Source organism: Camellia sinensis, chromosome 2 (assembly GCF_055761805.1).
Source record: "Camellia sinensis isolate YWXY chromosome 2, ASM5576180v1, whole genome shotgun sequence".
Lineage (NCBI taxonomy): Eukaryota > Viridiplantae > Streptophyta > Magnoliopsida > Ericales > Theaceae > Camellia > Camellia sinensis.
Window position 1 is genome coordinate 28,991,612 of NC_138962.1, and position 144,179 is coordinate 29,135,790.

At 34.6% G+C, this 144,179-nt stretch overlaps 11 protein-coding genes, 1 long non-coding RNA gene, 1 other non-coding gene and 1 pseudogene across 24 annotated transcripts; 10 read left to right on the top strand and 4 right to left on the bottom strand.

Annotated features, from left to right (window-relative positions):
• The first annotated feature begins 16,855 nt into the window (after positions 1-16,855).
• On the top strand, positions 16,856-18,871 carry LOC145812697 (protein FAR-RED IMPAIRED RESPONSE 1-like). Its single transcript, XM_082907713.1, has 5 exons — positions 16,856-18,100; positions 18,183-18,263; positions 18,357-18,506; positions 18,669-18,707; positions 18,809-18,871. Exons 1-5 carry the CDS (start codon positions 16,856-16,858, stop codon positions 18,869-18,871), a joined length of 1,578 nt encoding a protein of 525 aa, XP_082763839.1.
• Positions 18,872-22,624: 3,753 nt separating this feature from the next.
• LOC145819942 (uncharacterized) lies at positions 22,625-26,352 on the top strand. Its single transcript, XM_082914002.1, has 7 exons — positions 22,625-23,620; positions 23,710-23,850; positions 24,488-25,253; positions 25,467-25,553; positions 25,652-25,955; positions 26,051-26,135; positions 26,224-26,352. The coding sequence occupies exons 1-7, from the start codon at positions 23,513-23,515 to the stop codon at positions 26,335-26,337; spliced, it is 1,605 nt and encodes a 534-aa protein (XP_082770128.1). The 5' UTR covers positions 22,625-23,512; the 3' UTR covers positions 26,338-26,352.
• An 84-nt stretch (positions 26,353-26,436) lies between these two features.
• On the top strand, positions 26,437-27,624 carry LOC145819943 (uncharacterized). Its single transcript, XR_014360735.1, has 3 exons — positions 26,437-26,688; positions 26,804-26,943; positions 27,024-27,624. It is a non-coding gene; the product is annotated as an uncharacterized LOC145819943 (long non-coding RNA).
• A 633-nt stretch (positions 27,625-28,257) lies between these two features.
• Positions 28,258-32,451, bottom strand: LOC145819944 (uncharacterized). Its single transcript, XM_082914003.1, has 3 exons — positions 32,076-32,451; positions 30,105-31,199; positions 28,258-29,360 (listed from the first exon to the last, which is right to left on the bottom strand). Exons 2-3 carry the CDS (start codon positions 31,192-31,194, stop codon positions 28,309-28,311), a joined length of 2,142 nt encoding a protein of 713 aa, XP_082770129.1. The 5' UTR covers positions 31,195-31,199; positions 32,076-32,451; the 3' UTR covers positions 28,258-28,308.
• Positions 32,452-39,422: 6,971 nt separating this feature from the next.
• On the top strand, positions 39,423-42,650 carry LOC114301320 (transcription factor bHLH95-like). The gene is made up of 3 exons (XM_028246282.2): positions 39,423-39,782; positions 41,034-41,489; positions 42,344-42,650. Exons 1-3 carry the CDS (start codon positions 39,423-39,425, stop codon positions 42,440-42,442), a joined length of 915 nt encoding a protein of 304 aa, XP_028102083.2. The 3' UTR covers positions 42,443-42,650.
• A 412-nt stretch (positions 42,651-43,062) lies between these two features.
• On the bottom strand, positions 43,063-47,788 carry LOC114301282 (serine/threonine-protein kinase SRK2E). The gene is made up of 9 exons (XM_028246227.2): positions 47,094-47,788; positions 45,515-45,589; positions 45,287-45,388; positions 45,150-45,203; positions 44,965-45,057; positions 44,331-44,423; positions 44,066-44,170; positions 43,874-43,972; positions 43,063-43,653 (listed from the first exon to the last, which is right to left on the bottom strand). Exons 1-9 carry the CDS (start codon positions 47,268-47,270, stop codon positions 43,360-43,362), a joined length of 1,092 nt encoding a protein of 363 aa, XP_028102028.1. The 5' UTR covers positions 47,271-47,788; the 3' UTR covers positions 43,063-43,359.
• Positions 47,789-55,162: 7,374 nt separating this feature from the next.
• LOC145812698 (protein FAR1-RELATED SEQUENCE 1-like) lies at positions 55,163-56,005 on the bottom strand. Its single transcript, XM_082907719.1, has one exon. It carries the CDS (start codon positions 56,003-56,005, stop codon positions 55,163-55,165), a length of 843 nt encoding a protein of 280 aa, XP_082763845.1.
• A 36-nt stretch (positions 56,006-56,041) lies between these two features.
• Positions 56,042-57,226, bottom strand: LOC145812699 (protein FAR1-RELATED SEQUENCE 5 pseudogene; annotated as a pseudogene).
• A 1,716-nt stretch (positions 57,227-58,942) lies between these two features.
• On the top strand, positions 58,943-62,478 carry OTP51 (endonuclease). Its single transcript, XM_028246291.2, has 2 exons — positions 58,943-59,629; positions 60,319-62,478. The coding sequence occupies exons 1-2, from the start codon at positions 59,015-59,017 to the stop codon at positions 62,194-62,196; spliced, it is 2,493 nt and encodes an 830-aa protein (XP_028102092.2). The 5' UTR covers positions 58,943-59,014; the 3' UTR covers positions 62,197-62,478.
• A 12,661-nt stretch (positions 62,479-75,139) lies between these two features.
• On the top strand, positions 75,140-83,241 carry LOC114301289 (upstream activation factor subunit UAF30). Of its 12 annotated transcripts, none has more exons than XM_082905168.1 (7): positions 75,189-75,869; positions 77,455-77,569; positions 77,681-77,855; positions 79,319-79,369; positions 79,591-79,769; positions 80,382-80,525; positions 82,921-83,241. In XM_082905168.1, the coding sequence occupies exons 1-6, from the start codon at positions 75,538-75,540 to the stop codon at positions 80,505-80,507; spliced, it is 978 nt and encodes a 325-aa protein (XP_082761294.1). In that variant the 5' UTR covers positions 75,189-75,537; the 3' UTR covers positions 80,508-80,525; positions 82,921-83,241. The 12 variants fall into 12 exon arrangements, with proteins under 12 accessions (XP_028102046.1, XP_082761294.1, XP_028102045.1 ...); XM_028246242.2 differs by having other exon boundaries at positions 75,195-75,869; positions 77,452-77,569; XM_082905177.1 differs by having other exon boundaries at positions 75,195-75,869; positions 77,452-77,569; positions 79,319-79,360.
• A 16,390-nt stretch (positions 83,242-99,631) lies between these two features.
• LOC114301291 (myb family transcription factor EFM) lies at positions 99,632-102,572 on the top strand. Its single transcript, XM_028246249.2, has 5 exons — positions 99,632-100,248; positions 100,648-100,895; positions 100,994-101,366; positions 101,831-101,907; positions 102,027-102,572. Exons 1-5 carry the CDS (start codon positions 100,035-100,037, stop codon positions 102,312-102,314), a joined length of 1,200 nt encoding a protein of 399 aa, XP_028102050.1. The 5' UTR covers positions 99,632-100,034; the 3' UTR covers positions 102,315-102,572.
• A 19,015-nt stretch (positions 102,573-121,587) lies between these two features.
• Positions 121,588-128,081, top strand: LARP6C (RNA-binding protein). The gene is made up of 10 exons (XM_028246247.2): positions 121,588-122,246; positions 125,474-125,555; positions 125,656-125,750; positions 125,856-125,927; positions 126,018-126,097; positions 126,202-126,280; positions 126,429-126,476; positions 126,578-126,646; positions 126,749-126,874; positions 127,478-128,081. Exons 1-10 carry the CDS (start codon positions 121,929-121,931, stop codon positions 127,736-127,738), a joined length of 1,230 nt encoding a protein of 409 aa, XP_028102048.2. The 5' UTR covers positions 121,588-121,928; the 3' UTR covers positions 127,739-128,081.
• Positions 128,082-129,183: 1,102 nt separating this feature from the next.
• On the top strand, positions 129,184-129,257 carry TRNAI-AAU (transfer RNA isoleucine (anticodon AAU)). The gene has a single exon. It is a non-coding gene; the product is annotated as a tRNA-Ile (tRNA).
• An 888-nt stretch (positions 129,258-130,145) lies between these two features.
• Positions 130,146-132,112, top strand: LOC114301306 (peroxidase 10). The gene is made up of 4 exons (XM_028246262.2): positions 130,146-130,520; positions 130,707-130,898; positions 130,972-131,137; positions 131,608-132,112. Exons 1-4 carry the CDS (start codon positions 130,239-130,241, stop codon positions 132,015-132,017), a joined length of 1,050 nt encoding a protein of 349 aa, XP_028102063.2. The 5' UTR covers positions 130,146-130,238; the 3' UTR covers positions 132,018-132,112.
• The last annotated feature ends 12,067 nt before the right edge of the window (positions 132,113-144,179 follow it).

Genomic DNA, 144,179 nt, shown 5'->3' on the forward strand with positions numbered 1-144,179 from the left:
CACCGGGCTCTGGTGTAACCAACAGCGGCGGAGAAGACAAATAATCTTTGAGCTCGGCCAGAGCTCGGTCACACTCGTCATCCCATGAGAACTTTGACTTCAATGCTTGAAAGAAAGGGCGGCAGCGATCTGATGACCGGCTTATAAATCGATTAAGCGCGGCGGCCATCCCGGCCAGATGCTGCACGTCCTTAGCCGAGCTGGGCGGCTTCAACTCTTGCACGGCTCTAATCTGAGTAGGGTCTGCTTCGATGCCTCGGTTCGTGACTAAGAATCCCAAAAATTTCTCGGATCCCACACCAAAGGCACACTTCGAGGCGTTCAAGCGCAGCTTGTACTTCTTCAGAATGGCGAACATCTCGGTTAAGTCGGACAAATGGTTTGCCTCATGTCGGCTCTTTACCACCATATCGTCGATGTAAGCCTCCATTGTCCGACCGAGCAAAGGAGCAAACATTTTGGTCACCATCCTCTGAAAGGTTGCCCCGGCGTTTTTCAAACCAAAGGGCATAACTCGATAGCAGAAGAGTCCCCTTGGAGTCGTGAAAGAGGTGATCTCTTGGTCAGGCCCATGCATGGCAATCTGGTGGTAGCCGCGGTACGCATCCAAGAAACTGAGCCGATTGTGTCCAGCCGTCAAATCCACTAGCTGGTCAATGCGCGGCAAAGGGAAGCTGTCTTTTGGACAAGCTCGGTTGACTGTCTTGTAGTCAACACAAACTCGCCACTTTCCATTCTTCTTAGGCACCACTACCGTGTTGGAAATCCACCGAGGGTAGTGCACTTCCTGTATTGCTCGTGCTTCAAGCAAGTTCTTTACCTCCTCTGCTACTACCTCGGCGTGATGCAGCGCCGATCTCCTTGTTCGCTGGATGACTGGCTTTGCTCCAGGGAAGACATTGAGGTGATGGCAGATATAGCTTGGGTCAAGGCCAGGCATGTCGTAGGGCGACCATGCAAAGACTTCGATATTCGCCATCAAAAACTCAATCATCTCGGTTCTCTCCATGGCCGAGAGACTTGAACCGAGCAAGAAGAATCTGTCCGGCTGCACGGCATCAATCCGCACCTCAACCAATTCTTCAACAGCCTTGTCTTCGGCTTTGGTGCCAACATCATCCAAGACACTCCGGTCCTCCGATCCCTCGATCATTTGAACGAATCCCTTGGCAGCCCGGCTCCCGTTGACCGCCACGAAACATTGCTTGGACATGACCTGATCACCCCAAATCTCCTCGATTGCCCCCATAGCCGAGGGGAATCTCATCACCTGGTGGTAAGTCGATGCAACGGCTTGCATGGCGTGAAGCCATCCTCTTCCAAGGATAAGGTTGTACGTTGAAGGCACTTGTAGCACCCAAAACTCTACTTGCTTGACCACAGATCCCGCTTTGACCGGCAGGATAATCTTTCCCAATGGCCACTCCGGCTGCGAGTTAAATCCAACCAGTGGCGAAGTGGCCGGAGCCAAGTCTGTCTCGCGGAGTTTGAGCTGTTTGAACGCATCATAATACATGATCTCGACCGAGCTTCCCTGATCGATCAAGATCCGTCTAACATCAAATTCTTTGACGCGTAGTGTTACGACAAGAGCATCGTTGTGCGGCGTCTGGATACGCTCTAAATCTCTTGAGGTGAAACTGATCACGTCTTTCTCTTCTGTCTTCCCCTTTTTGATGGCAGGCTGTACTGACAAAACCTCCCTCATATGCTCTGCCTTCTTAATCATGCCCCGGAGTTCGCAAACACGCTCCGGTTCCACGATTCCGTGGATGACATTAATAACTCCCTGTGGTGGTGCATCTCGGTCGTCCTGTCCCCTGGGATCGACCGGAGCCTGATTCGGTTTCACTCCGCCATCAATGTAAAGGTCCAGATGCCCGGCCGCAACCAGTTCTTCCAAGTGTTGTCGCAGAGGCAAACAATCCTCAGTCCGGTGGCCCCTCTCCCGGTGAAACGTACAACGATACCGCGGATTGTAGCCCTTTTGTCCATCGCCCAATTTAGCAGGAAACCGGACATACTCCTCGTCTCGGATTTCACTAAGTATGCGATAGATTGGAATCTTGAAGACCGTGGTTATGCCAGTCCTTGCCTTCATTCTTCTGTTTGCGTCCTCAACGTCATCTCGGGGATAATCATCCCGGTCGTTCCGACGTCCTCTACCGCGGTTTTTTCGATTTGAACCTCGGTCTGATTCCTCTGCTCGGTCATTTGAGCGGTTGGATTCTTGCCCAACTGCGTGCACCTTGCCTGCTGTCTTCTTGTCTGTTCCGACCAGAGTGGCCTTCACGATGGAAGCCGACGCATCATCCTCTACTCGGATGTGCTCATTGATGCGCTGCATGAGCTGGCCCATGGAGGTCGGTTGGTGCATGGTAAGCGAGTCCCGCAGTCTATGTCCGACCGGGAGACCGCGCTTATATTGCGTGATAGCAAGGTTGACCGGGCAGTCTAAGATCTCGTTGAAGGTTTCCCAATACCTTGAATTGTACGCCTTCAGTGTGTCGCACGGTTCCATCTTGACACTTAGCAAGTGATCGACTTCCTTTGGTGTTTTTGTGTTGGTTTTGAAGCGCGTAACAAACGCCTCGGCCAACTGATGCCACCTTTGTATGCTCCCTTCCGGCAACCTCTCGAACCACTTTAGGCCCAGCTCGCCTAAACTTGACAGGAAGATTAGGCACATAAGTCCGTCATTGCGCCGATGTCCGGCCATAACCTGTCGGAAGTGGCTCACATGCATGTACGGATCGGTTTTTCCGTCGTAAAGTGTGAACTTAGGCTGGTGGAAGCCTGCCGGAAGCGGCGTTGTTTCTATTTCCAGGGAAAAAAGAGTGGCACTCAGCCTTGCCAAGTCTGTATCTTCGAATATTGGCATTGCTGGGCGGGGTGGAGGCATTCCGACCTCCTCGCTGCCGTGAACCCCGTAGGAGAGCCGCTGGAAAGCAGGTATTCTCTGAGCTTCGCGCCGGCGAGCCCGCTCCCTTAACACTGCCCGTAGATCCTCTGACTGAGCAGAATAAGAGTACCTCGACGTCGTCGCCGGACGTGAGGGTTTGTAAGTGCTGTCTTGCGCGCTAGACTTTTCTGCACGCATGTCGGAATCACCAACCTGGTAACTCCTGGTGATGGAAATGGACTGAGTACGTCGCTGACTCTGATCGCCTGACCGGCGGGATGGGGTGCGCTCACTGTGGTCTCCCACTCCAGCTACACCTTTCCCTTTGACATGCCGCTTAAGATCCTCCATCTCCGCCGCCATCCGCCTGATAACAGCGTCTTGGTCCCTTAACTTGCTTTCCAATCGCCTGGCGTGTGAGTCTCTCCGCCGGTGACCGTCTGGACTCCGTGAATGCCCATGACTCCTTCCGCGTTTATCCCGCGCGTCACCTGACTGTCCTCCAGTGGGCGTCCCCAAGTCAGCCATTGGATGGACGGCAGGTGGTCCCTCTCTCCTTCGGGTATACTCCGGGGTGGCTCCATCGATGGCGGACAACGGGAACTCGTCGTTGTTCGCCATGGATGGCGATCAGATGAACCTGGAAGACAAGGTTTTGTCTGTCAAGATTCCCACAGACGGCGCCAATTGTACGGGGAGCAAATATTCCGGCGTGCCTGTATTCCTTTCTTCCGAGCTCCGTCGATGTCCGATCACCTGCGAGCAAGTAATGGTGAGCTACCCGGCGGTGTGTGGCCGGAAAAACCCTCCGACGGTCAAGTTAGCACACACCTTAGAGGGAATAGAGAGAAGGGAGAGAGTGTTTGAGTATAAGGATTTTCTTACAGATATGTTCGTGTGTTGCGTATGGGGGGCGCAGACATGCTTATATACCTTCTGAGCCCCATATCCACTCCCTGTCATCTCCTGACATGTGGCTCTGCTATCCCATCTGTCAGCATAAACCATGCCATTCATCACCTGCTCTCAACTGCCTGCCAGCACAGCTGGTGCTCGGCAGCCGAGCTGCCCTACCTCGGTCGTACCATGCTTCATACCTTAAGCGCCTAACCGGATAAACAAACGGTGGACCGGGCTAAGCGGCATCCCGGCCGAGCCTAGCCCGGATGCTTACTTTGATCGGCCTTCTCGCCGGTCAATCAACTACCTCGGCTGACCGCGCCTTTCCGAGCGCCGGTCTCTCGGTCTGTCTGGTTTCGACCATCCTCGGACCAAGCATCCTGGTCTGACCGGTCACTTCCCGACCGAGCAACTTCTGCACGGTCCGGGGCGGCACACCGTCCAAACCTTGCCCGGCCCAAGTTCTGGTAGCCCATCTCCGGGTGAACAGTTGATCATCTCGGCCCAATGCACTGCTGGGCCCTCAGCTTGCCCGGTCGATACCCCGGCCCAACACCGGATCATAAATCACCCTCTCACTAAGGATGTCGCGAATACATATCAGAAATTGAACAATCATTCATTGCACAGAACATATCATTTCGGAAAACAGATCTTGTTTTATCACACAGAAAGTAGATACAGTTTGAACATAACTTTACTAAATTATTACTCATAGTTGGCCTTAAAACAGACAGACGGAGCAGATTGATCACACGACACGCGGCACGTAACCTTAAACCTTGAATTCCAAGCCTAGAAGCTCAAATATGTAAGCTACTCTTCAATTCTCCTAAGCTCTAAGCCAAACCTTGATGAATTCTATTTCCTACCTCTCCCTCTCTCTCTAGTCGGTTTTAGCTTAGGAAGATGAATGAAAATGATGCAACAAATGTATGAAACAATCTCAAGGTTGTCTTAGGTAGTGGGCCACTCAATGGGAATATAGTAATAAACTTAACTAATGTAATTTAACGTTATATAATCTAATTTAACCATACCAAATCAAATTTCAACTAAATTTACCATAAAATTACATTAATTCTAATTAACATAAAACATTAATCAGTTTCGGATTCGGCCGCCGATAAAACCTTTAATTTGCAGTTTAAAACATAAAACATGAACAGATCATTTTGTGGCAAACAGATAAAAACACAAAGATAATGCAATACATATGCAATTTACTTCTGGATTCCTTCTAAATTACTGTTAGGCATAATTAGTCATGGTTTAGCATTAATCGGAGGTCGGGGTTATTACACTCACGTTTGTGTTTTCAGGGAGTAAAGCGACGACGTTTGGAGGAGCATAGACTTGATCAACAAAATTATACGAGAAGATTATTTCGTACTCGTACACTAATTGATTTCAATTCTTAGCATTTTTTTAATGAAAAATATGTATATAATTGCCATATGTCATATTTTTTAAAGCAAAATTTTAAATTTAGGGGTTGTTTGGGATGACCTAAATAAGTGCACTTTTTGTCTTTTTACGAAAAGATGTGCAGAAAAGTAAAGAGGTGATGTGATGGAAAAAAGATAAAAAGATGGATTATTTGGGACTTCCCAAACTTGGCCTTACTAACCTTAGTGAGTTTACTCAACTAATTCAATGATTATTTTCAGTCAAAAACACTAATGACATTATCAATTAGACCAAATTGACATATAATTTAAAATTAAAAGTCAAAATTATGTAAATTAAAAGTATAGAGACCAAAATAATATAAGAAACAAATTATAAATACCTCTAATATAATTTGTCCTATAATATTTTAGAGGATTTAAGTACATGTTTTCATTTCTTTCCTTGCAAGGTTACTTACTTCTAGGAATGGCAACGGGCCGGGGCGGGGCCGGGGATGACACTCCCCGTCCCCGATCCTCGAAGGTAGAAAAATCCCCGTCCCCGTCCCCGCCCCCGATCCCTGACGGGGAACCCCTCACCTCCCCCACCCCCGTCTCCTAACGGGGATTGGGTTTCCCCTACCCCAAAACACCCCCGGCAGATCTGTTCAACACACAACCAAAAAAAAAAAAATTCTGTAGAATGGAGGCCTCATGGTTCATGATCTGTTCTTCAACACACAACAATCATCAACAACAACAGCAAATATATATAACTTAAAAAAAAAAAAAAATTGTTCTTCAACAACAAATATATATATATATATATATATATAATGTTCCAGACCCCTTTTTTCCCCAGTCACAGAGATACACACTGATCTGTATATGTAACATACAGAATCAACATAAAAAAAAATAGATCGGTATATGTAACATACAGATCTGTGTATCTGCGTCAGAGAGAGAGAGAGAGGAGGCCGATCGCGACGCTGCGACACCGCGACGCCGACAGTGGCGATGAGCGACGAAGGAGGCCGATTGGTAGAGGAGGCAGATCTGTGGCTGTGAACGACGCTGTGAACGACGGAGGAGGCCGATCGCGACGCCGACAGTGGCGATGAACGACGGGGGAGGCCGATCTGTGGCTGTGAACGACGGAGGAGGCCGTCGCGAAGCCGCGACGCCGACAGTGGCGATGATCGACGTCGTGAACAGGGCCAGAGAGAGAGAGAGTAGAGGGGGTAGAGAGAGAGAGACGGAAGACAACTGGATGAGGGTTTGGTTTGGTTTGGTTACTATGTGTGTCTATATATATATCTAGGGGTAAATCAGTAATTTTAATTCAGGGAAAAATCGGGCCGAGAAACGGGGACGGGACCGGGCCGAGTACGGGGTTGGGATACTTATCCCCGCCCCCGGCCCGAATCTGTTCGGGGATTGATTTTTAAATACCATCCCCGTCCCGTCGGGGGTATTTTTCGGGGAAAACCCGTACAATTCGGGATTGAGGGGTCGGGTCCCCATCGGGCCGGTTTTAAATTGCCATCCCTACTTACTTCTGGCAATGGAGAAATTAAAAGGCAGTGGATCTTTTCAAAAATAAAAAATAAAATTCAAATCAATAGTATAATTTATAAATATTAATAATTAAATTTATAAACTTTTTATTGATGTGTAGTTTTCTCAATTTTAATTTCTATTAGATCGATGTCACAATATAAGAGTTTGTTTGCATTCCCTAAATAAGTATATTTGTTTAAATAAATACACTTATTTAAATTATATTACATTTTTTTTAAAATATATTTATTTACATTATTTCAAACCATCTCTAACTAGTAGTATGGAACTCAAAACTAAAGACAATATAAAACTAATACGTCACGTCACGACTACAAAATTAATGATTTTAATTGAATACAAAAAGACAAATAATGTCTATATACGTATCGTCATCATCACTTTTCTTCTTTTTTCCTTTTGTTTTTAAAAAAAAAATTATTTTATTTTAAAACTTGTAAAAGGTTTAAGCGTTATCAATCATTAAACCCCTAGATCACGCTAAGTAACTCTTTTGATTTGAGAGATGAGAGATTTTCACAAATTTAAATTTAAAAAAAAAAATTCAGACTAGTTTGACACTAAGGGTTGGTTTGGGATGTTCTAAAAAAGTGTACTTTTTGACTTATTGGCTTATATGGGTTGGGTTTGATGTGATGTGTTAGAGAGGTGATGTGATTTAAATAAGATGATGTGACTTAAATAGGATAGTGACTTTTTGACTTTTTGTATTATTTAGTGTACCCCAAACCAAGCCTAATAATCCAAAAAAATATTCAGCTTACTTAGGCTTCATTTGGGAAGAAGAGTTAGGTTGGATTTAGAATTATTTTAGTCGCAAAAAAACAAAATAGGTTTTTTAACGCAATAAGACAAACCATCACATCTAACCCATAATTATTACATTCTTTCTCTCATAAAAAGTTAAAAAATCTAAAAAAAACCTTCCTAAACAAGACTTTTTAACCCCAGGCTAAAATAGTCAAAAAGCTAAAAAGTTAACCCACTTCCCAAGCGAACCCTTAGGCCCCGTTTGTTTCACTGGATATAAAATGGAGGATATAATATGATGTGAGATTTAGTCAGGATATATAATGAATAGGATATAGGTATTGGATAGTATATTCCCTAAGTCATGTTTGTTGACTTGATATATAAGATTGGATATATATTATGCATTTTTGTTTTACAAAATATATTGTGAGATATAACAAGTAATTTCCAAGATTGCCCTCATAATATTATATTATATTAAATTAAATTAAATAATATTATATTATATTAAATTCAAAATTTATATTAAATTATATTATATTAAATTCAATTCAATAATATTAAATTAAATTAAAAAATATTATATTAAATTAAATTAAATTCAATAATATTTATATTAAATTAAATTCAATAATTATATTATATTATATTAAATTAAATTAAATAATATTATATTAAATTCAATTCAATAATATTTATATTAAATTATATTATATTAAATTCAAAATTTATATTAAATTCAAAACTTTATATTAAATTAAATTCAATAATATTATACTAAATTAAATTAAATTCAATAATATTATATTATATTAAATTCAAAATTTGTATTAAATTATATTATATTAAATTAAATAATATTATATTATATTATATTCAATAATATTTATATTATATTAAATTCAAAAAAATATATTAAATTATATTATGTTAGATAGACAAAAAGGTAAATTGGACTTTTTACATCATATCCCAACCAAGGGGATATGATATAATGGGGGGGTGGTATTGTATATCCTCCACTTTTGGGGGATATACAATCCCACCGGATATTATATCTCCTTCAAAAAAAATTACAAACATGGGATATATAGACCCCACCGAATATAATATCCAATCCCAATCTTCATATCCCCCAATCAAACAGAGCCTTAGTTTTGGTTTACAAAAAACACTTTTCATACTTATTTATTTTTGGTATTTTTTTTTTTCAATAAATTTTTTAATATTTTAAGTAATTTTTTTAATTTTCAGACACACTTAACATAAATACACTAAAGAAGTATATTATTTGTGAAAAAATTCACAAATACCAAAAATATATATATAAAAAAAGAAGGAAAATTTAGTACATTTTTCATATATTTGTGTATTTATTAACTTTTTAAAATATTTTTTCACAAATATTTTACTATTTAGGCCTCTTTTGGAAAGTAACTATTTTGGCCAAAAATTCAAAAAGTTACTATAAGTTGTCATATCACTTTTTTTACTTTTCTATATATGTTTTAGTAAAAAACAAAAAAATTACTAAAATAGTTTGTTCCCAAATGAGACCTTAAATACATCTAAGTAAGGTACATTTAAAAAAAAAAATTTGTTTAAAATTTTAAACGTATTCACTAAAAGCAAAAAAAAAAAGAAAAACAAAAAAAAATCAATTTTCAAACAACTGAATTCAAAAAATTAAAATCAAAACATACTGATTATTGCTCTAAATTATATTATAATAACAATTTATTAAAAAATTTGAAAAAGGTCTACTCTAGACCAAATTGCATGATTTGATTTTGTTTCCTCAGTGCACGGTTTGGTCTTGACCTGGCTATAATTTAATAGCTACTGAACCATTTGAAACCAAACTTGACCATATAAATATATGACCATGTTACGTAGCTCGAAATCGCGGCTCGACACCAAAACGACGTCGTTTTGGTGTCGAATTTTTATTTTTATTTTTATTTTTTTCTTTCTTTCTTCCCTGGTTTTGTTACAGAACGAAGAAGAAGAAGAAGAAGAAGAAGAAGGGAGAAGAAGAGAAGGGAGGAGGAGGAGGGAGGGGAGGGGAGAGGGCCATAAAAACCGGTTGGAGGATGAGGAGAGGCTGGGCAGATGACGGTGGTGCTGCGACGTCGGCGGGGCTGGGCAGACGACCGGGGCTGGGCGAGGCGACGGTCTGCTGCGACGATCGGCGACGACCCACGGCGACGAGCCCTCTCCTCTCTCTTTCTCCCTCTCTCCTCCTCTTCCCTCTTTCTCCCCTCTTCTTCCATTTTCGAGCCGTTTCGAGCTCGACCCTTTCGAGCTACGAGACATTTTCGATAAATATATACATATAACTTGTTATTTATCGTAAATATTTAAGTACTTGATTAGCATGTCATTACAAGGGTGTTTTTATGTAAGCTTGTTTTGAAAAGTAAGTTAAAAGTTAGTTTTTAAATTTTTCTGACTTTTTTTAAATAAATAAAAAAATGTGTAAAAAAAATAGAATAACAATGTGACTTAAAAAATGTCAAAAAACTGATTTTTAACTCAATTGCCAAAATAAGCCATAATAGTAAAATTAATTCTAAACAATTATTTAAATCATTATTGTTTATAAAATAATGACATATTGTTTAACGTTTGAGTAAGTTGTGAATAATATTTTATGATTATATTGTATCTGGTGATAAGGTTCCAATTGCGTTTTACTTAGGCCATCTCCAACGGTGCATCAAACCCAGCATCAAATTTGAATTTGATGAAAAAGTCACTGTTTGTATTTCCAATGGTTTTACCAAATTGATATCAAAATGAGAACATAACAAAACTTTCATCAAACTGAGGACAAGCTCGCGATTTCAATATTTCACTGTGCTATAACATTAGGGTAGGCCAACCGATCAACCAACCGGATGTCCGGCCAGTTGACCCACCGGTCGACCGTTTCCCTTTCAAATAGGTAGGTTCAAACAGGGTCAAAAAGGTTCAAACAGGTTAAAAAAAAAATCTTGCCTTACCGGTCGTCCCGCCGGTCGACCCACCGGATGACCCTTCCCTTTTGATGCATCGTTGGAGCAAGTCATATTAGATTGAGAAAATCAACTACTTTTTACTCAGATTTGGTGAAAAAAATAATGAACCGTTAGAGATGCTCTTATTCATTCTAATTTGATTATAAAACTTTTATGATTTTAGTAGATTCTAAATTATTTAAACCACAAATAAGAATTTAATTCTTAATTTACTCTTAAACCAAACCATACTTATCCTAAACTACACAGACTTTGAAGTGGGTTGGCTTTTTGGCTTTTTAGTTTTTCTGACTATATTAGCGTGAGGCTAAAAAGTCTAATTTGGAAAGGACTTTTGATTTTTTTAATTTTTTTTGTAAGAGAAAGAATATAATGATTATGGGTTGAATGTGATGTTTTATCTTAAAAAAAAGACTCAGACCCCCTTTCCCCCCCCCACCCTCTTGACCCCCTCTCTCTCTCATTAGTTTGATTTTTTTTTTCTTCTCCTCCAATCACCACCCGCCACGTGTGTGTGGGGTGGTGATTGAAGGTGGTCTCTATCAAAGCCCTTTATCTTATTAAATTAAAAAATTAATTTTTTTATGTGACTATTTTAGCCCAAAAAAAATCTTCAAACCCAACTTGTCAAACAAGGCTCTATCTATCTTGAGGTGAGAGAGAGCTCATCACATGACTTTTCACTCAACCCATATCAGAGAGTGGAGTTGAAAAACTAAGCCTGCGTTTGGTTGTGTTCTGTAAATGTGATTTGAGAGTATGAGTTGTATTTTGAGTTTGTGAGTTGTAGAATTATGATTTTTTAGTGTAGAAAATTTGTTTGGTTATGGTTTTTAAATAGAGTGTTGAATTGTGTTTTGAAGATGTATTTTGAATTAAGTTTTGAAAGTTTGATGTGACATGTGAAAGGTAAAAATTTGTTTGGTGATGTGTTTTGAAAATAGTTTTCAAAACTTAATTCAACCGATAATTTATAATCAAACACACAGCTCAGATATCGATATCCATATTTTTTATCAACAATAATAACCAAACAATTTTTAAAATACTGAAATTAAAAATTGATTTTTTCTTCAATTAATTTTTTTTCAGTAATTTTTTTGAATAATTTTTTTTTCAAAATAAATTTTCTATTTGAAGTCAACAACTTTCAGAATACGTATTAATCAAAATTAACATAAATCAGTGTGTTTAATATTTTTAAATATAAATCAAAACGTAAACGTTACCAAACATTATCAATTTTTTTCATTTGTTACATTTTATTAATTTAATAAAAGAATCACTTCTTCATATGCATTATTGTACTTACCCATGAACGGGTCTTATAAGTGGGGGGATTGAAATTTGTGTGTAAAATTACCAATTTACCCCTCTTGATTTGAATGACAACAAAATGAATAAGGTTAATCATGTAATTTCACTTCGCAATACACCTACCACTCCTACTCTAGTTGTCTGTTCAACACAGCTACAATGAAGGAAAGCAAAGGCAAAGTCAAAACCTGCAAACAAAGTAATCAGTATACGACTGTAAGGAAAAAAGAATAAATAAATATAACATAAGAAAAGAAAAAAAAATTGTTTTGCACCTTCTGAACCTCCAGGGACAACCGACCGGTCATCGGGCCGGTCAACCGGCCAGTCATTCGGTTCAGTCACCCCTTCGTCCTCCGCACTCAGTTTTGCTATATGTTGCCTATTTGTTCTGTTTTTTCACCATTTATAAAATGGTCTGAGTTCTATGTGAAAACTACCCGTGACGAATCTTTAGTCTGATCTTTCACACAGACAAAGGAAGATGAGTAGATTAGTTCACGTGAAAATTTTCAGAGAGACATGGAGATGAAAGCTTTTCAGAAAGGAAGAAGAAAAAGGCTGAAACGTTGAAAGTTAAGAAATGAATCATAGGCTGCCAAACGGGTTTTCAAATCGTAGTTTGAATTATATGGTAGAATTGTATTTTGAAAGTGCTATCCAAACGTGAAGCGCGAGTGATGGTGTTGAAATGTAATTTGAAAACGCAACCAAACAGAGCCTCACTTCATGATGGCGCAAGCTATACACGCATGGAAAGTCCTATTTGGAATTGGCAAAAAAAGGTTAAGAAATGTTTCGATATTCCTGGTGAAAGTAACCAAACTCTCTCAAAAAATGTGAAAAAAGGTTAGGACGTTATGGCTAGCTCTAATACGATAAGATAAAAATTATAAAAAAGAACTCACATTTAAAAATCAATTTACAAATGAAAGGTATCTGAATGATTTATATTCACATGGCCAAACTTAATTGTTAAAAGAAAAGATGTGAAATCATAATTTTGAAACTCATCAACTAATTGGCGTACATATTCAATACCTTAGACCTTGGATAGTTTAGCGGTTTTTTTTAAAACACTCCCAACTCTACATTCATCTTGGATGAGTCACGTTTTATTAAAGTGGATTAAGGTGGTGTTTGTTTTGCCATAAGAATTTTACACACAAATGAAACAATTATTTCTTGACTTTTCAATCAACTTTTAAATTAATGAATGATTATTTCATTTCAATGTATTTTTTTTATTTAGAAAATTAAACATAGGAATGTGCATTTCAACCAAATGACCATTCTAATCATCGTCTTATTCTAATTAATGAATGTGGTTATTGAATTCAGTGTATTTTTTATTAAATTTTTTTTTAATGTTTGTAACCCCACAATTTCTTCTCTCCCTTTGTTTCTTCCTAGTGGAGGAGTAAGAACTTCATTAACCTAACAGTAATAATAAAGGTAACCTAGCTAGGGATGGCAATCGGAACCCAGCCCGGCGGGGACCCGATCCTCCGACCCTGAATTGAGCGGTTATTCTCCGAAAAATATCTCCGACGGGTCGGGAATGGTATTAAAAATTAAATCCCCGATGATATTCGGGCCGGGGACGGGGATACATGTTTCAGCCCCGGACCTGGCCCGGTTGCCCCGACATGAAATTACTCTTCTACCCTTGCTTATATATAACATATGTATGTGTGTTTAGGGTTTTGTTTGAACACTCACACACACTCAACACAAACACACACAGAGTCGTCTCTGCTCTGAGTAGGGCTCTCTCTCTCTCTCCCCCCTCCCTACGACTCTCTCTCTCTCTCTCTTCTCCCTTACAAACCCACTTCTCTCTCTCTCTTCCCTCTACTCTCTCTTCCGCATCCGAAGTCGTCGACAAGATCCTCCGATGCCGCTGCCTCTTCTGTTCCGACGCCACTACCTCCTTCAACGCCACTACCACCGTGTTACCCCTGGCCAGTGGCCATTGCCTCTTCCGTTCCGACACCACTACTCCTTCGACGCCACTACCTCCTTCGAAGTCATCGATCAAGCATGGTGGAGTCCTCCATGAACTCCACCAGATCTAGTTTTTTTCTCTCTCTCTTTCTCTCTTCTCCCTCTCTCTCTTCCGTGGTTAGGGAGGATAGACACTGTTTTGAACCCAAATCATGCATTAGTTGACATTGCAATTGAAAATTGTGTAATAATTTTTCTATCAATCTCATGATTCTGTTTGGGTGCACAAATTTTTAATCTATTTTGCGTGTGTCTCTATCAATATTTGGGTTTAATATTTGTTGTTGATGTTGAAAATGTATGTCTTTATGTTGTTGTAGATCTGTTTGTTAATGTTGATGATTTTGCGGGTGTCTCAGATCTGTGTTCTTGTTGTTCAAATTGTATGTGTGATGTTGTTATTGATGATGTTGAAACAAATTTAGGCCAGAGAATTTTTGGGGTCGGGGAAATCCGATCCCCGATCGGGGGCGGGGGCGGGGACGGGGATGGTAATAGAGTCCCCGTCGGGGATTGGGGCCGGGGACGGGGCAATGTTCACCGTCGGGGATCGGGGACGGGGAGTGTGATCCCCGACCCCGCCCCACCCCGTTGCCATCCCTAAACCTACCTAAGTGAACAAACCATACATAACAACTAAAAAAAAAAATCTTCACAAGCCACACCTTGATTATATTCAGCTTGTTTAGTTTGAATTTTCAAATTTTATTTTTTAGAAAATTATTTTTTCATTTTCTGTGTTTTTTTATTTTTACTGATTTTTTTTAATATTCTAAGAATTTTTTTAATTTTTAGATACACTTAACACAAATATACTAAAAAAGTATAATATTTTTTAAAAAAATCTTTTAAAAAAATTACTAAATACTATATCAAAAAAAAGAAGAGAATTTAGTACATTTTTCGTATTCTTGTTTATATATGGATTTTAAAACTATTTTATTTTTTAGATACATTTAAGTAAGGTGCATCTAAAAAAAATTTTAAAATTTTAAAAATATTCACTAAAAATAAAAAATTCAATTTAAAAAAAATAAATTTAAAAAACAGTTCCGCTACGTCGCTCGAAAACTTACCCCCCGAATCCCCCGAAATTGATAAAGGTGAGTTTTGAGATCACTGTCAATCTACCAACACCACGCGCGAAATAGAAGAAGAAAAGAGAGGAGAGGAGAGAAAGAGGAGCCCGTCAAAGAAGAATACCACTGAGATCGACCACCGACTTGGGTGACCGCCGACGACCAGCAAAAAACTCTGCCGAAGTGACTGTGTTGTTCGGCGTTTCTTCTTCTGAGGCCTCTGTTTCTTCTTCTTCATTCTGTTTCTTGTCCAAGGGTATGTCTCTGTTTCTTCTTCTGAAACCTAGTTCATAGAATGCTGCTGTTTTGTTAGTAATGTATTTATTGATTTAGTAGTGGTAATCTTTGTACATAATTTTATAGAAACCTAGTTGATTTATACATAATTTTAAAGAGGGAAATGTTTGAGAACTCGACCGGAGAGGGAATTATGTATAAATCAGCTAGGTATTATTAGACTCCAAAATTATGTTTATAGAAACCTAGTTCAAAAATGGTATTATCCACAATGGATTTCTGAATTTGTGGACTAACCTAGTTCATTCTGAATTTCTGTGCTATTCATCTATTTGTGGATTTCACAAAAATGAATTTGTCGATTTTAGAATTTATGTGCTATTCATCTAATTGTCCAAAGACAATCAAGAAATCCATTTTTGTGGACTAACCTAGTTCATTCTGTTTCTTGTCCAAGGGTATTATCCATTTTTGTAATTAAATGTGTCTCAATGTGCTCTTTGTTCTAAGTGATAGGTTCAAAACCCAGTTAAGTCATTATGCATAAGTTTTTTGTATGAACAGAACCTGTTTTGGACAAACTGTTTCACACTTTGCATTTGAGTTTGATGAACATAATTTGTGTATGAACAGAACCTATATGAACATAACCATAATTTATGAACAGAACCTGTATGAACATAATTTGTGTGATGTATACAAACTATTTCACACTTCGCATTTGAGTTTGAAGGTACAATGGACATTGATTCAAACCATCCTACATTGAGTGGGTGTGAGGAAGTTGAGGAAGCAGAGAACAATCCTTCATTAAATGAGAGTGACGAAATTGAAGAACCTAAGAAGGGGATGTGGTTTACCTCAAAGTAAGAAGTTCACGAGTTTTATGCAAAATATGCTAAAAACCTTGGATTTGCTATAGCTTACAGAACACAGAATGTTAGATCGGATGGAAAGGTGAAATACTTTGGAATTGAATGTACTCGGGCGCAGAAGAGGACAAAAAGATCAGAAGTAAACCCCCTAAAACCATCTTTGTCATCAAAAATTGATTGTAAAGCTAGGATAAGAGCGATTTTACAACCGGATGGAAGATATAAGTTAACTACAGTTGTGCTTGACCATACGCATGATTTAATTCCTAGCGACTCATGCCATTTTCCAATGAATAAGAGGATTCGTACTCCTGTGAAGAGAAGATTAGAAATAAATGATGAAGCAGGAATAGGGGTATCTAGGAATTTTCATTCTATAGTTGTTGAAGCGGGGGGATATGAGGCATTAACATTTGATGAATGAGATGTATGGAACCACATTGAAAATGCTAGAAGATTGAGGCTTGGGGTAGGAGACACCGAATCAGTTGCATTTTATTTTCATAGGATGCAACAAGAAAATTCAAACTTCTACTCTGCAATTGACTTTGATGTAGATGGTCGTATCCGAAACTTGTTCTGGGCGGATGCAAGGAGTAGGGCGGCTTATAAAGCATTTGGGGATGTTGTCTCATTTGACACGACCTATCTTACAAACAAGTATGATATACCGTTTGCTCCGTTTGTAGGAGTTAATCACCATGGACAGTCAATTGTGTTTGGTTGTGGGCTATTATCTAATGAGAACACGGACACTTTTGTTTGACTATTCAAAGAATGGTTGAATTGTATGTCAGCCACTCCTCCAAATGCTATTATAACTGACCAGTGCAGAGCCATACAAAATGCCATACAGATTGTCTTCCCAGAGGCTCGACATCGTTGGTGTTTATGGCATGTAATGAAGAAAATTCCCGAGAAATTGAGAGGATATTCCCAATATGAAGTCATCAAATTCGCTTTACAAAATGCAGTCTATGATTCTTTCAAAAAAGATGAATTTGATGAGGAATGGCAAACGATGATTGAAAAGTTTAGCCTCCATGACAACGAGTGGTTGAGAGTATTATATGCTGAGCGACGTAGGTGGATTCTTGCCTATGTGAAAGATATATTTTGGGCTGGCATGTCAACTACACAGCGAAGTGAAAGCATGAATGCGTTTTTTGATGGCTATGTCAACTCAAAGACTACTTTAAAGCAATTTGTTGAACAGTACAACAATGCATTGAGAAGTAAGGTGGAGAAGGAGACCAAAGCAGACTTCAAATCTCGAGACAGATTGTATGATTGTTTAACGGTGTATGAGTTTGAGAAGCAATTTCGTGCAGCCTACACAAATGCGAAATTTAAAGAAGTTCAAGTAGAATTGAAGCGACCACTGTATTGTCATGCGAATCTTGTGAAGGAGGAGGGATCCATTTGTACCTATCATGTCAAGGAAGCTGTGCTTGTGGGTGAGAAAATGAAGAAAGTTGAATTTCTTGTTTACTTTAATTCAACTGAATTTGAAATGCAATGTATGTGTCGGTGGTTTGAGTTTAGGGGGATCATGTGTGCCCATTCCCTTAGTGTGCTCATTGAGAGGAGCATATATGAGGTTCCTAATAAGTACATTATGTCGAGATGGAGAAAAGATTTGGAAAGAGGGTACACATGTATTCCAACAACATACACGAAATCCGGGGCTGCCCTCAATGCAAAGGTACATGAGAACTACCACAAGACATTGGATGAAATTATAGAAATTGCTTCCAACGATGATGGTAAACACAAAGCCATTCAACTTGGGTTGAGAGAAATCAAGGAAAGAGTAAGAAAAGATGAATCTCGTTGTGCGAGTAATGTGCCACCTTCTAGTAGTACTGTCCCACCTTGTAGCAGTAATGTGCCACCTTGTAGTACTACTCGCAAGGTGCTTAGTCCTTTGGTTGCTCGCCGAAGAGGTCGTCCATGTACGAAACGGAAGGTGAGCAAAGTGGACGAAATAGTGAATCGGTTAAAGGGAAAGAATAAAAAGGCAACAAAAGTGCAGGTATATTTTTTAATTTTTTGCTTATATGTAAATTTCTGAATTTCTTTTTGTCTAACTTTGTCACCAATGTGTGTTACTATAGGGTCGTAAGATGGGTCAATGTGAACCTCGTAAGTTGAATTTCAGTTGTACGGATGGAATGGAAAATAATATGTACGATCGGGTATGTGTTTCATGGTCCACTCAATTGGTTTTGTATGGTATTTACTTAAATGTTTGAACTTATTAATGATATTTTGTTATTATGTATCATAAGGTGCCGGAAGCTCAATCCTACTATTTTCCTTGTATGGACGGGACACAAGAGAGCGCATTGCAAATAGTGGACAAAGTTGGAAGCTCATCTTTGAGTGAATCAGGAATGGCGAATATAGATGGTTCAACTTTTGTCGACTTCAATATAGATGTAGATCCAAATGGTCAATTTTTTTTTTAGTTTCGTAGTATGGAATTTGTAACACATGCTGAACAGATATTTTATTTTTTGAACTGGTTTTTCTTAACACATGCTGAACAGATTATATTTTGAAGAAGTTATATTGAAACAGGTTCTGTATGTTTTTAACAGGTTATATTTGATTCTGAACAGCAGATTCTGTTCAAACAGGTTCTGTAGAATGTATTTATATTCAAACAGATTATGTCAAGATCAGTATGTTTAAACAGATTATGTGAAGATTTGTATGTTCAAACAGATTCTGTTAACAGGTTTTTACAGATTTGAATGTGAATTTTTGGACAGATTCTGGAATGAATGTTAACAGGTTTTAACAGATCTATATGATCTGTATTTTTGGACATGTACGAAACAGATTCTGAATTTTTGGACAGGTTTTAACAGATTCTGGAATATCTGTATTTTTTTTCTGTGAACTTGTTTTGAAAGGAGCAGAATGAATGTGACAAATTCTGTGTTTGGACATTCTGTGTTGTGTCACAAAATTCTGTGTGCAGTTTAGAATGAATGTGAATTCAAATTTGTTGGTTTGTGAATGGCAAATATGAATTCTATCCAGAATGTGAATTGTAATTTGTTGGTTTGCCTAAATTGATTTTGGAGCTCTTCAAGGGGTCAGTTGGTGACACGGAACCTGATAGTTGTTCTTATACTGGTTCACATCAAGTAAGGTGTATTTTTCCTTTCTTGTTTATGTCCACACAGTCAAACTTAGCATGTTTCTCAACACATTTATTTTGATAACCATAATTTTGAGCAAAACCAATATTTAAGTTTAAAATAAATTAACTTAACCTTCTCTTTTTCAGATGGAATTTGTCATTGAGACCTCTTCTTTATAATTCCTCTCAACTTTTGGTCATGCTTCTAATGTGTGCATCTATCTCTGATCAGCATAGACAAACATTCTTACACCTGAGTTTTTGAATGTTCAATTGCATCAACCAGCTTCAAATTTGTGAACAAATTTGCCATTCACAAACCAAGCAGACAGTTAAAAGTTCTTCTTCCTACATCCTAACCTGGTGAACAGATTAAACACACACACATATTACATCCCAACCTGTCACCAAATGTCATCCAACACACACACAGATTAAACACACCTAAGGTGAATCATCCCAACCTCGTACAGATTAAACACACACACGGATTAAACACACACATATTACATCCAACCGAATGATTATATAACATCAACCAAGATCCAAAGGCAAAAGTGAGATACAAAATCAAGATCCAAAGCCAATGACATAAAGCATCAAGTCCATTAAGTCCATAACTACATCCATCAAATTCCCTAAAAGCTATCAACTTAGTAATTTACATTATAAAATAGAAAATAATACAAAATACAATGACATAAAGCATCACATTCAATTTCATCTCCACCCTTCGAAGCCTTCTACCATGCTCCTCAAATTCATTATCCATCTCATAAACCCTTGTGCTTCGATCGTTAAATTTCCAAACATATTTTCATACTGCTTACATATTTCGATGGACACACAAAGTACACACGGCCTTTATTTCCATTCTGATTTGACTTGACAGTGTGCCTGGCAGCTGTTATCCCACAATCGCACAATCTTCGTTTCAATCTTATGTTGCTATTGTTACTAGAGGAACAAGCCATTTTGTAATCTGCATACAGAATGGAAAACACAGACATGATACATACAAAGCTATGTCCAAAATTTATATTTAGTTTTCCAAAATTCATATGAATTGAATGCAAAACCCATATGAATTGAATTCAATCCAAAGAAAATTGCAGTGTCTAAAACAAACATTTCCAAAGGCACTGCTATGTCCAAACCTCAAATCAACTTTCGTTGCCTCATGAATTGGCCCGTTTGGTTCCGAAACCCAACAACATGCACTGAGTTTAGAGCACCGACAACCCATCCCAATATCAGAGTTTGGAAGAAAACACCAATGAGTCTTGAAACTTCACACCAGAGATAACCAACAATCAAACCCAGATTCACATGCCAATCCAGTTAATCTCCTCTTTGAAGACCCATTTAAAATTTCTTATGGTAGCAATTATTATTCCTAAACCAAATCCAGATCATGTCATGAAACACTTAATGATATAATAAAACCCATGTTTGAATTGCTCTCAAAAAAAAAAAAATACAAACCCACAAATCAAATATGCATAGGGGATTTTTTTTTAAGGTCCTTAATAATAACAATTTAGAGGATAAAGGACACACAAAAAGATAGTGATGCCTCACGTCCCTGAAACAACTTCGCGCGCGTTTTTAATTATTTTGTGGACCAAAATACCCTCGCCAAACTCAACACAGAACCAAACTCATTCCGACTTCTCAGTTACATTCCAAACATCCAGCACCTTCACGAACAGGAGAACAGCAGAATTAGGGTTTCAACATCATCTGCACCATCGACATTACAGCTTCGTTATCTTCTCCAAAAATCATTCCCATTCCTTCCTCACAAATTTCTCTGACCTAGGTTAAAGCTTCGTTTTCACGGCTCATCATCATCTCAGTCCATCTTCGTCACGTCGCATCTTCATCGCGGGCCATATCAGCTCATCATTCAAGGTTCATCCTAACTCTGGTCAGTTTTTCTACAATACAACTACATTTTCTCTGGAAACATAGTTAATAGCATTTTATAATAACCTTTCATAAATTAGGGTTTCAATTTCGTAATAAAAAGCTACCTGAATTTGAAAAAATTTATTTCTGTGTATTTTGAAATTATTCTTCAACATATTTGTGTGATTTTATCTGTAAATTTCTCTGGCATTTGAATTTCTCTGATTTTTGATTAATGTAATTTTCTTCTTTCAATTTTCTCTGGCATGTTTATTTTCACAACAATTTTTCCTGCTCCGTAAATTTCTCTGTAATATGTATTTTTAATTGCAATGTCTATCTTAATCTAGAATGTCTATTGCTTTCTTGCCTCTGTCTTAAGTTTCTCTGGTATTTATAATTTTCTCTGACCACATCACATCACTTTCCTCCCTTGTGTCTTTGTCATTTTCAATTTTCTCTGGAATTTTAATATTGTGGACTGGAATGAATGTTTCTTCTTGGAATTTTCTCTGCCATATATACTTTGAGAAAAAGTTATTTCTCTGAATTTTGATCTTATTCTTGAATATGTTTCTGTCATTTTGTCTCTGAATTTCTCTGCTTTGTAAATTTCTCTGGAATATGTATCCTTCTCTGCAATGTCAATTAAACTCTTGCCCCTGTCTAAGTTTCTCTGGTATTTATAATTTTCTCTGACCACATCGCACCACTTTCCTCCCTTGTGTCTTTGTCATTTTAAATTTTCTCTGGAATTTTAATATTGTGGACTGGAATGAATGTTTCTTCTTGGAATTTTCTCTGCCATATGTACTTTGAGAAAAAGTTATTTCTCTGAATTTTAATCTTATTCTTGACCATGTTTCTGTCATTTTGTCTCTGAATTTCTCTGCTTTGTAAATTTCTCTGGAATATGTATCCTTCTCTGCAATATCAATTACACTCTTGCCCCTGTCTTAAGTTTCTCTGGTATTTATAATTTTCTCTGACCACATCGCACCACTTTCCTCCATTGAGTGTCTCTATCATGGTTAATTTTCTCTGCTTGTGTATGTAAATTTTTCTTGCTTTTTAATATTATGAATTGAAATTTTCTCTGGAATGGAAATTTCCTCAATAATGTGTAATTTTCTCCAGAATGTGCATTTTTCTCTGGTATGTTTATTTTGTTCAATTCTTGATTTCAATATGGTGTACTTCTCAGTGCCATGTTTACATTACTTTGTTTATTTTATCTTTGCTAATTGTGGAATGCAAATTTTCTTTCACTTGCCATATTTACTTTTTTCTATCATTCATTTTCTCTGGTATGTTTACTTCTATCTGTAATTTAAACAATTATTGAAAATTTCTCTCCCATGTTTATGATGCTGTGTTGATTTTCTCTGACATGTCAAATTTTCTGTAATTTTCCCTTATCTGTAATTTTCTCTGGCATATCCAATTTTCTCCCTTATCTGTAATTTTCTCTCACATTTCCATTTTTCTCTGGGATTTAATGTTGACATCTCTATGCTTTAATCATTGTCTAGAAATGGCAAAACGTAAAGGCAGCGAAACACCGGAAACACCAAGCAAAAAACAGAAACTGTCTCAGTCTTCTTATGGACTAGGATCAAAAACCAGCAGCAAAACACTAGAAACACCAAGGAAGCAAGAACAACTCTCTCAGTCCTCTTATCATCTAAGATCAAAAACCAGCACTAAAACACCACAAACTCCTTCCCAAAACACACAAGTCCAAGCTGATGAAGCAACTAGCATCCAGATGAGTACCCCAACTTCAAAAGACTCAAGCTCAAGGGGGAAAAAACCTGTTAAACTCCACAGAAAGAGAGCTCACTACAGCATTCAATTCCGATCCAACCTCTCATCTGTCGTCTCCTTCTTTCAAACACTTAAATTCAGTTCAAAACATCTTTTAGAGCTTCAAAAGACCCCATTCTGGTATTTGATCCAAGCTCTAACCACTGGAAGGATGGATCCAAAGAAATCTAGGAAATCCGATGATGATGTAGTTGCCATAATCCAATGTTACAATGAAAAAACAAAAGCATTCACAGTTGGGAAGAAGAACCTGACCTTTACAACAAATGACATGACCTTGATTTTTGGTTTGGAAGGAGGTAAAGGAGCCATGTCATTAAGATACTCTAAAAAGCCAAAATCTGCATTCCTCAGGAGAAGATTCCAAAAGGACACAAGGCTCACTGGTCCTGTTCTTAAAAATGCCTTGGTCAAAGCAATGAAAGGCAAGCAACCAACTGACTTCAAAGATGTAGCAATCATTGTTACATTGTACTTGTGTCTCACCCTATTTTTTGCAACAAGTGGGAATTCAATAGGTTGGGTTTTATAAAGTATGTGGAACCTCTTGAATCAATGAAACAGTATGATTGGCCGGAAGCAATCACATCAACATTGATTGATTCTATCATGGCATTGCATAGAACTCCAGAAAAAGTTACGGGGTGTGTCATTGCATTGCTGGTAAGTATAATATCCATTCAAATTTGCAGTTATCATACTTACAAATTTGTGCGTTTACAAAATTTTATTTACTTTCATTTTCATCACAGTATTGGCTATGTGAACATGCAACTATCATTGACTCAGAAGACAGTAACACAACAGACTTCCCAAGATGTGCCAAGTGGAACCTTCAAACCTTGACAAAACAGCTGCAGAAGACACCAGTCCACTCTCTTGCACCTCGACAGGTTAGATTCCTATTGCTACCGAAATCTCAGTGAAATTTCAAAATTTCTCTGACCACTGCTTTGTTTCCATCCTTGTGCATTGATTGATTAAGATTAATTTTCTCTGAAATATCAATTTCTGTTTTCTTCTTTGTTAACCACTGGTCTATTTCTGCCATTGTAATCAATTTTCTCTGCCATCCAAATTTCTCTGACCACAATTGTAACACATTAACTTATATGCCCTGATTCATTTTCTCTAATATCTGAATTATGTTCTTTGTTACATAATTTTCTCTGGCCCATCAAATTTTATCTCCTTGTGTGTAATTTTCTCTGCCCATAACTTGTGTGCCTTGCATCTTTGATAAACACTGTTTATTTCTACCCTTCTAATGAATTTTCACTGGAATTCAAATTTCTCTGACACAAATATAGTAAAACATTAACTTATAAACACTGTTTATTTCACTGTTTCATAATTTTCTCTGCCCTATAAAATTAACTCCATGTCTCTAATTTTCTCTGGCCCAATACAATTTTCTCTGAAGTTTGTTTCCAATTAGTATCATTTAGATGAATTTTATTTTCCTTATTTGAATTTTTTCTCTCAGTGAATTTTGTAACATTTCTCTAATAAAAGAGTCTCCTGTTACAGATTGATAACAAGCAGCTAGTCAAAAACCCATCTGAGGAGTTCTGTCTTGGCAAAAAGACGAAGAAAGAATTAAAAAAGGCAATTGTCATATTCAAGGAGACATTACAAGATCCATCTGAAGATGGAGGAAATGAACAAAAAGAAGGCAACACAGAAGAATACGAAGCCAGCAATGGACAAGAACATCAAGCAAGTAGCACAGAAGAAGAAACCACCAAAGAAAGTGAAGAAACAGAACCAGAAGACAAAGAACAAAATGAACAGAAAGAAGAAGACAGTGAACAAGAAGATGAAGATGAAGATGAACAAGAAGAAGAGAACAAGGATGAAAGTGATGAAGAAGAAAATAATGAGCAGATGGACCAACAACATGATGGCATTTGTGGCTCAACAATGCATCAGCCTGAAGAATTTGAGGAATCAAAGGATGCCCAAATTGCTGATCTACGTCAAAGACTGAAGGCACTGTCTCAATCTAAAAAAGAAGAAGACAGAAATTGGATGGAATTACTTGCTGAAAAGGATATTTCAATAAGAATCCTGACATCACATAACTCAGAACTTCAAGAAGAAGAAAGCACAATCCGAATGAAACTAAGGATGTTGGAGGTTGAAAAAGCAGACGATGCAAAAACAATTCAACAGTTGAGGTGTTCAAATTCGGAGCTTGAAACTGAAAATGCCAAATTGCATGAACAAGTTCAAGAACTATCTGTCCAACTAGCAACACAACCATACCGAACACCACCACAACTTCAACCACAAGGTCAGTGAAAATCTTGAGCCACAAAAAGTTATGTCCTTGTGCCATCATAACTCAGAGAAATTTCTATTTATTATAATTTTCTCTGTCATTGGTAATTTTCTCTGGAAGTTATATCTCTCTCAACACATTAGTTATATTTCTACTGCTCATTTCATTTCTCTGTATATTTTCTTATTCCATTTTTGCGGCTTGTTTGATTTTCACTGTGTATAGTTGGAATGCAACTGGAACAACAACCAACAACCCAACAAGAGCAAATCCCACACAAACAACAACCGAAACAAAAGAAGAAACTCTATGGTAACTGCAAAATATTGAATTAAATAAATTTACATATTGAAATATCATCTGTTGCTTCAGAGAAATTTCACTTTTCCTAATATTTTCACTGCCTACAGTCAAAAAAGATCCAACCTCAATGATAAAAAATTTAAAGGCAAAAGAAAGGAAGGAAAAGCAGCATGATCCAGAATTCCAATATCCGAAAGTTGCGAAAGTGACCAGAGTTTCAAAACAAGCTGCAAAACAAGTTGAGCAAAGCACGAAGGACAAAGAAGTGCTTGATGCTGATGCATACGTCTTGCCTCAACCTATAAACATCACAAAATCTTGGGTCTTTCCACAAACTCTTCCCATTTCAAGATTGATAAAAGATCATATAAAAGACATCTTGCAGCACATATCAAATGTGTCTGGGCTTGAGTAAGTACAACAAACAAAATAGAACATAACAAACAACAAATTACAAACTTATGTTGCATTAACAACAATTCAATCCCTTCTTTGTCATCTTGTAGAGCTTTAATTTGGACAAGTGAGTTGAATATCATTACCTTTGAAGACATTGGAAACCTCATAAAGCAAAAAGAAATTGCCAACAATGTAAGTCTTTCCCTTTCATCAACATTTCTCTGCAATGTTCCATCAGCCTTTATAAAACAATATTACAATTATAAATCATATTTTTCAGGTCATTGATGGCTATGGAGAGATCCTTTTGGCTGACCAAATCAGAGAGAAACAACAACCAACCTCATTTTTTTTCACATCCATGTGCTTGGTATGTTACTACTATTTTATTTGATTTTCTCTGGAATTTACTTTCTACTTTCTCTTCCTAATATACTTCTTGAAGTCAGTTGTGTCACTAACAAAACCATTTTTTGATTTTCTCTGAGCACAGAATTTCATCAACATGACAGAAAATCAAAGTTTTCGAGTGTCCTTATTTGACAAGCATATTGAAACAGCATGGAGGAACTATAGGTTCCTCCATTTCCCAATAAATACTGGAGGTAATGAGAAGTCCACACATGGAAATCACTGGACCTTTCTTGTCCTGGACAAACAAGACAATTTATGGAGGTTCTACAACTCACTGAGGCCAAGGAGGGATGATGCAGAAGACAAATATGTCAAAGATGCAAAACAATTGGTAACGAGTGCAAATTTCTCTGATCCATCATCATCTTTATGTGATGATAATTTTCATAGAATCCCATTGACTTGTCCGTAAATTTCTCTGTTATATAAAAATTATTTTTTTGCAGCAAGATTACGTGGAGAATTTTTTGAAAGCTTGTCTTGAAAGAGACGCTCAATCACAACCCTCCTTCAAATTAATTAACTCACAAAACACAAGTTATGACTTTGAGTATGTCAACAATGCTCCACAACAAGAAAGCGATTCGTAAGTTTCATACATCTATAAATAAGATAATTTCAGTTGCATGTTTCTTAAAACTAACCATACCTATAATTTGTATGCAGTCTGGATTGTGGCCTCTTCGTCTGCTATATAATGAAACAATATAGCAAGCATGAACCTATCAAATCCAAATTGTCCACACAAGAGATAAGGTTGATGAGGGCAGAACTCATAGAGAGATTTGTGACCGAAGTTGGCCGGTCATGGACTGAACCAATTGAAATACCCCCAGAAGAACCACAAATGTAATAGTGAAACTAGTGAAAGGAAGACAATGTACATATCCACACAGAGAAAATTGTCTCACATATATGTATATATCCTTTCTTGTTGATACATTGAAGGAATGATGATCCTTGACGTATATGTATATATCCTTTCTTGACTAATCTAAATTTCATTTTTTTTTTTTTTATTTCGACTAATGTAAATTTCAACAATTGTCTGCCAGAGAAAATTGTCTGCCAGAGAAAAATGTCTGCAGAAATTTCTCTGGGATAAACTACCAGAAATTCACAGAGAAATTTAACTTTTATCGTCCCAAGGGGATGCCTATATGATCATGTAATCTCTAAAACTTTGTGTTGGTACAAAACAATCATCAAACTCAACAAAACACAAAGCACACAGTAATTTTATCTGCCACTGGAAAATTTCATTGCATGAATTTCAAATTTCAGAACACAATGCCCATATAGTTTTCTCTGATGGTGAAAAATTTCTCTGGTGAAAATTTCTCTGGCTTTGACACAAATTTCTGAGTTCAAGTGAGTCCAGAGAAATTCTTCCCTGGTCCAAAGAAATTCTCAACTCAGAGAAAGTCTCAACTCAGAGAAAATCCAAAAGAGCTTGATTTTGTTTCTTGGTTGTAGAATAATTTTTTGAATGCTCTGTCTGCTGTGCACATTTCTTGAAATGACTGATATGAAGCTACCAGAAATTTACAGATAAATTTAACTCATATCTCACCAAAGAAGGTGCCTATATGATCATTCAATCTCTAATGCACTGTGTTAGTACAAAACAATTATCAAATTGAAAAAACACAATCCACACAGTACTTTAGTCTGCCATTGTCAAATTTATGTGGATGAATATGAAGCTTCAAAACACAACACACAGAATTTTCTCTGCCATAGGAAAATTTCTCTGGATAAATTTGACAGGTACTACAAACCCACTGCCTATAGTATATATCAACAAACACACTTTAACTGATATTGAAAAATTTCTCTGGATGAATTTGATTGATATTATTATATACACTGTCCAAAAAATAAATTTCACAAAACAAAATACACAAAGTAATCATCAAATGTATTATTTCATCAATAAAATGTATAATCCTCAACTATTTACCAAAGGTTCCTTGCATGTCCTCTTATTATGGTGACCAATACTCTCACAACGACTACACTTAATCACCCTTTTAAACTCTCCAGTAGAAGCAATTCTGTTCTTCTTCGGCCTCCCAGCAGGTCTCTTGCTCAATGGAGGTAAAATCATAGCATCTTCAATGCTACACACAGGTTTTTCAACAGTTGGAACTGGGCCAATCGAAAAGGAGTATGCTTGACGATACATATCAGCATGAAAAAATGGTTCAACAAATGAATTCAAATTCTTTCCACTCCTAAAAATTGCAGCAACAGCATGTTGACATGGATACCCATTTATTTCCCATTTTCGACATGAACAAGTTCTCAACCCAAGATCAACCATAACCGAAGGAAAACAATGCACTTCAAAGACATTATCAGACGATAAACTCACATTCCATGTCCTCCCGTCCAAAAAAGACTTCTCCAACACACTATCCATACGAGGACACAAAATTTTATTCCATTTACTAGAGAGCAGCCTCCTATCAGACCTTATATTCATGATTTGCAACCGTATCATGTCCACCAAATTTGTTATTGGCAAGTGCCGAGCTTCTCGTATCCATGAATTGAATGACTCAGCAACATTTGAATACATCTCACCATAACGTTTCCCTGCAAAATATGCATCACTCCAATTTTCATATGGTAAACTTCTCAAGAAAACACTCACAATGTCTCCTCCCTCACTTTTTAACTCATTTAACTTGAAATGAAATGATGCCTTTGTTGGAGCATATGCACATTCTGAAAACTTGGACACAATCGTCTCCCTAACCAAATTTGTGTTTCCACATGACAACTTATCCCTCAAATTTCTCTTTAGATGTTCCAGACAAAATCCATGAAAGCAGTTCGGGAAAAACCTAGCAATTCCCTCCACAATTCCACAATGTCGATCTGATATGAAACTTATCACCCTTTCTGATCCTAATACTCCATATAAATGTTCAAGAAACCAACACCAATTGTCTTTATTCTCAGCATCAACAACAGCAAAAGCTACAGGAAAAAAACCTACAAAACAAATAGGAACAAGCATATTAGGTACACACATGCAGAGAAAAATAGAACAATAAACAACCAGAAAAGTTTGACACTGCCAACATCCAGAGAAAATTCACACATTTGCAACATCCAGAGAAAATTGAATAAGTGACCAGCTACAGAGAAAATTCACACAATCATAATATACAGAGAAAATTCACTTAGTGACCACCTACAAAACAACAGAGAAAAATAGAACAATAAAACAACCAGAGAAGTTTGACACTGCCAACATCCAGAGAAAATTCACACATTGGCAACATCCAGAGAAAATTGACTTAGTAACCAGCTACAAAGAAAATTCACACAATCATAATATACAGAGAAAATTCACTTAGTGACCACCTACAAAACAACAGAGAAAAATAGAACAATAAAACAACCAGAGAAGTTTGACACTTCCAACATCCAGAGAAAATTCACACATTGGCAACATCCAGAGAAAATTGACTTAGTGACCAGCTACAGAGAAAATTCACACAATCATAATATACAGAGAAAATTCACATAGTGACCACCTACAGATACAATTCACACAATGACAACATCCAGAGAAAATTCATACACTGACAAAAATCCATTGAAAATTCTCACAGTGGCCACAACAATAGAAAATCCACAGTGGCCAAAACCAAAGAAAATTCACATTCACTCAATTCCTACATGTATAGAAAATTCACATACTTAGATAAAAATAGATATATTTACAATTACCTTCATTCCCATCTTTCCCCGTTGCAGCAAGCATAACTCCTTTGTATCGTCCTTTCAAAAATGTTCCATCAAGAAAAAGCAATGACCGACAATATTTGAAACCAGCAATGCATGCATGAAAAGCCACAAACACTCTTTTGAAACGCTTGTTATCTTCAAAATCTAACTCAAAACGACTCCCTGGATTGTTCTTCAATGCCTCATCAAAATACCACCGTAATTGATCAAATGACAAACAAGAATCCCCATATGTACTACATTTTGCTTTCTCAACACTCAACCAACCACAGTTATAACTAATTGAGACCCCATACTTGTCTTTCATTTCTTTCACAACATCCACTGGACGAGTTAAAGGTTTTGCACTTACCTCTTCAAGTATCAGCCCAGAAACAAAGCTGGAAGTCATCCTCGAATGTTTACTCGTACGAACCGCCACACCACACGTATGTTCATTGTTCAAAGTCCTTATGTAGAAGAACCCATTTGTTTTTTCAACAGAAGCATGTACACGCCACATACATCCCCTTGATTCCTTATATGCACATTCTGCCGTAACCCTCAGCTTGTCATTTTTAACATACGTAAACTGAAAACCAACCTCAATAGCATACTTGCATAAAAAAGTACGGAACTCAACCACACCACCCTCAAACTTTTGTCCAACACTCGTAATATTATTCCGCCAACTAGCCGACAATAACACCTTTTCTTGGTGAGAACAAAACTTAGAGAGTGAATTCCTTTCAACATCCACCAGCCTATCACACTCACCATCCACAACATCTACCCAATTAGACCCCACTTCATCCTCTTCATCAGAAGTACTACATCTACTAACTGAAACATCAACTATATCAACACCGCGTGCACAAACAACCCTCAACATATTCAGAAAATCAATATTATTTCGAACCATACAATTCGGATGGCCCAAAATAGAATATGAAATACACATAGTCTCAGGTTTCAAATTCTCCCATGTTTTACACAAAATGCCAACCAATTCCTCAAAATTCAATTCGCATGAAACATTAATGACAATAGTATCATTCCCATATTTGCACAGCAACAACACTGCACTGTCCATTGAAACTGAAACAAAAAACAACAAAGAAAATCACAGAAACACTTCACAATAACAACATAAATGTACAGAGAAATTTCTAAAAATCATAATTTTCTCTGAACTTAAAATAAAACTCCAAAGACATCTACAAACTGATATTCACCTTCAAGATGATAAAAAACAAAATCACAGAAACTTAATGAATCACAGAGAAATTTACTGCTAACAATTAAACACAATTATAGAAAAAAAATCACATAGAATACAAGTCCAGAGAAATACTTTTCTCTGAACTACAAACTGAAAGTGAGTAACAAACTTACAATTTTCTCTGAACTACAAATACAAGTATAGAGAAATTTATGAACTTACATTCACTTTCTCATATGCTATCTCCATTGCAAACTTCTAATAATATGTCCATATGCACTTATAATTTCCTCTGGACTACACAAACAATAGTGCAGAAAATGAAATTTCTCTGGTTTGAAAAAACATAGAACACAACTATAATTCATCAGCATGTTGATAAAAAAACAGAGCACCAAAAATGAACTCTAAACATCAAAATCACCTACACTGTCAACACTATCTGAAATTGATCAAAAAAACAAAGAATGAAAAATTAATTCCAAAAATAAAAATCAACTCTATCAAGCTGGCCTCTCTCTAAACAAAAATCAAAATACATTTGGAATCTAAATCGAAAACAAACCTAATTCAACTCAACTCAAAAACCTACGCGATCAACACACTGTCAACACTCTTTCAAATTGATTAAAAAACAAATAATAAAAAATTAATTCCAAAAATAAAAATCAACTCTATCAAGCTGGCCTCTCTCTACACAAAAATTCAAAACAAATATCAAAATGCATGTGCTATCTCCATCGAAAACAAACCTGATTCAACTCCACTGAAAATCTACGCGATCAATACACTATCACACCACTGAAATCTCCGACGAAATCTCCAACAAAATCTACACGATCGTAGCAATCTTTCTCGTCAACTCCACTGAAATCTCCGACGAAATCTCCACCATAAAATCTCCACTGAAATCTCCGACGAAAACTCCGACAAAATCTCCCCTTCAAATTCGGTTTCCAAAATGTATCAGTTAAGTCAACCATATAATATTCAAACAAATTTATGTTATAAAGGAAGGGTAATTTAGGTACTTTATAACCTAAAATAAATTTGAGGGACCTTAGCCATCAAAACATATTATAAAGGACCTCTCCTCATATCAAAAGTAGAGGAGGGACCTTAGGCCAATTTTCCCATATGCATATAGACCAATATAATTTGTAAATAGATAGAAGTAATAGCTAATCATTTGATACAAAAAATGAATCAAATGCTTAACTCAGAACATGTTCAAATCTGAATCTGAGTCTTAACAGAATGAAAATAGTTACAAAATTGGGTTTGGGGGATTGTTGCTATTTCATACCAAATATCAAAATTAAGTAGATGGAATTCATGCTATTTCATACATTCTTATACATTATTGAACCTGTTCTACTCTTTTCGGTTTCCTTTCAAACCTATATACATTCTGTTTAATACATTCCATACCACATATCACAAAATGCATTTAAACAGAATATATATAAACAGAATATTTACACCATAACAATCAGAAATTGGGCAATAAAACCAAAACCTTAATAAATATCACACTGTGCAGGACTTATCAACAACAATTATTTACACCAAAACCCTAATAATATCACAAATTGGGCATTACATAACAATCATAACAATCAGAAATCAACATAACATCTACGAATTCAACACAAAACCAAAACCCTAAAATTAATTACATAACAATCATAAGAATCAGAAATCCACATAGCATATAAACACAAACTCTAGTTGAAGAGAAGATCTGGGAGTCCACACCCGTAGCTGAAGAGAAGATCTGCGAGTCCACACCCGTAGTTGAAGAGAAGATCTGCGAGTCTACAGATCTGCAACTCCACACCCGTAGCTGATGAGTAGATCTGTTATGCGAGTCCACACCCGTAGCTGATGAGAGGATTTGGAAGTAATTAAGGACTCGAAGAGAGAGTGAGTAGAGAAAGATGAGAGGATTAAGGGCTCCAATGGAGTCGACTGGAGAGAGGATGCTCGAAGCTGAGGAGAGAGTGAGTAGTGCGTAGCCAGAGATGGGTTTTGGAGTCTGATAAAGAAGTCTGATAAAGAAAGTGTTAGAAACGTTTCTAAATTTCGGGAGATTAGGGGAAAACATTTTCGAGTTCTCAAACATTTTCCTTTAAAAAATTGAAATCAAACATGAAAGTTTAACTCTATAAAAATAATTAAATAATGAAATATTTAAGTTTTGGAAAAATATATTAATCACATGGCCAAAAATGCCACTCTTTCAAGGAATCTAAAAAATGTTTGTATATCCCCCAAAAAAATATTTGTTATGTACGTGGCGAAAAAAAAAGAGTGGAGAAAGAAGTTGAAAGGGCCCGACCCGCCGCAGTTTGTGAAGGAGGCAGAGATTCTTTGAGATAGAGGGGTGTTTGGCAATAAAGATTTTAGTTTTTTTTTTAACTAAAATTTATACTAAGATAAAATAGATTAAAATAATTAATAAGATTAAATATCACATTAAATTTATAATTATTTTATTTTTTATTTTAAAAATATTATATTAAATTATACAAAAATCAAACTATCTTTTTAAATATAAAAATTTTAACCTACTTAGGATCTGTTTGGGAAGAGCTTTTCTAGGTTTTTTTAGTTATTTTAGTCACAAAAGATAAAATAGGCTATTTTAACCACAAAAGACAAAATAGGCTATTTTAACCACAAAAAACAAAATATCACATCCAACCCATAATCATTACACTCCTCTCTCACAAAAAAAAATCAAAAAATTCAAAAAGTCAAAAAGTCCTTCCCAAACCAAACTTTTTAACCCAGACTAAAATAGTCAAAAAAAACTAACTCACTTCCCAAACAAAAACTAAAATAATTAAAAATTAAAATAACTTATTAAAATAACAACTTTTCAAACACCCACATAAAATAATAACGGCCACTGCCTCTGCCTTGTACTTCTTGTACAAGTTTCCTGACGTACTCGTCATTGTCATCTTTCACCAGCTTCATTTCAATATTATTAAAAAAAAATATATATATATATATATATATATAAATCTATTTTTTTAATTTAATAATATACAAATAAAATAATTAATTGATTGAGTAAAGAAGATGTGAAAATGAGAATTATCTTAAATATTTTAAGATAATGTCGTATCATTGGATTTAATAGTAAAATCTAATTTTTAGGCTTAAGTAGCATCACCTATATTACTATTTTTTTTTTTTTTTTTTTTTTTGAGTTCAACGATAAGGAGCGTTTGACCTAATTTATGTGCATCCACGCTAGGACTAAGTAATTCACAAGAAAGTTCTTTCTTGACCTGGCTTGACCCCAAGAGTTGAATCTTGAATAATTGTGTAGGAAGTATACCCACTAAACATTCAAGACGACCCCTAAATATTATTGTTCAATTTTTTTCGTAACACTATTATTATGTGTTTGTTTCTATGTCTAATTACTGGTGATTTTAAAATTTATTGAATTTTAAAAAAATTTATTTAAGTTGATTTCAAATCAACTTTGATTAAGTTGAGTATAAGTAGTTTAGTTTTTCTTCTTTTTTTTTTTAATAATGCACATAATTTTGATGAGTTGAGTTCGGGCCTAATTTAAAAAATTAACAACTTTTAAAATGTATTTAAGTTTTACGTTTGTGTATAACAAATTAATTTTAAACCAATTTTTAATGAGTCAATAAGAATTGAACTTGAAAATTTAGATTTTTTTCAGTGTCAACCCGGGGCGGGGGGAATCGAAAAAAAAAAACAGCATACAAAGCTTTAACTACAACAATTGTTTGATTGAGTTTTCACGATTATTTTTTTAACTAAAAGTTTAAAAAATAACAATTACTCATTATTTTGTTATGCTTTCTTTCTTTTTGGAAAAAAAATAATTTTTAAGAATTTAAAAATAATTATTTATTTTTATTTTTGCCAAATTAATTTGTATTTTTTTTTTTTTTTGAAAAAACAAGTTTGAAAACACAACTGAAGGTGACTTTTTTTATTTTTAACACTGATATGTTAGGGCTTCCATTGCGTTCATAAGAAATATAGTCTTTTGAATAATAGTAAGCCTAAAACACAGAATCAATCATATAAAATAATCTTAACCATATACATTAATTGGTGAAACAATTTCACATATATATGTTATTGTTTAAATAAACTTGATCAAAAAATCTCATGTGGTAGCTAGGTTCAAAGGAATTGCTTAACATGCGATTTTTTTTTAATTTTTTTTTTAATTGTTGAGTTGGGTATATATTTAAGAAGAATCAAATATGAAACATCTTTAAGTGTTTATTAGATTGTCATCTGACTGTATAATTTCACAAACCGACAAAACCAAAGCTGAACCATTGCACCATTACTTATGAAACATCTTTAAGTGTTTATTAGATTGTCATCTGACTGTATAATTTCACAAACCAACAAAACATAAGCTGAACCATTGCACCATTACTTGATTTTCGCCCGGGGGGGGGGGGAAGTAGTAAGCAAATCTCAGTCCGTTTGCTTGGTTTCATTTTTTAAAAAACATTTTTTTAAAAATTTTATTTTCTTATTTTTCATTTTTTTTAATTTTTACTGAATTTTTTTAATATTTTAAGCAATTTTTTACTTTTTAGACACACCTAACATAAATACACTTAAAAAGTAAAAAAATTGTAAAAAAAATCTTTTAAAAATTCACTAAATATTAAAAATAAAAAAATTACAAGAATTCAGTATATTTTTTGTATTTTTATGTATTTATTAATTTTTAAAAATATTTTTTTTACAAATTTTTTACTTTTTAGATACATCTAAGTAAGGTGCATCTAAAAATGTAAAAAAATGTTTAAAATTTTAAAAATATTCACTAAAAACAAAAAAACACGAAAATCAAAAAAGTTAATTTTTAAAAAATTTAATCCAAAAAACTCAAACTAAACACGCTGAGTAGTGTCTGTGTATTATTAGACTAATAATAAACAAAAAAAAAATTAAAAATTAAAAAATGAGGCTTATTTTAATAATATGATACATGCTACTACATCAAACAAAAAATATTTGTTAAATATATTAATTATATATTTTTACTATTTTTTATTGGGTAATACTATTTGTAGACTACATAAAATTTATGTATATACTATTTGCCTTCTTTTTTTTTTGTTGGGTGGGTACACTATTTGCCTTTTGAATACTGATTTTCAAGCAAAAGTTACATTTTTAGACATAAATTTCTAAAACAAAAAATAATTACTCAGATATAAACAATTGAATAGAATATATATCTGAACAATTCATTTTCAAACATTCTATTTTTTGCTTTATTTTTTTATGAAAAAAATTATATGACAATGGTAAATATTGGGGGAAGAGAGTAGCATGAAATGTAGCAAGAAATAAGACGATGAATATCTTTGATCAGGAGAAATGGATATGCAGATAAGCTACTTTAACCTATCTTTCAGTTAATGGTGGTGCCAATAAATATGTAAAGTGCATGCAATTACACACAAAGACATGGCCACAAAGACATTGAATCATTACTTTCATATGTAACGCTTGTAATTTTGTAATAATTATTATTGGACTATTATGTAGGAAAGTATCACTCACAAAAGATAGATGGCGGTGCCAATAAATACGTAAAGTACATGCAATTACACACAAATGCATGGCCACAAAGGCATTGAATCATTACTTTCATATGTAACGCTTGTATTTTTGTAATAATTATTATTGGACTATTATCTAGTAATAAAGTATCACGCACAAAAGATAAAATAGAATATTCTATTTAATTTGGTAACGCCATACAAATAATTTTTTACATATAAAAAATGGGATAATGTTATACATAATAAATTAAAATTTTTAATTAATTTTTTTAAAGAAAAAATATTTTAATTGTCAAAATGTCTTTCTCGCTAAAAGTCTAATTTTTTAAATTTTATTTTCTAGAACAGCCTTTTAGCTAAGATCCTCGCAATAAAAGGAATTAATCTCCAAAAAAAAATAATCTTTAAAATTCTTGTTTATTGTAGTGACAATTTCATAATTAAACTAGAATTATTCGTAATTAATTAACACCGCATAGTTTCCTAACTTCATTCACCACAATTTTTATTTTTTAGTTTTACAACACCACAAAGTCTCATACTTACAAAATTTTAAATGATATTAATTGTGATTATTAAATAAATTTTTTTTTTTTTTATTTAATATATTTAATTTTAAGTATTGAATTGAGTTATCAAATACCACTCTAAGTAGTTCTAAGGGTGGCAGATTTTTATGAATCGACTAGCTTATTTGCCATGTGATATTTAAATAAGTGATTTATATAATATAATAGGAACATCATTTTCACATTAATGTTTTATTCAATAATATAAAAATAAAAATTAGTGATTGATGGGATAATGGCATATGCTATGAAGTATAGTGTGTGAGTGATTTTCTGATCACACTGCCTGCTTAGTAATCAGTTAGAAAGTACTGGCAGAATAGATGGCTTCAGTTATCCTGCAACAGAAAGAAAAGGCTCCGGCGGTGGCTTTTCCACCCGGGGGCACTCCGACGATCAAGTCAGTATATCTCTCAAAGATAATCAAGTCCTAAACTTACTGTTCAAAGCATAAAATTGCGTACCTTAGACCCACGGGGTGCTCTCTTTTATAGTTTACTTAATCCTAGTCCCACTAGAAGCCTCACTTCTATGGACTTCAATTCTGTACTTACTTTGGACTCCTCAAGAGATAAAGATAAACTCTCTAAGAGTTTTATCCTTATCTTGGCTAAATCACCTCTTTATTCTAGGACTCTTGTCCCTTATTTTTTATCCTCTTATCTCAGATTCTGATATCTTCGGAGATAATCTCGGCCATGCCGAAACCACTTCGGCGTCACGATCAGGACACGTGGCACCTCGGCTGACACGTCGGCATCACCCTGCCACGTGTTGGTATTCAGAAAATATATCCCAACATATAGATATCAAGACAATATGATATGGCAATACGATAAAATAAAATAATAAAAAAATACGAATATAATTAAGATATGTTTTATATATAAAAAAATATTTTTAGTATTATATTATTCACAAGCTTAAAGATTGTGAAAAATCATTCTTTAAGAGTTAACTATTAGTTCAAAAATCAATAGTCAATTTACTTTCTTTTTTTTTTTTTTTCTGAAACAGGATATTTTAATTTGATAAAATTAAAAAATATATATATATCAAATACACGAACAAGTTTCCAAAGGGTATATCGGCTAAGCTAAGCAATTTTGCCATATATTAAAAAAACAAAAAAAAACAAAAAAAAACCACTCAGTTTTATTCAAAATTAAATAAATTTGATGGACAAAAGTATCTTTAAATTTACACTTTGTACTTTAATTTTTGATAAATTATTTCACTCTGTACTTTAATTTTTGAAAAAATATTTTAATTAATTAAATTTTTTTTAGGTAAGTAGAAATTGTGAGAGAATATATAGAGGGTGTGTTGGCAATGGGGTGTAATTCCATGGGATGGCCAGGTGGGCCACCATCATAACAGTGGGACCCAAACACGGTGAGAGAAAATTTTATGCTTGTATTTTGAAGCCAGTAGCGGCATTTCATCCCTCCCCCTCCCCAACAAAAAAAAATATGTTATATGGGTAAAAGAGAATACCTAATTATGTGTCTGTCCAATGACATTTAGGTTGTTTTTAGAAGTGTTAAAAAAAATAAGTTCATGGACTTATTTGAATTACATTATTTATATATTTTTTACATATTTTTTTTGTTATACATAAAAGAAATCAATTTTTAGAACTTTTTAAAACAACTTTTAGTTATTTCTCTATTTATTTTTTTTTATTTTAAAGTCGTATAATTATTTAAACTCTTGTTACTGATTGAAAGTATTATCAATAAACTTTTTTTTTGGAAAATACAGAATAATTTCTTGTCTCCATCTCTCTACCACCACACTAAGACCTTCCATCGCCACCACCCCCTTTTTAAATGCCTCCTCACCCCTCTCTTCCCCTTGTAAGTCTCTCTCTGTCTCTCTACTTCCTTATCTCTTTGTATCGGTCTCTTTCTCTTACTAGCTAGTAGCCACCATGTCTGACCTGGGTGGTGGACATCAGAACTTCTTTTGGGAGACTCAGTCATGGGCTTTTTCGAATTCAGATGATTTGGGTTGTATCGATGAAAAATCTGGTGGGAAGCCGCCATCTGATTCGGGGTCTAATACTCAGACACCAACCGGAAAACAAGTGGAGGAGGTGATAGCGGTGGCACTCGGAAAGAAACGAGGCGGGGTTGGTAAGAATGGAAAAGGGTGTGGTGGTGAGGCCAATGAAGGAAAAGGTGGTGAGTCAGATCATGAGACACATATATGGACAGAGAGAGAAAGAAGGAAGAAGATGAGGAACATGTTCTCTAATCTTCATGCTTTGCTCTCTCATCTCCCTCCCAAGGTAATTCATTCACATCTACTTCAAGATTGAGATTGATGTGTATATATGAAATGATAATTAAATAGTTGTTCATGCTAGGTTATTCTATCTTGAAAAAGTCTAGAAATATAAAAACTGATAACAGAATCAGACACAGTTTATAAAATTGTTCAATTTTGTGATTAATTTCGGTATTCTTAGAAAAAAAGAAAAGAAGAAGAGAAGAAGCAATTCTACCATTCTTTTTCCCACCTTTTTGATGGAGGCCTAATCCCTCTCTCTCTCTCCCATCTCTTTCTCAAAGTTAATTTATTAAGGCAAGTCATTTTTTACGTACAAAGTTTTCAAGTTTTTCAATTTATTTCCTTTAAAGGGCAATTAATGAGAAAGATATAACAGATTAGTCCTCTTCATCAAGTCTATTTAAGGATGTCATGGGGTGATGGGACACTTATTCCATGAAAAATCAATTATTTATTACTATCAATCATTGAAATGTTAGTGAAGCTAGGATTCATTAAGCTATGGTTTTTTTTGGGGGGGTTTCAAATTCAACTGAATGTTCCCATTAATCCTTTCGAGTAACTTCATAAGCCTCATCAATTTCTGTTTGTTTCTTAATGTGGATGATCTACAACTTTATGAAAAATGGATTACAAAATCAAACACAAACTTTTAACACAACTAATGTAAAAAAATTGTATCTGATTATATTATTCATTTCTATGCATATGTAGAGAAATTGAGAACTTTATATTTCTCTCGCAACACAAAGTTTCAATTAATTACAAATGAAATGGTATTTATTAGAACACCGATAATGCCATCTAACTGGTGGATTTTGTTCACAATATTAAAAAGGAAGTGCATGTGTATGTTAGTCTTACAAAAATGGTTTAATGCGATTATATATGACTCTCCGAAAGTAAAAAAGAAATTTTGGGATAAGCACATGAGTCTTGGACATAACGCATATCATGTACTTAGAAAATTTTCAAAATTTGAATGAGATACATTTAAATTTGGTGCTTTGACAATACTCAAAAATCAAATTTATACATTTTTTGTTCTAGCATTTTTATTGTGATAAACAAAAATTTTATATAAAAAGTTCATTCAAAATTGTATAATAGTAGTATTTTTTTAATTAAATGCTTAACTGATGGGTATTTGATTTCAAAAAACGATAAAACTACAATTACTCACATCCATTTTGTTTGAATTTTGCCTTCTCATAATCCATATGGCAGTTCACATTGAATATTTGTACAGACAGACAAGTCCACGATTGTGGACGAAGCAGTGACCCACATAAAATCCCTACAACAAACTCTCCAAAAGCTCCAAAGGCAGAAGCTGGAAAGGCTCCATGGCTTGACACCCATGAACTTCGATGGTCAATCGTCCATAATCACCCCACAAAAGCTTCCCATGGACTCGAGGGAGGCTTTCATGGCCAATCAAGCTTCTTCAAACAACACAAACTCAAACTCATCTAATGCACTGCCAGTGTCTCTCTCTCGGTCCCCTCCTCTATTCCAGACTTGGACTTCTCCAAATGTGATCTTGAATGTGTGCGGTGATCATGCACAGATTAGCGTGTGCTCGATGAAGAAGGCTGGACTCTTCACTGTTATCTGCTATATGTTGGAGAAGCACAAGCTGGATGTTGTGTCTGCTCATGTTTCATCGGATCAGAATCGGACCATGTACATGATTCAAGCCCATGTAAGTCTCCTCTAACTTACTTCCTTGCACATTAGAGATGATTGTTACAAGCTATCGCTTTCTCTTACCTTTTTTTTTTTTTTTTCTAATCAAGGCAAAAAAAAAAATTTTAAATTAAAAATTAAAAACTTTTCATCTACTTACTGTTGTTGGATGAATCAGATTTGGGTTTTTGAAATTAGTGATTCAGCTATCATTTGGGGTAATTCTTTTTTTAACGCATTTTTGGGTAGATTATGTTACTGAGTAAGTTGCCAATATGAGGCCAGTTGAATTAGGGTTAGCTTGATGCATGAATAGTGTGTTTGAGTTTGGAAACACATGATGAAACCCAAATTTTGACTGTTCATGATGAACAAGGGTTTTATGATTATCAATAGCACATGCAAATTTGGGGCGAGTTGAAACCCACTTTGACCATTTTTCAATTAATGTAGTAAGTATTTTCATATGTCAAATGAATAATATGTAAACTCGAGCCTAATCATCATAATTGATAAGGCAACACCTCATCTACTAAGTCAATCCTTTGTTCTTGATACGTGTTTTATGAAAATCTAAAGAAACTAACTTTTAGTTTTTCACAATAAAAAATGAAGCAGTTGATATGGAGTGAAGAACCAATAAAATCTGAATTAGTTCAACAAAAAACTGAAGCATTTCAGAAATAAAAAATTAAAGTGGTATTTTAAAATAATTTTGGAATTAAAAAAAGCATGACAACTTAATTGTTATTATTATTATTTTTGGTTGTTTCAAAGTAATAGATGCTATGGTTTTATACATCAGTATAATGTGTTTAATTATTATTATTATAAAATTAAAATTCTGGGTTGGCGAATTAATTTGAACAGGCAAAGATAGCTCCAGATCAGCTTTCAGAGGCATTTCCACTGGAAGAAATATACAAGCAAGCAGCAGGAGAGATAATGGTGTGGGTCTCAGCTCCATGATCATCATCATCATCATCATCATCATCATACTAGAAATACTTCAAGAACCAAGATCAATTTTTGTCTCCTGAAACCCAACTGTAATATTATGGTAAGAGATATGATCGGTATTCTAGCTTTGTGAAGATCTTGTTAGCATACAGCAAAATGGGATGTATGTGCAAGCCTGCTTCTTCCTTATACATATAGTTTGTTGGTTTTGTATTCATAGCATGCTTTGGCTAATCTATAGCTGCTTGTGGGCAGGCTGCTGTGGCTTTGATAATGTCCTTAATTATCAATGTATAAGCTTCACTGATGTTTGATATATATGAAGGTTTCTGAGAAAACTGAAGCAAAAGAAACAATTCCAAATCAAAATCACTCAATTTCAATTCATCCTAATGCAATGTACTTGCCATTGGCTTACCCGAGTTCTGTTTCCCAACAGGAAATAGGATGGTTTACTTGGTTTCTTTTCTTTCCTGCGAGGATGTATTTCAAAGGTAGCCTGAAAAGTTCAAGCTTCACCAGATATTTCTTCAATATTAGCAAGTTCACAGTATCTCACCCCTATAATGAGAGATCCTAAAGAAAACAAACCATTTGCCACTCCAACACATGACCCAACGAACAAACAGTTAGTCATACAATTACTGTTATACAATTAGATCAAACATAGGGTAACATGGTTAACACAACTGTTTTATGGTACTTACAAATGCCAGTTGGAAAAGGCAAAGGAAAGGATACAGCAACAAGAAAAGCACAACATTGAAGAAGGTGCTAAAGAAAAGAACACAAAGGATAGGTTGTCCTCTGAAATGACCAAACTGTTTTACACCCACTGACTCTAGACCCAGGAAATAATTTTGTCGTCATTAAGAAAGCAGAGCTGGTCTCTGTAAATGTCTATCCCATGGCAGGCATGTCCCCAATCACATTGCATATATTATTTCTCCACTGCTATCAATGTCAAGGTCGGGATCAGTATCCAAGTCCTCCTCCATGTCATCATCAATGTCCAGGCTGCCAGTCAGATACTGGTTGAGACTCTGGGTTCCGGCAGCCGGTACGGTAGCCTCGGCAATTATTCCCATGATTTCATCGACACTTTGCATGGGTTGTTCGGGCTCTTCAAACTGGTTGTTCATCGCTTCTTCATCCATGAGGTCAGCCGGAAGGTTCTTTAGAAACCACTCATGGTTCCGGATCTCTGGAATGGTTATCCTCTGTTGGGGGAAAAAAATTTAGTTAAAGCCAGAAATTCAATGTCCCATACTCAATAATGTTTACACAGAAAATGGAAGTGTGTAAAATTGTAAAATCAGAGGAGATTCACAAGTAAATCAGTCAAAAAGGGTCACCCACCCGAAAACTCACAGGTATTGCAAGACAGAAAATTATAGCATCTACAAAAAAAAAAAAAGATACCAACAAATAAAAACTGACCTTTGTAGGGTCGCCTACAAATATCCTTGAGATCAGATGGCGGCACTCTGGTGATATATGAACATAATCTGGAATAGAGTATTGAACATTCAAAATTCGCTGCACAAAAAAAAAAGAAAAAAAAAAACTATGTGAGTCAAGTAATCCAGCTGAGCTGTGATATCTACAACAGTAGCTCTTGTGATGAATTACTTGTATTGTCCTGCGAAAATTCTTAGGCTCCTCAGGATCCTCAAATGGGTATGCACCGACCAGCATGACATATAAGGTTACTCCACAAGACCACACATCTGCTATCTATAAATAGCTCATCATACCAGCAAAACCATCATAAAAGGCGCTGTCAATTATAACAAAAACATGCTACAAACAACAAATATCAAGTTCAAGAAGTTCAGAAAAATCAATTCAACACCTTCAGAGCCAAATTCAATAAAGTAATGAAGAATGAATTTACCTTGCCATCATATTCTTTCTTAAGTAAAACTTCAGGAGCAATGTAAGCAGGGGTTCCAACTGTTGATTTTGGTTGTGAATGCAGCACCGAAGACTGACAATAGCAAAAAGTCAAAATCCGAATAACAATTATCAAAAAGCATGAAAAAATAACAGGTACAAAACGAAAATGATATCCAATCCAACAAAATCATCCAAGTCCTACAAAACAAGTCTAAGAGATATGCATGCCTTTGTTTTACAATTTGTGTGAACCAGTATAATTTTGAAAGACAAAATTTAAGAATTTAAGAACTGCAGACTGCCACATGTAATGTCTGCATTGCAATGTCAACCACGTAGTTTGGATAGGTAAGTCAGAGAGTTTCATTCAAATTGAATAGCACTTCTTAGTACGAAAAGATGAAAAACCAAATCAAAAGATTCATAGTAGACCCATATTATTAGACGTACTGAAACTACCAATCTTTTTTTCCTTTGTTTTTTTACAAATGGCCGGAAACATGTACACATGCATTTAAACAACTACCAATGTAATAATCTGAATAAAGATTAGTCTCAAACTATTCAGAGATGCAGTATCATGGAAACATGAGTAATTCAGAATAGCAAGAAAAAGAAAAACGACCAGGCACCTTGGAATACCCAAAATCGCAAATCTTCAGCCTGGGAGCTGGGCTTCCATCCAGTAATGTGTTCTCCAATTTCAAGTCACGGTGACATACTTGCTTCACAAAGGAATATAGAACATTACATCAAACTCAACCATTAACTTTGTATCTGTAAGATATAAGTAAAACAGGGAACTTAGTTTACATACCATTGCATGGCAATAGCTGACACCTGATATAAGTTGTTGGAAGAAGAAACGTGCCTGCAGTAAAATTAGGTGTCGATAAGCAATAATCATATGTGAAGATCCGACCAAGAAACAAGATGAATTGTTGGGGGAAAAACCTCATCCTCACTGAACCGTCCTGCATTGCATATCCGCTCAAAGAGCTCTCCTCCAGATGCGTATTCCATGACAATAGCCACATGGGTTGGTGTTAATATGACCTAGAGTAGGAGTTATGGGACATTTAATTTAACTGAGCCTCATTCTCTTAAAAAAACAAAAACCCAAAGGAAAAAAATATTAAAGAGCAAATAACATACACACAGAGGGATTGGAATAGAACATACCTCTTTGAATCTTACAATGTTGGGATGCCTCAACGTTCTGTGGTTAATAATTTCCCTTTGTACATTTTCATCTATCTGTGACAAAAAAAATTTAGAAAAATGAATAATCCTGCAGAGGTAAACAAAAATATCTTAGAAAGAAATGGGTACAAGTTCAAGGTTGCCATATCATATCACAGCAAAGCAGAAACCATACAGTCTGTTACAAAAAAAAGTCAGATAACTCCAATTGTGTGAGTTAACAGAGTGAATAGCATCTTCTCACAGTAAGACGCCAAGTTGAAATACTTTCCCAGTTGCTCTTCTAGATAAATCCATAACATTATCGTTAAATAGCATAGTTGGGGGCTGCCAATTCTTGCAGTTTATGAAAAACCAACTGATTTCATCTTTTTTCTTCTTTTTTTTTTTGTTACAAGAAAATGCTCCCTACCCTTCCGCAAGTCCAAGGCAGCGCCCCTTGCAAAGATCACCAAGGTGTCCTGTTAGCCGTTCCAAGCGAGGAGACTATAACCTGAGAACTTGCCCCGACCTCCCAAGACAAGCTCCACTTAAGTCAGGACTCGCACAGCGGGGGAGCATTGAACCCACGCCAAGTGCTGATTAGACAACTTGAGGTCCAACCTCCTAACCAACTATGTTTCGCGCAGGAGATTAGCCCAGGGAAGAGGGAATTGAACCTGTGACCTTGGGACTTAAACCCCAAGCCTTAACCACAATGCCACCCAACTAGTGAAAAAAATTAAGAGAAATTAAAAAACAAACAGACCTAGAATGATCTTCCATTATGCTTTCTCTTGTCCTTTCAAACAGAACAAAAACATATAACTTTTAGGGTAGCTGTTGCAATAAATCAACTTGTCTTTCTTTCCCCCTAAAATCTCAAGCATAACCATCATTAATGTTGACAGGTACTAATTCCAAATTCAAATTAAGTTTTAGAGTAGTGCTACTCCAGCCCAAAAATTAGCCTCACTTTTAAGAGAAGTTATTTGGTGGTCTAGGAACATTGCTCCACACCATTAATCTAAAGACAAGTGTCCAATTGGAGACAAAAAGGAAATGGGTCCCACTGATTCAACCAATGATAGCCAAGTTGGAGCACCACATCATATTGCCCCAGAAGCAAAGAATAATGTTCCCACTTTTAAAGCCATAACAGTCTATTAGAATATGTAAAAACAACTCTCTATCTCATATCTTCCTTAATCATCAGCCAATTATGTCTATTACACATCACTTGGTCTAAAAATGTACTTGTATATCATTTTCCTAAGTTTTAACATATTGAATTTGGAACATAAAATGCAATAAGTGTCAATAAATTCCAATTCCACTTTCAAGCTCAGAACTAATAAACCCCACTTATCAAAAAACGCAAATTTTTAATTGAATGATCAATAGTTGGCGTCACTAAAATCCAATTCCACTTTCAAGCTCAGAAGAACTAAACCCACTTACCAAAAACGCAAATTCTTAATTGAATGATCAATAGTAACCAAACAAGCTAACTTCAAAATCCAAACTTGACTAAGCTCAAAAAACAAAAATTAAAAAATAAACCTAAATTGTCACTGACCTTGTCACCTCTCTCGATATACTTGACAGCAACGAGCTCACCGGTCTGCTTGTCCCTCATCAACCTCGCCACACCAAAATTACCCGAACCGATGTCTCGAACGAGCTCGTACCGATCGCTATCGTGCATGATCGGCATGTCCATGCCAGGACCAACCGTCACAGCAGATCGATCCATGGTCTCTCTCTCTCTGTTTCTGAACTCTATCTTCAAACGAAGTCGAATTCACATTATCAGACTAAAAAAAGGGGCTCGATTTCCATCGAGAAAAACCCTAGCTGTGAAATCAACGTGGCGCGAGATCGATCGCAGAAAGGAGAGAGATTGGGAGAGTTGGGTGAAGAAGATAGAGACGGAAAGGTGTGAGAGCTAGAGCCCGTGAAGCTTTTCCTTACCTACTTCCCAACAATCAATGGATTGCTGGTTTTTTAGGGTTTTGATTTGGGACACTTCAACGATGATGATGATGCAGGGGTAGAGAGAGAGAGAGAGAGAGAGAGAGAGAGAGAGAGAGCTCGTGAAGTTGTTTATGGAGGATGCTACTTTTTCACACTTGGGGTTCTCTCTCTCTCATACTTTTTGTCTTTATAGTGAACTCCCTCTCTCTCTCTCTCTGTTTCTATCGAAAAGAAAGGCTTCCAGGAGAGAGAGAGACGCACGGAGAGAGGGAACTGGGCCTTGTTAGATATTTTTCTAGTATTTATTTTTTTTTGGATAATTTAAATAAAAAATGGATTTAAATATATTTATAAATAAATTATACTCAGATATTTAAATATATATTTTAATTGAAAATATATGATAATATTTTTTTTACATTTATTGATAAAATAACGTAATTGGTATGTGATTTAAAACTTTAAAACTATGTTTAGATTATAGATTTTGGTAGAAATTTGTAAAGAAAAATAAAAATAAATATGTAAAAAAATATATATATAAAATGTAATAATTTTGCATTCACGAATAAAAAAGTTTAAAAAATTAATTATTTTAAAAGAGTGAAATTAATTATGAGAGACTTATTTATAAGTCATTTTTCAGACACTTATGGTAGGTTAAGTCCTGTGTAATTTCTTATAGAGTCTCAAGTCCTATTTAGATAGGAATGTGTTCCATAAGATCCTACATAAACGTAGCCTGACACCTATATAAACGTAACGTAATGTGACACCTACATAAACGTAACGTAACGTGTCACGTTACGTTTCGCAAACTTAATGAGTTTTTATTTTTTTAAATTAAATGTGAAAATGTTGTTAGTTTATATTGGTGTCACGTTACGTTTCATATAAATATGATGTATAACAACATTCAATTTCCTATGTCATAGATCATAGGTGTCACGTTACATTTATGTATATGTCACGTTACGTTACGTTTATGTAGATATGATCTATGGTAACATTCAATTTCCTATATATATAAAATTGAATGTTACCATAGATTATATGTGTCACGTTACGTTTATGTTGGTGTCACGTTACGTTACGTTTATGTAGATATGATCTATGGTAACATTCAATTTCCTATACGGGAAATTGCATTTTACCATAGATCATAGGTGTCACGTTACGTTTATTTGGATGTCATGTTATGTTACTTTTATATAGATATGATTTATGGTAACATTCAATTTCCTATATGATTTTACTATTATTCATGATATTAACAACTAATATTAAGAGTAAATGTATCAACAAATTTCTTACAGGACTTATGAGAACATAAGTTTTTTAGTAGGATCATATATAGCATAAGTCTCCCTAATAGGACTTATGCAATTATCAAGAGATTATTATTTTCACATAAAACAAAATTATGTTATACTAATGACAGCCCAATAAAAGAAAGACAATAGAAAATAACTATAATTCCAACATTTCATAGGAAATTAGTGATTCAAATCTTTCTATCTGCATATGGATTTTATTCTTCGTATATTTTCTTTATAAAATTTGAATTATTTTGAGAAGTGGCTTATAAGATAATTTTTTAGCTTATTACGAAAAAAAATATGTAAAAATTAGAAAGGTGATAAGAAAGGTGATATAACCTAAATAAGTCAATAAGGCTTCGTTTGGCAAGAATTTTTGTGGCTATTTTAGCCACAAAAGACAAAACAGACTATTTTAGTCATAACAAACAAAATATCACATCCAATTCATAATCATTATACTCTTTCTCACAAAAAAAATCAAAAAAGTCAAAAAACCAAAAAATCCTTCTTAAACCAAACTTTTTAGCCCAAGTTAAAATAGTAAAAAAAAAATCAAAAAGTCAACTCACTTTCCAAACGGAGACTAGTTAGTTTATAAGCTACTTTTCAAAATAACCTTTTATATTTGATTTTCATTACTATGATTGTAATTTATTGAGTTTCATTGTAATACCTTATGTAAATGATAAAATAAAATAAAAAAAAAACAATATCTTACATTAATAAACACTTTCGTTAAGATTTGTTTCGACATAAAAATGTAATAATATATAGACTTTCATGAACCCGATCGGGCCGAGTTTGGATGGGTGTTCCGGGTCGGGATCGAGGACATGGATCTCTACTTGGGGCCCAAGGCTCCATATCCAGCGTCCGGATCCTCTAGAGTAACTCTCTAGAGTGATCCTCTAAAGTGGATGATCGGACGGTTCAGAATCGTCCTCACCAAAACGACGTCGTTTTGGTGAGGACAAAAAAAAAAAAAAAAAAAAACTTTTTTCCCGATTTCAAAACAACGAACGAGGGTTTCTGTGGAATGCAAATCTGAAATTAGAGAGAGAGAGAGAGAGAGAAGGGCCCGACTCGCCACCGTCGCCACTGCCGCTCGCCACCGTCGCCGCTGCCGCTGCCACACCGCTGGGTCACCATACTCAACAGATTGAAAGAAAAAACCACAGGTTCGTTTCATCCTCTAAACTTCAAAAAATTTAGGGCTTTGATTCAAAAAATTAGGGAAAAAATCAAAAAATATGATCTTACGGTTTTGATTTGAGACCTTTTTACATGATTTATTTCAGATCTACGCTTAGAGGAACCGAACTGTAGATGATTGGAATCATCAAAGAAATTTGTGAATATATTTATATATATATATATATATATATATGCATCTGTGTGTAATGGGCTTGAAATAGGCATTTAATCTGTGTGTAATTTAAATTAATGACACAAAGCTGTAGTATTTAAATTCCAAACATGGGCATCTGTATGTAATTTAAAATGACCCTCTATTTGTATAATTTAATCTGTGTGTAATTTAAATATAGTATTTCTCTGGTTGATCATAAAATAGGCATTCTGAGTTTGGAAGACAGAGGAATGTAAGAGAATGATATATGTAATTAAGTTTGTTTAGAGTCAATGAGCACTAATTATATTTGGTGTTTCTTCACCTAACACTAATTTCACAAAATATTATTGTATCTTCTTTTGTTTTATTAACCTCTACCACTTGCTACTTTTTTGTCTACAATTATCCCTACTCCATTCATATGTTTTTCTTTTTCAACATACCAAATTTTATATCATGTTCTTTCAAATTCGTTAGATTTTTTCTTACCCATTTAGTTTCTTGTAAACAAATAATATTAATTCTCTTTTTAAAGTGTGGGAACCCTTGCTTATTTTTCACCACACCTGAGCAGTGATGTAACTAGTGACTTGGAAGAACTCCCTTGCTGATCTGTGATGCACGATCCACATTAGGACTGAAATAGGGTTTTAGCTTATGTCACATGGTAAAGGTTAGATGTCACTTCAACTGTTCTGGTTGGTTGGGATGTTGCAGAGTTGTGTGATTGTGTTTTGAATATGTCATGTATACTCGAGCTTTTTAATTCATAGTTTACTTGTCATTCAATTCATAGGGTTGCTTTAAAGTTGGTAGTGGGAAGTTCCACCTTAATTTAATCTTCTTTGATAATATCTGACATTATTAGTTCTGTGAACTGTCTTGTTGACTTGGGCTTGCGAATTAATAGTTCTCTTTTCATTTCAACTTGGCTTGAATGCACCAGCAACTGAAGTTGGACACTCCTAATCAGTATGTGTTTTTCAACACTATAATTACTTGATTTGTCGGAAGTATATGCTTCACATCAATATCTGTTACACTACATATTTGCTGCAAAACAGTAATGCACATTTTCAACAAGTACTAATATAGTTGCTCTTACAATTTCTTGTAAATGCTTATTGCTTTATGTATAAATAATTGAAGAAGCTTTTTATTCTTTTTTCTTTTTTCAATTTTCTTTTCCTTTTTCCCCCCCTCTACAAACCCAATATCCTAAGTATTGTTCCACACCCAAACATAAAATAAAATTAAAGATGAATCTGTTGGTATTTTTTATGCAGATAAACAAATGACTTCATCTTCTACTAATAATACGAACTTGACATTAAAGCCAAGGTTTTGTAATTGTGGAAGAATAGCTTCCGTGCGTATTGTACGAACCAATGCAAATGGAAATAAAGGACGTGTCTATTTTGTTTGCCCAAGAAAATATGTAAGTACCTGTTTTATAAATGAATTTGTTACTTTTTACAAATTTCGTTTGTCATTTATTGATTAACTAATTCTTGTCCATTGTAGTCTACGAACAACCACTGCAATTACTTCAGGTGGTTCGCAAATGACGACGACGACGACGACAACGACATTACCGCATCAACTTCAACCAATGCTGGACCTCGGTCAAGAACAGAAGAAATTAATGATCTGAGGACAACGCTTGGTGAGCATGATAGAAGGCTTGAAATGATGGAGAAGATGTTCAAGGCAATGACTTATGTCATTGTATTTTGTGTATTTTTGTACTTTATCTTGTAAATGACTCAATGTAATCTACTTTGTGTATTTTGTGTATTCAAGAACAATGTACTTTTGTATTTTAGGTTTTCGAACATGCTATGAATGTAATGTACTTTTGTTCTTGTTTTGTAATATTTTTTTGGTGCTTAAAAATCTTATGGCTTGCAAAAACAAGTGTATAACAGGTTTGTTTGAGATAAAATCTGTTTGAGATGTATGCTGCCAAATAGAGATCACTCTATTTGGCAGACCTTGTTTTTGACTTTTCAAACAATACATAGATACTTTTCCAAAAACAGGTTGAAATGTATGCTGCCAAATGTATGCTAAAGTTGAAATGTATGCTGCCAAACAGGTTGAAATGTATAACAGGTTGAACGTTTGAGATGAAATCTGTTGAATTATTGGTTTGTGAAATCTATTGAGTGTATAACAGGTTTGTTTGAGTTGAACATGTTGAATTGAATAACATGTTCAATGAACAGGTTGAATAACAAGGTGTACAATGAACAGGTTGAACGGTGTGTATAACAGGTTTCTTTGATATGAAATGTGTTGAATTGTTAAAGTGGGTATTGATTATGAACAGGTTGAAATGTATGCTACCAAATAGATCATCAGTACCAAATGAACAGGTTAAAGTGTGTTGAATTGAAATGTATGCTGCCAAATTGATCTATGCTGCCAAATAGTTGGATTGAGATAAACAGAGATCTTTCGAGACCTAACAGTTCTTACAATCCCATGATGATTCATTAAAGAATCTACAAACACTACTTTAGTCTAATTCTGGGACTGTGTTTTGCTCTTTATTTATTGGTTATTTATTATCTATTTAATAATTAACATTTTATCATTCAGTTTCTATGGTCAATTATTTATTAATGCTATAGTTTAAAAAACAATAAATAAAAAAACACCACAAAGGTTTATTTTCGCAAATAACTTTTAACTGCAACAAAAACACATTTGGGAGGGAATTTTAAGACAAATTTACGTCTAGAACCTACCAAATCTTCCAACTATAGAAGTAATAACAACATGGGAAAAATTCAACATATAAGTTGCAGCAATTTTTTTATGATAAAGATAGTAACAATCCTGTCACAAATTTGTTCGCTCAATCAATGGCAGTTACATGCTCCGGCACAACACCGCAATGAATACAAAATTCTCAAAACAAGGTTATCTAAAGATGACATCCAGCCACAGCTTGAGAATAAGAACATACACCGGAATTTTCTGTGCTTTCATATTTTCTTCTAAAATAAAAGAAGCTACAAAACCCCTACTTGGACACCGGCCTTGTGAGCTGAATGGAATGCAGAATCTGCTTCAGCGGTTAATTGGAGTGTGCATCCGCTCAACAATCCTACTTATAGCATCACGGGACATCATTAATGTGTCATGTAGTAGAATGCTTTAGACATTTAAACCCTGCAAAATAATAAATTGGAACAAGATGATTTAACAACAAAGACATAAGCCAACAAAATTTCAACATTTCAAGGGAAGTTTTCTCCTGGACATTCCTTTCTTCTCTTGTCCATCTCTTCATTTTGGTGACTTAAATTGTAGGAAGTACACTTATCCTACATCGGTGATACTCACAGGCTCAACTACATCCATTTATACCCTTGTCTACGCAGTCAGACGCTGTTACATGGACTTCAAATGCGGGTGTCATTCTAAGTGTTGGGTTCGTCTAGTTCCCATGTGAAGAACACTTCTGGATTTCATATTTATTAAAAACTTTTTTACTTCATAAGGTGTTCACAAGCTAACATAGGGCATGTAATGCATAAAACATGAGGCTTATATTAAATAGTAAACTCAACTACTTAGAAATTCTTATCAGGTGCAGGTTCAACTATATCTCACACGCACTATATCCTATAGCTTTACCCAATTATCAAGTGCCTAACACCAGTACTTCACAAATTTAGAAAAGTTCATGTAACATAGGTCAAACTTTCCAAATAAGAACACATAACATGAGGAGACTCCCTAATAGGAATACACATCTTGGGCTGAGTGCTAGAATAGGAGTGGAAACAATAGCTCAACACAATTACATAACTCTATTAATTACATTGACACGCGTGATGTCATGCAATCATATCTGAGCTCTAAAGAAGATTGCTATCAGATTGAATGATAGTGATGCAGCTGGTTACATTAGAATCTAGCAATGTTGAGACTTGTTTATGGAAAACTAGAAATCAAACTAAGCTAATTTTGCAAAAAACTAATAAATACAATACTTTACCATTTCAAATCTGGCATTACGTGCAGAAGCATGCCAAGTGTTGGGATTTGAACTTGGGAAAATCCAATGGGAAGTGGTGTTCATGTCATCAACCTGCATACCATTTTTAACAGAATTAATACAAGAAGTAAAGAAAATAATTACGAAAAGAAATTTATAACTTGAAATTTATAACTACAAATTAATCAAAATTTCAACATTTCAAGGGAAGTTTCAGCAACATTTACTGAGTAATTTGAACAGAAAATTTTTAGCAACAGTTTGATGACAAGTTTGAATATTACATATCCAACAAAAAAATTCACAAAAATTTCCAAAACAAAATAACGCTAAGATGTTGGCGTGTGATCCACATCCCCATGCCCACGACCACGCCCACGACCACGACCACGACCACGACCATATAGTACCTACAAAAAAAATAAAATAACATTACATCAAAGGAACCATAAAATAAAATGGAACTTCACATGAATGAATGACAAAATAAAAGAGGAAAGGTGAAAAAAAAATTACTTCACTACATGCAGGACTATTTGAAGCTTGCGAGTGATAACTACTTGCATTGTTAAGCAATGCTTGATAGGTTCCATGGACGGAATACATCGATGGCATTGCAAAATGCATATTGTGATGAAGAAAATTTGGCTGCAACAATAACAACCACATATCAATCTAAAATGATAATAGTCAGCTACAAATCCATACTAAAACTTTTTATTAAACTAACTTACATCATAGGCGGGATACATAAATTGAGATGGAGAAGCTCTAACTTGAGGAACACTCGGCGTGTCAGGAGGAAGTTGAGGAACACTTGAAAATAAAGGAGCCGACTGAGGAATTAAGGGAGGTGCTTCAGGAGCACTTGCCGGAAATAAGGGAGGAGTTTGAGGAGTAACAGACATGGAAGTTTGAGAAGCATTATGTGAACTTGTTTTATTTTTCTTTGCCAACGCAAGCTCCAAACCACCTTTTGTCCGCCTTCATCCCTTGCTAGTGCACTCTTTTCTCTTGAGTCCTTTTGCTTGGACTACATTTTTATCCGCTACACCATCCACTTCAAAGCTTTCGGGGCATGTGTTGGGGGGGCTTTCTTGTTGAATAGTATCTGAACAAGGCATATTGAATTTTGCGCTTAACATGGTTTCAATGTCTGCAATTAATTCATCCGCTTTCTCGACCGTCAAATTATATGTTTCCTCACTTTCAGAAGCTCTACACGCTACTGATCTGAATATTGCCATCAATGACCTATAACGTGAAGTTTGATGCAATCTTACATCAACCTGAATATCATGCCCACACCTATCTTTCACATTTTCAGATCTTACTTTTTTAGTCCATCTCTTCATAATATATTGTGAAGGAATCTCTTTCAAATTGAGTCTTTCTCTAAGTATCTTCAAACAATGACTACACAAAATGCCCTTCATTTCAAACTTCCTACAATTGCAAGTGACCGAATCATCACACTCATGCCTCACCTTCCTCACCTTTATACCATCACTATCAAGAACCGTATAAACGGTACTCTCACCATCATTTTCAATTTCTTCAATGTTGACTTCAAGGGACTTGACATACTCATCCTGAAATTCTTCAAAAATTTTATTTGTGTAAACAGCTGCAGCTTGCTCCATAATCTTCACTTTAATATTCACCCTGGGCAACTTTTGGCATAGAGCATATTCAGCTTGTAACTCTTTGTACCTTTTCTCAGACAGAACTCGATCAAAATGCATGAAAAATTGCGTTAAGTTATGATCAGACCGAATGAAATCCTTCAAGAAAGCATTAAAGGATTCACTAAGTTGGGTGCTACTCATGCCCGCACCCCATGCATTTCTAACATATGGCCAACCCTATTTTTCCTTGACCCCAAATGTTAACTTCAACCAATGATTATCTGTTACTTCATACTTGTCAAGCATTTCCTCCCATTTTAACATAAACTCTTCCTCATCCTCAATGTCGTACATAAACGTGTATAAAACACTCTTCATCCCCTTATCCTTGAAGATAGAATTTGCATGCCTTAATGCATTTTGCATCAAATGCCAAGTGCAAAGGCGGTGGGTTGTGTTAGGCATGACAATAGGTATGACCTTAGCCATTGCAGCATCCTGATCCGTAAAAATTGTTTTTGGCGCCTTACTTGACATTGCCTCCAAGAATCTTCTAAAAAGCCATACGAAAGAATCGGCGGTCTCATCATACATCAAAGTTGCACCAAATACCACAGTTTTCCTATGATGGTTTAATCCAACAAAAGACGCAAATGGTCTATGTGCACTATTTAACTTGTAAGTAGTGTCGAAAGTGACAACATCACCAAATTGCCCATAATCCATGATCATTTGAGCATCGGCCCAAAATATGTTCGTAATCTGCTCCTCGTTATCTAATTGGACCGAGTAAAAAAAAGATGGATTCTCCAATGATTTGTCACGAAAATATTGCAAAATGCTACCTGCCTCCCCATATGCTAAACTGTTTTGCCTCTTCGTTCTCAAATAATTTTTTTGGTCAAGTTTTGTAAACCCAAGCGACTCCCTTCCACCAACTTCATTACCCATGAGCTCAAATGCAGCATTAAGACGGATTCCAGATTTTTCGGCTAAATCTATTTCGGTTGCCTGTGATGCAGATATCTTCCTTTGGGATGGTAACATATGCGTACATTCTGCTGGTACGAAGATATGATTATGTTGTTCAACAAAATCACTAACAAAAAATTTCTGAATATTCCTATCCCACTTAATGACAACTCGGGCTTGACAACCAGTCCTCACTTCCTGCCTAGGATTTTTTGTTAATGAATCTCGCTTGTCGACAACCCGAAACCCTTCCTTATTACAAACAAATTGCCTTGAAGTGATTTGCCCCTCTTTGCTCTTGTTTACATAACCCCTTCTAATACAAAAGCCCAACCTTCCTCCATAAGTATTATAGAAATCATATGCTTCTTGTTCTGTATCAAATGTCATGCGAACTCTAGGCTTCCAATCACACTCACCCCCGTCATTCTCATGATTGTTAGGTTCCATATCAATGTGCCAAGTCACTTAAAAATAAAGAAGTGCTCAATATTAGCATAAAAATTGTATACAAACCGAATAAGATAATTAACGAATAACAAACGTACCACTTGAATATGAAAAATGACTGAGACCCCCAGCTGGGGGTGCTGGGGGTCAGCTCCCATTGGACAAAAAAAACTGATTTTTTTTTTTTTTTTTTATAAATTTTCGGCCAACCCCAGTGCGACACGTCACTGGGGGTCGTCAGTGGGGGTCACCCCACTGGGGGTCTGTAGCATGGCCCCTTGAATATATATAAACAAACAAGGAACAATTCTACTAATTAATAATTTTTACACTCTTATGATCAATAATTACTAGACCATATCAGGCCAAATAAGAAATGAAGCAGATAAATTCACTAGTAAAGCGTCAGCTACCTTTCCATATTTCTAACTAGTCATTTTCTATAATCTGAAATCCCATGTTTGCTAACTAAGAGTTCAAAGGAAAATAAGTGCAACAAAACTAAAAAGACTGATCATATGCTTAGTTTAATTTGTATTTCCTTGGGCCTTAAATAGAAAATACTCTAATAATAAACATTTTAAGTTTCTTCTTCTTCCTCACATTTAATTGGAAACCAAATTGACAAAAGGAAAAACAAGCACAATAGACACTTCCTAAATTAATAATTGATTTTCAACTGTGAGGTTACTTCTCATCAACTATACATCACCAAAGCTTTAATTTTAATTTATTCTTCAGCGTTGAGATTGAGGAATTGATGAGTGACAAAAATGAGAAAGAAACAGAAATTCCATTTTTGAAATAAATTCAAATCTCAATCTCTTATCTTCAGTATGTGACACCACGGACCATTCAAATCTCAGAAATTCCATATTTTGAAATAAATTTAATTTTAGTTTATTCTTCAGCATTATTTTCTCGGCTGCCAAACAAAGGAGGAGGAGGAGAAGATTGGGGAAAATCTCAGATTCTGGGTCAGGGAGGAAAGTGAGAAATTTACTATTCCCAACAACATAGATAGGAATCCAACGACAAGATGCAAAATCAACGACATATGTGACACCACGGACCATTCTCACATTACCTAAAAGCTTCAACTTGCTTGAAGAAAAAGATGATCTCTGTTTGTCTCGCAAGCAAACCACTTCAAATGTATCTGTAAACCAAAAAAAAAAGTATATTCAGAGAACCAAACACAAAAAAGATAGAAAATCGAAGTCAGACAACAATTTACAAACCTCAATCGCGAGCTCCAGATCTTCTAACAGAAGAGCGAGTTCAACATTTTAGTTACTAAATCTCATCGAATTTCCATGAAAATCTCTCTGTTTTCTGTAATTTTCCGAGAAACTGGAAAGAAAATTGAAAGAGAAAAACAGAGAGATAAAAGGAGTTTTCTGACACAACGAAATGCTCTGTTCTGTTCTATGGAGTTCAACGTTCTGCACGACGGCGGCGACAGCGGGGGGGCGACGGGATGCACGGCGGGGGCGACCTGTTCTGTAACTTTTCTTCCCTTTCTCCTTCTTTCGCAGCAGGTCTGCTTCTTCCTGCTGGAATGATATTCTTCAGCCTGAGAGGGAATTTTGAAATCGGGAAAAAAGTCTTTTTTTTTTTTTTTTTTGTCGTGAGGACGATTCTGAACCGTCCGATCATCCACTCTAGAGGATCACTTTAGAGTAACTCTAGAGGATCCGGACGCCCATATCCAAGCTCGCTTTTCCGTTCCCTTCCTTTCCATGCCTTTCGTTTCCCTCACCTTCCTTTTCCGACGAAACAAACACTATGCTCGTAAGCAGAGCTCCAGAGCTGTCACTCTTCACGTTCTCTCTCCTCTCGAACTCCAACCCTAACCCTAACCCTAAACCCAGCAAATTCATCTCCATTCCCATGCGCACAGCCCTCACAATCCTCCGCTCTCTCGCTCCCTCCCTCCACCACTACCACCATCACCGCCGCCTCCTCCGCTCCATCTCCCTCCCCATTCTCTCCTTCTCCGGAACCCCCACCCGCCGACTTTCTTCATTTGCGCCGCCCTCGGCAGCGCCGTTGAGTACTTTCGTCGAACATTTGGCGGACGAAACCGATTCCAACGCGGTCCGAGAAAACTCGGACTTCTCACGGAACAGAGAAGCCGAAAGCTTCAACTTTGATGTATCTTTCGAGTCGACTGAATTGAAGAACTTGAATTCGCCGCCGCTCGAGGTTCGGGAGTTGGAGGAGCTTCCGGAGCAGTGGAGGCGGACGAAGTTGGCTTGGCTGTGCAAGGAATTGCCTACGCATAAGGCTGCGACGCTGATTCGGATACTGAATGCACAGCGAAAATGGATTCGGCAAGAAGACGCGACCTATTTGGCGGTTCATTGTATGCGAATTCGCGAGAACGAGACTGGTTTTAGGGTATATTTACTGTTATTCTTTTTATTTGTTTCTCCAAATTTAAACCTTGCTGCAGAAAATTGGGGAAATTGAAAGAATCTGGTATTTTGGCTGTTGGAATTGATGAAATTCACAAAATCAAGTAACATGGATAATGTTTGATGAGAATATAGTAAATTGGGTTTCTACCAATGTTGGAATCGAACCTCCAATCGTTGACATCTCTTTCATCATTTTAGTTGTCAATATGCTAATCAAGAATTCATCTAGTGAGAAAGCTACTCCACAGGGTTATAAAATTCAGTTCTGATTAAATTTCTACCAATATACAAAAATTTATGAAAGGATAAACCATTAAAAAATAAAATAATTTTCATTGATCATGTACTAGAGATAATAGATAATGCCTTTTGTCTAATTTAAGATGCGCTTCTGTACACTGAATTACTAGAATGTTTCAATTGTTATTTTTTAAACAAATCAATATTATCTTTTCTTTGTAAGCAATTGAAATTTTAATCATCACTACATCAGTGCCATCAAAATGTTGCCTTCTTATATGTTTTTTATTTTTATTAAAAAATTAACACAAAGAGGAACTTATTTGTTTCGGTCATTGTACATCATGAGTTATGACGCCTGAGTTTTGTACCTCGAGTTCAATTCTGTGATTAAGGAACATTTATTTATTTGTTTTATTTTTATTTCAGGTATACAAATGGATGATGCAACAACATTGGTTTCAATTTGATTTTGCTCTTTCTACTAGGCTAGCAGATTTCATGGGCAAGGAGCGAAAATACATAAAATGTCGGGAGATATTTGATGACATAATCAATCAAGGACGAGTGCCTAGTGAATCGACCTTTCATTTTTTGATTGTTGCCTATCTTAGTTCGCCAGTTCAAGGTTGCCTAGAGGAAGCATGCAGTATTTACAATCGCATGATTCAATTGGGAGGCTACAATCCCCGACTTAGCTTGCACAATTCTCTTTTCAAAGCCCTTGTAAGCAAACCAGGAGGCTTTTCTAAACACTATCTCAAACAGGCAGAGTTTATATTTCATAATTTGGCAAGTTCTGGACTTGAGATACACAAGGATATTTATGGGGGTCTAATTTGGATTCATAGTTACCAAGATACCATAGATAAAGAGAGAATAGCATCATTATGGGAAGAGATGCAGGTAGCTGGAATTGAAGAGAGCAGAGAAGTGCTTGTGTCCGTATTGAGAGCTTGTTCTAAGGAAGGGGATGTGCAGGAAGCTGAAAGAACTTGGCTGAAACTCCTCCATTGTGATGGTTCTCTCCCTTCTCAAGCTTTTGTGTATAGAATGGAAGTTTATGCAAAGGTTGGGCAACGTCTTAAATCTTTGGAGCTATTTAGAGAAATGCAGGAGCAGTTAGTTTCCACCAGTGTAGTGGCGTATCACAAAATCATAGAGGTGTTGTCTAAAGGTCTAGAAATGGAACTGGCAGAGTCCCTCATGAAAGAGTTCATGGAGAGCGGTTTGAAGCCCCTAATGCCATGTTTTATTGATCTAATGGACATGTACTTGAGTTTGGATCTACATGATAAATTGGAGTCAACTTTCTCCCTGAGCCTTGAGAAATGCCGTCCCAATCGAACTATTTATAACATATACTTAGATTCATTGGTAAAAATAGGCAATATTGAGAAGGCCGAAGAAATCTTCAACCAAATGGTTAGTAATGGGGCAATTGGTGTTAACAGCAGATCAAGTAACACTATTTTAAGTGGTTACCTGTCTAGTGGAGATTATGTGAAAGCAGAAAAGACATATGATTTCATGTGCCAGAAAAAATATGACATAGAATCCCAATTGATGGAAAAGCTTGATTATGTGCTGAGCTTGAGCAGGAAAGTTGTCAAGAAACCCATAAGCTTGAAGTTCAGCAAGGAGCAGCGAGAGATTTTGGTGGGGTTGCTGTTAGGTGGGTTGCGCATTGAATCAGATGAGGAGAGAAAAAATCATGCAATCCGTTTCGAGTTCGGTGAGAAACTTGAAATGCATTCTATATTGAAAAGACATATACATGACCAGTACCATGAGTGGTTAGCTCATTTCAGTAAGCCAATTGAAGACAGTGATGACATACCATACCAGTTTATTACAATCAAGCACTCTTATTTTGGCTTCTACGCAGATCAGTTCTGGCCAAAAGGCCGACTTGTGATTCCAAAGCTAATTCATCGGTGGTTGTCACCACGGGTTCTTGCATACTGGTATATGTTTGCGGGCTACAGAACATCATCAGGGGATATTTTGTTGAAGTCAAAAGGAAGTCAAGAGGGTGTTGAGAGGATCGTGAAAGCAATGAAGGCAAAATCTTTGGATTGCAAGGTTAAAAGAAAGGGGAGAGTATTTTGGATAGGTTTTCTTGGAAACAATGCAACGTGGTTTTGGAAACTCGTAGAACCATACATTCTAGATGATTTGAGAGATTTTCTAGAAGCAGATAGCAAATCCTTGGACAGAATGTCAGAAACCCAAGCTGTTAATTTTGATAGTCGGTCTGATTCTGACGAGGAGGCATCCAAATACAGCAATCATGATAATTCATGAGACTTCTTGTTTAGTGATCTATGCCCTGTTAGCGTGGTTTTTTCCACAGGTTAATGCTTTTGAGGCCTCCCAAACAACTGTCTAGATTGTCCAGGATGGCATCTCTATGTAGATACTCCACTGCATACAGTTAGAACATGCTATTTATTTAGTTAAACTAATGAATGAAGGATCATGTTATTATTTTCATACTTGGTTTGTCGCAACAATCATATCATAAATTTTTTCCTTGGTTGTATATTTATTGGTAATGGAGTAGTTCGGATCAGATTTTTGCGAAAATCACCTTCTTTTTTTTGTTTTTCCTGCTTTATTGTCTGTAACATTAGTATTCCGCTAATCATATTTGTCTCAGGTTTTCCATGCTGACAACTGACCATTGCATCTTGTAGTCATGGCTCATGTGGAGTCTCCCAGTGCATGGCTCACTCCGTGCATGATATGAGTATTATTACACAGTGTTATCAAATTCTAGATCATGGTTTTTCAGGTATTTATTGTGTAATTCTAGCCATTTTAGGAATTCACGTAGCTAATTCTTCAGTGAATTGCTTTCGTAGTTCCTGTTTAAATAGCCTCTTTACTTGTGCCCTATTCATGTCATTGAGGTCGAATTTACAGATATTTTAAAAAATTTGGATAAAGTAACAATAGATCCTAATAATCAACTTAATTCTCATCAAATTTTATTGAAAATAAGTCTTGGTAAAATCGTTGTTAAAATTAATTTTTTATAATAATTTTTTGTATATTACTAAAAATTGATAAGTAGTGACTTTTTTTGTTACGATTTTTATAAATTGTCGCTAAAAACTTATAATTAGTAATGTTTTTCTGTGATGAATTTTTTAAACTATTGCTGAAAGTTAAAAATTAGTAATTTTTTTGTGATATTTTTTTTTAAACTGTCTCTAAAATTTATAATTAGTAACATTTTTTGTGATAATTTTTAAATTATTACTGAAAATTAATAATTAGTAATATTTTTTAATAATATTTAATAAAAAAAATATCATTAATTCTTATAAAATCTTTTAAATAATAAATTCACGTATTAACACTATTACGTAAGTCCTCAAATTTGAAATATTGAAATTCATTTATATTAGAAGGCAAGAATATCCGTCATCCATTATTTCTGAATTCTATCCCATGTGAACGACTCTTGGTATATTAGTTGTCTCATTCTTTATGACTGAATATTTTATCAGCCGGGCTGTTATTAATACTTGTCTAAATTTTTTGGACCTCTCATTTTTTTGAGTTCTCATCTTAAATCTTAAATTTTAATAAGATTTTTTTGAACACTTCATTTAATATCAATTTTATCCGTATTCATAATATTATCATATACTAAGGGCGCCCACCTAATTTTGTACATCCTCTCTCCTTCTCATTTTGATGACCGTCCATCTCCAGGTAAAAAGAATGCCGATTGTCATTGCATTAATAAGCACCATTATCTTAGTGAAGAACATTGCATCGACGGTCCATCATTGAAATTTCTATCAACTCTCAACGAAAAGGAGGAATCGACTCGATGGTGTCCAAAGAATATCATTGGAAAACTCATCGGAAATTCTTGTCTACAATTTCAGAAAACTCGTCGAAAATTTCTCTAAGGTAAAACCCTCACGAAACACACAATCTGGTGTTGAAGATACAAAAATCAAATCGTTCAGCACACCAATACTGATTATCTGCATTACTGTTGGGAATCCATATATTGAACTAAATGTTTGTGTTCAGTACTGTGTTACTAAACATAATCTTAATAGTCAACAAACCAATATTAAACAGCTTGGACAAAATAACAACGATTAAAAACGACCGAAAATGTTAATACAAGACTGATAAATTTACCAATGGAACGTCAACCTCATCAAAATTGTTGCCATCTTTCTCCATTGTTCTACAATGTGAAATAACTGATAAAGAGTAATATGTTGGACTTGAAAAGAGTTTTCTAGTTCAAGGTTTCCGGTTCATGAAGGTTTGTGATGGTAATGAAGAGAATACATTTAGATTTTAAGAGAAGAGCAATAGATTTAGGGTTTATGTTAATTAGCTATGAAAAGTAACATGTTTAGGGTTTAGAAATGTGGAATATGTATAGCTGGAGGTAAAGGTGGGGTATACAATATTATAGAGTGTTAGTTCTTATTTAGTAAGCGGATGTTCCATTATATGATATCTTTTAATGTAATTTTATTTCAAGATATAATTGTAATTAAGAAAAATAAAAGGGTAAATTATAATTTAACCCCCTGTGGTTTGCCTTAAAAACACGGAGCCCCCCTATAGTTTCATTTGTAACACTTAAACCCCCTATACTTCATACCAAAGTGCAAAATCTAACGGAACTATTTGTTTAAACAGTGCGTGTGTTGCACGACTAGAACTGATGAGTGGAGCACGTTTTTCCGCCCAAAAACATATGGCAAATGACAAAAACACCCTTATTGCCATATATATACACAAATCAAGACCCAAATAAGATAGAACCCTAAATTGAAATGTTCCCAGATTGTTCGAAAGTTGCCCAGATTTTTTGAAAGTTGAAGATTATTGTTGGATGGCTTCTTCATTTGCTTCCGAAAGTGGACAGTCAAGGACAAATGCTCCAAGACTATGTTATTGTGGTGAGAGATCCCCTGTGAAGACTTCAATGACATCTGAAAATATGGGTAGAAGGTTTTATGGTTGTACAAGATATAGGGTAAGCAAAACTTAATTTTTATTTTTATTTTTGGAAAAAAAGATTGAATTTTTTTTGAAAAGGAATTTGTGGACTCATATTTTTTTATTATAGGTTGATGTAACTTGTGGCTACTTTGAATAGGTTGATCCACCGATGTGCCAATGTAGGAGGGAGGTGTTGCCAAGGATGGTTGCAAAGATGAACAGATTGGAGAAGGAACTATCAAGAAGTCGTAGAAATGAGAAAATATTTTGCAAAGCTCTGTTTGGGACATGGATTTTTTTCTTTATCATGACAATGTTCTGGGTGAAGTTTGCTGGAGTAAAGAAAAATGGGTTGTTATTGGGCCATAGAGTTTGAGAGATGAAAAATATAGTCAAGGTAGAAAATGAAGGTGTACAATGGTCTGTGAATCAATTGTAATGAAAAATGAAGGTGTAAAATGAAAGAATGTTTTGGTCAAGAAATGTATGCATTTGATGAACCAGAGAAATTGTAATGAAATAATGTTTTGTTCATTACATCTTCCAAGAACATTAAAGAATAAAAACATATTGGTTCCCATTCTTCTTCTGTAAAACATTTGGTACCTTCAATGGATCTCTATACTTATTACATGTGCAGATACTATTAAGTATAGTTATAGACTTCTTATTTCTCCAATGATTCACACAAAACAAATGTCAAAGAAAAGACAAGCAGATAAAAAATAAGTGTATTATAAGCTACACAAGTTCATCTATTTAAAAAATAAGCAACAAAAGTTCATCTATGTAACTGTATTGCCCACATATAATATGACGCTATACAATGAGTGATCTTTCAATACTTAGTACCTATTGTAGGCTCCATATCATGTTATGCATAGTGTTTTTATCAATTATGTGAAGTACAAAACAATCAAGATATGAACCTAAAGGCAATCCATATCGTTTATACATAAACATGCTTCTTAGGTAAAAATATACAGAATCACATTAATGGAAGCTTTTAGAGTAACCAGTTGTTAAAAGGGTATTAAAATAGAAAGGTCATTTGCTTCAGTTCACATTACTTTAATACAAGCCACAATTCAACCCACTGGGCTTCTCAAAACATAGTAAACTAAGATACTAGCCAGTTTCAAATTCAAAAACAAATTGGTACAAGCTACTTAATGGTTTAACAAGTTGAAAACTACTCAAAACACAACAAAAGCTGAGTTGTAGCTTTCTCTGCCATCATGCTTTCCTTTTGCCTTTGTCAGTTTGCCTCTGAGTTGTAACTTTTGCAGACCCACCTCCTCCTCTACCTCTTCTAATGAAGCTACCTCCCAATGCAGATCTGGACATAACCCTGCCACCTCCAACTGGTTCACCCCTTCCTCTGCCATAACTAGTGGGCTGCAAAATAACACACACAAGTATCCAATTACATTTTGTCAAATACTATAAAACCAAATGAACTTGCAAATGAAATTTGACTATACTTGAGATGAGGAGTAATCAAATTCTGGAGAACTGTATTGAACTTTACTGGGCTGCAATGATAATGGTCCAAGTAAGCAATTATATGTTGTTAACTATATCAAAACCAAATGACACCCATAAGAGAGAGAGCTTACCTGAGATGCTGATGTCTTACCTGTCATACTTGGAAATTCTTCAAATGTGTGGCCAATTCTAGTGGGTTGCAATGATGTAACAAGTATGCAAATTAACAATAGAACTGGGCTACAATGATGTAACAAGTATGCAAAGTGGACAAATCTTACTTAAGATGAGAATGTGTTGGCCCTCCTACTAGGGAGCTTCCTTCTAGGCTGCAATGATTTATATCTGTATTAAGTCATTATTGTGGAATGTATTGCAAAATGAAATGAAATTGGAGGTTCAGGTTACTTGATATGCTGTTGTTGTTGCTGTAGTTGTTGCTGTTGCTGGTGTTGATGAAGCTGTTGTTGTTGCTGCTGAAGATGGTTGTTGCTGGTTACTTCTTGTTGGCTTAAAAAGCTTGGGCTTGGGATGGACAAGACCCTTACAAGACCTCTGGTTGTGACCTTTCTGAAGGCATTTAGCACAAACAATGAACCTATGCTGCCTTGAAACTCTGATAGGGTTTATTGGCTCATCTATACCCTTCTTTCTCATTTTTGGTAGTCTTCCAGGCTGCTTTCTGTACAATGGAGGAGCCATTGCTGGCAGTCCTGTTTCAACCCAATCATGCTGGCCTGGAACAGGGTGCATCATTGAGTTGTAGGTTACAAGATAATGTTGCTTACTGTAATAAGGGTGCACATAGTCCTATGGTTTCTCTCTTTGAACAAATATGGAACTTACTGCATGTTTACAAGGTATTCCGGTCAAATCCCACATCCTACAACTACATTTCCTTTCCTCCAAATCAACAATGTGTGTTGTATCACCACAATCTACTTCAAATTTTCTGTCACCACAATAGGTTGCAAAACAATTCTTAGCTTGCACTTTCAGTGCTTCTAAATCTTTGACAATGTTGGGACAAATTTCAGTAGTGTATTTTTCTATCCATTCCTTCTTGATTTGGATCCTATGCATTACCCTTCTTCTAATCCATTCAAGCATGCTGATTATGGGTTTGTCCCTAGTTTCCAAGATGTTGTTATTGAATGACTCACACATGTTATTGACCAATGTATCACACCTACTTCTTGGGCTAAAATGGGACCTAGTCCATAAAGTAGTATCTATTTTTCTTAGCCAATTGTATGCTTTCTCTTCTAGATCTATCTCCTTCAACTTGTTCATGTGAAATTCAAATTCCCTCACAGTCCCAGCTGCAGCTGCCTTCCACAATAGGTCCCTCAATTTAATCCCTTTGAACTTTGCTCTGAAATTGGAGTACATATGCCTCATACAGAATCTATGTTCCACATTTGGCATTATCTCCTCAAATGCAGGTACTAACTCCTTCTGTCTATCAGAAATGAAGACCCATCCCATGTCATCAGCACTACCAATATTAAGGATGTGCGCGGGTCGATTACGGTCACGGAATCTCCAATCCATCATCCGTTCGCCAGATTGGCAGATTGGAGAAAATCAATCCGCATCTATCCATCAATCTGGCGGATGTGAATTGAGCGGATTGATGGTTTGGCGGATGGATGCGAATCGAATGGCGGTTTAAAATTTTATAAATTTTTAACATAATTCAACTTGTGCACTTCCTAAATTAAAAAAAAAAAAGTATTACAGTCAATGGCTTAAAAAAGTACTACAATCACTGTATACCTCATCCAAAGAAATAAAGTTTAAAACTTTAGAATATCACAATCATTGTATGCTTCATCCACATATTGCAATTATAACATGATTCATCCACATAAAGTATTACAATCTGTGATTCTTAAAATATAAAAATAATTCAAACCACTAAAACCATGAACAGAGCAGTAGTAGAGATTGTATGTCTTTGTATTGTTACATCTATATATGTTTTTGAAAACAAAAATCAATTAGCATATATCATATTTTCTATTTATTATTTTTAAAGTTAGATTTAAAAACTAAAAAATATAAATAAATAATACATTTATTTTTTTCAATTCAAAAAATATATTCAAGTTGAAAACTTTTTTTCAACAGAATATTTAAACTCTTTTTCAATTGAAAATACAAACAAAATATTTAAACAAATTGAAAATACAAAGTCATATAAATTAGTAAAGGTGCTCACGGTTTGGCGGTTCGGTTGCGACCAAAGGAATCTCAAATCCGCCATTCGTCCGCCAAATTGGCAGATTGGAGAAAATCAATCCGCAACCGTCCGTTCATCATCACGCATCCGTCCAAAATGTGGCGGATCGGTTCAGTTCGGTCAGTTTTGACGGATCGGTATATCCATTGCTCACTCCTAACTAATATCATCCATGAGTTGCCTTAAAAACCACACCCAAGAATCTTTACTTTCTGCCTTAACAAGTGCCCATGAAATTGGAAAATAGTTGTTGTTCCCATCCCTTCCAAGTGCACATAATAATTGTCCACCATAGATTCCTTTTAAATGACACCCATCCAATCCTATAATAGACCTGTATCCTCCAACAAATCCTGTTCTAGGGGCTACAAACCCAACATATAACCTCTGAAAAATTGGGGGCAATTCTAAGTTGGGCCTGAGCATGTCTTCATTAGGCCTATCCACCACTACTTGCATTACACTGTTTGGATTATGCAGCCTCACTGTTTCACAGTAATCATACACCTTTGCATATTGGACCCTTTGATATCCTTCAATAACTTCTCTTGCTTTTTTTTTAGCCCTATACAATTGAGACCTACTAACATCAACCATTAACTCTCTCAAAACTGTCTTCTACACAGGCCCAACTTTGATGTTAGGGTCATCCCTTAACTTGTCCGTATACTTGTGTGCCAAGTAAGTTGAGCTCACCAAGTAATTATTATATGACCTTCCACATGCATGCTTTGGCTGGAATGATTTTATTTGAAAAGTTCTCTCACCTTGCATGGGAGAAGCATGCAATCTCCATCCACATCTATGCTTGCACACTACAGTAATCCTAGAGTTGTCATTCCTTATGTACTTGATGTCATAACCATGTTGGCTATTCCACTCTTTCATTGGCTTTCTAAAAATTTGAGGGGTGGCAAACTTTATTCCAAGTTTCAGTTGTGGCTTCTTCATGTCTACTTCTTCAATGAACTCAGGATATTTATCTTCACATTCTTCATCTGATGAGTTATGTACACTATGTAAATCTTCATTCTCAGGATCAGAATACCACCCTTCATCTGCCTCTTGATCACATGAAGGAAGTTGCCTCTTTCTTTTCTTTACAATCTCCCTTGGTGAGAAAATATCATCATCTTCTGGCCCCTCTAAACTCTCATTCAACCAGTCAAGTTCATCACTTTCATAGTCTTCATCTTCTGAACCACTATCAACATTCCCATCATCCATGTAATCAGGATCATTACTATTTCTTCATCCCAAGCTCTGTTATCCATTTCCTCATCTCTGGGATCTTCATCTGCTGCTCCTTCATCCCCATATCCATTATGCATTTCCTTATCACCTACATCTTGCATTCCATCTCTACAATCCATCTCTTCTTCACTTATATTTTCTATGTCATTCCAAGTTAGTGCCTACTTAGCACTAACTGGTTCTCTTGGGGGTACCAAATGTTTCCTTTTTGAACTTACCACTTGTAATGGGTCCTGACCCTTCTCCACATATAATTGAATCATATCTAAGCCTTCATAGTCACATATCATGGTATATACATCAACATCTTCTTCAATTATTGTCAACCCATCATCCAAACTTTTTCCAGATTTCCTATACCACAAAACAGAAGTACTATACACATCTATTTTCATCTCCCTCAAGATGGTATGAATCTCAATAAAAGATAGTCTGTCAGGATCAACATCATATATATATTCCACTTTCCCTTGTTTATAAGCAATATTAGGAGGCTTGGCCTCGTTTGGGAACAGGCTAATTTAGTAACTTTTTGGCTATTTGGCTAAAAAAGTAGGTAAAAAAAACTTGTATGTTTGGAATGACTTTTTGGCTAATTACGAAAAGATCTGCAAAAAGTAGAGAGAAAAGAGAATCTTTGACTTTTTGGTATGGGTTGTTGGCTTTTTGGCTAATTTAGTAACTTTTTGGCTAATTGGCTAAAATAGCCTCTTGCCAAACGAGGCCTACCCATTATAGTTGATCTCAAAAATCATTTTTTTTTACCTCACTGCAGAAAACAACAAAACTTCACAATATTACATTACAAAACTCAAACTCATTGGAACCACATAACAACAATCATAAAAAAATCCAAAGTTAACATCATAAAAAAATACCTGTTGTTTATGAACCTCTATACCCCACCCCACTTTAACCAACTTCCCCAAAAAATAAAGTAATTAAACGCATGAATACTAAAGTATACAAAAACAAATCTGTGAACAAAAAATACTCAAAGTTAACATCATGAAAAATATTCCCCATTACTTACTTATGAAGCTCTATACCCCAACCAGCTCCACTTTAACCACAATCCCCAAAAATTAAAGCAATACAAGCGTACCATGCCTAAAACATTACAAGTTTTGTGAATCGAAGTCAACACACACTCAGTTATGAATCAAAATTAGGGAAAATCAACATCTAAGGATCAAAATAAATTAGGATAAATAACACATACCTAATCTAGTAATGGCGTTCGCGATATGATGGTGAAATTGATAATGAAACCCTAGTTCAATCCAATCAACCACGGCGAGAGAGAAGATAGATAGAGAGAGAGAGAGAGAGCAAATAGAGATGTGAATACTGGTGTTATTCAAATGAAACGAAACTACTGAAAGATGTAAAATATCTAGGGCATTCCTGACTTTTTACAACTTCTGTTACGTCCGTTGGACTTTGCACTCCGGTATGAAGTATAGGGGTTTAAGTGTTACAAATGAAACTATAGGAGGGGCTCTGTGTTTTTTAGGCAAACCACAGGGGGTTAAATTATAATTTACCCAAAATAAAAATTAGAGAGTGTAAAGAATTTAGGTAGACGCTAATAATAACACTCTTTACCATAGCCAAAAGAATTTTTTATTTTATTTTTATTTTTTGGTAGAAAGGAGATTCATAGATTAAGAACTAGATATAAAGTCTGTTACAGATCTGGGATATGAAGAGAAATGTTTGTGTAACAATCTTGACCCATGATTAACGTTAATTCATGCTTGATTATGCCTAATAAATAATTGAAGTGAAATGTTGCATCATATATTGCCTTATGTGTGTATATATCTGTTTAACATAGAAAGATATGTTCATGTTTTCATTTCGGTTTGTGAGTTGAAGGCTTTATCGGCATCTGATTCAAAAATTGACTTGATTTATGTATAATTGGAATTTTTAGAATTTTATGGTGGGTTTAGTTGAAATTCGTTTCGAAATGATTAAATTAGAGTAATTAGTTCTCAATTAAGACTAATTAATGAATTCCATAAATCCAAGCCTAACTAAGGCACTAGTGGACTCTTATATGCACCCATACACACTCTTATTTCATTCTTTTTGAGCTACAAACGTGAGGAAAGGGAGAGAGACCAAAAGTGAGAGTGAGTTCAACAAGGTAACTTGCAAGAAATTGTTGAGAGTGAAGAGGATTTGAGAGTTTCAACTTTAACACTTGTGAACTCAAGTCTCTAGATAAGAATTTTATCCTTAAAACTTGAAATCTAGATTATAATGCATTAACACAAGAGAATTAAGTTGATTGATGCGAAAATTGAGTTAGAAATGAAAAGCATTGAGCCATACCATGAATGCATGCATATTTTCTCACATTTTGAGTTTAATTTCCAAGAATTCCCTTATGCATGTCTTGAATTCACCTTTATTTTGGGAAATGATCCAGTTTCATGTTGTTTTGTAGCATTTGATCATGTTTTGAGAAGCTTAAGTTCAAAGAAATTCATGCATGTCATGTTCATGAAACATACATAAATTTTAAGTTGAATTTTTGCACAATTGGCAAACTATTTGGCCATGATTTCTTAAAAAGATCCTTAATTCGTGATGTATTATGAGTTTCTAAGTGTTCCTCAAGTTTTGGACCAGAAAAATCAAGTTTTGATACTTAAAAATTGAGTTTTGAACTTTGGAAGCAAATCTAGAAATTCCAAAATTTTGCTTCCACACTCAAGCGTAGGAGTCCACGCTCGAACGACCACTCTGAGTGCGTGCACTTCCGCTCGAGTGACCATAAGCCCACTCAAGTGTGAAATGCAAGCTCCCAGAAGTTCATGTATTTTTGCAGATCGCTCGTGCGATAAGAGTCACACTCGAGCGATGATCGAGCGTCTGTCGAGTGTGAAAAACAAACAACCAATACTTTTTCAAAATTTACAGACCGCTTGAGCGAATAAAGTTATGCTTGAGCGAACCCTCATGTTTTACATGTTCGTTTAAGCGAGGAAAGCCACGCTCGAGCGTGGACCCTGTTTTCAGCAAGTTTTGAAAAATATTTTCAAGTATATTTTTGCATCCTCATTCCATCTTAGGCCTAGGCCAAGATTAAGACTTCATAATGAGGATAAAGACTAAAAACACACTAAGAACAATGAAATAAGTTGTGTACACTCCGAGCGTGTGTTTCAATGTATGTATTTGTTATGTTATGTAGGTCACGCGCCGCAAGGCATCTGATTTGCTTATTATGTCTATTTATCTTTGAGCCTCTGTTATCTGTAAGTAATAACTTTGTAAAGTTATGTTCAATTATAAATATTTTCGGAATGATATAAGATGATCTGTTTTATGAAATATTATTTTCTGCATGAATAAATGGTTATCCAATGTTTCTGAAATGCATTTGTGGCATCATTAGCTTCAGATGACATTTGTTATATGTTCTGTTATGTCCCAATTATGGGTCAACTGTACGTCTCATGAGCCAACTGTTATGGATCCTTATGTATACGTCCTATTTATGGGCCAACTGTACGTCTCATGAGCCAACTGTACCGTCTCCGTGCACGTGAGTCAACTGTATGCCTTTATAGTCATCCCTTTATTGCCTTTATGGCCATCCCTTTATGGGTCAACTGTTCCTACTAGTGCTAATGAATGTGCCACGTATGATTAACTGCAAGTTCTAATTATGAATACGACTTTGAAACTGTATCTGTTATGTATTATGATTTTTGAACATAATTACGAATTCATTTCTGACAACTATTGAATTTGGTTTTCTGTAACTGTTATGGACAACATTCATTAAACCTCTTTACTCTGTTATTATTTACTGGGCTCCAGCTCACTATTTATATTATGTATGTAGGCGAGCAAGCACCTGACCAGGCCCAGAGTTGACGGCCTATGTTTTTGTTTTGTCAGCCAACTACCGTGCTTCCTGAGGAGGTTCCTTTTGAGAGTATTATGTCAAGGCTTTAATTGAGCTTGTTTTTGTATATCTGTACTTGGGCTAAGTATCCTTTGACCCTATCTGTGTAATTGGGCGACGTAAGACTAATGTATTTTTGACGTCATATCTGTATATATAAAAGTTTGTTTTGAAAATTTCTGTTCCATACATGTCTGCACTGTTCTATGGAATATGTTAATTTTGTATATTTGCTTCCGCAGCCGCTAACTTATGTTATCCTGTTCAGAAGCCTTTGGTAATTCAAGGATTACTGGCCGGTTACAATGCTAAACCCATAGGGGCAGGTTTGGGTTGTGACAGTTTGGGACCTCCTTTTTTGGGGGTTCCATAATCCCCAATTTGATCTTGGCCCTTGATGTGTGTATGGGGTCCACTCATATATGTGTGAGCCTCACATTATGAGTGATTGTGATGAGAATGGGAATTGTGAGGGTCATATGTGTGTGAGGATCTCTATTACAATTGAGATATGAAATACCAAAAGAAATTTGTTGCTTTATGAAATACCTCTCTCTCATATACAAGACTATGGGTCCGGCTTGGTTAAGTTTTTCAAAAATATATTTTAGTTAAAAAAATTAAAAATAAATAAATTAAAATTTGAAGAATATATTTTTGTGTGTGTTTATTTTTATCAAATTAATTTATAATTTTTTTAAAAAATTAAAATTGTTTAGAAATTACTTATTTGGTTTTTTTTTTCGTGTGTGTGCGCGTGCTTATTTTCATTGTTAATGATTTAAAAAAAAAATTTAAAAAGTTTAAGTTTTTAGATTTAACTCAACCAAATGAACTAGAATTTTTTTTAAAAAAAAATCAAAAAAATATCTAGAAAATGATTTTTGATTTTTTTTTAATACTTATTTTAACTTTTTAAATTTTCTTTTAGAATTTTTCAAAAAGAAATTTACTTTTTATAAAAAAAATGACAATTTTAAAAATAAAAATTCCCTAAAAATAAACAAATAATAATAATACCAAAAAGGACGAGTATTCCCTCCTGTCTAAATTTTGGACTGAAAGGTATTGTTTAGATTTGTAAGATCTATCATGGGTCTCATTTCAATAATCCAAAATCTAAAAAAAATAAAATCGATTTAATAATTATAACTTGTTCAATTTTTCACTAAAAAAATAGACAATAATTATGGTTTTAAAAATAAATCATATATTTTTTTAGTGACAAATACAATAAATTAAATAAGTTATAATTTTCAAATTGATCTAATATTTATTTAAATAAAATAAACAAAATATTTAATAAAATAAACAATTTAAATCAATAAAACAAAGCTTAGACCGAAGGGATCCCCTCCTAATAAAACAAAAACACGAAACGGTGGCATTTTTAGACACCCAAGTTGTCACTGGGAGGGAAATCAACCAAACAAATAGACACATGGAGCGTAATAACCCTAGGTTTGGGATGTGAATTAGTTTTTTGATTTTTTAATTTTTTAATAATTTTTTTATTATTTTGGTTTTTATTATTTTTTATAATATTTTATTTTATTAATTTTTAACTTATTTTTGAAAAAAAATTAAATTAAAAATAGCCGAGTAACTCATGTCAAACGTAGCCTAAATTGCCTTATAAAAGCTGGTGTCTTCGGAGGAGAAGAAAAGCTTTTGCTTATTTCCTACTTCTTCTCGAGTTCTTCAATCGGATCGGATTATCCGAATCCGAGTAGTAGTAAAAATGGTTTCGGATTCGGAGCTGGTGAATCGGCTCTGGGATGTGCTCCAGACCTCCGACCTCAACACCACCACCGCCGGCTCCGTCCGGCGCACCCTGGAGTCGGAGTTCGGCGTCGACTTGTCTGACCGCAAAGCCTTCATCCGAGACCAAATCGATTCTTTCCTCGAGACCCGTGTTCAGAGGACCCACAACAACGCTGTCGCTGTGGAAGAAGAAGAAGAAGAAGAAGAAGCGATTCACGAGGAAGCTTCAGAGACTCTGAAACTTGAAGACAACAAGTCTGAGTCCGAAGAAGAAGTAGAAAGTGATGGACAGAGAAGCAAGAAACGAAGGTCAGGTTTTCCTTTTTTTCTTAGCATTTTCATTTCCCCCTGTTTGGTTGCACAGAAAAGAAATCAAAATATTTGCTAATTGAATTTTTCACAGTTTTTGTTGTCCTGTTAATATAATAATTTCTGGGGTGACAAATGTGGGTTTAAATATTTGTTTGGGATTTTTGGGATAAACTCCAACAAGTTTAAATTAAATTCATTAGAGTGGTTGTGAAGAGTAAGTTTGACTTCTTTAATCAATATATATATATATATATATAGCCAGCCAAATCTATGCATATGGTGATTGTTCTTGTTACTGCATGATTGATTGACGGTGTGTTTGGTTGGGGATTTGGGAAGGTATTTGGAAGGAGAAAGAAAAAATGCCCGTGAAATTAAGTGAAATATGTGCACATTTTCCCTACTTTTTCTTTTTTTCCTTTTTAAATCTCTTTCCAAATCTCCCAACCAAACATAACATAAAAGTTTGATTCAAAATTGGGAAATTGTTTATAATAGCACAATTTGATTTCATAGGTGATATAAGTTTTTACTCTTTTTTTTTTTTTTGGCATGTTTTAAAATTCTTCCTACTTTTGGAATGTACTTTTGTTACCAAATTTTGATGTTCTTGTGTGGATATTAGCCTTGAACTTGTTACTCATGTGGTTGTTTAAAATGTATGAAGAAATAAATTTAAGGGCACCTGTCTGCATTTAAATGTCTCATTTATTCTTTGAAGTGGCTACCAACCATAAAAAGATTAAAAAAGATAAAAAGATAAAATGAAAAGAAAGAATTCATGCTTTTAGAGTTCGCCCTCATACTGTGTTTTGATTACATCCTCAACCAATTATGAATTTCTTATGTATTGGATATGTGGGGAAATAACCTTTGGCACATGTTGCAGGTTCTAGAATTGTAAATGCACTTTTTGTCAGATATTGACATTATCATACTCTAGAGTTGCTTTTGCTTGTTTTTTTGTTTTTATTTTTAAAATTTTAATGGAGTGTGTTACTCACTTGCTATGAAACACTAGTACTTCAAAAATGTGTGTGGACACTATTAAATTAAAACTTGAGAATTCAGATTTAGATAATCTCCTCTTCAAGAGAAAGATATCATGTAAGTGTGTCTGTGTACTTGTTAAAAAAAGTGTGTTTGAGAGAGAGAGAGAGAGAGAGAGAGAGAGAGATGATCATGATCATGATGCTTTATGTTTTGCCACGTTTCATGTCATGGTCAACTATTTTCATGGAATGGGGCAAAAAATCATCGGCGGAATGAATGCAACTGAGTTGTTTTTATTTAGCATCATCATCATAGAACTTGAATTGGGTTCTGAAAATACTTTTTATAATTTGCTATGAAGTCATTGCAAGGATTACTGAGGCAGTTGCTTTAAATTCCCCTCAATCCGTCCATGATTGATGATCCTTAAATGCAATTAGATGTTTATGAGAATACTGTAGTTACTATATGTTGTGAAATGAATGAACTTTCATTTATTATTCAAAATATGTTATCATTGGGAAGAAATTACTCTCTTTATATGGTAATTGTAATTGATATTTGTAAATATATTTATCTTGTCTAGTAGGTCTGACAAAGTGGATAATGTTGTAAAGAAAAGAGGCGGAGGCTTTAACAAACCATGTGGTCTTTCTCCACAACTTCAAAAACTTGTTGGAGTGCCTGAATTAGCAAGGCCTGAGGTATATAACAATGTTCTGATTTTATATATATTTATATTGTTAATTCATATTGAATTGGACAGAGTTTTTGCAATGAGAATTCCAGTTATATATTTTTTCCCTGCCCTATAGGTTGTGAAGAAAATTTGGGCCCATATTCGTGAGAAAGATTTGCAAGATCCAAAGAACAGGCGGAAAATTTTATGTGATGAAGCATTGCGTGCCATTTTTCGTGTTAATTCTATTGATATGTTTCAAATGAATAAAGTGTTGTCCAAGCACATATGGCCGATAGACGAGGAAGACGGTATGCCTTTGGACAAGCTATCTTTTTAGGTTTATGACACATCAACATACTTCATGTTTCACCGTTCAAATTTGTGACAATTTGGTCTGGTCAAGGATGTCATAAAACTTTAGAGTTTCTTTTGATTTGTGGATTTAATGAAGGGAAGGAAAATACAAAGGCAATATTTTCCCTTGTTTAGTTACCATGAAAAACTGGGGGGATAGACAATATGTGGGAAAACAGGTTTTTTTTTTGTCAATTTAGTTTTTCATATTTGATGTCATGTTCCCTTTTCTTGATTTTCAACCCTTTATGAGAAAATTTTAATTTCAAGTTTTATTCAAGTAGAATACAAAATATGAGGAAAATCAGTTTCCTTTTCTCTTTTCCTTTTCCTACCATATCTAAGAGCCATGAGATAAATGGTTAAAGTCCCTGAGCCATAGGAACAATGATAAAACATTATTCTTGTGGGATTTATGCAATTTTTGGGGTTATTTGGTTGGAGCGTAATGCTAGGACCTTTTATGATTTGTTTGGGTGGTGGACTCACATACATGAGATATAAATCTTGGGCTTTGTAATTCTGAATTATTCGCAGTTGATAAAATTCGACATTTTATCAGTTGATGATAAGATGTAATCATATCATATTTGAACCTATATATGATAGGATGGTGTATCTCTCAACCATTAGAGTGGAAGACTGTGGGTTTATATATTGATGTGCTTAGAATACATTGAATGGATAGTCATAAGAATCACGTCATTCAAAAATAAGTGTCAACCTTCTTGTGAATCTTACAATGCTATGTGCATTGGACTGTTAATCCTGAGAGAATAACGAACTCAAGCTTCTCGTATTGGTCACTTTGATTATCAATGAGTGTGGTCTATAAAAGATCAACACATTGGTAACTTAGGTAACTCATAGTGGCATGTGTATATTTTGATTTCACCACAGCCTCGGTTAATTTTTCTCTTATAATTTTGTTCTATGTTTACACATTCAGGGATTTTTTTCATATTTTTTTGAAACTCACTAGCTTTGTTATTGCCTGAGCTTTTAGCAAGAAGAAATTAGCTGCTTTTGTAGGTTAAGACTTCCATGGAGTACTCAAGGTCCCATATAAATCGATTCTAGCACTCAAATTAGGATACACATGTAGTTCAACTGTCTGACATCTATTCTTCTCTTCTTTTCTTTTTTTTCCTCCCACACTGACTAAAATAAAGTGTCTATTTAACAGAGCATGTTCAACATGGATAACCCTTTTATTTGGGCAACTTATAAATATTTAAGTAGTATCCATGGGATACCTGGTGGATCACGTCAAGTTCATTTCTAAAACATGAATGTTCATGTTTCCAACAAGATATTCTGACATATTTGAAAGTGATGCTCATCTACATATTGCATTTCATTTATCAAATATCTTTCACGTGATACTTAATGAAAAGGTTCCTACATGATGTTGCAGTTCCTGTCAAATCAAGACAAAAGGAAAAGCAGAGCAAACGAGGTAGAGAAGGTGAAAACAGAAATTTAAGTTTTAAAGGTTTTACCTGGGTGGATTGTATAAAGCTGATAACATTGTTGATTGTAATTTCTCTACAGCTTGACCTGCCTTTTAACACTGACCTCATGACAGTCTGATAAGTGCATAGCATGCATGAATAAATTTGAGAATAAACTCCAGAGGTTTTATGCCATTTGTTAGTGACTTCTGTTTGCATGTTTTTTACCATTCAGGTCCAAATGAGCCAGATCGGAAAGTAAAACAGCAGAAGGGAAAAAAGGGTTCTGGTTTTCTTGCTCCACTCCCACTGTCGGATGCTCTAGTGAACTTCTTTGGTACAGGTGAAAGTGAATTATCCCGGGCCGATGTTGTGAAGAGAATGTGGGAGTATATAAAGAAAAATGATTTGCAGGTATACCCGACAAATTTAACATCTCGTCAGATTCATGCATGATGCGATTTTCATGAATCAGTTATTTCACTTGATGAGCATCTGAACCTCCCCCAAAATTAATAGCATTGGTGAATGAATAAGCTCTCACGAAGAAGTTGGCTCTGTCCTTTCATTAACCAATCCAAACAAGCCCATATCTGCCTTGAGCTTTTAGCTTAGTTGTTTAGCGAGTAAACATTTGCAACAAGGTCAAGGTGAATGTCAGATATCACTAACAGAAGCTTAATGTGAAAGAGCTGGAGCTCCTCTAAGCTGACATTGACAAATCTCGAGTAGGGTAGTTGGATTTGTATGAAGCATTTGTCAGCTTGGAGCTTGATAATCCACTCTCTTTGTGTTGGCTTGTTTAGGCCTTTAAAATGAATACCTTTCATTCTATTATTTTATGGGCCCTTTTTCTTTATTATATATTTAATTAATTGCTTTATTTCTTTGAAAATGTGGTTTCTTTGCTTTAGGTGTCGTATGTTAGATAAGTTTTTTTTTTTTTTTTTTTTTTAACATTCCACTATAAATTGTTGGTGACTAAAATTCTGCCATCTGAATTCTCTTGTTGCTTGCCTTTTAAAGGATCCATCTGATAAGAGGAGAATTTTATGTGACGAAAAGCTGAAAGAGCTATTCGAGGTTGATTCCTTCCACGGCTTCACAGTTTCAAAGCTTCTGGCCGCTCATTTCATCAAGGCCGAACAATGAAAGTTTTGTATCTTCAAGGTGAATGTAGTCAATACAGTACAAAACATTTTGTAGTTTGTATATTTTGCAGATTAGTAAATGGAAATAGGATTCGAAAAAATTAAACCCTATTGTTTCTCTCAGTATACCTCATAACATTCGTTTGAATATACAAACCAGCATTTCTAATCATGTAAAAGAATGTTATGAGGTATACTGAGAGAAACAATAGGGTTTAGCCAAACTTTATGTTTGTATATTGTTTCTCTCAGTATATTAAACAATAGAATTTAACTCATGTTTAATTTTGGCTACTCATTACTCAAGCCAAACTTATGTTGAGTTTACAAACTCAAGACAATACTGGTTTGAGTATCCAAAACCGTTTGAATCAACCAGCAGAGGAATCTGAAACAATAGGGTTTAGCCAGATTAATTTGTATTGTCTTGAGTTTGTATATTCAAAACTGTAGTTAAAACAAGATTTGCATAAAATCTGGAACTGTCTTAAGCTATAGCCAAACTTACAAAAAAAAAAAAATAAGTATACGAATGCGCTAGTTTGATATGGAAAAGTTTATTCTTAAGACAATATATATGCATTTAAAAAAGTAAAAAACATGTACAATGGTGTGATGATAAAAGTTTTGAATTGTACAAGCCATCTTCACAAGTGTTCTATTGTAAAATGAATGACACAGTCCAACCATTAAAAATTTTACATAAATTTTTTATTTGTATAACATTAATACATTATAGTGATAATATACATAAAATAAAATTTTAAAAAAATATGCGTACTTTTTTTTTTAAGTAAAAAAATAATGTTGCTCAATGTACACTTTCATTTAAAACAAAATAACCATAAAGATGCTTTTTATTTATAAAATTGATATTTTAATTATTATTGTGTTATTTTTTTTGTGTAAAAAAGATTTGGTAAAAATTTAATGACATTTGTGGGGGCATTATTGGCAATAGCGAGGGGAAGAAGGGAGAATCATCATGGTGTGTGAGTGGGTGGAAAGGACAATGATGCACCACAACCCTTTTTGTTTTTTTTATTTATTCACTCTTTCTTCCTCTTGGAGATGGATGGATAGAAATGGAGTCTGATTTTTGTTCATTGTTTTTACTCTTTTAATTGTTTTACCGCATGCCTTTTACTTTATTTATTTAATTTTTTATCTCTTGGACATGGGTGATTAGAAATGGAGTCCCATTTTTGTTATTTTTCACCTATTTAAGTAATTTATTTTTGGGGCATGTTTTATTGTGAATTTGCTATGATTGTTGTGTCCTATGCATGACCCTTTTCCAACATGATTTGAATTATTTATTTTGTGAAATTTATTAAAATTATTTATATAAAAAATAAAATTGATCAAATATTAATAATCATAAGATCAAAACATAGAGAGAGTTTTGATAGCTTCCTTTCTAGGAATTTTCGGCAGTACTCTGGCAACCTCCTTTACACTTCTAAAATATAGATTTACACTCCTAGAGTATAGATCTATAATTCTAGAGGGTAGATTTAGGCTTGGTTTGAGAATTTTAAAAAAAATCAAAAAATTACTAAAAAAGTTAAAAAGTTATCACTATTCACAAAAAAAATATAAAAAAATTAATATATATAATATTAAAATACAAATCAACTGCACGCCACTCTAGGTACTAACGTGAAAGTAAAGGCAGTGAAAGGGGCAAAAAAAAAAATTACATGTGTATGTTCACTAAGTTGGATAGTAAAGTTGGGCCCGTTAAGGCCTACTATGGGTCCCGTTTTAATAATCCGAACCGTTCATATGTAGAACTCGTCTGGTACTATATGTCTGTAAAAAATCACGTCTATTGGATATCGTTAACTATATGATCAAATCAGTTTTGTATAAAAAATGGATGGTGTTATAGTTACTAGTTGACAAAAAAAACTAACACGATCAGATAGCTATCGATATCCAATCAACGCGATTTTTTACAAGCATATAGTACTCGACGAATTCTACACATTGAACAGTTCCGATTAGAAAAACGAGACTTGTGGTGGGCCCCCACGGGCCGAACAACACTGTCCAATTAAAGCCCGAAAAGGAGGCAATCTTTCTCATCTCCTACCTAGCCGACTGTACTACCCAACCTGTACGGCTACTTCACTACCTTCTCCAACACTCTTATTTATACAATTTTTTAATACACATTTTTTCATAAAAAGTCAAAAAGTTAATCTAAACATCCATATTTTTTTCCTCAACTTTTTAGTTCAAAAAGATAAAAAGTGCACTTATTTAGGACATCCCAAATAACCCCTTAGACTTTTATGTCTGGAATAGCGGTTTTGAGTGTTTTTCTCCCGATTTCGACATAATTTTTTAGACTTTCAGCATACATAATGGTTCATTCTCCTCTCAAGACTTCTCTCATACCATTGTAGGTGTTCAACTCTAGTTTTTGGCGGTGTCCGACGTACAGTGATAGTGGCGGTGGAGTTGGACAACGGCGACAAGGACGACGGCAACGGCGATAACAGGTGTTGATGCAAATATTGCTTGGTTTGATACAGATCTAGCTTTTCAAATTATATTGATGAGAAGATCAATGATTTTTCCTGACTCATAACTAATTTTTTGACGAATTTATTTTTGTTGTTTTGTAGTTTGTTGTTTGGTTGTTTGTTTGGCCTTTTAAAATCTTTTTGTTTTTCTTTTTAATCTGTATGTTGTTTATTATAAAAAATATATATATATTTTGTGTATCGATTGATCATGTGGCTATTGGTGTTAAATTAATCTAATTGTTTACATGAATGATATGTTTAACATGTTTTACAATATGAATGGTATAAATTATCTCGATCAGTTTAAGTGCACCCCATCGAGGGGCACAATAGGCTTAGGCTTCATTTGAGAAGCCAAGTTTGGGGCTTTTTGGGTTATTTTAACTACAAAAAATAAAATAGATTTTTTAGTCAAATAAGACAAAACATTACATCCAACGCATAATCATTACATTCTTCCTTTCACAAGAATGCCAAAAAAGCCAAAAGCTCTTCTCTAGCGAGGTTTTTTTAGCCCCGAGCTAAAATAGTCATAAAAATTAAAAAGTCAAAAAATAAAAAAATCAACCCACCTCCCAAACGAATCCTTAGTGTGCATTCTAGTACAAGCATCCCATTTATAATTTAAAATTTACTGTTACACTAGTGAGAATGAATTTGTAATTTCGAACCTCTATGACTTCAATATTTGAAACATATTAGAAAAGGAAAATGAATCTTGATTACATATTCCGACATAAATCCCATTTCAAAATTAAGTAATTTTTTCACTTCCCTATCATAATCTATTTATAGAAAAATCTTAACCATTTAAGAGTAAATATTAACTAGGTCTACAATATTTAAAATTTTATCATTTTTCATTAAAAAAAATCTTTAAAAATCCAAGCACTCAATATAGATTTTATCATTAGTAATAAGATTCTCAATTCTCTCAAAATTCATGACATCCTAGCATAATTTTGAAGTTCATTGTTTGAAGAAATCAATTAAGGAGGCCAAAATTACTCACTTACATAAAGGTAAGTGAACAAATTTTGGTAGAAATTACAAACCCCCCAAAAAAAATGCTCTTTTAATGAAATAAATTTTGAATTTTATCAATTAAATCCAATCGTTTTACTTGTTTTCAATTTAAAGCATCAGCCTATTTCTACTAAATAAAATATCGTTCAATGTGTTTGGTTTCAATTTTCTAAATTTAGTTTTTTTTAAATTGAGGTTTTTTGTTTTTCGCATTTTTTTATTTTTAGTGAATATTTTTTAAATTTTAAGCAATTTTGTTTTTACTTTTTTAAATGCATCTTACTTAAATGAATCTAAATAGTAAAATATTTGAGAAAAAATATTTTAAAAAATTAATAGATACACAAAAATACAAAAAAATGTACTGAACTTTTTTTTTTTATTTATATTTTTTTATATTTAGTGTATTTTTTAAAGATTTTTTTCACAAATATTATACTTTTTAAGTGTATTTATGCTAAGTGTGTCTAAAAATTAAAAAAAAATTACTTATAATATTAAAAAAAATTATTAAAAACATTAAAATACGAAAAATAAAAAGGTACAATTTTCTGAAAACCAGAACCAAACAAAATGATTGAGTTTAATGACTAAATTTTAGAAAATACTAGGGATTTAATATTTTACCAATATTTTTACTAAATGTCTCATATAAATCACACCCATATAAGACATTTAGTAGTAAAAATGTTAATAAAATATTTGAGGTTCCTAATATTATTTATTATTGATTTTACTTAATAAAAATAAGTTGATAATTTAAATTAAAAATATTTAAAATTTTAAATTGATAAAAATAAAAATAAAAAATCTGTTGATAATGTCACGTAACAAAAAAATCAGAAAATTAATTGAAAAACATAAGAGACAAGGTTTGATAATGTGACAGGTGAGAGAGAGACTACCCAATAAAGGAGTAGATGATAGAAATAGGTAATGGTAGGTTCATAACAAAAAATATCATAAAATGTTAGACTATTCCCACAAAGAGTACTGTTAGGTTGGTAAAAAAATATCATAAAATATTTTATAAAAAAATTTTGTTTTTTAATTAATATAGGATATTTTATTATATGTATAATTTAAAAATATATAATTTTTATAAAATATTTTATAATATTTCTTTTATGATTCTTATCCTTACGTATATATGTGTGTTTTGAAAAGATGATAAAAAATTAATTTTTTAAATTTTTTAATTTATTTTATTTTTTTATAAATAAATTATATAAAAAATAATACGATCTAAAATGAATAAAAAATAAAAAATTAATTTTTTAGCAACTTCTATAAAGAAACTTCATAGGCAACTGCACACTTTCTAAATAGAAATCTATTTGTTAAGGGGCGGGGGGTGTAGGATAGGACCCACAACAAATATTCGGAAACGCCGCAAGCACCGCCGATCATATGCGGCGAACCGATTCCCACTTTTATTGGCAGATAGGGCAGCCAGTTGCCACGTTTTCTTGCCCACATCACCACTTGTCTAATGCACGATTCTCCTTGTACCTATCAATTCTCTCTTCCAATTATCAAAATACGGTTCTAATTCTGTTTATTTATTTATTTATTTTTAAATACGATTTTAATTATCTAAAATCAATTTTTAGAAATTTTTTGTTTTTTAGTTTTGTATTTTTTTATTTTAATAAAATAATTTTAATATTTTAAATAATTTTTTTTTACTTTTTAAATATATCTAATTTACATGTATCTAAAAAGTAAAATATTTGTAAAAAATATTTAAAATATCAATAAATACATAAGAATACGAAAATATACCGAATTTTTATTTTTTTCATATATTTTTAGTATTTAGTGAATTTTTTGAAGATTTTTTGGGCAAATATTATATTTTTTAATTGTATTTATATTAATTGTATCAAAAAAGTAAAATGTTTGCTTAAAATAGTAAAATAAAAAAATACGAAAAATTAAAAAAAAATCATTTTCAGAAAATTAAAACCAAACAAGGTGAATAATAAAAAAAACTTAAAAATTAATTTGGTAAAAAAATTTAAAAAAATACTTCGATTTTCATATGATTTTCTCTTTTGAGGATAAAAATAATTTTTTAGTGTTTATTTTTTTTAAGCTAGTTTTTTTATGGAAAAAAAATTGAAAACTCAACCAAGATGAATAATTACAAAAAAAAAAAGAAAAAAGAAAAAAGAAAAAGAATTCCCTTTTTTGCCTATGAAGTTTTACTTAAAAAATTGTATGCACTTTTATATTTTATGTTCATTTATTTGTTTTTTGCTCACTAATTTGGTCATTTCATTGGATATGGGAATATTTAATTGACTTCATATTGTTGTAACTTTTACGAACCTTAAAGTGACCAAAGACTTTTTTTACGAAAGATATGATTTCGTGTCTTGAAGATAATCTTTTGTATAGTTCAACTCAATATTATCATTATTATTCTTGACAATTTGTTGCCAATTTGTCAACAAAAGAAAAAAAAAAAAAAAGAAGAAGAAGACATAAAGATATATTTTTCAATTTGTTACCAATTTCAAGCAAATTAACTTGAAATGGACTATTTTTGACATTTTCTTTTTTCTTTACTTGGTTTTGCCTTTTTGTAAATATTTTTAGATGACATTAAGTTTTTATTTTTTTAATCAACCTTCGTACTATAAGCCCATAAAATTATTTGCATGATATGATTTATTAAGGATAAGAATGATTTCTAGTCCACTTTAGATCATGCAATTCTGCGTATGAGCCATGGGTCTCACCCTAGTAATCTATAAGTCATTTTTTTAGGTCTCCCGTGTGTAGATCATCTAAAAAAAAATTAAATTAATTTAGCCTTAATTTGACTATCATTTTAGGACTAAAAAAACACAAAATGACAAAATAGATTAAATAAGATAATAAGACAAAATATCACGCCCAACCCATAATCATTACATTTTTTCTCTCACAAAAGTCAAAAAAGCCAAAACATCCAAACCAAATGAATCTAAAAAAATCAAGCTAAAATAGTTTCAATACAAAAAAGTTGACTATATTTGTCAATGCCAAAAGAAGCTTTGAACATTGTATCTTCATAATTCTAGGACACTATGGCTAATTCATTTTTGAAATTTTTGGGATAATAAGTTGCAAATTCTAATCTTTTGGAATCACAAGGACAATAACAATTTAAAAGACTATATTATCTATTTACTATTTAACTTATATAGCCACATGTCACTTATCTTTGCACCTAGTGGTTCATCTATTTGTCTACCTAATTTATCTATTTGTCCAAATCACCACCACCAATTGCCACTACCAGTCGTCACAACCACTTCTGGCGACTTTTTAGACGATCGAGGTTTGGCAACTGTAAGGAAGTATTTTGCGAATGACGCCACTTGGCCACGTAGATAAGTCATGTTGCCGAGGTGATCACGACATTGCCAACATGTTCTGCGATAATACCAGAATCTCAAGGTATTCCGATAAGGGACAAGGGTCTTAGAATATGGGAGGATCTTATTTTGGGTAAGGATAAAGCTCATGAAGAGTTTATCCCTATTTAGTTGAGAGTCCAAGATGAGCATTGAGTCTGAGTCCAATGAAGTGAGGTTTATAGGGGATCAGGTCACTGTTGGTTATAAAAGTAAGGTATGCTTGTGGGTCTGAAGTAAATTCTTTCTTGTGAGTTTAAGTACTATTTGCTATCTGTGAGAGATAAAGATTTATTGACTTGATCGTCGGAGTGCGTAGATGAACCACCGCTGAATTCTCATCTTCTTGTTACAAATTGTTGGGTTTAATATATTCTGCTGGTGCTCTCCAACTGAATTTTCTTGTTTGATTGTGTGGTCAGAAATTAACACCCACAACAACATTAGATAAAAAAATATAAATTCAAAATGATAATATATCTTTCTCATTAATTTATTTTCAAAATTATATTCATCTTCCAATTTTTTTACCCCATTCAGTTCTAACCCACAACGCAAGCTTGTCCCTCAAGATGAGTTGAAATTTGAAAAAAATAAAATAAAATTGGGGATTTAAAACAAAAGGCGAAAAACAATGATGACCTCAAAGTATATGATGGGAGGGGCCAATTGAGTGGAATTCTTGCAAGGACCCAAGCACACCAACAATAATGCCACTCAACAACTCCTCCAAAAGTAGACAAAGACAAGTAGGCTCCTAAATGACAAAAATGGCCTTGTAGATGGTACATAACTACTACCATTTGCATTGTCTGCATTATTTTCTTGAAAGATTCCATCTCAACAAAATAATAATAAGATTAAAAAATTAAAAAATTAAGAGAGAACAATATAATAAGACAAGAGATACGAAGGTCACACAAATGCCATGAACATTTAGCTTGTCATCACGTGAAGGATGCATTGGAGTGATAAGGATTGTTTGTTGTCCTCTTCGAAACCCATTAAATTAGGTATCTGATTAGTACTTTGGATCCACTCAATTTTTTTGATATTGTAAAATTTCCTTGAAAATAATGACTAATTCAATGAATCTTGAGAAAAATTTGAGGCGAAAACTTGGAAAATAAGTCTCGTTAATTTCTTGATACATGCAAGAACGTCATGTCACATTTTAATTTAGGAGAAAAAAGTGAAGTGACATAAGGTATAATTTTACAGTGAAATTATATACCCAAAATTCACCTCAAATATGATAAAGTGATACCTTATTATCGCACTATCTCTTTTGTCTCTTTCTTATTAATATTTTATTGTCTATTCAAATTGTGTTAATGTCATAAATACAATTTTGGGGTCATAATATTTACTCTCGCATGTCTATTTTAGTAATTTAATATATTTTACCTTATCATGAAATCGACAGATTGAGGCCTCGTTTGGGAATCCTCACTTTTGGTCAAAAAGTTAAAAAATTACAAAGTTAGTCAAAAAGTCAACAACTCATACCAAAAAGTCAAAAATCCTCTTTTCTCTCTATTTTTTGCACATCTTTTCGTAAAAAGTCAAAAAGTCATTCTAAACATACTAATTTTTTTTAACTCATATTTTATCCAAATAGCCAAAAAATTACTAGATTAGCCTGTTCCCAAACGAGGCCTCAGTCATCAACCCTACAAGAGACAATAAATTTTATGGTTGAAAAATACCACTATGAATGCCATTGTTATAATTTTTTTGGTCAAGAGTAACCTGCAACAAATTAATTTATTCGCTAAACATATTTTTCCATGAGTATCCTTATTATTGAGTTTATTATTTCGCTAGGAATTTGAAAATAATCGAAAACACCTTCCAATTTGAAGAATATATATACATAACCCCTTAAAATTTTCATTTCTTTACCCCAATGCAAGCATTGTAGTAAATAATCATTATCCCCTACTAAAACAAAAGGGACAAAATAGTTAAATTAGCATAATAAACCTTGTTATAAATCTAATTATGAGGATTACAATCTTGCTACGGACCTTTCATTTATTTTTTATCATGTTTTCTCATTACCTACTCATAATAAAGTAGGATTCAAGATTTTACTTTCATAATAAGGTTTAGGCCTAGTTTGGGAAGACTAAATAAGTGTACTTTTTGACTTTTTATGAAATATGGGTTGGGTTTGGGTTGGGTTTGAAGTGATGTGTTAGAGAGGTGATGTGACTTAAATAAGATGATGTGACTTAAATAGGATAGTGACTTTTTGACTTTTTATCTTTTTTGTCTCATGCCAAACTTGGAAAGTTTGGCATGTGACAAAAAAGTTAAAAAGTCAAAAAGTTATCACTATTCACTAAAAGTCAAAAAGTAAGGCTGCACAACTCACAATCTTAATTTTTCCATACACATTAATTTATATAATTTTTTAATATGCATTTTTTCAAGACAAAAAAATTAACCCAAACAACCATATTCTCTTCCTCAACTTTTTAGTCCAAAAAATCAAAAAGTACACTTATTTAGGACATCCCAAACAACCCCTTAATACAACCGAAAATAGAGCATCTCTAATCTTTGCCTTAACTTTATAGCTAAAAGACCGATTTATTGGCTACAAAAATTATTTATTAAAACAATCATAACTCATTTGATAATCTCATTTCTCAAAGAAAAAAAAAACTTTAACTACTTTAAAAAAAACACAAGAAAACGTTAAAAAGCAAAAAATATTTCAAACAAATTAATGATTTTAATATTAATTTGTAAAATTTATTTTTAACCAAAAAAATTATCTTCTTAACTATTTCCCAAAGAAATCAAGATTGTGACATTTTGATACACCAATTCAACAATTGTGATTTTGTTTTTAACAAGTAGTATTAAAGATTGAAACAGTGGGATTGTAGAGAGATACCATTTCTTGGATTCCCAAAAAAAATTAATAATTTTATTGGATTCCTGATGGAGAAAGAGAGTACCCACCTCAAATAGAGAGATGAGATGCTTTATGTATTTTGTGTTTTTTTGTGGTTGGCTTTTCTTTTTCTTTCAGTAAATTCCACATGCTTTCATTTCTTCTCTCACCTTTCATGAATTGACTATCCAGACATGTGTTTGTTTCAAATTCCATGCCCCATCATTAACTAGGATTAAGAGGAATCTAATTCCCTTTGACTATCACACAAAATAATAATAGTAATAATAATAATTTATAGTATTATATTATTTTTATTTTCAATTAAAAACTCAACTATACAAATGAAGAAATTTAAGATGTATGTGACGAAAATGCCCCTGGATCATTCTTAAACATACTTGATTATATGTTTAGTTGTGATAAATTATAATTGTAATGGGACTATCAAAAGAAAAATCAATTTAAAATGAAGAATTCATGTATTTAATTGATCATAATTCGGTTACTTTCACGTAAACTTGAGTCTATCATTCATTTAAAACAAGATAGTGCTATACAAAACATAATATTTATATAATATTTTCATAAAATATATGGCTCTTTTTAGTCTTCTTTTTCTTTCTTTTTTTTCCAAATAAAGGGCCTAACACTCGGACTTATTGAATAATAGAGTTCACACTATAAATAGAGTTAACTCGAGTTATAAATAAATAAAGGGCAAATTATATATACTCCTCGAGATTTGGCTAAATTATAAATATCCCTTGAGGTTTGAGAAATTACAAATTTTCTCCTGAATGCTATATTTGCATAACAAATTAAGGGATAATTTGTTATGAAATTTAAACCTCAGGGGGTAAATTGTTATGAAAATGCAAACCTTAGGGGGCGGGATGTAATTTCTAAAATCTCAGAGGGTATTTGTAATTTAGCCAAACCTCAAGGGAGGTATATATAATTTGCCCATAAATAAAATATTTTATATAAATTACGTTTGGATAAGGAATTTAAGATTTCCTCTTTCCTTTTCTTTTCAATTTTTTTTCTTTATCCTCAATCCAAACACCATCATAGAAAATAATTGAATAGAGTTAACTTGAGCATTGAGTCATGAATAGAACTTATTAACTTGTTTTGTTATGAAGGGGGGTAAATTATACTTTTAAAACATGTTATATAATTTAAATTTTACTTTAGTTTCTATTATTTTAAATTGGACAGTTTCGTTTTTGAATTTTAAGTTTAATTTAATCTGATCTTTTCATTCAAGTTAGATGTTAAAAATAATAATTTTGGGATACTTATTAGTCTCTTTAGATGTACATGTAAGAAAAGTTAATGAAAATTTTAATGGAATGACCAAATTAAAATTAAATTTTAAATATAAAAATTAAATTATTTAAATTAAAATAATAAGAATTAAAATATAATGTTTGCTATCAAGGATATTATTGTTAATACAGCACCTAGAGTATAGATTCTGTGGTTACAGACGTCCGACAAAATCAGCGGAGATGCTGAGAGACAAACAGAGGAATGAAGGGTGATTAAAGCCCACACCACACTGCAAGTTTACCGAAGAACAGAATATCAATAAACAAATAATAATAATATTTAAATAATAAGAGTGGATTCTTTCAAATTAGGATAAATTATAAATATATTTTTGAGATTTATTTAAAATATGAATGATCTCATATAGTTTAAAAAGTTACAAATATCTCCATATCAAAAATTTTTATTTAACAGAATTAATTAAAAAAGTAAAATTTCTAATTGTTCACTTATACAATTATAAAATTATCTGAATTATTAATTGAAATAAAATTTTAATATTATTAAAAACTATTAATTAACTTGAAATTTTAAAATGATTTATTTATTATAAAATTAGAAATTTTAAGGGTCATAATATAGTTTTTAAAATTATAAGAGATAATTTATAATTTAAATAAATTTCAGGTGTATGTTTGTAATTTATTTTTCAAACTAACAAAGAATAAAATATGTAAAAATAATAATAATAATAATAATTAATCAAATTATAATGGATTCTTTCAAACTATTGGAATCTAATGGCTGTAAAAGGCTGTCCTCTTTTGTTTGAAAAAGAGCATCCCATGTTTTATTTATTTATTAAATTTATTTTTTTATTTCCGTGTTTTTCCCTCTCTATAAAAGAATGAAATCTCAACTGATATCATAGGTCCCACGCACATCTAGATTCCTTATCTCTAAGTCATGTTTCGTTACATAAAGTGGGGAATTTTTTTTTTTAAGGCCCTAATACTTAGTCTTTATAACATAAAAAATATAAAATATTTTTGTAGTAGTCGGGGTCTTTTAAACTTTTATAAAAAAAAAATTCGAAATAAAGAAATTTTAATTTAGAAAAATTTTAAAGTAGAGAAATTTTAATTCAGAAAAATTTCAAAACATGAAATTTCTTTGGTTTGAAATTTCTCTAGTTTGCTCACAAATTTCTCTATATTTTGACCAATTTTATCTGATTTGCTCACAATTTTCTTTGTGTTTTTAACAAACCAAAGAAAATTACAAAGAAAATTGAGCTAAGTTCATTAAAAAACTTAAAATACAAAATCTATTTACAGTTTAAAAAACAGTAAACACTATACACATCCTACAAGATCAAAAATAAAATTCAAAGTTAGAAATCCAATGAAAATCAAACGAGTAATATAAATTAGTGGGAGTTTAATGTAGGCAAAGAAAATTCAAATGTCAGAGAAAATTCGAGAAAAAATCAAAGAGATAACTACCTAGAGAAAATCAAGTAAGGCACATCGAGAAAGAGAGTCCAATGTATTCAAAGAAAATTAATCAAAAGAAGATATCTTAGTGTTAGAGAAAATTCATCTCAAAAGAAAAATTACACATAAGGAAACAACTAATCAGTGAAATTAAACAAGTAACCTAAATTAGTAAGAGTTTAATATTTTAAGGGAAAATTCAAATGCTAGAAAAATTTCAGCTCAAGAAACAACTAACCAATGAAAATCAGAGAAAATTAAAATCTCTCTGTGGTTCGAAATTTTGCTGATTGGTTCACAAATTTCTTTGTGTTTTTCCAATTTCTATGATTTGCCCACAATTTTCTCTGTGTTGAACAAATCAAAGAAAATTAAGCTCCAAAATCTCTATCAAACCCTTTTCTCTTTCTAGAAGTCGTGGCTCCAAAGCTGCCATCCCCTTTCTCTCTCTAGTTTTTTATACGTGTACTCAGTTTTGTATATAGCCATATATTATTTAGCTTACTAACTTGTTTTCTGTTATCAGGCACAAAAAGAAGAAAGTGAAAACAAATCTTGAACCATTAGCTAAGCAAGGAAAGAGGAAGGGTTCATACAGTTTGTAACTTTTCTATAGCCATTTATTATTCTATTATTTGTGTTAACTCCTGAAAATAAAATGTTAACATTGTATTTGCAACTGGCTGCCAGAAGCTACGCTATCTCTCTCTACAAACTCCTAATTAAAAGTTACAAGTTCGAAGTCCCCTCTCGCGGAAGCAATTCCTTCGGTCAAGACCGAAAGTTCTGCGGCGGTACGGACTCCGAACTGAGCCGAAACAACAGCGTCGTCTTCTTGGGAACAATATCGATCGTGAAATCGAGTATCGAAAACGAGATTTGAAGGTAAAATCAGCGTCATTTCATAAACTTCATGTTGGAAATGATAGAGATAGAATGACTATGAATAGAAACCGGTCGTCTCGCTTCAGTTCTTGAGCTTGGATCTAAGTAATTATTTGAAGTAGACTCATAAACGGGGGTATATATATATATATATAGAGAGAGAGAGAGAGAGAGAGAGAGAGAGAGAGAGAGAAAGAGAGAAAGATGGTGTGATATATAGGTGTGGGTAAGGAACCTTAGGTTACTATTTGCACGTATTTTTACCAAGCCTTGTCGACAAGTGGTCTACTTAGTGGAGAACACGTGGCCACGTTCAAAGTAAATTGTTGTCATCAGAGGACAGAGATCATCAGCTAGAAGTGAGGTTTGCACGTGAGACTAACATAGAAGGTGGAGCAGTTATTGGCAATGTGGTCATGGACTTAGTGGGCTGTCTTCAAGAGAAAGCATGAACAAAGTGGGAGTTTTCCTCTGTCAAATGAGAGATAAAAGAACTTAGAGAAACATGTTAATTTAAAAGGGATGAAGTTCGACAAGTAAAGGTAAATGTAAAGGCATGATGTGGTTTGAAGACTGTAAAGTGAGAGTGCAGTTGTGGCAATTACACAACAACAATTATAGATTGAAGAGATCATGGGGTTGTGGGAAAGAAGAGCTATAAGGGACCAGAAGTTGGCAGAAGAGATGACATCAACAACAACAACAACAACATAACAACTTAACTTTTAGACTTAGGAGTAGTTGAGGTTGTAATTTAGGAGTAGTTTCTGTCATTGTAATTTGTACTTGTCAAATGAACATAGGTGATTTCAGTATGAAGTTGTTTTTTTTTTTTGTTTAATCTACCTCGTTACCATCTGTTGATACAATAGTTTGAAGTTGTTTTCTTTTTTCAATCTACTTTGTTACCATTCGTTGATACATAAAGTTTGTTTTCCTTCTTACTTACTTTGTTATCGTTAGTTAGTCCAAAGAAGTCTTTGTTCTTTTGATGCATTCGAATCAAAACCACAATTGTTTGATTGTTCCTGTTTAAGTTAAGTAGTTTGAATTATTGTTTTATTGCTGTCGATCCAACCCTAGCATAATTTTTAGGGCAAATTACATATAACTCCCTCGAGGTGTAGCTAAATTACAGATACCCCCTGAGGTTTCAGAAATTACATCCCGCCCCTTGAGGTTTATATTTTCATAACAATTTGCCCCCTGATGATTATATTTCATAACAAATTGCCCCATAATTTATTATGCAAATATAACATTCAGGGGAAAATTTGTAATTTCTCAAACCTCAGGGGTATCTAGCCAAACCTCGAGGGGGTATATGTAATTTGCTCTAATTTTTACTAGCAATTACAAAAAAAAAAAAAAAATATTGTAAACATTTCTTATTACTAAAAATTAGAAAGAGATGTTAGACCAATTTTTTCTGTAAAATAAATAATTATTTAATTTTTTCCAAAACATTAGGCCAAGTTTAGAAAGACTAAATAAGTGTACTTTTTGACTTTTTATGAAATATGGGTTGGATTTGGGTTGGGTTTGAAATGATGTGTTAGAGAAGTGATGTGACTTAAATAAGATGATGTGACTTAAATAGGATAGTGACTTTTTGAGTTTTTTTGAGAATGCCAAACTTGACCTAAGTTGACAGTGTGCTTGCTTAATAATAAGGAGCTGTGTGTTTTTATGACGAAAAAAATAAAAATAATTTATAAAATTCATGAAATATTATTAGTCAAATCAACCACGTGAAAATTCAGAAAAAGACTGAATATTTTTTTTACTAAAAAAGACATTGAAAAGACTGAATAATTTTTGTTAAAAAAGATACTATTAATCTTGTGAAAGCATAAGGTTTAGAAGAATCGATTTTATTTATATTGTGTTTGGTTGGGGGATTTAGAGAGAGATTTAGAAAAGGAAAGAGAAAAAGTGTGTGAAATTATGTGAAACATAAGTATGTTTTATTCACATTTCACCTACTTTTTTTATTTTTCTTTCCAAATCCTTCTCTAAATTCTCTAAGTCAAAAAGTCACTATCCTATTTAAGTCACATCATCTTATTTAAATCACATCACCTCTCTAACACATCACTTCAAACCCAACCCAAACCCAACTCATATTTCATAAAAAGTCAAAAAATACACTTATTTAGTCTTCCCAAACTAGGCCTTAGTCTTCTTGGGCATTGCTCAACATCTTTGGGAGCCACACGATTATACAAATCTTTGACCTTTAATAGCGGATTATATATAACTGTGTGGCTCTTACCCGCATTAATAATATATCCTCAAAACACTAAATAACTTCTCGTTTCTTAAACATAATTTGGGCACCTTGTTTGAATGTGGAATGATTAAAATGATTATATAAGAGAACATACTTAAATTTGATTTGGATCCAATCTTTTTGTCTACTTTCGGCTGCCGCTTTTAGCCTAATCAGTAATCAATCGTTAAAAAAACAAAAAATACTTTAGCTTATTGCTTTTAAGTTTTAATTTTTTTCAAAGTCATTCCAAACTCACAAATGCATTTAAGAATAATAATATTAGGGACACATAAATGTACCCAAAAATGAAAACATTAGTGACAGAATCCATGTAAGTATTATGTGCAGCTTAATATAATTTTTTTTTACCCGCGTATTATCTCACATATGTGATTTTATATATTTTGCGTTCTTAATACAGTTCTATTGCAAAAATAAAATAAAATAATACTAATAATAAACTGACATGTATAAGCCCATAAAGGCCACGAATCACCTATGGCCCATCACTTGAAGCCCAGTGCATAACCCAGCTGGTGAGGTCCAGGACAGCTGGAGTCCAACATGGCATAAAGAACCAATGACATTCAGACACACGGCAAGAGAAGGACGAGCCACATCAGCAGACAAAGATCTGCAAAGTTATTGCCACTGCACATCACCATTAATGCAGCCCATCACAGCATTTATTACGACAACACCTCTCCGCCGGAACAGGACCCCCTTACCCTGAGCAAGGTAAGCTACAGCATAGGCTTTCGGCGAGGAGAGCAGGTCGGAAGAGACAGCGAAATGATTACCAAAGGATATAAGCGAACGTTGTAGACGAGAAAAAGGTCAAGCTTTCTATCTCTAATCTCCCCTCATATACTCTACTTCTCTTCCTAACTTGATCGTCGGAGGGTTCACTGGGGGACTACCTCGTTCCCCGTTGAACTTGTTTGCAGGATATCCGGTGGGCTCGATCATTTGGGCTTGGACTTGGGCTTGAGGAGCTTGGACCAGTTCGCTCCATTTACTGGGATAAACTGTATCAACATAAACAAAATTAAAAAAAAAAATGAAAAGTTGAACTCAAGACTAAAATGAAAGTCAAATATATATATAGAGAACAATGTTTTTAGCTTTTGGCAATTGAAATAGACAAATAAGATTTTCTCCGCGAAGCTAACCAGTAGAAAAATGAGATTGTTGGTAATTAAGAAGGGTATTATATGTCCTTATGTTCTTATCTTAAAATACTTATAATCATTAAATCACGATAAATTTTTTAAAATACATAAAAATTGAAATATAATTTAATGATTGTAAATAAATAAAGGATCTTAAATCATTAAAAAATCATATTATAATTGACTTATTTTGTACAATTATTTTTAGGCTAAAAAGTTGATAATAAAAAAATAAAAGTTAAAAGTATATTACCCTCAACTTTTAGATAATTATTATTTTTATTTATTTAAGATATTTTATTTTATAAATTATAAATAAAAATTACACTAAATACTTTGATACAAAATTTTAAAATAAATAAAGAAATATTATAAATAGTGCAATAAAAAATACCCACCAAACAAATAGTATAACAATAGATGGTGGGTTATTTTCCTTGGGGTTAGGGAGTGTGGGGAAACATTGACCAATATTTGAAATCACAAGTTGTTGTGGAAGCAAAGATTCCCCTACCAGATATTAATAGGGATGACTATTAAATTAATAAAATACCCACTTTTTTTCTTTATTTAAAAAAGAAATAGTAATTTAAAACTAAATAAATAAATAAAGAAAAGAAAAAGGAGAGAAAAGGAATGGTAAAGATATAACAGACACGTGTTGGAATCTCCAGCCTATATATATTTTCCCACCTTAAGAGGTTGAGAAGAATTGTATCTAAACCTACTAGTACTACCGTAAAGATTCAAGTGTACTTTTGCCTGGTTAAAATATTTTCCTAAACTTGACCTTATTATCCTCTGTTTTTTAACTCCAAGCAAATCTTACGCGTAACTCAATCTGACTAATTCGAAGTACTTTATACCAATTAGAACATCTCCAACGGTAGTAGGCATTTTACCTATTTAAATATTACTATAAAGTATACATTTTATTTTGCCTATCAACTGTTTTATGTTTTTACTCCAACCATGCTCTTTATTTTAGCTATTTATCCAAATACTATTAATTTTATAGAATGCCACGTCAACAACAAAGATAGAGGGAAATGATCATAATGATTGAATACATTTTGCCTAGCGTTGAAGGCTAGCTACATGTAGCTAGTGAATATGAGTTGAGCCAAAATGCCTAATCATATGCCTAGTGCATTGAAATTGAAAAAAGTGAATCACACTAGGCATTTTAACTAACAAGTATTATATGCCTAGTGCATTGGAGATGCTCTTACTGGACATTTATTCAATTTACAAAAATGACTCATACATTGGGTGATTTTTTGGTCACACGGTAAAAAGTTACGTTTGGAGCTTGATTCCAAAAAGTTATATTGACTTTTTTAATAAAAAATCATTTGACAAGGTGAAAAAAAATCACATATAAAATTACAATTATATACTTCATATTATTTAGGGTTATATATGAGTGAAAATATAATTTTTTTAAATTGGGTGGGGTAGTTTGGTCATTTTATTGTGGCGTGCCATCATAAATAAATATTAACAAAAAAAATCAAAATTAACTTTTTACCAACTTCCCAAATCACTTCTCAACATAAACTTCTAGTTTATGCTGGTGGTTTAGATTTATAACACACACACAGAGTTAGTAACATATAAATAGAAAATTCATACATAAAATTTATTCATTTTAATTTGGCTGTGTTATAAAAGGGCTGTTAATTTTTTGTATTTTTAGTAAATTTTAATTCTTTTATTTTTTAGATACACTCAATCTAAATGAATTTAAAAAATAAAATATTAGTAAAAATATATATATTAAATATACAAAAATGCGCTAAATTTTTTGTATATTTTGAAAATATGTTTTGCATTTGGTAAATTTAAAAAAAATCAAAAATATTATAATTTTTAAATATATGTAGATTAGATTATCTAAAAAAGAAAATTTTACGTAAAATATTTTTAAAAAATTACTGAAACAAAAAATTAAAAAAAATCAAATTTTAAAATAACAGAGATAACCAAACAATACTACCACGTCAATCTGATGCAAAATTCTGTATAAAAATTATAATAAAATAACATTTCTCCAAAATAAAAATAAAAATCCATAGAGGGGTAATTTAGACATTTTAAAAGCGACCGAGTTAGATCGGTTTTAAAGGTGAGTGAGTGGCGAAAAACAGATTGAATACGCGACGATGCGAAAGTGACTTTGGATGCACGTATCTCTCTCTCTCTCTCGCTCTCTCTCCTCCTCCTCTCTGTCAAAACTCGGCGTTGCTCAACAGAATCTTCTCGCGTTTTCTCTCTCTACACTCACAGAATAAACCGCTTTTCTCTCTCTCTCTAGATTCCGGTTTTTTCTATCCCCTCATCTTCCTCTCTCTGCATCCACAATTACACACCGCTCTGTGTATATATAGGACCCTCAAAATCTCTCTCTCTCTCTCTCTCTCTCTCTCTCCCTCTTCTATGGTTAGAGGCAACGCATATATATATATATATATATTTATATAATTAACCCAACAAGAAAGATCTGAGAGAGAAAAAGAGAGAGTTGAAGAAGAGGGATCGAAAATGGGTTCAATTCCTTCTGAACTGAGCTTAGATGTTAGACCAACTTATGTTCCCAAAACAATCAGCGATTTTCTTGGGGAACTCACTGCGATCGATAGCGTTTCTGATAGGTTGTTCAGGCTTGATGATTTTGTTCAGAGGTTAGATGATGAAATGAGGAAGATCGATGCCTTTAAACGCGAGCTTCCTCTCTGCATGCTTCTTCTCAACGATGGTTCGTCTTTTCTTTATTTTATTTTATTTTTTACTGATAATTTCTATTTTCAAGTTGGGTTTTAGGCTCATCAACATTTGCATAGCTGGGTCGCTTTTATATACAACAATCATCATATATGTAATTTATTTATGTTTGATTTTGTGGATTTCACGAAGTTGGATTTTTGGTTTTTGAGGTTTAGATTTTGATGTATGGGTTTGAATTTTCTTTTTCTTTCTAAGATTTACTTCTGGAATTTTTTAGGGCTTTGATTAATTTTGTTAAAATAAAAATTAAAAATTGAAGGAGAAAGTAGTCTAGAGGTGGGTTTTGTTTTTTAATGAGTTTAATTGATGGGTTTGTTTTGTTTTATGTTTTTTAAGGTTAATTTGTTTTTGTTTTTGGTTGTTGTTGCAGCTATTGCAACTTTGAAAGAGGAATCAAAACAGTGTAGGCCAAGAAATGTTGAACCAGTACTAGAAGAATTCATACCATTAAAGAAAAATTGTGATGAAAATGAAAAGAGTGAGGCCAAGAAAGAGAAGGACAGTGGAGGAGATAAGATGAACTGGATGAGCTCTGTGCAGCTTTGGAACACTGATAATTTAAAAAACATTGATTCTAAGACCGATCAGAAACAAAATTCAGTACCAAAACTTAGAGAGGTATATGAGAACTGATACAATTTTGTCAAGAAAAATCATTGCAATTGATTAGATTTTCGTTGATGTGTGTATACTGATAGCATTTGTTTTGATGGTAGGGAGTTGGGGAAGAATTTCGCCTTGTGATTGATGATCCATCTCAATCTGGTAAAAACAAAGTAGGGTTGAGGGCATTTATGCCATTTAAGACCTGTCCTGTTTTTCCGGCAAGAAAGGAAGACAAGGAGTTATCAGTGGCCGGACTTTCCCTTCTCACACCAGGAATTAAGAATTCAAGAGAAGATGTTGGCTCTAATGGTTTGAGTTCTAAAAACAATGGTAGTACTAGTAGTACTTCTCTCAATGGTCATTCAAATTTACGGGCCGGGTTACTATCTCAACAGCAAACTGCCCGGAAACAGAGAAGATGCTGGTCCCCGGAGTTGCATCGACGGTTCATCAATGCCTTGCAACAACTTGGTGGTTCACAAGGTGAGAACTTGAATTGGAGTTTCAAAGTGCTCATGAAATTCAATGGAGATTGATTGTGAATTTCTTTATAATCTTGATTTGTGATTTTTTCTCTACGACTTTATTTTGTGGATAAGGAGTCTAGATCTTATCTCCCAAAGTTTGCTTTTGCTTTTGCTTTTGCTTTTTCTTGTGGTGTTGTTGCTTCTTGTCGAATGTTAACCCACAGAATAAAAGGGGGAAAGTTGTACTATACCACATTACTCAATGTCCTCTCTTAAAGTTTTAATTTTTATCTGCAAAAGTGGATTTATGTAGAACAACTTGAGCTTTCAACCCCTTGAGATATGACAGAAATTGTGTTTGGAAAGGCCTAATTGATCTGAGAAAACATTGGAACTTTATCAAATTCTTTTGGCACCTTGAATCATCTCAAGTCATCAGTTTTCATGCACATCTGATTGTATCCTTCTGAACCTTTGCAGTGGCCACTCCGAAGCAGATTAGAGAACTCATGCAGGTCGATGGACTCACCAACGATGAAGTGAAGTCTCATTTGCAAGTGGGTATTCAATATTTGTCGCTTTGTTTCTTTCTCATTTGTTTGAGTTACCTGGTTCCATTCAGGTTTCGAGTAAGTTTCAATTTCAAACACGGTTTTTAATATTATTTGTTTTTCAGAAATACCGACTTCATACACGAAGATTTGCTACTGCTACAGCATCCACTTCTGCAAATCAATCAATGCTCGTCTTGGGGGGTTTGTTGATGCCACAAGATCAGCGCGATGAGTCACGAAAGCAAAGTAGTTCACAATCCGGCTCTCCCCAAGGTCCTCTTCAGTCAGCTGGAAATGGTGGAGGGACTTCAACTACAGGCGGGGACAGCATGGAGGAAGAAGAAGATGAGAAATCCGAGAGCTATAGTTGGAAAAGCCGTGTTCACAGATCTGCAAAAGTTGCTGTATAGAATATATATATCCACCATGAATTTTGCAGTTAATTAAAACTATGCATGGGAGGAGAGTTTCATGACAACAACAAAATAATAATACATTATTATACATAAAAGAAGAGATATATATAGGGAGGCTGTGAAATTTTTGCAGGATTAGTTTTCCTATCCTTCTGTCTTGAGTTCTTGTTATCTATTTGTATCGGCATAAAAGAACATGAAGTAAGATTTCCTGAAGTTCATGGAATGAATCAGACCCGTTTCACTCGACTAGAAGAACCCTGTGTTTGTTATAAATTTATTTGAGAATTGCCATGTTTCATGAATTCTAACAGTGAAATTGTCTAGTTGCTGGAAAATTTTAGGTCTCTTCAGATCTTTTTTGTTCAACAAAGTTTCTAGGAAGGTATAGGTGGAATTGATCCTTTCCTCTCCTAGAATCTTTCTTGCATATTCTTGGAATTCCACCTTTTCCTCTTGGACAAAAATGAAGAGAATTTTTCTAACCACGTATAAGGCAAGTTCTGTGTCCCTAATACAGCCATAGTAAGTGGCATAGTCTCGAGTAATCTATGCTAATTTTTATGACTAAGTTTTGTGTCCCTAACACGGTCACACAAAAAGTGGCATAGATTACATAGCCACAAGTAACTTATGCCAGTTTTTCAATTCTGTGATTTTAGCATTGTTGTTTGTTAGTAGATGAATTGTGGTTGAAATTGATTGGGACTCTATTGGCATCAGAATAATAAACCATTGTAGATATATCTAGCATGGAATAAAGTGAGTTTGATTGTGTTGCACATGTCACTGGTGTTGAGCCTAAGTTTTGTCTGTGGTTCATGTGATGAGTGTGTATTTGTTTGTTGCATGTGAGGCTCATTAAGTACTATCTATTGAGAATCATTGTGGAATCTTATCTTTGCTAATTGCATTTTCCCTAGGGGCGTGAAGAAACATGGTTTGAAGAAATGATTAGTCAAATTCTCAATTGTTAAGCAACAGTGATTTAATAATGCAAAATGATCAGACAAGATCTGTACTTATCCTTGTGTAAATATTGTATGGCTATATTCTTGCCTTGACTTTTTTCTTTGTGTGATTATCATCTTTAACATCAATTAATTAGAACTGAGACTCTTTTTATCCTATGAAAAAGACTGGATGTAGACAAAATAAGCCCTTGACAATTGTACTACCAAACATTTAACCAAGGGGAGGACTAAATAAGGGCTGTTTGGGAAATAAGAAATTCAATCAATGACAATTATGAGCATGTTCTACTGATGCGGGCAATTATTTAATAGTCCTAAAGAATTATGTGACATTGTCTACGATGTGATCGGATCAATGACGTGGTAAATAATTTTATATATGTGACAATATGGAATTACCTTTGTTAGATAGTTGAGAAATAATGAATGATCAACTTAATGCGTTTTACGATTTCTTATTTATTGGACCACTAAGTTGATAATGTTATATGATATTTTGGGATTGTTTAATAATTTTCGATGATAATACAAATAGAGAATAAAATTGAAGAATTTTCATCTTATTGAACCTAAAAACATTCCACGGACAATTTGGTTTTGGGTACATTTTAGCGTTAATTATACAAAATTATCATTGAATGTCACTTTATTCCATCAATTTCAAAATTATACACTTAGACCATTCAACTATTAAAAAAATAAAAAATAGTAGAAATGCCCTCATATGAAGGGTTGAAAGAATAAAATAATATTCTACTTTTTAATACTATCCTGCTCAATCCATTATACAATTTTATAATTGAGCCAGCTAACATGAAAATTCCATCCATGCTTCCAAACAGACAATTAACAGTCAAATTACTCAATATTATCATATCTAATCCTTCTACCTAACAAGTCATATCCCACCTTTTTTTTATTTATTATTTTTTGAAAAAAAATTAATGAAAATCTGTTGGTATGTTTATCCAAAGCAGTCCTGCTGGAGACCCCCAGCAGGAGACACCCTCAGCACCCCACCTCCACGTGGGGGCTGGTAATGGCCGGGGAGAAAAAAAAAAAAAAAAAAAAAAAACAATTTTTTGGGCCAATAGGAGAAGACCCCAGCACCCCCAGCTGGGGGTCTAAGGCATTTTCCTATCCAAAGTACATGACAAAAGAGTCCCTTTCACAAGCAAAATAATGGAGAAAGAATCTTTATAGACAGGATATAATGAGTGAGCCCACATTGATAGGACCATATATTAGTTTTTTTTATTTAAAAAAATATATATAGTTTAAATTGGTTTGGTGATAGATTTTGAGTGTAAATGATGGAACCTCTTATTAGCTTAATCTTTGTAGTTATAGGGCTCTTTTAATAATTTATGTTTGTTTGGTTGAAGTAATTCAAGTAATCAGAATCAAACTAATTATTCTCTTTGTTTTATTAGTAAAGATTGGGAAAGTGGATTAGGGCTCTTAGCTTTCGTTCGGCATATCACAAAATGAGATTTTTTTGTTAAAATAATTACAAAAAGATAAAATAGATTTTTTAATCTAATAAGATAAAATGTCACATTTAAACTATAATTATTTTATTTTATTTCTCACAAAAATCAAAAAAGTCAAAAAAATCTATCACAAACGAAACTTTTTAGCCCCAGGCTAAAATAGCAAAAAAATAAAAAAATCAACCCATATCCCAAACGAACCCTTAACGTGCCTAGTTCATTTACATAGATCACTTTGGTCATATGTACTGCAAAATATTTATTGTGTTTGGTTTTAATTTTTTGAAAATTAAGTTTTTTATTTTTTATATTTTTTTGTTTTTAATGAATATTTCTAAAATTTTAAACAATTTTTTTACTTTTTTAGATACACCTTACTTAGATATATCTAAAAAGTAAAATATTTGCAAAAAAATATTTTAAAAAATTAATAAATACACAATAATTCAAAAAATATATTGAATTTTTATATTTTTTTGGTATTTAGTGAATTTTTTAAAGATTTTTCACAAATATTATACTTTTTAAGTGTATATATGTTAGGTGCATTTAAAAATTAATTTTTTTTTAAATATTAAAAAAAATCCAGTAAAAATAACAAAAACACAAAAAATAAAAAATTTTAATTTTCTGAGAAGTGAATCCTGAGTTATAAAATCAAAGAAGTTGATTAGTTGTTAGTTTATTATCATCATCATCATCATTATTATTGTTATTATTATTATTATTGTTTGTGTTAATATTTAGTGCATCTTTTGTCTATAATTTATTAAAAAATAATAATTTAAATAAGTTAAAAATTTTGATTATTAAGAAGTTAGGGAAAAAAACCAACTAGGTTAGTAGTTGGAAACTTTCTATCTACATTTTATTTGGATTTTTCTCTCTTATACTTTAATAATATTTTTATATTAATTATGTGTTGTATTTGATTTTTTTTTAATTATAATTCATTAGGTTTTATTAAAATATTATATATTAATAATAATAAAAAAGAGGAGAAATATGTTTAATTTTTATAATTGTAGTTTTTGATAAAGTGGGCTGCTAAATGCCCTATCTTTCTATTGTAGACCCCTCACCACCAAAATTGCTTGTCTCTTTAATTTTTTTTTAGACTCCTACCATAATCTCAAATATACCTTTTGAATCCCACCTCTAGACCTTCCACCTTCAACTCCTCATTCTCTTCTCTAACAATCTTCCTTTCACTCCGACGACCTTCCCTCTCTAGCAACCTGTTCAGACAGCGGCAACAGAAACAATAGAGCAACGGTCTATTTCCTTAGAGTATCAAACCGATACGAACTATGTTTCAAGGAATGTAATAACGTTGGAAGTGTAATGGACCCAAGTTTAGAAGGTGGTTCCTCCATTGTAGAGAATCACATTGATGTTGATGAAGATGAATAATAGATAGCTAGTTCGAAAAACCAATCTTTTTGCCTTCGCGACCATTCTCGTTGCTGTTCAGAAAACCAATTTTAAACAAAAGCCTAATGTTCGGTACTATGTAGCTGAACAAAAGGCATATGTTCGATTGTGAAGCACTAATCATATTCAACAAGTTCGGTTCTGTGTAACCAAACGAAGAGAAATCGACCAACCTGTGAGGTAGAGAGAGAAATTGACGGGGAGAGAGAGAGAGAGAGTTACGCATAAAAGAGAGAAACGAAAGTAGGTTCTAAAGGATGAAGATGAAGATCGTAAAAGAGAGTTCGCAAATCAGTCGCTCCTTCTCCACCGTCACCGAAACCCTGACCTTCGCTGCCATTGATAGCTCCATGAATAACAGGTGGTGGCAACCGATTCGTCGAAACCCTAATCAGGCTCATCGAAGGAGGACAATAACAGAGGTGGGTTGGTTGCCGAAGGCCGCCAATGGGAGTAGAAGTGGTGGTGGGATTAAGGTTAGGGTTAGACTTGAGGATATAGAATGAGGACAAAATTAGAATTTGATATTAGGACAAAATTATAATAAAATAAAATATAAAAAATGAGAGGTTCAAAGTAAAAAGATTGAGTCATTTAGCAGCCTCTTGATTAATTGATTATCAATTTTTAATTTGTAAAAAATTGCAACAGAGAAACTTTTATCAAACAGAAAAAGTCGTTTAATTTACCTGGAGGAACATTAGTGACCTGTAGGTACATATAAGGTTGGAAAAAGTTGAGGGCTACTACCCTCGTGTAGTACAAATTTAGACTGATTCCAAGCCCCCAAAAAAACAAAGGGTTCCTCGCTTGTCCTACAATGTGTAATTATAGTCTATCAATATGGACCCACCTTTTTATCTCATATTTGTCTTTATTTTATAAAATTTATCTATCTACTTAAGATTTACTTTTGTTTTGAGATATTGGCCCAAATTAATCAAACATGGCCATTTCAGTCCTAAATGAGAAGAGGCTGTGCTTCGTGGAGATAATTTCAGCCCAGCCCATATATGGCCCAAATATATTTGAATCACAGAAATTATTGAAGTAAACGGCCCAGATCGGAACAAGAAAACAATAGAGAGAGACTTACATCATTTTAATTAAAATTGTGGTACATTTTATTTTAAATTTTGAATTTTGTTTCAAATAAGAACATTAAAAAATACTTCCTTTGTAAATGGTCCATTTTAAAGATAAAGTTGTCATACAACTTATTTTGTGTTGGTTGACTTGTGTATTATTTGAAATGTGATGACATTTTTTTAATGAATAATGTTGGAACTTTCTTAATTATAAAGTTCTGCTTGATTTGATTTTGAAAATCTATTTTCAAAAAAAAAAAACTAAGAAAATAAAAATTAAATTTGTGAAAAAAATTAAAAACACATCATTTTTATATAATTTTGTCTTTTGGGAGAGTGAAAATAATTTTTTTTTATATTTGTTTTCATTAAATTAGTTTCTATTTTTTGAAAAGTTAAATATGGCAAAAACTTTGATGTCATTATTTAACCAAAACTAAAAATATTTTATATATTAAATATATCGATTACACATTAAAAGTCTAATAACCATCCATTACATGATAATCATTCAAAAATATCTGTTAACAAAAAATACTACCATTTATTACATGATAACTATCCAAAAATATCAACAAAAACAATCACTCATTACATAATCATCATCCAAACACATACTAAAAATTAATTTGGTAAAAAAATAAAAATAAACAAAAATGTAAAAAATTTATCATTTTTGTATAATTTTATCTTTGGTAGCTAGAAATAAATTTTCAAAATTCAAAAATATTTTTTTTGACATTTATTTTTATCAAATTGACGACTTTACCCTTAAAATAGAGCAATAGTATTTTCAATTATTCTTATTTGAAATGAGATTCAAAATTCAAGATTAAATGTATCATAATTAAAAGGTTAGGGATCAAAGTGACACAAGTTCCAAACTATAGAGACCGTTAGCGTAATTTGCCCTTCTTTGTTCTTTTATTTCTTAGTATTTTTTTTAAAAGCTTTACACTTTTTTATTCTATTCAACTAGGTGGACCTGGAAAAAAAATTGAAAAAAAAAAATCCAAAAATGACAAAAATAGAGGCAAATATGCTAGGTTTCCTTGCTTCTTTTTTTTTGGCATTTTTGTTTGGCTTTTAATTTTATTTTAAACTATATAGATTTGTTTACCCAAAATATACCTAAAAATTAAATTTTTTTGTTACATAACTTAAAAAAATAATCACTTAAAACAAAACAAAAAAAAAATGGAAAAAATGTGGCGTTTTATTCAAGAAAGAAAAGGGAAGGCTTAATACTCTTCTATTTTCACTTTTAATTTCTAAATGAAACAACTTGTAACTTGTAAGAGACATAAAACTGTAGTAACTTTTTATTTTATTTTTTTTCATTTTAATGAACTTTAAAAATAAAAAATAAAAAATCATGGATTAGACTAGTTTTCAAAAATAATTTTCTGAATTTTCAATTTGCATATTTAGTATTTTTTTTAATATTTTAATCAATTTTTAATACTTTTTAGATCCATTTAATCTTTGATATACTTAAAATGTATAAAAATTTGTACAAAATTTTTTAAAACATTCATTGAAGTTTTTAAAGTTTGTATTCAATGAATGTTTGGTGAATATAATATTTGGTGAATTTGTTTTAAAAATTATAATTTTGGTGAATTTTAAAAATTCACCAAATATTTGATATACTTTAAAAACTTTGATATTATATGTTTTAAACAATTTCTAAAATATAATATTTGGTGAATTTTTAAAGTTTTCTTTCATAAATATTATATTTTTTAAGTTTACCTAAATTAAGTTTGTCTAAACAATAAAAAATCTGCATAAATATTTAAAAATTTATTAAAAATTAAAAAAAAAACACAAAAAAGAAAAATTCAATTTAAAAAAAAAAAAAAAGAAAACAGATATAACCAAACAAAGTGATTACTTTTCATTTGAAATTGAAAGCTTCCTTTGGTAGGCCAACAATGGTTACATAGTTCAAAAATATAGGATAAACTATCAATAGATCCTAATAATTGAATTTAATTCCTATCAAGTTCTATTGAAAATAAGTTTTGGTAAAATTGTCACTAAAAATAATTTTTTGTGATAATTTTTTATATATGTCGTTAAAAATTGATAATTATTGACTTTTTTTTGGTCATGATTTTTATAAATTATCACTAAAACTTATAATTAGTGACATTTTTTATGACAAAATTTTTTCATAAGACCTATTAGACAATAAGTTCACTTATTAGAACTTACATGTTCCCTTCAAAAATATATATATATATATATTGATAGAGTCGACATGTGAAATTCACTTTTTGCTTTTGTATTTTGTAAAAATAATACATAGTTGTAGAAAAAAAGAGCAATTTTTAAAAATTATTTTTCTCTCAATGGGACATCTTCATTATTATGATTCTAATAAGAAAAATAACTAAGGAATTTGAAAATATAGTATGAAAAGTCATTCAAAAAAAAAAAAAAAAAGTGCATGATAAAGATTCAAACCTTTTGTAATTCAGACTAGTCTCAGAGCAAGTTTGATTAACACATTTTTTTTATAATAATTTTTGAAATATTATTATTATCGTATTTGTACCTTTTTTATTTTTTCAATATTTTTGAGTTAGTCATTAAACTAAAGTTGGATGGTGATACTGTGGGGATATATTTTCTGTATACCAACACGTGGCATGGTGACGCCGACGTGTCAGCCGAGGTGCCACGTGCCCTGGTAGTTAAGCCGAGGTAATCTCGGAGAAGCCGAGGTCATCTCCGAAGATATCGGAATCCGAGATATGGGGCAAGAGTCCTAAGGCACAAAGGGGACTGAATTAAGATAAGGATAAAACTTTCAAGGAGTTTATCTATATCACTTAAAAGAGTCCAGAGTAAACACTGAACTAGAATTCATAGAAGTCATACTTCTAGTGGGACTTGGATTGAGTATATTATAAAAGAGAGGCACCCCCATGGGTCTAAGGTATGTAACTTATACTTTGAGTATTCAATTTAGTACTTGACTATCTTTGAGAGATATACTGACTTGATCGTCGGAGTGCCCCCGGGTGGAAGAACCACCGCCGGAGCTTTTTCTTTCTGTTTCAGGTTACTTTAGCCATCTATTCTGCTTGCGCTCTCCAGCTGATCACTAAACGGGCAGTGTGGTCAGATTTTCACCCACACAATTTGGCGCCGTCTGTGGGAACGAAGGAAGAATAGATGGCCAGTAACGGACAGCAAGGAAATATTGGGGATAACGCTCCCACTGGGAGTGGCAGACCAATTGACCTTGACATTGAAGGAGACAACCACAATGCAGAATCCCGTGACCAGGGTCACAGAGAGAACGACGTCATCCCAGAAGGCGACACGTCAAAAAGAGCAAACCAAGGAAAGTACTACAATGAAGATAACCTCCAGGTATGGAGGGACAGGTGCCTACGGAGGGATGAGGAAGTAAAAGAGCTAGCAAACAAGTTGGCAGACCTCCAGTCAGTCGTCAACTTCATGATGCAGAATAATGTTATGCAGCCACCATACCCGCTGCAAGATACGCCGATGCCGGCGAACAACACCCAGAAGGACGGAAGAAAAACAATCCCCGAGGTCCCTCAGCATACCAGAAGCGGAAGGCATTCTCACCGGCCTTCCAGGGAAGTCGGACGGGAAAACCCGAGGCAAGAAGAGTCCCGAAGGACACACCACATGAAGAATCCAGACCCCAAAGAACATCGACATGTTCAGGGGCAAGTACTCCATTTTGACACAACCCATGAAGAAAGATCCAAACGACCCCACCACGAGGCCGAAAGCAGTGTACCAAAAAGACTAAAATTCAAAGACAGCCGAGCTCCAGGGAGGAGCAAAGAAGACTTAAGGGACTACCTCAAGAGGAGGCAGCAGAATGCAGAAGCCGAGGTAAATTCCCCAGTAAAACCAAGGACAGCCTTCTCGGTGGAACTGGACAAATTCGAACCGCCCAAAAGATTCAGTATGCCGAGGTTTCAAATCTATGATGGTAAGTCAGATCCAAACTTTCATGTTGGGCTATACCTAAATTCAATGGCGTTGTATAGCGGGAACGAGCCGTTGCTCTGCAAAGTATTCCCCTCATCCTTTGGGGAAATTGCATCTGATTGGTTCCATAAGTTACCAAAAGGAAGCGTAAAGACATGGGAAGGCTTGGCCGAGATGTTTGTGGCCAGATTCGTGACCAACAAGCTGCAACCCCTGAGGGTTGATGCTTTGATGGCTCTACGAATCACCAAAGAAGAAGGCCTCAGGGCCTATGCGAAGAGGTACTACGAGGTATTCAACCGAATACCTGAATGCAACCAGGAAGTAGCAGTCGTATCTTTCAAGAACGGCCTGAAAGATGACTGCCCACTATGGAAATCTTTGGCAAAAACATTGCCAAAAAGCATGGAAGAACTCATGGCAAGGATTGAGAAATACGCCAGGGCCGAGGAAGATACATCGGGAAACAAGGAGGTGAAACAAGAAAAGGGAAACGGCTCGCCAAAGCGAGGCCGAATCAACAATGGACCGACCAAACAAGAAATAGAATTGAGAAATAAACAGGCGGTAACAACGGTATTCCGGATCCCAATCCATAAAATCTTAGATCGGATTCGAAATCAACCTTATTTCAGGGCTCCAGCAAGAGCACCAGGGGAATTCATGGGAAGGAACGTTGGTAGACGTTGCGCCTACCACAATGAAGAAGGGCATCCAACTCAAGGTTGCAAAGCCTTAAAAGCACACTTGGAAGACCTAGTAAGACAAGGCCTTCTGAGGGACCTGGTCGACGAGGCCAGAACGAGGGAAGAACAGGCAAGGTTGCCTCAAGCACCAGCGGCACCCCCTCCCCCAGCACAACTACCACAAGCAGGAGAACCGAGGGTGGTTAACGTGATCCACTCAAGGGTCAACGAAAACGAAGTCAGAGGAGAAACCCAGAGGGTAAGACATTTACAGCATATCTATCAAGTCGGGGAAAAGAGACATCGGCCAGAAGAATACCAAGGGCCGATGATAGCCTTTACTGAAGCCGACCTAGAGCTGGTCCAACATCCGCATAATGATGCCTTGGTAGTATCCCTCCAGGTTGGGGAGTGCCAAGTAAAACGCATCCTAATAGACCAAGGCAGCTCCTGTGACATCATATACGTCAGATGTTACAAAGAGCTAGGCCTTCACCCCGATGACCTAGAACAATCCAGCGGCCCGATGGTCGGCTTTAATGGAACGCCGACATGGCCACTGGGCGCAACAAGCTTGGAGGTACAAGCCGGCACTAAGAAGATCAGGACGGAATTCCTGGTAATTGACACACCCTCACCATACAACATCATCCTGGGAAGACCGTGGTTGCATGCAATGGGGGCAGTTCCCTCGACGTTGCATCAACTACTCCGGTTCCCAACAGAGCATGGGATTGAAGAAGTCAGAGGGGATCAACTACAAGCCAAAAATTGCTCCATGGCAGCAATAAAGTCCACCTGTAGTATACGGGAGCCAAAGAAAGCAGAAGTTGAAGATGAGGACATGGAAGTCCTAGAAGACGTCGGGAAAGAACCAGCCGAGAAAAGCGAAGAGGCGCTAAAGAAAATCCTCGTCCAGGAGGGCGACGAAGAACGATTTTTTCTTCTCGGCTCAGGCTTAGCTAGAGAAGAAGAAAAAGAACTGGAAGATTTTTTAAGGGCAAACATAGAGGTGTTCGCCTGGACACCTTATGAAATGCCTGGCATTGACCCCGAGGTCACTTGCCACAGTCTGAATGTCGACAGATCGGCAAAACCTGTGATTCAACGAGCCAGAAGGCCGACGTTAATGCACATCGAAGCAGTCGAGGAAGAGGTAGACAGACTCCTTGAAGCCAGGGCCATCCGAGAAGTCCAGTACCCAACGTGGCTGTCCAACACAGTAGTAGTAAAAAAGAAGAATGGCAAGTGGAGGGTTTGTGTAGACTTCACCAGCCTCAACAAAGCCTGCCCAAAGGACAGCTTTCCTCTGCCCAAAATCGACCAACTGGTAGACGCCACCTCGGGACATGAAAGGATGAGTTTTTTAGATGCATACAGAGGGTACCACCAGATTGCTATGTACCCTCCAAATGAGGAGAAGACCGCGTTCATCACCCCGAAAGGCCTGTACTGTTACAGGGTAATGCCTTTTGGGCTGAAAAACGCAGGAGTAACCTATCAGAGGTTAGTGACAAAGATGTTTAAACACCTGATCGGCAAAACGGTAGAAGTTTACATCGATGATATGGTCGTAAAGACCAAGGAATCAAAAGGTCATCTTGCCGACCTAAAAGAGGTCTTTGACATACTCAAAAGATATCGGCTCCGACTCAACGCCTCAAAGTGCGCCTTCGGAGTTGGGTCAGGTAAATTTCTAGGATATCTGGTAACAAGAAAGGGCATTGAAGCCAGCCCAGACCAAATCAAGGCCATCCTGGAACTACAGAGTCCAATATCGGCAAAGCAAGTTCAAGTGCTCACTGGAAGGGCCGCAGCCCTAAACCGATTCATCAGCAGAAGCTCAGACAAGTGCAGACCCTTCTTTAACCTGGTAAAAAAAGCCACAGACTTCCTATGGACGGAAGAATGCGAAGCTGCCTTAACCGACCTAAAAAAGTACTTGACCACGACCCCGGTCCTTTCTAACCCAATCCCAGGGGAGGAATTGTTTTTGTACTTAGCAGTCTCTGAACACGCAGTCAGTGCAGTGCTAATCCGAGAGGAAAAAGGGGAGCAAAAGGCTGTCTATTACGTAAGCAAAACTCTGGCTAACGCGGAAACAAGGTACCTACCACTGGAAAAATTGATGCTAGCCTTGGTAATGGCCTCAAAGAAATTGAGCCATTACTTTCAGGCACACAAGATTGTGGTTCTAACAGAGCACCCACTGAAGTCCTTATTACATCAAGGAGACTTAACAGGAAGAATAGCAAAATGGGCAGTAACACTAGGCCAGTTTGACCTAGAATTTAGGCCAAGAACAGCAATAAAGGGCCAAGTTTTGGCCGACTTCGTCGCAGAACTCACACCTGAAGCCATCACACCTCGGGCTCCGTCGAGCCAAGAGGAACATTGCCCCGACAAACAAAAGGAATCCCAGTCAAAGACAAAAAAGCAAGAGAAAGAAAAGCTCAGACCATGCAGCATCTACATCGGCGATTCATTCAAACTATTCGTCGATGGAAGTTCAAACCGCCAGGGAGCAGGAGCAGGAGTACTGCTGATATCTCCAGATGGAGAAATTGTAGAACAGTCCATCCGTCTAGGGTTCAAAGCCTCCAATAATGAAGCAGAATATGAAGCATTAATTGCAGGGCTAAAGCTAGCAGCAGCAGCAGAGGCAGACGAGGTAATTGTTTTTTGTGATTCACAATTGATTGTTAACCAGTCAACAGGAGAATTTGCAGCCAGAGACGAAAGAATGTCGGCATATGCAAAGGAAGTCATCCGACTGGCAGCCCTATTCCAGAACTGCAGATTACTCCAAGTAAGCCGAGATGACAACACCCACGCCGACGCGTTAGCCAACTTGGCCAGCTCAATTCAAACTGGAAAAACAAGGACAATTATGATCGACTACATGTCGGCCCCGAGCATAGATAAACAGAGCATTGAACAAGAAGCAATGTGCGTGGGCCTTGGACCAAGTTGGATGGATGCAATCATTGCATTCCTAAAAGAGGGGAAGCTGCCAGAAGACCATAAAGAAGCACATAAAATTAGGCTGAAATCGGCCAGATTCAGTCTAACAGCGGAAGGCCAACTCTACAGGAGGTCCTTCACTGGACCACTTTTAAGGTGCGTACACCCTTTGCAGGTTGAAGATTTCCTTTACGAGATTCATGAAGGAATTTGTGGAAGCCATGTAGGGGGCAGATCGTTAGCCCACAGGGCCATTATCCAGGGGTATTGGTGGCCCTACATGCAAAAGGACGCCGAAGCCTATGTAAAGAAGCGCGAACAATGTCAAAGGTTTTCACCTTTGATACATCAACCAGCTGCCGACCTAAACCCAGTATCCAGCCCTTGGCCGTTTGCCCAATGGGGCATGGATCTGGTTGGACAACTTCCCCAAGCAACTGGGCAAAGAAAATACTTGCTGGTAGCAACAGACTACTTCACAAAATGGATAGAGGCAGAACCTCTTGCCAAAATCCGAGATGTGGATGTCAAGAATTTTATTTGGAGAAACATAATCACAAGATTTGGGATTCCAAGAGCAATAGTTGCCGACAATGGAACACAGTTCGACAGCAAACTTATCAAAAACTTTTGTGCAAAATTCAAGATCAAAAATTATTTCTCAACACCAAGTTTTTCTCAAAGCAATGGGCAAGCAGAGGCATCCAACAAAGTAATCCTGGATGGAATAAAGAAGAGGCTCCAGGCAGCAAAAGGAAAGTGGGTGGACGAATTGCCCAACGTACTTTGGGCATATCGGACTACGCCGAGAAGATCAACAGGAGAATCTCCCTTTGCCATGGCCTACGGCACAGAAGCAGTCATCCCATTGGAGATCGGCATCCCAGGGATCAGAACCCAGGGAGTAGAGAATGGCACCAATGACATACTGTTAGCCCGAGACCTGGATTTATTGGAAGAACGAAGAGAGAAAGCTGCGATTCAGCTCGCAGTATACCAGCAGCAGCTTGCCAGAGCTTACAACAAGAAGGTTAATCCAAGAGATTTTCAAGTTGGCGACCTAGTCCTAAGAAAAGTCGTCGGGAACAAGAAGGATCCCAGGGAAGGCAAGCTTGGCCCAAACTGGGAAGGACCCTACAGAGTCACTTCAGTATTAGGCAATGGAGCATATCGGCTTGAGGACAATGAGGGCAAAGCATTGCCCAGACCTTGGAATACTTGTAATTTGAAATTTTTCTATCATTAGATAAACATCATTGTTTGGCCGATATTATCAATAAAGTCTTTTCAGAATCCTTTCAACATGATCGATTGATAAAGTTATGCATGGATGTTTTTGAAGACATATCAAACTCAGGCAAAGCTAAGCCGATGTTATTCCTTAATCCACTTGTTGAAATTTGTAGCAATTTACAAGTTGGAATTAAGCTGATTCCTTATCTTCACTTGTTGAAATTTGTAGCAATTTACAAGTTGAAGTTAAGCCGATGTTACTCCTTAATCCACTTGTTGAAATTTGTAGCAGTTTACAAGTTGGAATTAAGCTGATTCCTTATCTTCACTTGTTGAAATTTGTAGCAATTTACAAGTTGAAGTTAAGCCGATGTTATTCCTTAATCCACTTGTTGAAATTTGTAGCAATTTACAAGTTGGAATTAAGCTGATTCCTTATCTTCACTTGTTGAAATTTGTAGCAATTTACAAGTTGAAGTTAAGCCGATGTTATTCCTTAATCCACTTGTTGAAATTTGTAGCAATTTACAAGTTGGAATTAAGCTGATTCCTTATCTTCACTTGTTGAAATTTGTAGCAATTTACAAGTTGAAGTTAAGCCGATGTTATTCCTTAATCCACTTGTTGAAATTTGTAGCAATTTACAAGTTTGAATTAAGCTGATTCCTTATCTTCACTTGTTGAAATTTGTAGCAATTTACAAGTTGAAGTTAAGCCGATGTTATTCCTTAATCCACTTGTTGAAATTTGTAGCAATTTACAAGTTGGAATTAAACTGATTCCTTATCTTCACTTGTTGAAATTTGTAGCAATTTACAAGTTGAAGATAGGCCGAGGTTATTGCTTAAGTTCTCATAGCAATATGTGGGTCGTTTAAACCCAAGGGAAGATGCTTAACACTTGTTGAAATTTGTAGCAATTTACAAGTTTATGTTAAGCCGACATATGATCACCCGCCGAGGTATACAGTAAGTTACAAGTTAAAATAAAGGCTAAGTATATTGTTCATTACTTGTTGAAATTTGTAGCAATTTACAAGTAGGTAGGACTAAGATTACCATTTAATACTTGTTGAAATCTATGAAAAGATTGCAGGACAGTATCTTGCCGAAGTAAAAGTCTCATGGTTATACCCGAGGTATGAAACCCCGAGGAGATTGCATAAAGGAAGCAACATGAGGAAATATGCAAAAATTTTCTAAGCACAAGACTATGCAAAAGCAGTCAACAGAATATCACAAGATTGAAACATCCAGAGGAGGAACTGTTACAGTTACATATTAAAACCACGTCAAAAGAAAGAAGTTTTGCATTACCCAGAATGTAAAAAAGTACAAAGCGCAAAAAAAAACAGAAAAAATAAGGAAAAAAGTACAAAGGACAATTTTTTCAAGATTCCTCAGCATTAGCCACTGCAGGGACTGGGATCTCGGACGATTCAGGTGGAATCTCCTCGGCCACTTTCTCCGCTTGTATTTCGGCATCTATCTCTGCCAATGTTGTGTCAAGAATTCTTTCAGTCAGAAGGAGGTCAGATGATAGATACCCTTGAACAGACTCCCTGGGCACTTCCTCAGCATCATCACCCCCCTCATCTTGAGTTAAGTCCATAACCTGCTCAGCAGGAGGAGGGGACTTGACTTCGGCAGCATTCTTGGGTTTTCTCACCAAGGCCTCACCATCATCTTTTTCTTCATCTTCCTCCACGGCCTCGGCCTCAGACTCTGATTCACCTTCAGGAGGAGGTGGAGGAAATGGTAACGGAATAGCGTCGGCCTGACGCAATGGCGAGTCAGCAGGAAGGTCAAGCTTCTTTATCAAGGACATCCAACCAAGGGAAAATCCCCTATTGCATGCCTGCCTGACTTGAAGCTTGTAGTCTTCTGCGACGTCGGCCATACCTTGAGCATAGGCCTTTTCATCGGCCTCTTTGATTTCGGCCTCTTTGGTGGCCAAAGCTTGCTGTAGTTCTTTCTCCGCTTGGGCCTTCTGAACCTCGGCCTCTCTTTTCTCGGCCTCAGCAACCTTTCTAACGGCTTCAGCAGCTTCGGCCTTCTCAAGAGCTAAAGTTTGAACCTTAGTTGCAGCCTCGGCTTGATCCTCCAATTTTTTCATTTTTGCTTCAAGAGACCTGATCTCTCTCTTCATAGAAGATGCTTCCCTCTTCATATCAACTAACCTTTGACGATTTTCAAAGGCTTGCATGGAAAATGAGTGGGCATGTTGAATGGCCTGCAAAAAGAACAAAAATGTGAGACAGTACTCTCAGTGAAGAACGGAAGAAAGAAACACAAGTACAGACAGAAATACTTACTTGAGTAGAGTGTTGGAGCATCAGAGCGTAATTTTCATTCTCACTAAACTTGGCATTTCGCTCCAAGTCATTTGGTAGAAGAAGAGCAGTGCTAAGGGCGACAGCAACGTTGATATCATCAGCACTTTCACTAGCCATGATAGGCCTATCCTCCAGGGATAGATCAGGGGCCCAGGGGACGTCGGGCTTCTTTGAAGCCGAGGTCGTCGCAGACGATGACCTTGGCCGCTTTGATTGTGTAGACCCTGAGGGTTGGCCCTCAGCAGACCTCTTGCTTGAAGTAGAGGCTGATTTTTTGCTTTCTGCTAGTTTAGAGATCGGCAAAGCATCCTCAGCCTCGGCATCTGTAGCCTTGGCCTTAGGCTGAGCCTTTTTTACTCTATTTGGTTTGGGTGGAAGCATTGATTGCGTTGGTGCGGCTTCGGCGTCAGTTGGGAGATCGGCAAGAAGGTCTTGGACAACAGGCCTTTGACGAACCATTTCGGCAGTCTTTACGAGCTTTCGTCGGCGTTTACGTTCAGGAATTGGTATTAAGTAGGGGGCCGAAGTTGATGGAAGATCGGCTGGGTCAGATGTGGACTCTTGATCTGTTCGGGATGTAGAAGCAGTTAAGGTTGTGGCTGTGGGTGGAGAAAGACTCTTCTTCCTTTTTCTAGGGATGTCGGGTAAGGTGGATTTGTATGTAGGGATGAAGTTTAGTAATACTGGGGCTTTTCGTTTATGGATTGGGAGGCCAAGAAGTGTTTTCAGATCTGTTCCTGGGAAGAAGGATTGGCGAAAATTTTTCGGTGGCTGATGTAGATCTGCAAAGAAACAGGCGTCAGAAACAAAGTATTAAAGTCTTAAATAAAAACAACTAAAGTGTTGACTCAGGGCTCTTACTCTTGCCCTCTGTAAGTGTTCGAGGAAGAGGGTAGAGGTGGACATCTTCATCTGGGCCAAATTCCCAATTTCCAGAAGCAATGAGAAAATCATCTCCAGCCCCCTTGTTGGAGTCTGGGAGGTCGGCTATAATTTTGTACTGAGTAGATCTCGGCTTAAGGTAATAGACAAAACCCCTATCCTTCAGATCAAGAGGGCACATGGTATAACAATATTGAAGGTCGGCTAGGGTGATTCTAAGGTTTTCTTGCCTAGCTAAGGCAATAATACCGTTAATTACCCTATAGGAATTGATAGTAAGTTGCATAGGGTTCAGCTTATAAAAATAGAGAACTTGACGAAAAAAGGGATCGAGTGGAAGCCGAAGTCCACATTCGGTAAAAGCAACTATTGGAAAAGGCATTGTGTGGTCTGTGGGCACGATGGTATCATTATCCCCAGCCAGCTTAAGATGAACATCGGCTGGGATAGAGAATTCTTGCCTAAAATATTCAAGTTTTGTCGGGGTATTTACCCTATACCTCCACATACCCATTATGTTGGCTTAAACTAAGAGGAATATGTTTCAGAAGGTGGGCGTTTTTCAAGTTTCCCTAAAGATTAAGGGTTCTACAGACAAATCCTAAATCTATAAGGTATGAAGATAAAGATCGAGGGCACAGATCTGGGGCAGATACAAAAAAAAAAAAAAAAAAAAAAAAGAGAAAACAAAGATGAAGTTTCAGATTCAAGAACAGAGGTATAGTTTTCAGAAACAATAGAAATACAGAAAAAATCAAGGACAGCGGCAAAGAGAATGATGAAAAAGCATAGAAGTTCAAGGTAAAAGCCACAAATTCAAGATACAAATAAATCCAAGACCTCGAACAAGATCAGTAATGGCAACAGACAGACAAAAGCACATAAAGAGAATGGAAAAATTAAAGAAGAAGATCTTACCAGGACAAATGAAGCCAAGGCAGTGCTCGCCGAACTCAGAAATTGATTGCAACAGCAAAGAGGGCTTTTGCAAGAATGAGGGATTAAGAGCAGTTCCAGAAGAAAGAATGAGGCAATGGCAGATTCGAAGAAGAATGAGCTTTTTAGAGAGAGAAAACAAGAAGACGGAATGAAAAAGTGAAGAAAAGATAAGAGGCAAAAGAAAAGTTTTGTCAAAAATATGAAATGGCGGCAAAATTAGGGCAATCATTACGCCTAGGGTAACGCACGCGTCAGACGGCGCAGACGAAATGAACAGACAGCTTCAGGCGCGTCACTGACACGCTCCAATAAAGACGAAACACGTAAGAGAAACAGTTAGATATGCATGACAGCTCGTGCGCATGGGAGAATACGATCGAAGCCTTGTTCTCCGAAGAGAACACGTCGGCTGAAAGTAGATAAACTTGGCAAAATAGTTTTTGAGCCATTACTCAGGAAAGAAGCGACAAAATTTCGGAATAGGTTCCATCACCTCAGAATGCCGAGGTAATAGAACCTAGGGGGCAGTTGTGGGGATATATTTTCTGTATACCAACACGTGGCATGGTGACGCCGACGTGTCAGCCGAGGTGCCACGTGCCCTGGTAGTTAAGCCGAGGTAATCTCGGAGAAGCCGAGGTCATCTCCGAAGATATCGGAATCCGAGATATGGGGCAAGAGTCCTAAGGCACAAAGGGGACTGAATTAAGATAAGGATAAAACTTTCAAGGAGTTTATCTATATCACTTAAAAGAGTCCAGAGTAAACAGTGAACTAGAATTCATAGAAGTCATACTTCTAGTGGGACTTGGATTGAGTATATTATAAAAGAGAGGCACCCCTATGGGTCTAAGGTATGTAACTTATACTTTGAGTATTCAATTTAGTACTTGACTATCTTTGAGAGATATACTGACTTGATCGTCGGAGTGCCCCCGGGTGGAAGAACCACCGCCGGAGCTTTTTCTTTCTGTTTCAGGTTACTTTAGCCATCTATTCTGCTTGCGCTCTCCAGCTGATCACTAAACGGGCAGTGTGGTCAGATTTTCACCCACACAGATACATAAACCGTAAACAAGTTTAAAGATTTAAAATTTAAGTCGATAGAGCAATTATTGTTGTTCTTTCATTATCGTCTAACTTATGAATCCCACTAACATCTTATCATTTGCTACAAAAAGAAAAAAAGAAAAAGAAAGACCAAAGTGGAAAATGGAAACTAATTTAGGGAGCAAAGTTGTAGAATATTTTCTTTAAGCATTAAAGAGAAAAATGTTATATTATAATTTAAGCAAAAATATTTGGTCAAAGGCAAAAGCAACGGTCATGTGTAAGAAGGGAGTAGGGATTGGATGATGAAGTTTCTCTCTCCTCAACGAACTCTCTATTTGGGCGCGAAATGAGGGTTGAATATCAGTTTTACAGTTACTAATCTTCAGGGTTCAACAACACTCCTCCACCAAGAGTCCCACTGTTTTAGAGAGAGAAAGGCCAAGATCGAGATTGATCATAGATTCAAAAATAAAAATAAAAATAAAAATAATTAAAAATAAAACCGAGAGAGAGAGAGAGAGAACAATAATAATAATTGTAAAAATGGCACAAGCATATAGTGAGCAAAGGCCTCAAGAAACCCCAGAATTGGAGATGAAGGACACCACCGCTGCGGCGAGTTCTGGGTCTTTCAAATTCAATGCTCACGCACCCGAATTCGTGCCAAGAATGCAAACCCAGGTGCCCATTTCGGGCTATTTCTATCCCTGTTTCCATTTTCTTGGTGGGAGTGGTGGGTCTGATTGGATTTATGTTGGGGATCAAGAACCTATTCAGTTGATCTCCGATTCCACAGTCGCGCTCCCCAACTATTCGAAAAATGTCCTCACTCAGGATCTGCATCAAAAGATCATTAAACAGGTCTTGTTTTCTGTTTTTATTTTGTTTGTACTTTGCATTCTGAGATGTAATTCTATGAATTTGTATTTGCATATAAGTTTGCTTTTATTGTCTAGAGATGATGAAAATGGTCTACTGCCCTCTTGAAAATCACCAGTCTTGGAGATTTGTTGTCAGTGGCAGATCTACGAATTTATGTAGGGGGTAATAATAATAAGGCAAGTTACTCAGTGGGATCGATTTGGGACATAAAGTTTAGTTTGGAATTGATTTGGTAATATTTCAAAATTATTTCAATATCATATATATATCACTACAATAAAACCATTGTACCTTTCAAATCTATAGAATCCTCATGCTATAATATTTGAAAATAAAAATGAATTATGTCAATGAAATATGCATAATAAAAGAAAATGTTTTCTTAAATTTATTTGTGAAGCAAATAAGAATTCAATCTATGTGCTTATTTAGGTCAATGGTGTCGTGTTTTTTGGAAGAAGAATGAAAAAAAATTAGGGTGCATATGTATAATTTTTTAGGGAAAAGTTGAAAAACATTTTCACAATCTTAGGATAAAATGTAATTTTTAAACATTTTCTCAATCTTAGGATAAAATGTAATTTTTAAACAGGTTTCTTTCATGTTGTGGTCATATCTTTCTAAATTTTGGTTTTGGTGATGGGTGTTTTTACTAAGAATAAAGATCTCTTGCATTTTTCACGAGTTCTACACTTTATTTGTTTCTTTTCCCGAATTTTTGAAATTGCTATTTGAAGGATCTACAGCATTTGGCAGCATCATATATGTATGTTATGCTTTGTTTCACAATCTTATGGGAAATTTCTTTATATGTGCTAAGGCAACATATAATCCAATTAAGGCTTCAAACATTAGAAATGCTAACAACCTGTAGTGTTTTCTTGAGGGTTCCCACAGCATTTTCACTACATCTAGGCATGGCCACTTTGTTAGGAATTGACTCTTTCTAACCAAAATTGGTGAGACATGAAATAACAAACAGCAAGGATAAAACAAATTACACACACATAAGAACACAAGGATTTACATGGTTCACCCCAGAATAGGACTACGTCCATAGCTAGTGCGGTTTTCACTATGATTAGAAAATAATACAAATCTCTTAACCTACAAGAGGTGCCCCTTCATCTATTTATAAGTAGAGAATTAGGGCAACGCGGAAGCAACAAAGAAATTACCAAAGTACCCAACAGGGAAATTACCGCCGGACCCCCCTTGGGTGAGGCCTCAAACCCTCCATTGGACCTAAGGTTCAAAAACAGTACCTATCAGGGTCCACAAACCCAACACTTAACATTTAGGGTGTGTTTGGCAACGTTTACGTTTTCAGTTTATATTTATAAAAATTTTATAAACTGGTTTTTGTTTTTTTGTTTATTTTTAGAAAAACATAAACTACAAACGCGTTTGGTAATTAACAAAATGTTTAAAAAAATTTAAAAATATAAAAAAGAGTGAGAAATGGCAAGTGGTGGCAAGTGGCTGAGGAAGACGGTGGTAGAAAGTGGTGACGGTGGGTGGTGGGTAGCTGGTAGTGGTGGGTGGTGGCTAGCTGGTGGTGGCAGGTGGGTGGTGGTGGTGGGTGGGTGGGTGGGTGACGGTGGTGGGTGGTGGATAGTAGACAGCGGGTGGTGGTGGTGGTGGTGGTGGTGGTGGTGGCAGGTGGTGGTGGTGGTGGTGGTGATGGCAGGTGGGTGGCGGATGGCGGGTGGTGTTGAGTGGTGGCGGGTGGGTGGGTGACGGTGACGGTGACGGTGGCGGGTGGTGGGTGGTAGCGAGTGGGTGGTGGTGGTGGTGGTGGCGGGTGGTGGGTGGTGGTGGCAAGTGGGTGGCGGATGGTGGCGGGTAAGTGGCGGGTGGTGGTTGTGGATGGGTGGATGGGTGGATGGGTGACGGTGGCGGGTGGTAGGTGGTAACGAGTGGGTGGTGGTGGCAGGTGGGTGGCAAGTGGGTGGTAGGTGGTTGTGGCGGGTGGGTGGCAGGTGGCGGGTGGCTAGTGGTGGATGCTGGTGGCAGGTGGGTGGTGAGTGGTGGTGGCAAGTAGGTGGCAGCAAGTAGGTGGCGGGTGGCGGCGGCGGACGGTGGATGGTAGTGACGGGTGGTGACGAGTGGATGGCAGGTGGGTAGTAGGTGGGTGGTGGTGGTGGCGGTGGTGGCGAGGAGTGGGTGGTGGTGGCGAGTGGGTGGTGGTTGGTGGTGGCTAGTGGGTGGCGAGTGGTGGTGGTAGGGGGTGGGTGGTGGTGGCAGAAGACGGTGGTGGAAAATGGTGGTGAGTGGTGGCTAGTGTTGGGTGGTAAAAAAAAAAAAAAACTCAAAACGGAAACACATTTTTTGTGTTTTCATTTTTTGGCCAAATTTATAAACTGAGACCATTGATTTATAAATCAAAAATTTTACCAAACAAGTTTTTATTTGAGTTTTTAAAATTTTTGTAAATATAAACAGAAAACTGAAAACGTAAGTATTACCAAATGGCACCTTAGATTCTTATATATTTTCGACTTGTTGCTGCTGATAGCATCCTCTTGAGGAACTTTGCAGGACTGCTTCATGGTTTAGTTCTTGTATGTTTTTCTTTTTTACTTCCTATGGTCACACTCTATCCATAGGACCTTTTTCATGGTAGTTCAAGATTGATAAATGATTTTAAAAAGGCGACCCAATGCACTAGACTCCACCTATAGCGTGTGGGAAGGCAAAATGTAGTCAGCCTTTCCCCATTTTTGGAGAGGTTGTTTCCGTGATTCAAGCCTTCACCACCATGGACGCTAATGGCAAACCTTATCTTTGGGCAAGCTGCCCTTTAAACTGACAAATGATTCACATGTTATAGTTTGCTCTTGTTGATCTTCCTCTTCAAATGTTCTTCACTTTTCGCTTACCAAACTGACAATACTATTATAATACTTTCTACAATTTCTATTTCTACAGATCAAAACATATATATATACTTTCTACAATTTCTGCACTGTCCACATGTGTCAAAGATTTACCTTATTTTCTCTAGACTCAAACTGATACTAACAAAGCCTTTGCTTAAACTGTCTGATCTTCAAGTGAAAATGTGAATTTTTTTTTTTTTGAAATTTTATTTAGCTTCCTGTTTTGATATAGATAACTTTGTTGTACTAATTGGGTAGTTCATTTGGAGAACGAGTTATCTTTTGGAACTTTTTGAATGTAAAGAGGGTTTGTTTGTGTGACAGGTTGAGTACCAGTTAAGTGACATGAGCTTGCTCGCAAATGAGTCTTTGTCGAAACACATGAACAAGGACTCTGAAGGTTATGGTAAGAATTATGAGAGAATTTTATGGTCATTATCATCAAGAGCTTATTTAGATGTTTGAATTGGAGTAACTTTGGTTAATGAATGTTGGCAATGTAACAGTTCCAATAGCTGTTATTGCATCTACAAAGAAAATCAAGTCCCTTATCAGTAATCATCATTTGCTTGCCCAAGTTCTCCGGTCCTCTTCTAATCTTGTAAGTCCTAGATGAAAAGCAGCAGAACAGAGACAAATCATTGGCGGTTTAATTTCTTTGGTTCAATTAAAATTCTATTCTCATTCATGTTTTCACATTTTGAAGGTTGTATCCAATGACAACAAGAAGGTTAAGCGTAAACACCTTTTCACTGATAAAGATAGAGAGGAACTGCAGGTAGATTGTTTTTATTATCCTTGACTGACCCCAAAGTGCTTCCTTGAATCTTTTTGGTGTAATGTAGAGCATTCATCTTCTGTCTTGTAGTCGCGCACTGTTGTTGCAGAGAATCTACCTGAAGATCACTCACATCATAACCTCGAGAAAATATTTAGTGTGGTTGGAAGGTCAGAACTTATTGTGCTTGCCTTCCCACTTTCTTGTATTCATATATATATATATGCCTAGAAAGTCTCAACCACATATTAATGGAAATTCATGCTATGAACAGGGTGAAAACCATCCGAATTTGCCATCCTCAGGAACCTAATTCTTCCCGTTCCAAAGGCGATTATGTTATCAGTAACAAGGTATAAGTATAACTCAACTCCAATCTGTTTCTGAAGTACCATAGAGACTCTTCTTACACGTTTCTCATGTGCACATGTCTTGTGCATTTTTTCTTTATCCTTATTATTTCTTTTCTTTTCTTTTTTTTGTTTTTTTGTTTTTTTGAAGATCCATGCACTAGTCGAATATGAGACTTCTGAGATAGCTGATAAAGCAGTATGTTGAGACTTTTGTAACCCTTTTAACCACTGTCTCCTCTGTTTATTTCTTTGCCCCCTCATCTTGCAACGGCATTAAGAGCTTGCTAATTTCTCCAGGTTGAGAAGTTAAATGATGAGAGAAACTGGAGAAAAGGCCTCCGTGTGAGGGTGCTTCTTAGATGCTCGGTATGTTAAATCGGAGTGAATCTGACTTTTTCCTCTGTAATTTCTGTGTCTAATGTTTATCTTGCCTGAAGTATTTTGAACATATTTTTCGAGAATTTCCAGCCAAAGTCCGTTTTGAAGAGCAGAAAATCAGAGTTCGATGGGATTTTGGACGATTGTGAGACTCCCCATGAATCAGCAGAAGACTCTTCTCTGTCTCATATCTCAGAATTGATTGCTGATAATAATGTAAGGTTTTTTTTTTTCTGTCTTCATTGTTGGAATTTGTGTTTTTAATCTGTGTTATATGGACTCTTGTATTTCCCTCAAAGTGCCAGTGTCCACTAGGTATGGCAAGGATAAGGGTGCAGGTTATGGATCATCTCTTTTTCTATGATGATTGAAGAAAAAGAAGAAATTCATATTTGCTAGTAAAGAAAAGTTTATAACTTCTCAACTGGATGAGATCACGAGAGAGATTTTAATTATAGATCATCTTATACAAAATTTAGATCATCTTATTTAAGAATATTACACAATATGCAATATAATAAGTATTCATGACGCATTCCTGTACCTATATCCACGTTTTGGATACATATCCCAATATCGCAAGATTTAGGTTTATGAAAGTAATGTTGGGACACACAACTACAGCTGATACTCATGCTTGAGTCCATGTTACATAGGTTTTCATATATATGCCTTCAATATAATAACCCTTTATCAGCCTCCAAACAATAATAATAATGATAGAAAAAGAATGAAAATGATAAAGAAAATGAGGTTTAGGGGTGTGGTTTTTTTTTATTTTCTGTCTTTCTTATAACCTTATGTCAAACACATTGGTAGGATGAAGAAAATTCAGCTGGAACAAAGAAAGGATTTGGGCGCGGCCGTGGGAAGCCTCGACTACGCACTCAGAGTCAAAGTCACAATGGCCGTTGCCTACTTTCCCCATCTCCACAATCAAGCGGATCCTTCCAGTTTGAAGCATCTGCTAAGCAGACTACGAAAGGGCCAAGAATGCCTGATGGAACAAGGGGTTTTACCATGGGACGAGGGAAGCCACTCACTACTACTCCTGTTTTGGGCAATTCGACATTGGAGTAATCGGTGAAATAGGCTGAAATTTTGTTTTCCAACTACTAGTCCTAGAAAATAGCTCTACAGTTTCACATGGTTGTGTTGACAAGTGAGAAATCAGTTGTTTTTCCAATAATTAAGTTTGAACCCTCAATTTTAACAATAATTCTAGATGTATAGGAATTTTTGTCAATGCTTATGACAGTGTGGTCATGGCTATGTTTTGTCATAAATTTTTTTTTTTTTTTTTTTTTGGGGTCTTATAATCCTTGTGGTTTTGGTAATGGAATTCCGTTTCTCTCGGCTATTATACAAACTGGTCCTGATTTTTTGATTAATGAAATGAGGTGTCCTAGTTTATATATGGAAATGCTATTCTTTCATAATTTTCATACGCAATCATTCACCAAAATGATGTGTTAGTAGCATATTTCATATTAAATGCATATTGGTGAGTTTTTTAATAGGAAAAAGCTTTTCTTACGGAAAAGCCATACAAAATTTGCTACCAGAATGATGTGATCATGGCATTTTGCAATTAACAATCATCTTGGTGGGTTATTTGTTTTTAAGTGATAGGCCTACAAAGCAGCCACATCATTTTGTGCAAGTTTTTTATATATTTTTTCTGTTTGTATAACATTTTTCTTTTTTAGTTATAAATTGATAGGCTCACTAGTCTGCCACATCATTTTGTACGTATTTTTTGTATGCACCTTTTGTTTGTGTATCGTTACTTATGAGTCGTGTATGTATTGATAATAATCTATGTTGAAATCCATCCTAGTACCGTAGCAGGCATTAAAAAATGTGATGGAATGGAAGGTTGGGAAGATGATGATTTTTCTTTGAAATATAAAGGGAGAGTTGATATATTCATCATGACAGTTCTTAGAGCAAATTGTTGGTATGTATAACATAGGTTACCAAAACACTTCATAGATCCACAAATCAGTTTAATCTCACATAATGTTTTACTTTCATTGAACAGTCTTATTAGTCCTAACAAGAACCCTAAAAAGAAACTGAAAATTGTAGTTTTTTTTCCCCCACAAACATGGGTACTGATACTGAAAGAATGAAAACCAACCAGCCCATGTGTTTCAGCAGAAGAGGAATATGAAGTTATACATCATAAACATCGAGCAGATAAACATTGTTGGCTCAAGTGTGAAACCACATTCCTTGCACATTTTTTTAAAAAACAAAATAAAAAGAAAAAAAGTGCTGAATGGTTAACTTGATTCAGCAACTACCAAGCCAAGAGAGAGAGAGAGGGAGAGAGAGATATGATTTTAGCATCATTAACAACAAATAGTGAAGGTTCTCATTAATCTCACACCTACAATATTTAATGAAGAAAGGTTTCAGAATAGTTCATTCAGAGTTACTTACAGCTAACTGAACCATTTGCATAAGAGCCTATAATTAAAAGCCTATAATAACTGAAAGAAAAGAAAACTGTGACATCTGGCCTATTAGCTCAGCTGGTTAGAGCGTCGTGCTAATAACGCGAAGGTCGCAGGTTCGAGACCTGCATGGGCCAATTTGCCAATTTTTTTTACACATTTTATTTGCTATGTATTTGCAACTGTAAATTTCATATTCAATAGAACTACACAAAAAGGGGGTAATTAATTATTTCGTAGCAAAAATATTATATGTTGCCGCTTTCTGTAATGTAATTTTAGTTTCATGTTAGGAAGAAACTATAAATATCTTAATCTTTTGTAATGTAGATAATCATACAAGGCCCATTAAGTATGCAAAGTGGCTGTTCAAATATGTATTGCTAGTGTGACTCTTTGGTAACACCTGTAATTCCAATTGTTAAAGATGAGTAAAACATATCTAAGTTATCTTTCACTTTTAGGAGCTGACTCGCTTAAAAAAAATTCCTATGCATACTAGTACTTGAGATTCTTGTCATTTTTAAAATAAAATAAAAAAATTTCTCGGCACAATTTTTTCACTATTTGTTTTATTGCAACTTAGGCGGGACTTGGCATAATGGAAAAGTTGTTCTATTACGATTTGAGCATCATCGAATTCAAATCACGGAAACGGTCTCTCCCTCTATGGGATTAAAGTTGTATACATCTGACTCTCCCTTAATTTAACAATAGTAAGAGTCTTGTGCACTGAGACTACCTTTTTTATTGCGTACATGCATCATAAAGTTAAAGCTAAGATATTTAATTGCCCCTTAGTTGTCTCGCGAAATAAAAATGTTAGATACCAATCAAAGTTATGGAGTAGTGGTCTCTTTTACCTTAGTGGAAGAAACATGAGAAGTGTTCACTAATTTGATGATAAACTTAGTGGAAGGAACTTGAGAAGTGCTCAAAATCCTGCAGCAAACCTTTATCACTTTTTTTATTTTTTATTTTAAGAAACACCATTGTAGAAATTAATGCTTGTAGACATGGCCATTAGGCTATAACAAGTCAATAAGTATAGTGCCATTGCCACTCTAAGACTAGCCAATGAGCTCGCTTCAATAATCTTTTGCTTCTGAATATAAATCATGTATAGCTCAAACTCATTAGAAAATAGTACTACACAAACAATTTGTTCACATTTAGAAGACATGGTTTTCAAACTGTCCTGCTGCCTCTCTATCTCCCTCTTCTCTCTAATAATTTTTCTGTCCCCATTCGCTTATGGCCAACTTGATTATGGTTTTTATGCTATGTCATGCCCTAACTTGTTCATGATCGTCCAGTTTGGTGTTTCCGCAGCTTTGAAGAATGATACCAGGATGGCTGCATCCCTTCTTCGGTTACACTTCCATGATTGTTTTGTAAATGTAATTGTTTTTCTCTCAAATTAAACTATATTTTGATTTTGAGCTGGATTAACAGCCAAGAAATTTATCATAACTTTGTAGGAACAATGGGATTAGGACTCAAATCTTCCTTGAAATTGCTTTTCTAAACCCCATTTTGAGTTTAAGAATCTTCTTTTGCTGTTCTTGATTTTTTTGGCATAATAGGGCTGTGACGGTTCTGTGCTTCTTGATGACACTAAAGATTTCGAGGGAGAGAAGAATGCTTTCCCCAACCGCAATTCGGTTAGAGGGTTTGAAGTCATTGACAAAATAAAGGCAGATGTCGAAAGTGCTTGCCCTTCAACTGTTTCATGTGTTGACATACTCACTATTGCAGCAAGAGAAGCTGTTTTTCAAGTAAAATTTTGTAATTATTTTAACAAATTAATTAAGCTTTATGTTTAAGTCTCTATTGTTTTTATTTTTGTAGTCAGGAGGGCCTTTCTGGTATGTTCCAGTAGGGCGGCGAGATGGGTTAACGGCGAGCAAGAAAGCAGCCAATGAACAGTTGCCATCACCTTTTGAACCTTTAGAAAACATCACTGCCAAGTTTGCATCAAAGGGCCTTGACATGAATGATGTAGTTGTTCTCTCAGGTACTTAATACCCTAACAAGTGTTACTTGGAAACATTAATACCTAACAATTTAAGTTTTGAAATACATGTTCCAAATATGATATATTTTCATTTCAAAACAATCAATTTAGCAATTCAAAATGTTTTTTTTCTTATTTATGTCATTAGAAGCATAAAATAAAAATAAAATTTGCAAAAATTTAAAGAGAATAGAGTTTGGGTAGACAAAAGTAAAAAAATTGGGTCATAATACTCTTATGAATGTGTTTTTACATAATTAATTTAAAAAATAATAGACATTTTATTAGATGTGTAGTTGTAAAAATAAATTTGCTCTCACGTTTAGAAATAGCATAAATTTTAGTAATGTAATAGATATCAGATTACCCTCGTCCTATTTAGCGTTTCTTCTCATACCGTAACGATCCAATTAATGTAATATAGATTTCTAAAAATTTTAAAAATGATTTGCATGTTATTGATCTTGTAGGAGCACATACTATAGGCTATGCTCAATGTTTCACATTCAAGAGGAGATTGTTCAACTTCAAAGGCTCCGGCAACCCTGACCCAACTCTCGATTCTTCACTTCTATCCAACTTAAAAACCACTTGTCCTAATGTAGACAAATCGAACAACATGCTTGCTCCTCTGGACACTGCAACCTCGTACATGTTCGACAACGCGTATTATAAGAACTTGGTGAGGAACTCGGGACTCCTTGAATCGGATCAAGCCTTGATGGGGGATCCAAGGACTGCTGCAATGGTGAATTCTTATAGCATGTACCCATTTCTTTTCTCCCAAGATTTTGGAGCATCCATGGTCAAGCTTGGAAGTGTTGGGGTCCTCGCAGGACAAGCTGGGGAAATTGGGAAGAAATGTGGCTCTGTAAATTGAAGTTATAGTGTTTTGTAATTTGTGGAACTTTTGTTTTGTATGGTTCTATGTGAGAAAATTATGAATGTATAATAAAAATGGATAAATTACTCTAACCTCTTTTTAAATTTGAAATATATATATATATCTCAAATTACTTTTTTTTTTTTTGGTTACAACGGAAAGTGAAAACAAACAGAAATAAAGGAAGAGGAAAAGAAGGCAATGAAACCCAAACAGGATGTCACAACTTAGGGCCTAAGGAAGCCCTGCCCAACCATGTCAGCGACCACTAGCCCTCGAATTTCTTCAGGAGCCTCGTCCATGACAACGAGAGGCTCAACTTGATTAACTCTCAATTTAGCAAGACCATCCGCACTGCCATTGCCTTCATGCAAAACATGTTGGATACCATAGCCACACCTTTGCATGAGTAATTTGGAATCCTCAACCAAGCTTCTAACCGAAGGAGACACCACAGAACCTCCTTTCAGCAACTCAATCACAGATGAGGAATCTGTCTCGATAGTAAGGTCTTTGTACCCCTTTTCAAAGCAATAGTTAGACCTCGGTAAATAGCCCAACGTTCCGCCTCCAAACTGGTACAAACATCGAGCTTCCCATAGTACCCAATAAGTCAGATACCTCTCTCATCTCGAACAAGACCACCAAAGCCTCCTTCTCCGGGGTCACCATTCGTGCCACCATCAGTGTTCAACTTTAGTTTACCTACACATGAAGGACACCAGTTAATGATCACACCACAATTAATAGGATGTAAAATAGTAGAACAATTAGCATATCTATGTACAAGTAAAATACTTTGAGCCCAATGGAGTTCAACATTCTCAAAAACTTTTTTGTTCCGGTCTTTCCAAATTTGCCAAATAGTAGAAGCAAAAAGAGTGGCATCCAACATAGAAGAGTGTTTTTTTCCTAAGATTAGATTCCAACCAAAAAATTAAAGGGAGTTGCCGTTCCCTATTTAACCATGCCAAACAGCCCATATTCCTCCAAATATCTACTGCGTTAGGGCAGCCTCTGACTATATGATCAATATCCTCCCAAAGATTATCACATCTACTGCACTCAGCAGAATCAGTAAGCCCTCTCTTGACCTGAGGTTGTTTGAGAGAATCTTGCCATGCAACACAAGCCACACAAAGCCCTTAAGCTTTTGGGGTAGCTTTAGCTTCCACAACCAAAGCCAGTTATTAGTTTCAATCTCATGATTGGCAACTAGCTCATAAGTAGAGGCTGTAGAAAAATCCCAGAACAAGAGCCATGCCAATGAAGAGTTTCCGGATGAGTAACAAATCTCGGTAGGTGAACTTTAATTTTATTATGCTGTAATGTATAATTCACATTATACTTTACCTTTTTTATTAGTTAATTTTTGGTCTTATAGGCTAAAAAGTAAATCATATATTTTATACTGAAATATATATTTTACAATTGATAATTCTTGCATCTACACTCCCTCCATAAATAGCCAACTCCTTGGCTTGATTAACATGCATCCATAGACCATCTTCTCCAAAACTACCCAATATGACAAAGATTTTGAGACTCTCTCTGGCTCATCTTTTTTCTTGCTATCTTTCTAGCCTTTAAATTCTCAATTGCATGTTGAAATGATTTGATAATCAAAATATGCAAGAAAGCGTCCAATCCCAAACTCTGTGATTCAACACTGCAATCAGACTGTCGCAACAAAAAGTCAAATACCAAAGACCTAAGCCTTATCTTGTATACAATTCAATTGCATTTTTCTTTTTTCTTTTCTTATAAGGTGGGAAAGTAGTCCCTCACAGACCGATGTGGGATTTCCCCGCACATTAGCCCCGAGCCGAGCTCGTTCCGACACCGGCGCAAATCAGCCAAGTGCCGGAAGGAGTTCCCACAGACGGCGCCAAATGAAGCCACCAGTCCTCGGCCTAGCACATATTGTCCGCTTTGGCGTAAACCTGTGCTCACGGTTTTGTTCCTCCCCTACTAGGGAAAAAGGCCTATGCTAGGGAGAGGAGCCAGTCTACTTATATGGTGGGAAAGTAGTCACTCACAGACCGATGTGAGATTTTCCCGCACAGTTATTTTTCAAAATAACTACTTTCCCTTGGTTGAGAAGAAAGTAGGGAGAAGGTAAAAAGGAAAATATTTTATTTTTAATTTTTAATTTTTTTTTCCTGTCCAAAGCTGCATAAATGAAATTAAAATTTTTCTGGGAGAGGATTAGGGAAAAATATTTTAAAATTATCTTCCCATCTTTCTTTCCTTTTCTTTTCTTTTTAACTTTAACCCATGAAGATCTGAATTCACCAGCTCACTGCTCAACTCAACCAACCTGCAATCATTGAATTCAAAATCAGAAACATTTTGTTAGTGGTCCCAGATCACAAAACATTTCCCACCATATCCTAGGAGTTATTGGTTGATTTTGGTATCGCACATAGTGTTGTAATTAGTAAAAAGAATAAGATTTATAAATTTATATTGAGTGATTGAAGAATGAAAAGAGACATAATGAATTGTGATTAGTGTAAGATATGTATAGCGAGATATACATATCAATAATTTTTCTATATAGGGAGATATGAACAGATATGAGAAGAGATTCAAACCAAACCAAACCAAAGGAGAGGGAAGTACTGTTCCTGCTTGTACAGGCAGGCACCACTGTTCTGCAACTCTTTTTTAAGTGGCTTTTATCATTGTCTTTCGTAAATAAATTGCTTGAAACCGGTTTTTTCGCAGTTTCTTGCAGTACCTGAACCAGAAAAGTCCATAAAGTGATCATTATTCCAAAAGAATATCATATATAAATTTTATTCATATGATATAACTCATTTATCTATTCATTAATTAGAATATTCATAACTCATAATTGTAAACAAATATTTTTTTTCATAATTGTTTTATATTATTTTTTATATGCTAGTATTTAGTTACCATTTGAAAAAGAAAAATGTGTTTTGGACCAGACGGGGCTAGTTCGCCTTGTGAGGCTTATTATGGTTCTATTTTGATAATTCAAATCGTTTATTTTGTTAAGTATTTCATTTATAAAAAAAAATTAGATTGATCTGATAACTGTAACTAATTTAATTTATTTAACTTTTACAAAAAAAAATAAACCATTTTTTTATGACAAATATGATAAATTAAATTAGTTATAGTTTTCGGATCGATCTAAATCTTTTTATAGATGAAATACATGAAATATCTAACAAAATAAACGGTTTTGATTATTAAAACGGGACTCATAGTGGATCTCATGACTGAAACAACCCCATCCAGTCCAGAATAGTGGCGGGAGGGATCCTCCTTCAAAGAAAAATTGTTAAATCATCAAAAAAGGAATAAAATTTATTTTTAACATGATGTGATAATAGCTTAATGAGAAAAGTCAGGGTGCATGAAATTTTTTTTATGAAAATGATCATGAAAGATTTTTGATTTTTGGATTACCTTGATTAGTGTGTGGTGCTTTATTCTAAGTGTAATTCAAAGATCACAAAATTTTCATGATTATTTTCATGAAAAATTTTTCATGATACCTAGCATTGCTGTAACTTAATTAGATTGATAATTCAACCATTTATTTTATACAACTCATCAAATAGATTATTCATATCAAAAATTAAATTTATTGAACATTTGGAGTCCCTAGATATGAACAAATTTGTTTAAAAAAATTGATAAGCTATTGTCTGTTAATTATTTTTCAGACAAATTTAATTTGATCAAATAATTTTAATATTTAATTAACTTATTTTCTATACAAATAATTTATTTAATCGATCTTATAAAAATAAGAATTCAAATTATTAAAACGAATAACGAGCCGAATTGGACTGAATTAGATTGGATCCGCTCACTCTCTCTCCCTCCACTTTTTCTTTTCTCATCCCCCAACCTTTTTCCATCCTCTTCCCTTCCACTCCCATTTATTCCCATTTCAATAACATAAATCATCTCAAGCAATTGCCTTGGATCTTCATCTTCTCTTCTTTTTTTCTACCCTTCATTTTAATTTTTTTTTTCAAGACTTGTGAATCCCAAATGCAAACTAATCTTTTTACATATTCTTCTCTCCATTAACTCTCTCGCTCTCTTGTTTTTGGGTACAACTCAAAAAATGTCTGCATCAATAGAGCCACAGCAACCACCACCACCACCACCGATTGAAGTGATCGAACAAGCTTACACAGCTCACTCGGGTCACGGGTCAATCGGACCCGTAATCGCAGTTCTCGCAGTGATCACAATCTTGGGTGCGATTGCTGTCGTGATCGGTAGGTTATGTTCGGGTCGACGAATTATGGGTCACGGGCAGTACGACTTCGAAGGTTGGGTTGAGGCCAAATGCGGGTCCTGTATTAACGGCCGGGTCGACCCACCCCCTCCTCACCCGCCCCCGCCCCCGAGAAGCAGTAGTGGGGCGGTGGGCTGCGGCGATGCCGTGGCGGCGGTGGTTTCTGCGGAGGCGCCACGAGAGGCGAAGGATGAAGGAGTGACCCGACAACACAACCCGAGTGAGAGTGCTGGATCTTGAAATTGGCTGGGTCATGACTTTCTTGAAATTGGTTATTTGGTAATTTTGATTTGATATCATGTCCATTTTTGTTAATTTATTAGAGCATCTACAGCGTTTTATTTCTTTTTTTCATCGAATCTGAATAAAAAATAGTTGTTTTTCTCAATCTGATACGACTAGCTCCAACGGTGTGCACTAAAAGAAAAGAGGTTGACCGGCCGGTCGACCGATAAAGTTTATAAAATTTTTTTTTTTTTTCCCTGCAGATTACTCCTGTCAAAACCTTTTATTTGTTAGTAGACATTGCTAAGTTTTTTTTTGGTAAACAGACATTGCTAAGTTGTGTATCTTCTTTATCACCTTCTTCTCTCAGTTCTTTATGCCAAGTTTTGGACAGCCCAAATTCAGTCATAAACTGAAGAAAGTGGGTGTTGGAAGTTGGGTTTTTAGTCATAAATTACAAACCTCAAAATTGTATCCATGGCTGATGTTGTACCTTAGAGCTGATGCAACCAAAGGTTTCTCTGGAGGCTATCACTATGACACTAGAGGAATGCTCAAAACTGTATGGGTGTGTTTGATTGGGGAGATTAGGAGGGGGGACTATCCACTATTTGGATTGTAATCTAAATAGTGCACCTTATCCGTCGTTTAATTTTTTTTTAGTCCGGCGGACTCCATGTCCGGCCGGACTCCATGTCCCCCATATGGGGGACTATCCTATCCTGGGGGGATGGGACAGAAAGTGGGGGACTAATCACTGTTTGGATTATATGCGAAAATGACCATTTTGACCCTCTACTATTTAATTATGTATTATATTTAATAAAATTCAATAAAATTTAAATGTCTCAATTTAAAAATAAAATAATTTTATTTAACTTTTTATTAATGTTTTATTTATTTAATTTTTTAAAATAATTTTTTATAGATATTTTATTGATGTTTTATTTTAAAATTTTGTTTATGTTTTATTTAATTTCATTGTTTAAATTTAATAGATGTTTTAATAGATGTTTTATTTAAACAATTAAATGTTTAATTTCAACAATAAATAATTTCATTTATTTAAATTATGTTTTATTTAAACATTTAAACATTTGTACATCAACATGTTTATTAAATTATTTCAACATCTGTACATCAACATGTATATTTATTTAACATCTATTAAATTATGTTTTAATACGTCAACATTTGATTACATCTACATTTGTTAATTGTTAATTACATCAACATTTGTTAATTGTTTAAACATAATCTATACATCAACATTTATCTAATTGTTAATTGTTTAAACATAATCTGTACATCAAAATAATTTTAATGTTAATTGTTTAAATAAAAATTTAAACATTTAACCATTAGTATGCTTAATTTCAACAATAAATTTTTATTTGTTTAAATAAAAATAATCTATACCAGTCAATTTTTTTTATCAATATTAGTATGTTTAAATATCTTTAAACAAAATTTAACCATTAGTATGTTTAATGTTTACTAAAAATAATTAAAATATTAAAGATATGTTTAATATTGCTATTACATAGTAAACAATTGAAAAAGGGTAAAATAGTCTTTTGTTCATTTATCCTATCCAGTCTGTCCAACCAAACGTTGGATTCATTGAAAATAGTCCTATCCAGACATCTAATCCCATGAAAAAACAAACACAGGATACATATCCAATCCGACCAAATAGTCCGGGGGATTCACAATCCCAGGACTCAAGTCCGATGGATTTCAATCCCCCATTTTCCAGTCCGTCCAATCAAACACACCCTATGTGCAATCCCTCTGCATTTCATTCTTTGCAAATTTAAACTTGTTATAGGATTTGGTCTGTTCTCAAATGGCTAATTTAAAGGAAAAATGCATAGTTTGGCTCAATGTTTTAAAAACCGGACCGGTGAATGAATCGAAAAAGGGATTGGGCGGATGGGTCACCGGTTCAACCGTCGGGCCGGATCGAACCGTGACGTCCTAAATAAATTTTTTTTAAAATATAAATTAATAATATATAATAAATTTTCAATTTTTTTTTTAATTCTTAAATATTTTAGTTATGTTTTTCTAAAAAAAAAATAATACATTCTCAATTTTTATATAGATGAAAAACCATTGCTCAGCCTCAAAACAAAGGGCCAAAAACAGGGATTCTCTAAAATGGGTTCTCAGAGTGGTCTTTCATTCAAGTGAGAGAGAGATCAAAATCTACCTCATTCAATGAGCAAGCAACAGCAGGGAAAGAAAGAGAGATGCGATGGGTGTCTTCTTCTTTATTGATAATCAATAGGGGGAAAGCAAGCAGTGTGTGTCTTCTTCTTTATTGTAAGAAGAGTTGAGAGCTTGAGTTGAGTTGAGTGATTCGTTAATGGTGATGATGATTGATGAAGAGAGAGAGATGCGGCTGTGCAAGGTTTTGCCGAAGATCTGCTGCGGCTGAAAAGAAACGAGACAATTTGGGTTTTTTGTTTTTTTTTAACAAAACCGTTCCGGTTTGATTGACCCGTGAACGGGTCAGACGGTTCGACCGGCGGTTCAAACGGTTCTCTTTAAATACACCGGTTTTTGACTTTGAACGGTTTGGGAGGGTTGACCGGACCGGAATCTCACCCGGTAGACGGTTCAACCGGTTGAACCAGCCGGTCCGGTCCGATTTTCAAAACCTTGGTTTGGCTCATACTGTTTGGGAAAATGTAATTTGAGATGTGCAGATAGAGATTTGGTAATCTCACTTGACAAAATGATACTGAAAAATCTAAAATCCTGAGATTTTTAAGGTCAAGGTCATCCGGGGTCGTCCGGTTGGTCGACCTCTCAGTGTAAAATCTGTACAAATTTTTGTCAAAATTGGTCATCCGATGGATCATCCGGTGGGTCATCCGATAGTGAAAATACAACGATAATAAATAGTGTTTTGGTGAAAGACCCAGCGCATTCTCATTTTGGTGGAACTTTTGGTGAATTTTTATTTTGATATTAATTTGGTGAAACTATTATAGTGAAAAAAAGTGAGTTTTTCATCAAATTTTAAATCTGATGCAGGGTTTGATGCACCGTTGGAGATGCCTTATGGGGTATGTTTAGTGGGATTTTAATCCTAGCATGTATTTGATGAGATCATATTGATGAATAATTTTATAAAATAATTATATTTCTTTTAAAGTGAGATTGACGTAATTATTATTATTATTAATTTTTTTTATGAATGTGCAAGAATTGTGTAAAAATTTATTTACCGATTTGATAATATGAAAAAAAATTGCAACTGGCCTAAGGTGAACTGTTGACCCAAATCACCAACTGGAGCGAGCAACCGAAGCAGATTTGTAATTGGGACTGAGTACGTTGAATATAAATTTATTAATAAGAATAATACATATTAAAATTTTAAAATAATTTTTTTTTCTTGTGGTACACTTTAATCAGTTATTTTTATTCAAATATTTGTATCTTATTTTCTAAGAGATGAAAGTTATTTCTTCTTTTTCTTCTTCATCCTTCATCTAAAACTCTAATTCGTCCTATCAAAACTCACCATCATCATCATTATCATTGTTTTTTTTATTATTTTGAAATCCTAAACCTTAAAAAAAAGTTTGAACAAAATCAAATAATGAAGGAGAGTAATAATCCAAATATTTTTTGAAGCAACCCATCAAAAAAGAGGTAAATATTTATATAAAGGGATTTTAAAATTTTTGTAGAACACAATCAATTATTTTCTATATCGTTTTTTGACAAAAATTAAAGGCCCAGCAATTAGATTAACAATAGGTTAAATTACATTGACACCCTTAAAGTTTATATTTATTACAGTTTCTCTCCCTTATATTTTGGAAATTACATCCCCCTCCCTGAGATTTAAAGTTTCATTACAGATTACTCCTTCAGTTAGTTGACTGTTAAGTCAACTAACAGATTTTGCTGATGTCAACAATTTAATTTTTTTAAATACCAATTTTGCCCTCACTAGGTAAATTACATTGATACCTCTCACATTTTAGAAATTATAATCCCCTTCCCAAGGTTTAAAGCAGTATTACCAATTACCCTCTCCATTAGTATTAGTTAAAAAACAAATTCATTGAAAAAAAAATTAATTAGAAAAAAAATTATTTGAAAAAAAAAATTGAAAAAAAAAATTTGTTAGTCAAATTTTTAAATTTTTGTTTAAAAACCAACGTAACACACATTTTTTAAATTTACTTTTTTTTTTCAAATTTACAAACTGAAACAACCATTTATAAATAAAAAAAATTATCAAACAAGTTTTTATGACAGTTTTTAAAATTTTTGTAAATATAAATTGAAAACTGAAAACGAAATGGTTACCAAACAGGCCTCAGATGATAAAAATGTCGTAAAATTAATAAATAATTAAATAAATTACCAACGTAAGAAATGAGTTATCAAAAAATTCTTAGATTATGTATGGTTTATTTTTAGAATTTTTTTTTAAATTAAAAATTAATTTGGTAAAGAAATAAAAAAATAAAAAATAATTATCATTTTTATATAATTTTTATCTTTTGAGTGGTTAGAAATAATATTTTACATATTAAATATATTTTTTCATATTTATTTTTATTAAATTAGTTTTTTTTTTTTTTTAAATGTTAAGGGGGATCCGTATTAAATTGAAATCTCAGGGGGTGTCAATGTAATTTACCCTATAAAGTTTATGTAAAAGTTAAGAGTAAATATGTCATTTTAACTTAAAAGTTAACACCATCAAATAATTATACTGACAAGTGGGGTCAGTGTAATTTTCCAAATATGAGGAGGAAACTGTAATAAATATAAACTTCAGGGGGCACCAGTGTAATTTACCCTTAACAATAACATATTATTGGAATTATTCTTATTTATAAGTTTGGTTTTTACTTTTCCACGAGCATTCTTGTGGATAATTTATAATGTAAATTTTTTTTCTATAATGAAAAGTTTTATAATACTTATGTAAAAGTTTGATTTTTTCTGTATTTATAATACTTGCGTGCTTATAAGTTTGGTTTTTTTTTCTGTATTTCAAAATTATTTTTTGTATTGAATTTTTTTTGAAATAATCTAATTTTTTTAGTTTGTTTATTATTTATTATTTGAGTTTACCTTGAGAGAAATTTGAGAAAAATAATAGGGTATAATGAGAGTAAAATAAAATTTTAAATAATTAAACAATTTATACTTAGAAATTGAGAGTACTTAATGATTTTTTTTGTACAAATAGACTTCCCCCAAAAATTTGGACAAAAAATGGGTCATCGCTTTAGAGACATAACAAAGAATTTAAACTTATCAAAAACAATCGAGGTTGAGCCCAAGTGACCAAAGACGGTTAGTCCACTAGAAAGGCACAAGATTCTTAGGCTGCGTTTTAGATCATGAATTTAAATAGAGATTTAGAAAGAAGATGGGACATAGCACATAAAAGTGCATCGTAAACATTGTCCAACTGAGTATTTTAAATCACAAATTTAAATAAAAATTTAGAAAGAAACTAGAACATAGCATACAAGAGTCCATCGTAAATATTGTCCAACTGAGGATTTGGCTAGAGAAGCCTTATGATCTTTGATGATGAAGTCAAATTAAAAAATTAAAATAGTGAACAAAATGTATATGAAATTAGATTTTGATTGTACATTTCCCATCAAAGAGAGTCTACCCTCCTTTACTCACTAAGAATCATACTATAACCAAGTTTATCGAGTCATCAGCATCCCTAGATAAGAGAACCACAATTTTGTTATGCAGAATATTTACGAGGCAATCTATTATCCAATTCAAAAACATTTCCATGCTGATTTCCTGAAATCTCATATGGTCTGTAATTTCATATTGAAAAGCCTTATCTAACTCGCCCAACTACCATGGTTAGCATTCGTTTGGGTCTGCCCAACCCATTAATTTGGCCCAGGTCCACAAGAGTGATACCCTAAAGCCATGTGGCCTTCTTCAATTACTATATTCCTACGAAGGTAAATTATCAATAGGTCTTACTTTTAAATTTTATTATTTATTAAGTTTTATTTATCAATTTTTCTTATTTTTATGAATAAATTTACAGTAATAAATTTTTCAATCAATACCTGTAAATAAATAAGTCTAATTAATAGGACTAATTAGTAAGTAACCCTTCTACTAATCTCATCATTTTCATTTTTCTCATTTTATGTATGAAAATTGCTTTATAATATTTTGATATTATCCTTCTTCAAATAAATGGGTAATGCTATGATACACATCTTCAAAAGGGTGTGTATCATGCAAGTTATGTCATTTATGAATTTGATTATCACAAATGATATAGCTTAATATTATGAGAGTCATTACTAAAAAATAAATAATAAAAAAAATTAAATTATAATCAAACATCATATGTGGTATAACCAAATAATTCTTAGATTATAACTAAAATAATATCATAATCAATATCATAATGTATTATAACTAACGATACAATAGATCATAACAAAAAATACAAAGATCGTAACTAAATGTACATATTTCCTATATAAATAGATATATAACAAAAATCAAACAAGACAAAATAATTTTTCATAAAAGTGTTGCTATTAGCACTTACAAAAATTTTTTGGACCCCTCAATTCTCGTTTATTTATTTATTTATTACAATTATACCCTGAAGTAAAATTACATTAAATAACAACTTTTAATGAAACACTCATCCACCAAATAAAAATAATTAGAATAATACTCTACAATATTGTACACCCACCTCCATCCCCATCTATATACACATTCCTTACCAATCTAAACCTTAATCGTATTCTTCTTCATCAACATCCTAAACCCACGTATTCATCTTCAACAAAAATATTTGAAACTACCTAATCATACGTTTTGTTTAGTGGTTTCAAATGTGTTCGGTGTTTCAAATCAATTAATGTTGCAAACAATCCTATTATAGACTCTGAGTTTTTACATTTGTAGTTGTTTTCACTATTCGTTGATACTTATAGAGTAATAGAGGACAATGACTACAACTTTGATAAGGTTGGTGTTGTATTAGTAAATTATCTATCTTGCGTTTACGATTATCGGTCATTTTTTGTTCGGTACTATTCGTCGACTGTTAAAGTTTTGTTTAGTAATACAGTGCTGAACAAAAAAAATTAGTGTTGAATATAAACATTTTATTTAGTACTGTAATACCGAACGGTTCCATTTTGTAGGATTTTTCTCTTATTTCTATTTTTCCTGAAGGTTTTTCCCTCTAAAACCCCTTGTATCAAGGGATTTACCCAGAAAAAAACAAAAATAATAATATGGGATGGAGAGTTGAAGGTTACCTGAGAGAAAAAGAAAGAGACCGTCGAAGAGATTTTCGACCGAGATATCGTTGTTCATGGTGACAAGGAGAAAGAAATCATCGTTTATGAGAGAAGAATAACAGAGGAACAGTCGATTCGTCTCTCAATTGTTTGTTATTCTCAATCGTCTTTCAATCGTTCATCGTTTACTAAGAGAAGAAGAAGAGAGTGTGTGAAAAATTAGGTTATGTGCAGTTGGGTGTGGTGATATTATGAATATGGGTAAAATTAGTATTGAGTAAATTAGCAAGATGGCCAGTGACGGACAAGGGGAAAACATTGGAGGCGAAACTCCTGCTGGGAGTG

Bases quoted from the DNA above. Each gene is read 5' to 3' on its own strand.
- LOC114301306 (XM_028246262.2), top strand. From the start codon at position 130,239: ATGTATAGCTCAAACTCATTAGAAAATAGTACTACACAAACAATTTGT. The intron at 130,521-130,706 runs GTAATTGTTTTT...TTGGCATAATAG, and splicing joins TCCATGATTGTTTTGTAAAT to GGCTGTGACGGTTCTGTGCT. The intron at 130,899-130,971 runs GTAAAATTTTGT...TTATTTTTGTAG, and splicing joins CAAGAGAAGCTGTTTTTCAA to TCAGGAGGGCCTTTCTGGTA.
- LOC145812698 (XM_082907719.1), bottom strand. From the start codon at position 56,005: ATGAGTAGCACCCAACTTAGTGAATCCTTTAATGCTTTCTTGAAGGAT.
- LOC145819944 (XM_082914003.1), bottom strand. From the start codon at position 31,194: ATGGACAGTGCAGTGTTGTTGCTGTGCAAATATGGGAATGATACTATT. The intron at 29,361-30,104 runs GTAATTGTAAAT...TTTGTTTTGTAG, and splicing joins GGGGAAAGATGGGAATGAAG to GTTTTTTTCCTGTAGCTTTT.
- LOC114301320 (XM_028246282.2), top strand. From the start codon at position 39,423: ATGTCTGACCTGGGTGGTGGACATCAGAACTTCTTTTGGGAGACTCAG. The intron at 39,783-41,033 runs GTAATTCATTCA...ATATTTGTACAG, and splicing joins TCTCTCATCTCCCTCCCAAG to ACAGACAAGTCCACGATTGT. The intron at 41,490-42,343 runs GTAAGTCTCCTC...TAATTTGAACAG, and splicing joins TGTACATGATTCAAGCCCAT to GCAAAGATAGCTCCAGATCA.
- LOC145819942 (XM_082914002.1), top strand. From the start codon at position 23,513: ATGAAACAGTATGATTGGCCGGAAGCAATCACATCAACATTGATTGAT. The intron at 25,254-25,466 runs GTCAGTGAAAAT...CACTGTGTATAG, and splicing joins ACCACAACTTCAACCACAAG to TTGGAATGCAACTGGAACAA. The intron at 25,554-25,651 runs GTAACTGCAAAA...CACTGCCTACAG, and splicing joins ACAAAAGAAGAAACTCTATG to TCAAAAAAGATCCAACCTCA.
- LARP6C (XM_028246247.2), top strand. From the start codon at position 121,929: ATGGCACAAGCATATAGTGAGCAAAGGCCTCAAGAAACCCCAGAATTG. The intron at 122,247-125,473 runs GTCTTGTTTTCT...TTTGTGTGACAG, and splicing joins ATCAAAAGATCATTAAACAG to GTTGAGTACCAGTTAAGTGA. The intron at 126,477-126,577 runs GTATGTTGAGAC...TAATTTCTCCAG, and splicing joins CTGAGATAGCTGATAAAGCA to GTTGAGAAGTTAAATGATGA.
- LOC114301291 (XM_028246249.2), top strand. From the start codon at position 100,035: ATGGGTTCAATTCCTTCTGAACTGAGCTTAGATGTTAGACCAACTTAT. The intron at 100,896-100,993 runs GTATATGAGAAC...TTTTGATGGTAG, and splicing joins CAGTACCAAAACTTAGAGAG to GGAGTTGGGGAAGAATTTCG. The intron at 101,367-101,830 runs GTGAGAACTTGA...GAACCTTTGCAG, and splicing joins ACAACTTGGTGGTTCACAAG to TGGCCACTCCGAAGCAGATT.
- OTP51 (XM_028246291.2), top strand. From the start codon at position 59,015: ATGCTCGTAAGCAGAGCTCCAGAGCTGTCACTCTTCACGTTCTCTCTC. The intron at 59,630-60,318 runs GTATATTTACTG...TTTTTATTTCAG, and splicing joins AGAACGAGACTGGTTTTAGG to GTATACAAATGGATGATGCA.
- LOC145812697 (XM_082907713.1), top strand. From the start codon at position 16,856: ATGTCAGCCACTCCTCCAAATGCTATTATAACTGACCAGTGCAGAGCC. The intron at 18,264-18,356 runs GTATGTGTTTCA...ATGTATCATAAG, and splicing joins AAAATAATATGTACGATCGG to GTGCCGGAAGCTCAATCCTA. The intron at 18,708-18,808 runs GTTCTGTAGAAT...TTCTGTTAACAG, and splicing joins AGCAGATTCTGTTCAAACAG to GTTTTTACAGATTTGAATGT.
- LOC114301282 (XM_028246227.2), bottom strand. From the start codon at position 47,270: ATGGATCGATCTGCTGTGACGGTTGGTCCTGGCATGGACATGCCGATC. The intron at 45,204-45,286 runs GTTTTTCCCCCA...ATTTTACTGCAG, and splicing joins GACGGTTCAGTGAGGATGAG to GCACGTTTCTTCTTCCAACA. The intron at 44,171-44,330 runs GTAAATTCATTC...AGCTATTTATAG, and splicing joins AGAAAGAATATGATGGCAAG to ATAGCAGATGTGTGGTCTTG.
- LOC114301289 (XM_028246242.2), top strand. From the start codon at position 75,538: ATGGTTTCGGATTCGGAGCTGGTGAATCGGCTCTGGGATGTGCTCCAG. The intron at 77,856-79,318 runs GTATGCCTTTGG...ATGATGTTGCAG, and splicing joins GCCGATAGACGAGGAAGACG to TTCCTGTCAAATCAAGACAA. The intron at 79,770-80,381 runs GTATACCCGACA...TGCCTTTTAAAG, and splicing joins TAAAGAAAAATGATTTGCAG to GATCCATCTGATAAGAGGAG.